The sequence below is a fragment of the Ochotona curzoniae genome, unplaced genomic scaffold, assembly GCF_017591425.1.
Source record: "Ochotona curzoniae isolate NIBS_2020 unplaced genomic scaffold, NIBS_Ocur_1.0 contig_2754, whole genome shotgun sequence".
In the NCBI taxonomy this organism is placed as follows: Eukaryota; Metazoa; Chordata; class Mammalia; order Lagomorpha; family Ochotonidae; genus Ochotona; species Ochotona curzoniae.
Window position 1 is genome coordinate 15,014,248 of NW_024465582.1, and position 144,179 is coordinate 15,158,426.

At 44.8% G+C, this 144,179-nt stretch overlaps 3 protein-coding genes across 4 annotated transcripts; all 3 read right to left on the reverse strand.

Moving 5' to 3' along the window:
* Positions 1-1,543: 1,543 nt before the first annotated feature.
* On the reverse strand, positions 1,544-22,301 carry SLC45A2 (solute carrier family 45 member 2). The gene is made up of 7 exons (XM_040977450.1): positions 21,903-22,301; positions 19,773-19,949; positions 14,523-14,848; positions 7,703-7,846; positions 6,796-6,919; positions 4,380-4,591; positions 1,544-1,796 (listed from the first exon to the last, which is right to left on the reverse strand). Exons 1-7 carry the CDS (start codon positions 22,285-22,287, stop codon positions 1,569-1,571), a joined length of 1,596 nt encoding a protein of 531 aa, XP_040833384.1. The 5' UTR covers positions 22,288-22,301; the 3' UTR covers positions 1,544-1,568.
* Positions 22,302-26,770: 4,469 nt separating this feature from the next.
* Positions 26,771-37,069, reverse strand: AMACR (alpha-methylacyl-CoA racemase). The gene is made up of 5 exons (XM_040977451.1): positions 36,808-37,069; positions 34,993-35,136; positions 32,853-33,013; positions 29,918-30,104; positions 26,771-27,268 (listed from the first exon to the last, which is right to left on the reverse strand). Exons 1-5 carry the CDS (start codon positions 37,052-37,054, stop codon positions 26,862-26,864), a joined length of 1,146 nt encoding a protein of 381 aa, XP_040833385.1. The 5' UTR covers positions 37,055-37,069; the 3' UTR covers positions 26,771-26,861.
* Positions 37,070-45,184: 8,115 nt separating this feature from the next.
* C1QTNF3 (C1q and TNF related 3) lies at positions 45,185-65,725 on the reverse strand. Of its 2 annotated transcripts, none has more exons than XM_040977657.1 (6): positions 65,292-65,725; positions 61,035-61,146; positions 58,577-58,731; positions 52,377-52,506; positions 47,574-47,673; positions 45,185-45,722 (listed from the first exon to the last, which is right to left on the reverse strand). In XM_040977657.1, exons 1-6 carry the CDS (start codon positions 65,592-65,594, stop codon positions 45,563-45,565), a joined length of 960 nt encoding a protein of 319 aa, XP_040833591.1. In that variant the 5' UTR covers positions 65,595-65,725; the 3' UTR covers positions 45,185-45,562. The 2 variants fall into 2 exon arrangements, with proteins under 2 accessions (XP_040833591.1, XP_040833592.1); XM_040977658.1 differs by having other exon boundaries at positions 45,472-45,722; positions 65,511-65,682.
* Between the last annotated feature and the right edge of the window lie 78,454 nt (positions 65,726-144,179).

A 144,179-nucleotide genomic window follows, 5' to 3' on the forward strand; every position in this document is an offset into this window, starting at 1 on the left:
AAGAAGAAAGCAGTTGGGAGAACTGCAGCAGCAAGGTTTAAGCCCAAGCTGTAAGAGGAGGAAGAGAATGAGCTGACCAGCCTTTGGAGACCACTCACAACTCTGGGAAGGGAGGAAGACCTTGACATTGAAAGAGGCTTGCCTGAGACTAAAACAACATCCCAAAGGTAGCTTGTTTCTTTTTTCCAATTCCTTCCCAGCCGCTAAAGATTGCGAGTGGCTAGAAATTCAATGGAAGTAATCCATGAGTGCATGGCCAGACCCTGAGATAAAGTCTGAGAAAGAACTTCCTTATTCTAATTCCTAAATAAGGATGGGCAAAATCTCAGTTCTGCACTAGCTGGGCTCACTGGATGCTATGTAAACAAAAACTTAACAAAATGCCAGAGAAGACCTCCGCATGGGCAACAGGAGCTTGAGCCATTAGCAGTAGTCACGATCACTGGCTGTCACTCAGTGAGCATTGACCAGTGCCAGCCTGGGCCAGTGCCACTGGTACAGCAAGCACAAGGCACCTGGGCGCAAAGCTGAGCTCTGCCACCAACCAACTGGATTACTTTGGATGAGTTATTTAACCCTCTGCCTCAGTTTCCTCATCCACAAAGTGGATCACAAGTGAATGCACTGGCTCCCCAGGTTACTAAGTGGATGCAGCTAAACTATTTAGAATAGGGGTAAGCAGTTTCATTCATCATCAGAACTCAGGAACAGTTTTCCTAATGTGCAGGTTTGTGCAGTTCAAGGAAGTTGATTTGCTGCTGAGCAGCGAAGCCAGGATTCGAAACCAGCCTGATGTCAATGCGTGTGATCCTTGTATCAATCTTGCTGTGTCTCTGGAGGTTGCTGAACATCTCCTCTGCCTCCCCTCCTAGGAAGAGCAATCGAAGAGGGGTGGTTGGGGAAGAACTGCTTAGCTTGGAGAAGACAAGATCATAGGAAAAACCAGAGGCTGTTTTGTGAAAGACTTCATAATCAGCTCCAGCGGAGGAAGAAGGAACGACTAGAAAGGACTGTTGTCACCGTGTCAGTGAGATGAGCTGCCAGAAAGTGGCAAATCCTCCAGCTTGAGAGGCTTGGGCAGATTTACCAGGAGCATCATAAATTAATAGGAACTAATGATGAGCAAATTAAATATGAATAAAGTAATCCCACAAAATCATCAGCACAGTATTTGGGTATTTGATGAAACAGGACTCCCCAACAACAACAAAAAAATCATTCAATAAAAACAGACCCAAGCATCTGGTACAAGTGAGGTCATGTGCAATTAGTTTGCTTCTAGAATTTCATCCCGTCTCTCCCAGCAGCACACTGAGAGGCAGGAAGGAGGGTGCTGGTGGCTGCCACCACCCACACATCCCCACTGCCACCAGGGCATGGAGGCACAGCCTAGGTGAAGATGCCCAAAATACAGGGACAGATGTGCAGGGGACTGACTGGTCTAGGTGCCAATTACCACAGTTAAACTCACAACAAGCAGACCCCAAGGGCACAAAACTTCAGCAAAGACGGATGTTCTGCTGTGCGTGTCACCTGTCTGAGGTTAGGAACAATGTCTCTTTATTGACCTAATTCACATATCTAACAAAGAGAGCCACAAAGCAACAGCCGATCAATGCCACCGCAGACGCTGTGATCACCACGACGATGACGCTGCCCGCCGTGTTGACCAGAAAACCCAGGCCGCCTCCAACCAGGATCTGAGCCAGCTGCACCATGCAGGTGAGGGCGGCACAGTCCACGCCCTTCCCTCGCCCGCTGCTGTCCAGGCCCCCTCCGGGGGCCAGCTGGTGCCTCTGCAAGAGAAGCACAGGAACAGCAGTTGGTGTTCAAGGAGCTGTTGCTTAGGGCACAGGTTGGCAAACTGTGTGAAGAGCTTTGTGGGTTCTTCTAACTACTCCACACTGCTGCAGCACAGAAACAGCTACCACAGGTAACCAAATGGAGCTCCAACATCATTTTAGGGTCACTGGCATTCGATCTATCTCACGTCATTTTCACATGGCAGTAAATATTGTCCTCCTTTTGATTTGACTGTATTGCAGTCACTTAAAAAATGTAAAAGGAAATTCCTATCTCCTGCACAACACAAAAACAGGTGACAGGCTGCATCTGCCCAGGAGGCCCTTGGCTGTACTAAACCTGTGCAAACTTCTTCCACAAACATCACTTGATCTCACCCTTATCACCTCCCTAGATGCACACACTATCATTACCCATGTGATAATAATAATAACTAACAGTAAGCACTGTTTTTTAGTCTTTGTCAAGTGCAGGATAGGCCCTTTGTTAAGGACATTATATATACTATCTTGTTTAATGTTCAACAACCCTATAAGGTGAATTTTATTATTCCCATATGGCTGGTAAAGAAACTTGAGTCTTTGAGTTTGAAGAATTTCCCTTAGTGGTGTTTGGGGGGGGGTGGGGGTGGTGAAGCATTGTACCGAAAATGCATGTTATTACTTTAAACAGATTTACATTTGTTTGATTTTTCACTTAAAAATATGAAAGCTAGGGGGCTAATGCAATGTTCAATTGGTTAATCCTCAATCAACAAGCACCAGCATCCCATGTGAATGCCAGTTTGTATCCCGGCTGCTCCACGTCCCATCAACTCCCTGCTTATGGCCTGGGAATGCAGCAGAGGATGGCCCAAAGCCTTAGGACTGTGCACCTGCATGGGAGACCTGAAAGAGGCTCCTGGCTTCAGAATAGCTCAGCTCCAGCCATTGTGGTCATTTGGGGAGTGAATCAGCAGATGGAAGATCTTTCTGTCTCTCCTTCTCTCCATAAATCTGCCTTTCCAATAAAAATAAAAATTTTTTAAAGAAAAACTTAAAAGCTAAACAAAACAGTGTAACAGATCAGGGCTGGCATCAGTTAGGAAAATATGGAAGCAGCCACTTCAGGATATACTTCCATGCATCCTTGAGATGGCTGAACCATGGGAATAATAGCTAACCTAGAACTGAACCCTTGGGACAGGTATTTGATGCAGCTGTTATGACATGGACACTTGCACCCTATAGCCTAGTGCCTAGTGAATATTCTAGTTTTGTTTCCAATGTGGTTTCCTGCTAATGCAGGTCATGAGAGGCATCTAGTGACAGGTGAAGGACTTGTGTCTCTGCCACCCATGTGGAAGACTTAGACTGAATTCCAGGCTCTTGGCTTTTGTCCTGCCCAGCCCCAGCTGCTGAGACATTTGGGGAGTGAACCAGTGAATAGAAGATGTGTATTTGTGTATACATGTATGCACACATGTGTGTTCCTCTTTCAAACAAAATGGTACTTCCTAATATTTTAAAACAACTAAAATGAGCTTTTTATAAGTGTTATTTAATAAATTAGTAACTTCCTCAGTGTCACATCGTTTTGAAGTGAAGGAGGCAGAAATTAAATCCATGTTTCTCTGAGTCCAAAATTCTTGCATTTCTGCCTTCCTGATGTGGAAATCTCTATTGGGAGGGACTCTTTGCAGTAACTCTCTCCTTAACAGCCAAATCCTTGTGGAGTACTGCAACATGGCCTGTGGTGGAAGACAGCCTACATCCCTGTTTGAAAGGATTTATCTCCCATCATAGCTCTGTCCTGCTGTGTTTGCCAAATCAAACGATGGGAAGGGAGGTGGGAATTATAGTCACATGGACACGTGTTCAGTGTTTTTGCAATTTCAAGCTGAGATTATTTTTTTTCTGCTACCACAGTAAAGAAGCAGAGAAAGTTGCACATCTGATAAGAGGTATTAATTTTAGAGCAGAATTGTTCAATTTCTTATTCTTTCAAGGATTACACCGCAAACTGCTCTCTAGTCCAAGTTCCTAGGTTTAAGAGGGACACATCCCCTTGGGGGCTGCATTGTCAGGCGGAATGACCACTAATGGCACCAACTTCCCTCCCTGCATGTTTACTAAAGCCTGGACTCCCCCTCAAACAATACTGCTTATGATTCCTAATGCCCAGAGATTCCACTCTGCAGGAGGAAGTTTAGTTCTCCACTGTAGGCATGCAGTAATGCTAAAGGTGCACTGTGAAATGTGTGGGGTGGATGAAGAAGAACCATCCTTTGTGTCTCTGTGTGGTGGTGCTTGGGACTCAGCATTACCAAGTCCCCCAGTTCCTAACTGCATAACTGTGAGTGATGCTCTTTGTCCCACAGCTTCTCAGGCATACAGGGTACCACTGCAAGGAGACAGCAAGGCTGATGCTCATGCTTGCATCAGAACTAGCTATGGCTGGCTGGCAAGCTGAGTACTGCTCATTCAAGGACCATCATTTTCCAGCTCTGTTCTGAACTTTCTCATTACATCCCCCACTCCAGCCTGAAGGTGAGGCTCAAGGTAACCCGTATCAGAGGTTCAACAATGGTGACCCACCTCTTCCTCCTCCTCACGGTGATATTCAGCAATGAGGTTAAATGGCACGGTGTACAGCGTGCTGGACATGACGCCAAACAAGGCACACAGGACCAGGGTAGAGTAGACATTCGGGAAGAGTCCAATGAATCCTGTTCCCAGGCCAAAGAGAAAATACCCCATGAAGTAAAGACCCTTTAATCCGATGTAGGATACCAAGGCCTTCTGAAAGTCTGTGGGGAGAAGAGAGGAAGACATTACAGCTGACAGCACCTCAAAGCACTCAGCAATATCAGACAACCCTTTCTTTCAAAGATTCACTTTCTTTTAGGAGACTTCTTTTGATAGTGAGTTAGGAACAAAAGAACCTCTTCATCTGCAGTTAAAAACAGCTGGCTTGGAAATCAGTTTCAAATCCCTTGCAAGAAAGGACAGCTTGAAAATGCCTTGCTAGGCTGATTTTCTTTTCCACAATGGAGGGCGGGTTGGGTTTAGCAGGGAGCAGAACAGCAAAAGGATGTGAAACAAGGGGTGGGGTGGGGGAAGCTCACCTTGACTACCAGAAACTGGGGCTACAAGGCATGGCAGAAAAGTGTGGGACATTCTAAATAGAGAGGTCTGACAGGACCAAAAACTTTGGCCCAATTCTTTAACATCATGTTAGAGCAAACAAAAATCACAGTAGACAGATTTTGCAGAATGCTCCAAGTTGTTCACAATATCTTAGCCCCCACCTCTCACTCAAAAGAGAAGTAATGGATACACCATTATCTATAGATGCTCTCCCTGGTTTGCCAGCCTTTCTCTGGCTGGGAAGTGGCCTTCACGGCACCTGGTGCCTATCCACTGTTGATGGACAAGTACCTTAACCTCTCACCATGGCATCATCTCAAACATGTGAACAATAAAACTTTCCTCTGGGGTTGGTGTCAGGGTTGAATGAGAATGAATGTCAGAGAAATTACCCATCCCAATGTCTACTGGACTACTCAAACCAGAGGTAAATGCAAGTGTACCTATTCAAGAAGGAGACTTTCTATATATAGTCAAATAATTTTTGGGTTTAGTATTGCACAGATAAGAAACTTAATATGTGTTACACCTGAATCAATTCTGAAGTAACACACTGTCACTAGCAGTTACAAACACAAGGCTCTGAAAGTGACAAAGGGACAACCTTGTATCCTCTATTAAATTCAACCACACCTGGAGGGTCACTTTCTGCTTGTGAGATGCTTATATTCATGCAGCAAATGCAATGCAAGGTGTCTCGGCACCTGAAAGGCAGCTTCACTCTTCACTGGGTAAATGCTTTTATGCAAGTGTGTAGGCTAGTGGGGGGAAAGACAAAGAAAGCAAAAGAGATATTTGGAAACACAAGCAATGTTTGAACAAAGACTGACAGGCTGAAAAAGAAGGCTTTATTCACGAAGGAAAATCAGTGAATTTCAGGGTCAGTCTTGCCTGTCCATGGACCTGATACTCTGTGACAGTCATATCCTCACACAGTGCCTCTCTTTAGGGTTGGAGGGAGATGACCGATTTTACCTCGTTACATGTGGAGAAAAGTGTTTTTCCTACAAGATGAGGATAGTAGTAAATAGTCCTTTCTAGTCTTTAGGATCACAAGAAAATTTAGATAATTGGTTAGGCCATTTTGTGCTAACACTCTGTTTCTAAATATTTGAAATCCCCCTCCTGGGATTTTCTTAGTTCATACATTCTAAAGAGAAATAAAAGGTTTGTTAAGAAATGCAAGCTAAGATAGACCCCACGGAGCAGGTGGTTAAGCCACCATTCAGACACTAGTATTCTATGCCTGTGTCAAGATGCCTGGTTTGAGTCCCAGCTACTCTAGGCTTTCAATTCAGTTCCCTCCTAATGCACTTAGGAAATGAAAGATGATGGGTTTCTTGCCACCCAAGTGGTAGACACACTTGCAGTACTTGGCTTGTGGCATTAGTCTGGTTTGGTCCTGGCTGTTGAGGGCATTCGAGGAGTGAACCAGCAGATGGAAGCATTCTCGGTTACCACTCTGGGCATTTGTGCTCAGATCATTCTGCATGTTGATTTTGATGGGTGCATCTGAGTGTCTCCCACAGCCTTGCCCCAGTAGATCATGGGCCTGCTGGCATTCGATCCCTTGCCCATCCCAATACCTCACCAGCTTAAAAAATACACATATATATATGAATCTTTCTGTTTTCCAAAGAACCATGAATCAAGAACCTGCTGATGCCAAATACAAAAGAAATTGGCATGTAGTATTCACCATATAAAAGCATACTTTTATGGTCTTTTCTCAAGTTTTCCAATCTCCATATATTCATTATGAATGTGGCTTTTTGAAGAGCAGAAAATAAGTATAGACTCTTAAAATTTAAGTTTGTCTAGATAAGCATTTTTTAGAAGACCCTCTTTGGGGAGCAAGACTTACAAGAATAAAGTGAGGAAGATATGGAGTTGATGCACAGGCCCCAACATCCAATCTCAACCCCTCTTTCATAGGTGAGAAATTCTGTGGAGTTGTGCGGGCTATAGGGATCCCCTTGGAACACAATCTGAAAGACAGGGATTGGGATGTTGAGCTACAGACAGCACGTGGTAGGGACCCCTCCTTGGGCACTGTGGGGAGTAATGTGTACCTGCCCAAGGAGCCACTCCCAGGGCACAGAGTTCATTGTGGCACAATCAATTCACCCCATTCATCCTATCACACTTACATGCTAAGACAACTCCTTAAGCTTAGACATTCTAGTTCCTTGGAAGTCTGAAGTCTACTCTGTCATGCTTAAACACAATTCCTCTAGGTCTTGGATACAATTCCATGTAGCCCTGCCTGACTGATGCAGACCCTTATTTCCCAGTACAATACCAGGCTCCAGCTCATCTCTACACATGAATTCCTACCCCTGCTTGGAATGTTTTCTTTCTCCACTCAAACGGTTCACGAAAAAAATGAAATTAAAAGATAAGTCTACCTTGCTGCAAAAAAAAATTTGCATACATTTTCCACTAAATATTTGAAGACTTGTCATGAATCTCTCTAACTCCTAGCCACCATTCAAGGTCCATACTATACCACTTTTATAGATCCTGCTATAATTCAAACAGTTAGCACCAACTTCCCCTGTTGTATTTTGTTGAGTACTAGTAGATCCTACAGTGCCCTCTGGTTCTTCAGAGTAGAGCAGCTTCCTTCTAGAATCTGACCAACTCCTTGACGGTGTTACTTCCTATATTCCCACTGTGCTCATCCTAAAGTCCAGCCCAGAAGCAGCCTGACAATTTCTGATTGTGGATGGCCCCATGAGTCAAAGAAGAAACACACACAAGCTCATTACCTGGCCCATAAAGTCTGTGAAGAAGAGCATGTTGGACAAGAAGGCTGTCCATCCAATGAGGTGGCTGATACAAAGATAGCGATAGTGGGCAGGCATGGTCACCAAAGCTCTCAGGAGTGATTTCATGGTCATTGCCCTTTGAGTCTGAAATAAAACATGAAACAGTGTGAATTTTGATCCAGAGCAAGCACAGCAAGTTAAAGTTGTATGTGATACTAAGTAACTACTTTTGTGATGCTATGGTGGTAGGGAGGAAATGGTAGGAGGCAAAATGAGGAGTAACAAAGCAGAGAGAAGGATGAGCCCATTTATATACAAAAATATATTGCAAAAAATGTTGTAAATGCTTTTTCTTAAAGAAAAGATCCACCTGTCCCATATCTACATACCTGGGTTCAAAGCCCAGCTATGGATTCTGACTCCAGTTTCCTATCAATAATGAATGTGGGCAGCAGAGATGACAGCTCAAGTAATGGGGACAGAATTCCTGCCACTCACATGGCAGACTGAATTGTCTTTCTGGATCCTGGCTTTGGCCCTGACTTAGTCCTAGCCATTGTGGGTGTTGAGGAGCCAATGGTTGGGAGCGCTCTCTCTCACTCTGTCTGTCTCTCTGCTTCTCTATTTTCAAATAAAAATAAATATATTTTAATGGCTAATTAATGTAGCGGCTGGTACAATGACTTAATTAGCTAATCCTCAACTTGTAAATGCTGGAATCCCATATGGGTACCAGTTCATGTCCCAGCTGCTCCACTTCCCATAGACCCCCCTGATAGTGGCCTGGAAAAGCAGGGGAAGATGGCCCAAATCCTTAGGACCCTGTACCCAAGTGGGAGGCCAGGAAGAAGCTCCTGGCTCCTGGCTTCAGTTCAGCTTAGCTCTGGCCACTGCAGCCATTTTAGTGGATGGAAGATCTTTCCTTTGGTCTCTCCTTCTCTGTAAATCTACCTTTCCAATAAAAAATAAATATATTTTTTAAAAGACTCTTATGTAAGCCAGCATTTATATGATAATCCTTGCATTTCTAAAGATTGTAAGACAAATCCACAATGCCTTTTATGATCTCTGTCCCCTAATATTAGCTCCATGATTATATTTTTATATGAAAAAATATATTACAGATATAATTAAGGTTACCAATCAGTTAATTCTTCTTTATAAAAAAGATTTATTTTTTTATTGAAAAGGCAGATCAGATTTATGGAGAAGGAGAGACAGATAGATCCTCCATTTTCTAGCTCACTCCCCAAATAGCCACATGACCAGCTGAGCCAGTCCAAAGTCAGGAGCCAGAAAGATCCCCCAGGTCTCCCACATGGGTGCAGGATCTCAAGGCATTGGATCATCCTCTGTCACCCTCCCAGGCCACAAGCAGGGAGCTGGATGGGAAGCAGAACAGTCAGGACATGAACCAATGCTCATATGTGATCCCAGCACTTGCCAGGTGAGGATTTAGTCACTGAACTATTGTGCCAGGCCCTGATCAGTTAATTCTAAGCCAACTAAAAGGGAAATTAGATGGGTGACCCTAATTGAATCACAGTTTCCTCCACCCTAAAGCACAAAGATTTCTGATAAGAAGGTAGCCCAGGGAAAGGATCAGAGAGGAGGCTTTAGGGGATGAGAGCGGTGAGCCAACGACCAACAAGAAAAAAGGGCCACAGTGCTGCCATCACCAGGAATTGGATTCAGCCCACAACTGGAGGGCTCTCAGAGAAAACATTCTTTCCTGTGAGACTTTCCCATGAAAGTACAGCATTGTCCAACCTGCTGACTTCCACGTTGTCAGACTGTGAGCAGTGAAGTTCATGAAGCCTACTCAGATGTCTGTTCCATAGAACTATATGGTAGCAAATGAGAACTGAGTCAAGCTACCAAGTTTGTGGTAATATTTTATGCAGCAAGAGAAAACTAGTAGAGATGACCTCTCAGCTGCCTGCTGTTGGCCAAGAGCCTGTTGCTGGGTTACTACCCCAGATCCTGCCACTGACACAGGTGAGTCTGCCCTATACTGAGTCAAAATGAGAACAACATAGAGTTCAAGCATACATGACACACAGAGACATATATTGCACACTTATCACATACTATGCACATGTACCACAGCCAGCAAATACACATAACGCACATGTACCACACACTCTACACATTATACACACCACACACCCATACTGTATGCAAACATCATAACACAATTTGCATATACTATACTAAAAACCCCCACACAGAGAAGTTTTCAAGAATTTTATGAAAATGGATATTATAAAAAAAACTGCATGGGCACTTTTATTTATTTATTTATTTTTAATAATCTTACTTGGTTGATTAGGGTACAAAGGGTCAAGGGCTACAGGAAAGTGGGTAAGACCATTGTTTCCACACCAATATCATCATTTTTCCCCTGTATCTGGGGTCAGGGCAGAAACAAAGGGAAAAGCCCCACCCAACCACCCTCCCATCCCAGGTCCCCGATGTGGGGCATGCTCCAAGGGTCCTGCTCAAGCAGTTTTGATAGTTCAACAGTTCTGAATTGCTGCCAATCTCACCATTCCAAGCATGATGAAATCTATTCAGAATCCACTGACTAACATAGTCTCTTCATGGTTGGGGTTCTGAGATCAGCAGTTCAGTTGGAGGGATCTCCAAAGAAACTTCATCTGAGGTGATCCCAGACCTGATTCTTATGTGCGTTTGCCAGTACAGGGTCCGACACAGTCCATCGCCCCAATCAGCTTATGCACATGCTCGTCGTTTCAATTGCTGGATCTGTTCTGTTTCCAGCCCTGCCTTCCACGTGAACCAATGGGTGTTGTAGTCCAGCTTTGTAAAATGATTCTTTGTGCTTCATGTGGAAGATTATATTTACCCATTTTTGCTTTGTCATATAAAATGATCAGTCTTATTACAGTATTGAAGCCACTGACCAAAACTATACTGATTTTGTACACTTTATCCCTATTAAAAAGTATACACGTTCCCTTGAGGAAAGAAATAAATAAGTTTTATGTAAGTAGAAAATGCTATCTGTCAAAATACAGACTACAAATGTGGCTAAGAATTACGTCTTTTGCCTCAATTGCAAAATAAAAGCAGCTAAAGATATAGCCGATGCAACACCAGCCTGGTTTCCATAGCCCAGACTCAACGATTTTTCTTCATTTTCTCCCCTCTTCCACAAACTGCAGAGCCGAGAAACTTAATCTGGTGAGCAAACATTCAGCTTCAGTGAAATATTAATTTATGCCTCTTCCTTATACATAATTTCAACCTTCCTTCATTGTGGCCTAATTGTTCTTTTCTTCCAAAAATAAATAGGCAATTTCAAATTGTGCCTAGTATTTCTGTAAAAGCTGGTGATGTGAATATTCAAAGTTCTATTGGTTATTTTAATTCAGAAGGAAATCCAGCTGGCACCACGTTCCTGACTCATCAATTGTTTTGGCACGGCCTTTTCATTGACGCTGAGCCCCTGGGAGTTGTTTTGTTGCATATTCTTTGTACCACCAGCAGCAGCAGAAGGGATGTGGATGGATTTATGAGCGGAAAAAAGAAAAAAAGACACCAGGGCCCCAAAGAGAAGAAAGCTCATAAATGTGCACTCAAATGGACACTTCAAATTTGAAGGGAGCAATTGAGGCAAGGAGGGAGGACTAGAGGTGGATTTGATAGATCCACTTGGAATTTGAAAATGTCTACCATGAAAAAGAAAAATCTCAGCTCTCAAAGTGCACAGTCATTTTCCCTTTGGAAGGAAATAACCTTGACAAACAATGGCAGCCCTGGTGCTGGCCCTGACATGATGCCAGTCCTCAGCTGGAAACCTCTCACCACTGCAAGGCTCAATGACTGTGAGCCTACAATACGTTGCTGTTTTTAATCTTTGTCTTTTTCAATCAAGTACCAGAGCCACTAGTCTATAGTCTACAGCGCTATGTAGGTGACACATACTAGAAGGCTTACTGATGTTTTTCTTATTATTTTTTACTGTATATCTTTAGGATGTACAAAATAAAATTTTGAGACATATATACGTTTTGGAATGGATAATGAAGGTAATAAATATATTACATCAAATACTTATCACTGCATTGTGGCAACCATGCTTAAAATGGACTCCTGGCAGATATCAAGCATACAGCACACTGTTACTGTAGTCCTCATGTGTACAGTAGAGCAAGCACTTGAATTTTTAAGTTTTATATCCCAAACACCTGTCCTGTGAAAATTAACTGTACAGCATTTGATGAATTTATTTTCTTACTAACAGGGAGAGATTAATGCTTTTCAAAAAGCTTTCCCCACTGTTGATTTTTCTCTAATACTCCCAAAAGTGTTTGAAGAGGTGAGCTAACCCACGCTGAATGGCTTCTTGAGGGAGACTTCCACTCTTCCCACGGGGCAATCATGGAAGCAGATACTCAATTGATGTAATGGCCATCTCTCTACTAAAGATCCCTGTTGTCTTATTCCATAAACCACAACATTCCTTGTTCTTTATTTTCACTGTTTCCCTGATTTCCATTTATTTTGTATATCCATTATAGAAATGTTTGTTATAATTCAGTTTTTTTAAAGAAAATTAAATCTGCTTAACATTCAGAAAAAAATTACTTCAACAAGCCTTTTTACCATACTGTTTTAACTTTTTCCTCCGTATGTGAGTAGTTTTTCCAAAAATGTGGATAATCTTGTGCATATGGATATTGTGCCTGATCTGGTCCTCAGATCTTCTCTCTCTCTCTCTCTCTCTCTCACACACATACACACACACACACACACACACGTGTGTTAATGATCACTGGGCTTCCGTGCACACCTGTTTTTCAGTGTCCCAACTGCCAGGTAGAACTGCCTGAGGATTTTCTGGTCTAAGGAGTTGTTCCAGAGTTCTGATTCATTAATGCAAGAGAGGCAGGGGTGCAGGTGCTGTTGCCCCACGCCACTTGGTGCAGGGCAAGGAGCTGAGTGCAGGTCTCAGATGATCTAACCACTCCCAGTGTCTCTGTTTGCTCTGTAATCAAGTGAAGGCTTCATGGGAGTGATGTTTTTGTTTCTCTTTGCCTACTTCTATGGAAAATGGTTCATTCATCCTAAGACGGAGGTCCCTGGTGGGAGGGAGGATGCACCTGAAGAAATTGAACTCCCAGGCAGTCAAGGCTACACAATAAAGTAGCCCACTTAAGTAAGCATTTTGCCTATTCAAACACAAGCAATGTTGAAGTTTACTTTGGCATTAATTTTGCAAAACTAAATATTATGGAAATAAATACCTCAAATAAAAGTGGAGGAATTCTTCACCTTGACAAAACTACTTAAACACATTTATAATGACAGCTAAGATTTAATGTTTGCTGTTTGTACAATAATGTGTAAATATGTAGGAGGTTCTCTACTAAGTAGCAAAAACATTTCCTTGAAATGCCATTTTAAAAAAAGCATAGCTTCCCTATTTTTTAAGCCAGTTAGTTAAACACAAAGTGGTTTCCCTAGATTGGGTCCTAAAACAGACAAAGGACATTAGTGCAAAAATTGGAGATATCCAAGAAAGTCTACAATTTAATAGTTTGTACCAATGTTGATTTCTTAGTTTTGGCAAATGCACAGTTTGGTAAGCTGTTAACATGTGAAGAAAGCTGCTCAAGGATAGACAGGGACTCCTCCTACTGCTTTGCAAATTTTCATATGATTAAAACTGTTTTTTAAAGATTGGTTTATTCTTATTAGAAAAGCAGATGCACAGAAAGGAGAGACAGAGAGAAAGATCTTCTATTTGCTGGTTCACTCCCCAAGTGGTTGCAAAAAGCAGAACTGAGTCCATCTGAAGCCAGGAGTTTCTTCTGGGTTTCCTGCATGGTTACAGGGTCCCAAGGCTTTGTGCCTTCCTCTAATGCATTCCTAAGCAATAAGCATGAAAGCGGATGGAAAGTAGAGCAGCTGGGACATGAGCCAGCACCCACATGGGATCCTGATGCTTGAAGGTGGAGCATTAGCCAATTGAAACACTATGCTGGATCACAAAACTTTCTTAAGAAAGAATTCTGGGCCCAGCATGATAGCCTAGTGGCTAAAGTCCTTGCCTTGTATGCACTGGGATCCCATATGGATGCTGGTTCTTTAACAATGGAAAAGTCCCGTATTCATACAGTTCTCTACAACAGTTATCAGCCCTCTCGAGCTATGGGGCATTCGAAATCTAAAGGGACCAAAGTTCTAGTTTTGTTTTAGTTGAATTAGTTATTATTTAAAAAGCCTCAGCAGCTTAATCTCTCCTGCATGGTTAGCATAATGCTAGCCTCTTCTTCCTCAGAATGTGACCCCATTTGTCTGCCGTTCAGTCGGTTCCTGTATAACAGATTAACCTAACGAACTCACTGCATAGTCACAAAAAAACATAATAAAAAGAATATCCAACTAACTCTCAACACATAAGTTCAACATCTCTAACTCAACTATTAACCTTGTTATGCTGCTATGTGGAAGAACAAATCAATAATTTATAATCTTAGCCTTGAAAAATATTTGTTCTGGCTCAAAAATGGTTCTAGGCTATTCTTAAAGGTCTAACCTGTCAGAAATGGCTTTCTGGTTTGATGCTTTAAAAAGAGTGAGAAACACGAGGACCAGAGGATAATGCATACATTTGTCTTTGAAGTCCAGAGTTTTAATTCTAAGGGATAACAGCTGCTGGGGATTTGAGGATTCAATTAGACTTTACAAAACTCTTCACATCAAACAAATAAACAAAACAAAGATTAAGAAAGAAGAATGAGCACAAACAAAAACGTTTTTCCCAAGAACAAAGAATATGTCTACTTACCCGTGAAGCAGTGTTTTTGTTTTTCCGTCCCTGCACAGCCAGCTCTGGGTTTCTGCAGCCATTTTTAACTTTCTCGATAGAGCCATACTCATAAAGTCCCTCTGATGACAGCAGAGAACCCTGCAGGGATGGCTGAGGGGACAGAGCTTCAGTGACATCTATAAGTGGGGTTTCGGAGATACTACATAGATGAATAATAAAACAAAAAATGAGCACCAAGGCAGAAAAGAAGAACATAACCTGGAATTCTGTGCCCAGCACTCTTCCCAGTTCCAGATGGGTCCAGTCCATGGCACCCAAAAGGTAACCCAGGGCACCTCCAAAACCTAGAATGAAAAACAGGAGATGAAGGAGTTGTATGCCACACATATCCTCTGCAGATGTCAAAAGTGTACTCAAGGCTGTTGCTTCAGACAAAAGCCTTCAGCAGCCTCCATCACGCCCTCCCTATCATGGGCTACCTACCAGCACAGATCAGATTATGTTTTCTGTCATCTTTTTTCTTATAAGTGAAGTCTCCATTCTATGTCTCAAGTAAAAACATCATCTTCATTTACCAGAGAATTAAGGAAGAAAACAGAATATAAGAATTTCTGTCCCTGATCCTAAGTTAATATAAACTTGATTCCAAGGACATAAACCTGAGTGACAAACACCATGAGTCCTAATTTATCCAGGATTATATAAGAATGGACAATTATGGTGACTTTAGTTGCAATTTAACATAGAGACTATTTATAGATGACCAACTGTCCTATCATTGGATTCCAAAGATAAGCATTGTCATCATGTTCTGAATGAAGTATTTCAAGGAAAAATTATGGGAAGTTTTTCCATGTCCAGTGGAATACAACAAAGTAAGAAGTATGTTCTCTGTCACAAAGGAATGTGTGGTCTAGTTACGGGTGATGGGAATATTTGTCAGCACATGCAATGCCAGGATCTGAGAGGAAGGGGATTCCTCACACAGCCACACTCTGTTACTGACACAGATGGTCGTGCTGAGACTGGCAGCACATACAGTGATCAGCAGACACTGACTCTCTTTTTACATGATTGTAGAAATATGGAGGGTGTCAGAGGTCATTGCCAAGCCAAGGAATCAACCAAAACAGTCTGTGGGTTTCCTCTCTTCTTCATCCCCATTATGACAACCAAGAATGCCTCCAAACATTCCCAAATATTCTTAGGAAATGGGAGAGATTTAAAAGAAATCTCTTGTTAAGAATTCCTGACTTACCATTAGGACAAACGCACATTTCCCTTTTTTGAAACTACTTATCATTTGTAAACAGATTGATGGTTACCATTTTGCCATTCAACCCTCTTATCATTTACATTTCTATCCTTCAAATATACAAGCATCTCCACCAAGGTAACAGAGAAAACCCCCACATTCCCTGCCCATCTGAAAGAACTGTCATGTTAAATAAATCCTCCAGGTGCAATGTAATATTAATTCTATGTGCAGAAGGGCATGGTTATAAGTATGAAGAAAGATTTATGATAGATATTTATTTGAATGACTGAGGTTTGTGATGGAAAGCTTTCTCGACCCCGTTGTGTCTACTGGTTTACTCTACTTCCATTAGTATTTACTGAGGACTAAATCTGTGACGAGGACGTTGTCAGCTTCTGAAGGTACAAACATAAAAACACTGTGTCCCAACCCGTGACAACAATTTCAAGTGTGAGAAGCAAATAAATAAATGTGAAGAGCTCCTTCCAAAACCTGCAATAAACGAGCTCCAACAATGAACTGGGTACTCAGTGACCACACTAGAGCTCCACAGAGTACTGGTGCTCAGTTAATGCTATGAAAAAGGGGCTGGCTGTTAACAAATATGGTAGGAGTCCTCTTAACATTTAATTAAATATATTAGAGTTCAATACTTCCTTCTACCCCTAAAGTCCTTGGATTTAGTTCATTCAAAGATGGTGGAAAGACATTTGAGATGGAAGGACATTTGAAGACTAAGCCAGGTAAGCCCTGAACCGCAGCCTGCAGTGAAAGGAAGATTGTGTGGAAAGACAGAGGAATTGGGAACCATGCCTATGTGCTTTTTTAGCCAGAGATCTTAGACACGGATCGATAGATTATAGGTAACTATCAGAATTGCCTACACTCTCTTCTATTATGGATAGAGGAAAACATGCAAAAACAATTTTTTTTTAATTCCCAACATTACTATGATATGTGGCTACAAATTACAATAGCACAACAGGATATACCTGGGAGCCATTGTGGGCCACAGAGGAAATTATTCTTACAGAATATTAGAACACTAGAAGGAGTTCTATGTACTTCTATGTACTAGAAGGAGTTACATGTAGCTTTATTTTATATTTTCAGTAGAGAATTATAGGAATTCATTGCTTTGCTTTCTTGGCTTAAGCTAAAGATGTTATCTTCAAAGACAGTCTCTAAGCAAAGTCTCCTCATTTTGGCTGGGACAAAGGCTAATCATTTTACCACCTTCCCCATCTATATCCAGACTGCATTTATCTCTGCTGCCAGGATCATTCTCTTTCAGGCCCTTGAAATCAACCACCAGGCTGTCGGGCAAGCCCTAAGCCAGAGCATCCCAGCAACAGCTGCTGCAGCGTTAGATAACAGGTCTTTGCAAAGCAGGGCCTACAACTGGGCCAGCTGGCTGATTTCTCACAGCTCTAGGCTGTGTTTTCAAACCAAAACCATAGTTAGCCTCTGGAGAACGGATGGCTTTAGCAGACAGATGTTGTATGTCACAACTCATGCTACAATTTGAGCAACGGCTCAATCCAAATACACAGAAAAGTGTAGGTTTTTTTCTGCAATTCACAACTTTAACTGGGAAACTGGGGTACTTTTAGGCCTGAAAAATCTAAAGGAACAAGGAAACTAAGGAGAGTCTAATTCAGACTCTGCAGCCACCGCACACCTGTAATTATCTCTGTGCATCATCAGATAGCTGATTTAACAAGCTCAACACCACTGTGATGCAGCTCAAGTCAAGAGAGCCTGTAGTGCTGCGTCAACTGCTTTATCCCAAAGGAAATCAGACCAAAGATCCCTCCAGTGTCCTATGAGATTCATGTGAGGGTAATTCTGATACCTTCTACATACTTAGTGAATAGCACTGAATATGTCCGAATAGGAATGATACCTACAGACTCTCACCACAAAAGCATGAAATCTGTAAGAATTGACATAAATACCAGCCGTTTTCTGTGTGTGTAAAAGCCTGAGCCAGAAAAACGCCAAACTTATGTGTCTGGTGGCTCCACACAAGTACCAGTAGCAGCGGAAAATCTCAAAATGAATGGATGCCTTAAACTAGTAGAAATCTATCATGTGTTGGCACTGGAATAATAGAGTTCTCTACTTCTAATATAAGCGGCAACAAAGCATACTTTATTTACATTGGTAAGCTGGGAAGCCATGGTCACATGCTCTAACATCTTTTGAGCAGTAACTTTCCATGTGTCAGGTTCCAAAACCAAAAAGTCTCCATGATTTTGGATGAATGGCATTGCTATTAACAAAAAAAAAATCAAAATAGCCAATGACACCGAATAACCTTTTGCCAGCCAATATGATGAAACAGAATGAACTTTGGGATCAGGAAAACAAACTAGGTAAACAAAATGAAACCTAGGACAACCAGTACTGGACAATGGGCCAGTTACTTCATGTGTTATGGCAGCTCTCTCCTCTGTCTGTGTCACTGATTCTCTTTTTCTGTGTCTCTCAAATCAGTAAAAATTCACCATTCACATGTTTGCTCAAACAACAATGACCCAATGTCTTCCACCTGACATGGGCAGGGAGGGAGGGAGGAGGAAGTGTGATAGTCTTCCCTATGGCTCCACTGTGCTGCAGACCCACATACACTGACCAGTCTCTACCTCTGTCAGTGCCACAGAAAGCCTTAGCCTCCATTACACCACCACTGAGAGCAGATACCAGCAAAAATCTCCAATTGGCTTCTGGTTGTGTCCTCATGACGACATGCTACTATAATAGAATTAAAATTGATGACATTCATTCCCATCATGCGTCTGACACCATTATACTTCTGTTTCCAAAAAAGAATACAATGCAAGTCCCTTCTGAAACTCTGCCCTTTTTATTCAACTAAATGCTACCCTAGACACTGCTCCTTATGCCTCTATATAGGATCCATTGATAAGTAGATAGACCCAAACCCTGGTGAGTACAGCTTTCTTTTGAGCATGCTCACATTCTTTGTTGAGTGTATATTTTCCCTTTGCACATGAATAAATCTTGTATCTGCTGACCTTCATTTATATCTCACCCTCAAATTCCTTCTTGCATGAGAGACAGAAATTTAGACCCAGTCACACCAAAATATGTGTTCAGATATTACTCATTACTCCACAGATATAAATCTTAAACAAAAGTGATATTTTTCCTTTTCCGGTCACAGAAGGAGACAGAACACATCAAAACATAAAATGAATAATATACTAGTTGTACTATGAAGACAATCTAATAAAGTGGGGGCTAATAAAGTCCCTCTCCTAGATGTCACAATCTTCTCTGGGTCAGGATCCTGCTGTCATGTAACACACATCCTCGCACAGTACCAACCAGTGCCCTAAGTAGAACTGTTCTAAGTGATTGACCCAACAGCAACCAAAAGAAAGGCTGACAGCAGTCCCCAGGAATCAAAAGAATCCCAAAACACACTTGTCTGTTTAGCATGTACAGAGAGACTATCAACTTGTTGTGTACCCAAGAAATCACAAACCTGGCATTTTTTATTTACTTGGTTTGTTACTGTTTGTAAATGTGATTCTTAAGATCCTTGCCACAAGATCATATGAACTGCTGATTAAAGAAAATACAAATTTCTAAGCTGAACCCCAGATCATCTGAATCAGGAGAACTGGAAGAGGGCCCAGGAATCTATATTTTCAGTAAGCTTTTACCTTATGCTCCACTGTTCTAAAACTCAAGTAAGTATACAAAGTTTCTTTTATTTCACTTGCAAATGTATCTACAAAGAGTTCTTAAGAAAGCTCTTGTGTAAACTTCCTTTGCTAAAACTCTTTAACCCCAGTCACATGCTGACTTTGTTTAGAGAAAGGCATGGGGAGGTAGACTCCACGTCATGGGAGCATCCCATCAAGGAGTCCATTCATTGAAACAATTCCTGCTCAGAGATGTCGGATGACCCAGGATGACCCAGGGAGCGTCTCCCTGTCTGCGGAGCTGAAGGAGAGACTTCCTGGAACACCGCGTACCTGTGAAGAGGGCATGATAGTGGAGGCCCCTCTCTTTGTCCTGATGGGAGCAGACATCAAATAAGTAGGCTTTGATGGGTCCATCGATGAAGTCAGCAGCAAAATCGAAGAGAACCACACCTATCATGGTGATGGTTATGGCCCCAACCAGTTTCCTCCTTGGATTAGCAACCAAAGCTAAGAGAGAAAAACACATCTGTCTCCAAAAGTCTTTCTTTAGAATGATTCACATTTTTTATTTCCATCTAAGCTTCCTGTCATCAGCTCATTTCCCTTTGCTTTCATTTTGCTTTGTTTCCTAAATAAAAATAGCTTCATTATTATCAGTGAATGCCCAGGAAAGGTGAACGGAGATGCAGAATAAATCAGTGATTTCCTAAGGTCTGGTTCATTGGAGGGAAGGAAAAAAAGATGAGAGCAACTGCTAAGGAGTTGCTTTCTGGGTTGATGAAGATGTTCTGGAAATTGATGAATATACTAAAAAGCATTGAATTGCATGTTTTTAAGTGGTGAAGTTTCTGGTAGTGAATCGTTCCTCTTTAAATAAAAATGTAGGCATACTTCTCATAAACAATCACAGTGATAAATCAAAGGCACAGAGAAATGGTTCATATCCCAGGCCCAGCCGTGGCACTCTTTTCCAACCTTCGTTTATGAACATCAACACACACGGAGGTGTATCACTGTCCTCAAATGCAGTGCTGTGCAAACTTGAGCACCATGTTGTAACTTTTCCCCAAAGTTCTGATTCAAGAGGTCTGGGGTGGGGGACCTGACAGTTTGCATCTCTGATCATCCCAGATGATGGCTGATGTCCTTGTTGGAGATCAGAGGCCACACGTTTCAGCAGCTCTGGAGAATGAGGTCACGGAGTGTGCACCTGCTTGTCTGTCTTCAATCATCTTATGCTTTTCATTTTAGTTAGGGAAGAGTTCCCTTACCATTTTTAACTTCATTCTATGGATAGACTGTGACTTATTCAGTCTTTCCCCTGTTGAACATACATTGTGGACTCCTTTACCATGCATTTATTTTCTTCAGAATTAAATGTAATGCATGCCCATGCTGAAAAAAAGTTGCTGTATAAAAATAAGCACAGGTGTGGTCTAGTCATTAAGGCACCAGTGAAGATGAACATAGCCTCACTGGAGTCCCTGGCTTTGCTACTGCCTCTGGCTCCTCACTCCAGCTTCCTGCTAGTGCAGGCCTCGGGAGGCAGCATGTCACCTGTCACCCACAGGGAGAGCCAGACTGAGCTTCCTTCTCCTGGTTTCAGCCTGGCCCAGAAGCAGACATTTGGAAGAGTCACCACTGAATATCTTTTTTTTTTTTTTTCAAAAACATAAGCCCTACTCTTCACTTCTCACTTCCAATGCTTTAGGCTTCACTAAAGCCAACGATTCTTAATAGATTTTTGTTCATTATTCCAGAAATATCCAAGAAGTACTCATTTATGCATTCTTTCAAATATATACAAACGGTACCTGATCTGGCTGCTTCACAATCATCCAGCTTGAGAGTTAGCCTAAAAATGTGTGCTATTTTTAACAATCCTTCTCAATGTTACCTTTATGTTGTTCCTCTGCCAACTACTGATTAATTGATGGCTGATTAGTGGCTAGAATAGGGCCTACCACCAGGTTTTTGTCCAGAATTTACAATGCCAAAATGTCCCCTTGAGCTGACAGACTGCCACTCTATACACATTAAAACATTCTACACAAAGCTATGGGCAGAATCAATATTCATTTCTACATAAAGGTGATATACTAGAATTACTTATGGGGCCAGTTGGCAGACGGCCAATTGGATAAAGTGCTAAGTAGGGCATAATGCGCTCAAAGGGAAACTCAACTGATAAACACATAACACTAATTTGTTAAAATACGTACAAATGTGATGTTATTTTAAAATCTTCACCACAATAAAAGGCAATGCATTCTATTACTTTGTTTTCAAAGGCCACAGAACCCGTCACTCAGAGGTGGGAGGAAGTTCACTGTGTCCTAAGAGAGATCACTGGTTCTAATCAATTTCTACAGAATGTCACTAAGTAGAAATTAACCATCTCCTAAGAGGGGTACGAGAGGACATTCATCTCCACCCACCCACCTCATGCAGTTCACATACCTGATATGACTGCATCCCCATTGAGGTACAGGGCCATGCCTAAGAGCATCATGATGCTCAGAGCCAGGATGTAGGGTCTCCGGCGGCCCCAGCCTGACCTGCAGTGGTCGCTGGCCGATCCAACCACTGGCTGCAGCAGGAATCCGAGGACAGGGCTAAGCAGCCAGACGGTGCTGTACAGATTCTTGGGCAGGCCCACGCTGAGCAGGACTGGGGTCACATAAGCCGCCTCCACCGCATAGCAAAACTCCCGGCCGAACATAGCCATGCTGTGCATGATCAGTCTGCCTGTGGGCCTTTTAGGAGGCTCCACAGAGCCGAAGGGCCCATCTTCAGCTAGAGAGTGATAGGTGTGGGTGCCTGTCTGCCCATTGTCGCTGCCCATGGCCGATGAGGTAAGGAAACCTGTTGGGCGCCCAGGACTTCCCGCACGCTCCCCAGCTCTGTGCTCCAAATGGCTTGACATGGAGCCAGGCTGAGCAGCCAACAGAGATGGTCAGGCTGGGGGAGGGGCTCAAATTCTTTCATGCCTTTCAGATCACAAGTCAGGATGAAAGGGCGGGGGGGGGGGGGGGCTGGGGTAGAAAGCATGACGGAGATTAGCTGCTGGGAGCCCTCTGGCTCCTTAGAATGTCTGAATGCTTCTCTTAAACTATCTTCCTTTGCCCTGTTTCTTTCTCTCTCTCTCTCTCTCTCTTTCTCTCTCTCTTTCTCCCTCTTGCCCTTACATGGCTTAGAGATAACAAAGCCTTAGACAATACAGAATGTAAATCAAAATATAAATGAGTCAGTATTCTTTTACAAATATACTTTTTTCTAGCCTTAGATATTCTGTATCAGACTATATAAGCTTATACATACATGTAGTCAAAAACCAGACTTAGGGGGTGAGTGCTGTAGCACAGTGGGTAAATCAGCCATTGAGATTCCTATACCTCCTATCAGGGTGCCCGGGGTTCAAGTCCCATATTAGCTTCCAATCCAGCTTCCTGCTCATGTGCTTGGGAGGCAGCAAATGATGGCTCAGGTGTTTGGGCCCTTCTCACCCCTAAAGACTCAGGCGGAGTTCCAGGCTCCTGGATTTAGCCTGGCCTAGACCTGGCCATTGCAAGTATTTGGAAAGTAAATAAGAGGATGGAAAGTCCTCTGATCGTGTCTCTCTCATATGAATGTTCATGGATATGTGTATATGTTTGGATGTGTGCTTCTCTACCTTTCAAATGAAAATTTTAAAAATAAAGCAAAAAATAAACAAGACTTCAAATCGTGCAAAGGCTTACCCTTCCTTTAAATCATGAGCTGTTTCCTGACACCCTGATATTTTCCTTGCACATCCTGTAGTGTTATAGTTGGCAGGTCTGTGTTTGTTCTGTATCCTGTGTTAGTCTTTGATCTCCTTAAGGGCAGGTGAGGTCTGTTTTGCTCATTAATTTACCTCTAATGTCTAATATGACAGGTGGCACTGAGTAGTTCATCAATAAACATTTGCTGAAAGAACGTGAAGTGAATAAACCATGTGTGCTGCATTTTTTTTCCCCAGATCTGTTCCTCTCTGGCTCTTTACCTTGTGACATGTTTCTCAAAGTCCCTTTCTTTCTGGTTTATAAATAGATTTTGCCCATGGGAGACAGTGGTCAGAAAACCAGGGATAGAAAGGAGTAAATCAGTGCATTCTCTGCCCCCAGCATCCCTTAGCTCTCAGTCCTGTCTCCTTCCTGAGCTCGCTCTGGCCACCAGTCCAGCTTTCCCAAACCTTACCTTTCAGGCCTGTGACGCCGACCTTGCCGTCATGTCTGCCGCTCTAAGAGTGTTCCTGACTTGCTGTTTTTGTTCGTATCTGGGTTATCACTTCCTGGGCTTCTCTGTCCTTTCAACACCAGTACAGTTCTCTTTATTAAATTTTCTCCAGTTTTGAAGACTAAATGGTTTCTATTTTCTTTGCTGTACACTAAGATCAAAAAACAATTCTGAGTTGCACAGGAAGCATGGTCTTGCAGGAAAGGCCCTAAAAGTTCTTTAAAAGTTGGCGTCGGAATATTAAAATCAAATTACGCCTTATCCTGATTTTCTCTGAACCAAATACTCAAACTGGTATTTTTCAGACTGTGTGTCAAGCCACACAGGGCATAAAATTCACAAGCATGTCTTAGGGTTTTAAAACTTTTGAATGAAACTGACACTGTAGAATTTGACACCAACAGATAACACACTAACAACTAGTGAAGTGGCTCATACATTCAACATAAGATTATACTGCAATTTTGTGGATAATTTCGTGTGTGTGTGTGTGTGTAGCTGGACTTCCACAGTCATTGTTATAAGTTTTAGTACATTTATAAACATCAACCTAGAAGAGAAAATGAAACCAGTCATGTCTGACTCCAAGGTATGAGAAGCTATGCAGTTCTAATAGCTGCATCTGGCCCATTAGTGAGCAATGGAGAATAGCAGTGAAATAATTGGCAAAATATCATGTTTCTTTCATTTATGAGTCTTACGTTGTTCAAATGCTTTTTAAAGTCGTTAGTTATTTAAACAGGCAGTTGGGTCCTAATCAGTTATATATTGAATATTTATATATTTTTTAGCATAGGGTGCCATGAATAAAATTTATGGAGACACTACAGAAGGGGTGAATTAATGAGGCTTAGGATGTTCTGAGTCTCTGCTTCTCTGTGAAATAGGGACACCTGCTCTGTCGTCCCCCTGCAATCACTGAGGAGCAGTGGAGATCCTGTCTGTAACAGACCTCACTAGCTGCTTATCCAACACCCACCCTGCAATCCCTCCATCCTGGTGGGACCTGGACAGGGTCCTGGAACACACTGCTCCCTCCTACACCCTTGCACTTTGGGAAGCTGAGTTCAGGGCAGCTCTGGAAGCCAGCTGACCTCCTAAGGAGGAAGGTCCTTCCTTGACAAAGACTGGGGTGGGCCTGGCTTGTGACTTCACTCAGTCCAAAGTTTGCTGGGAGCTCCTGAGACCTCTCTTCTGCTGTGGTTCTGTGTGGAGATAAGATCCAGAGCTTGCTACTCACCTGATGATAGAGCAAACAGCCCACGTGATGCCCAGCCCAAGTGACAGGATCTGGCAACCTCTTCTAGCCTCTAGGTTGGGAGTCAAAACATGACTTTCTTTTTGGGAGATCATCAGTTGTGTTGCCAGCACCCTCGTTTGATTCACACAAGGATATCTGGCAAATTATCAAGCTCAGTCTAATTGCTACTGAACACCAGAATTGGCTTACTGGGAAATAACGGAAGTTTGGAAGAGCTAGCCAGAGAAAGCCTAGAATGTTTATAAGCAGAGCATTAAGGACAGTTCCAGTGAAGAGCAGAACGCTGATAGGTGTTTGACAGAAAAGCATCCAGGCTGTCCAAGAGTGTTGCTGGACACGTGTAGTAAATCCTACAGCGAGAATCAGAGGCACGAAGAAAAATTTGCTGTCTGGCCAGAGAAGAAAGAAAAAGCTTGTATGGGAGAGGAAAGGTGTCACTTGCTAAGGACATGAGCAGCCATGAAGCAGAGACATGTGCTAAGCAAGACAATGTGAGAAGGAGCCCCAAGGGCACTAAGGAGAACTTAGATGCTGGATGTCCTTCTCCCTTGGTTGGCAGGCCAGGACACCACAGGATGCTCTCTGTGAGATTGTCCAAGAGTAACCAGTTTTTATCCCTGCTTTCAGCCAGTAGAGCACACCGGGACAGCAACTATGGCTCAGGCAGGCTTGGGTGTGGCTCATGCTGGTGTTGTGGGGGTCAGGTGGCTCACACCACGATATAAAAGAAAGCCTGGGAGGCTGGCCAAAGCTGTACCACGGGTTTGGAACCTCTGATGAGGTCATGCTCAATAGAGCTGCAGGAAAGCTGCGATGGAGATCCCAGGAAGTTAGAGGTAACAGCAACAGGAAATGCTCACCAGGGAAAGCAGCAAGCAGTGTGGCACATGAGCCTCAGAAAAGCAGAAACACCAGGATGCCAGCCCCAGGGAGCACCAGCCTTGTGGGCAGGGACCATCGTGACCACTGCAGCCACCTGCGGAGTGAACCCGGGAACGGAAGATTCTCTTTGTCTCAGCCTTTTCCTCTCTCTGTAACTGTGGTTTTCAAAAAGATAAATCTTCAAAAAATAAATTTTAATTTCCACCATAGGATTGACACTATGCTACAAACTAGAGATTTAACAGTGAACTAAATGTATAAAATACTTCCCAAAGCTTCCATGATAGTGTGTGTTGTATTGGTTGTTGCAAAATTATAATGGCTAAGATTCTCTAAGAATTTTCATGTTGGTAAAACCGAAAATATTTCAATGAATCACAAAGTGTTATTGAAATGGTATTTGAAGCGATTTCTCACAAACTTAAAAGTATAAGCAGAAGCAGACATATGGCCTAGTGGCTAAAATACAAGTTAGGATGCTCAGGTATGACATTAGAGTTCAATCCCTTCCTGTTCCTGCAAACCCTGGGAAGCAGTAGTGATGAATCAAGGAACTAGGTCACTGCTTAGCTTCACACCCCTCTACACCACCCCTCCTCCGCCTCGCTGGGCATTAAATTATGGAATGGGAGCTCTGTCCCTCTCTGCCTCTTAAATAAAATTTTGAAATGTTTTAAGGTACAAGTACATTTTAGAGGAAAACAATTTATTTTATTTAACACATTAAATTTATCCATTTAAAATATTTAGTAGCATTTTAATGTCACTAAAATATCTTAATTAAATATATAGAAAAACTGTCCTGAATCATTATAAATACTCAAAAGGCTTCAAAATCAACACTTTCATGATTATCACACTGAGAACCCCATCACGACCAGGAAATCAATGCTTGTTTCTTGATCAAGATAGCTGGACCACCGCATTATTGTTCTGCCATGTTTCCATGCATATAATTTTGCAGATTATTCTACATTGTAAAAGCAATATTCAATTTTACCTGAACTATGAGCCCTAAGTTACAGATTAGCCATTGGTCTATTAGTTGTAATGATTTTATCTAATTTCAGCTGATTGATCTCTTCCTGGTTGAATCCGATTTCTTTAAGGATCTCTTCAGAGTGTTCTCCCATAACAGCACCTCTTTGAGCAGGGAGGGCTGGCGTGTTGGACAGCACTGGGGCAGGGCGGGGACTCACATCTTGACTTTCATCCGTGATGAATGAGCCCCGTTCCCTGTTGTGCTCGTGATGAACAGCCTCTTCAAAGGACAGCACAGGAGTCACACAAGCATCTGTGCCATCAAAGATCTTACACCATTCTGCCCTGGTCTTCTTTGCAAATACATCTGCAAATTTCTTCTTCATTTCTGGCCAATCAGCTACGCTCATCTGATTAGGGAGTTCATCAGACTTCAGTCCGAGTCCTGGTGGAGGTTCGCGGAGGGAGAGAAGAAAGGGGGAATGCAATTTCTGGAATTACTAGGCTATGAATAGAGTAATTAGAATGAATGGAAATGAATTTTGAGCCCACCATGCTGTTCCAGATAAGATGTTCTATGCTGATTTCTCAAATGTGGCAAGGGAAGAAAATCCAGATTCAGTTTGAAATTGAAGCCAAAGGCTGGAGAAGGCAGCGATAGTAGGGGAGGCAATCACTGCCAAGATTTTGATATTGACATTTCATCAAAAGTGGTCTGCTATCAATGTCCAGCTTCCAGAGACTGCTATCTTCCCTTTCCCACTGGGTTGGTTTTGAGAAAGAAATGTCCTTAGGCTGTTACTATCTGTCATACTGAATTACTGAATTAAAACTACCCCACGTTTTGTATCATGTATCTAAGCTCTAAAAATAATAAATTTAAGCAATATCACTCACTATCTCAGTTTTTAAGCAAGAAACCTTGAAGACAAGTGATTAAATTCAGGATTGCAGTGTCACAAACATTCACTTCTATATTTGGTTAAATTAAGGAAGCAGAAAAGGCTAAGTTCCAGGAACAAGGGATGTGTAAAGCCACAGTCTACAGTATATAAGTAAGAGTGTTCTCGGCCAGCCAGTCAACAGTGGGAGTGCAGACTGACCTGCCAGCATGAAAGGGTTTTGCAGGACCCCTCAGCGCCACCCGGAGATGAAAGCCTGAGCCTGGGGACTCAGCAGGAAGGGTGGTTTCCTCTGCCCAAGGCCTCATCTGTGTTCCTTTATAGACTGCACAAGCCCACTCTGCAAATACTGCCGAATGCCAGTACTGGTTAACTTCTACCTCCAGGCTGGCTTCCTGGGGTGGAGGATAAATGTCATTTTTCTTCTCTCATAGAAGAGGGTATTTTAATGTGGATGATGAAAGGCCCTTTCCCACATGCATGCCTTTACCGTCCTTTCCTCCCCTCTCATGGAAAAGCACAGTGGCTACTTGAAAGCTGCTCTGAAGATGCCCAAGTCCCCAGAGAAGCAAGAAGAAAGGAAATCCTGCTATCCATCTAACAGGAATTCACTATTCCTTCCTTCTCTCGGCCTCCAACAGCCACCATTTTACTATATGATTTATGTATTGCACTACTGTGACGATCTTACAGAAGTGCAATTACACAATATTTGTTCTTCCCTGAGCTAATCTAACATAACGTCTTGAAGGTTCATCTATGTTGTAGCCTCTGTCAGAATTCTCTTCCTCTTCACAGCTTAGTAATATTTTTGTACATAGGTGCCATATTTTGCTTATCCTTTATTATGCAGAATCATAGCATGGTTCCATGTTTATCCCCACTGTAATACCAAGGGGTTTCAGTTTTTCCATGCTCCCACTGATAAATTCTTTTTCTGGATTTTATAAAAACAATATTTTGAAGTTTAAGACAATTTTTTAAAATTCTTTATTGTTTATTTGATTGCACTATAATGGTTTTGTTGTCATAAAATCTAACAACACTCTCGGTCTTGCAGACCTTGTTCCCCCTGAGAGCAGGGACACACTGCAGCTGAGGTAGAGCTTACAGGAATCCTGTGCACTTGTGTTCAGACACTGAGGATGTACCCCAAGACACGGCCACAGAGACGTCACAAAATTAAGAGGAAACAAACAAGATGTGCAACTAAAGCTACTTTAAAAACCACTATAAATGTGGGGATTTGTCTAGTGTGTACTGAGAGAGAAATAATAAGTCTTCTAAAAACACATGGGAAATGAATATTATGAAAAACTAGGCATGGGTTTAAAAATTTTACAAAAATACATACTTTTGAGGTCCCTTCATGTATGGGATGAGTAAAGGTAAAACTTTTATAATTAAATATTAAAAGAAAGAAAATTCTGGGGTATTTTGGCAGGGGCTATGTAGACTATACAAAAGCTGATTTACCCACTTTTCAACTAAGGATCCTTTGTAGATTTTGAAGAAAAGGCGGGCTAAGGCCATCACAGAGGACTGTGGATGCAGAGAAGGAATGACCAGACATAGATGTTACATTGCTCCACTGGAGAAAACTTACAAGAGGGTGATCAGAAGTTGAGGACTGAGGCAATTAGTCTGCTAGAACAATGTCTTGTTTAATTTTTAGCACTTCAGAATTGATTCCTTCTTTGAGGCAGAACACAGATGTTCAATGAGCACTCCACACAAGCATGTTTGAAAATAACAACGTGCACCAAGCATGGGACACAGACCTGAAAACTTCAAGGCATCACTGAAAGAAACCAAAGAGACCCAAATAGAAGGAAAGTGTCCCATGTTCTGTTTGGAAGGCTTAAAAGATGGCCACACTCCAGACTGATGCACAAGCTAATACAGCCCCCTCTCAAAAACAGCTCGCAGAAACTAGAAGTTGATGCTAAAATGCATACGAAAATGCAAACAATTTTGAATACCCTAAACAATACTGAAAAATAACGAAGTTGGAGGGTTTAGTCTTCCCAATGTGAACCTGTTGCAAAGCCATAACAAGTGTTGGTGCTGATCATTGGGTTAATTAGAGAGCAGATAAGTAACAAAAGAAATGAATCTCACAAAACCCAAAATACAGGTTAAAGAACACCCACAGTAAAAGGAAGTGGGGAAAGGCCAATCAGGACAACTACCTTCAATCAGCAGCTGATAGAACTGAGGTTCTATTGCTCCCACAGCCATGAACTCTCCGTCCGCAGTCCTGTATGTCGCGTAGAAAGGTGCTCCACCGTCTAACAGGTTCCTTCCTGGAGCTTGTTCCCACAGTCCCGATTTCAGAGTTTTCCAGACAAAGGAACTCAGATACGCAGTTCCCTCCACCTTTAAAGAAGCAAAATACAATGCAAATCCAGACAAGTAAGAGTATGACTTACAGGCAGATCAGGCAGGGTCAAACCAAACCTTAGCACACTGGTGTGTGCAGGAGCCAGGCTGGAGTGTGGAACATGCCGGGTTAGGCTATCACACCTACTGGTTTGCATGAGTCAGTGATGGGAGCAGAATGGGCAAGGCTAGGCTGCAGCACCCTCCAGGGAGAGCAGGGACTGGGGGCAGGTAGGATCAGACCAGGCTGCAGCATCTGATGGCAGACTGAGATGGGGGATAGGCTATGCTGGACTGGGTCAGAGCAACCACTAGCATGTATGCAAGATCTGTAGGGGAACAGGCCTGGTTGGGGAGTTAAGGGGAAGCCCCAGTTGGATTGTGGTTCCCACTTGTGAGCATGAGAGCCAGAATGGGGTTGGCAATCTGCACTGGACATGGCTGTAGTGTCCTTCGGCATGGGTGTGGACTGAGTTTGGGGTGTGCCAGACTGGACTAGAACCCAGCACCCACTGATGCTCATGAAAGCCAGGGTGGGTCTAGAACAAGCTGGGCTAGGTCTCAGCATCCACTAAACCACATGAGAGCTGTATCTGGACATGGCAGATCTGGCTGGGCTGTAACACCCAACAGTAAGAACCAGACTGGGTATGGGGCAGTTGGGTAAGGACATTGTTCCTGGAAATACAGTAAATTAAGTCAGCCTGGGTCAAGGACCCACTGGTGTGTGCAAGATCTGCGATTGAGAGGAGACCTGATAGAGAAGCTTGGGGAACACCTTTACCAAGAAGCAGTCCCTAGAGGTAAGTGCAATAACCAAGACAAGTAATAGCAGAGACCATGCCAGGTTACAGTACCCACTGGCATATATATGGATTGGGGTGGAGATGGGCCAGGCTAGGCCAATTCATAACATTCAACAGCAGATCTGAGAACCACGACAGGCCAGGTTAGGTCACATACCAGCCTATTCACATCAGAGCCAGGACTGAGGGCTGACTGGGCGTGGTTGGGTGGCAGCACCTACCAGTATGAGCTGGTAGTGAGCACAGACTGGGCTGGGCCAGGTTACAGCACTTACCAACAAATGTTGAGGTTAAGCAAGCCATGCCAGACTGGGCCACAGTACTCACCAGTCCATGTGAAATCTCGGGGGAGGGGTGGCGAGCCTGGTATAGGGGTTGCATGGAATTCCCTGCTGGGCTATTGCTCCCACTGGCAAGCGTGGGAACTGGGACTGTGGCAGACCAGGCTGGGGAAGGCTATAACAACCTGTTGGCCTAGATGTAGACTAGCTTGAGGGGAGAACAAGGCTAGGTTAACTGACTAGCCTCTGGTGCATGCATGAGCCAGAGTAAGTACAGGTTGGCTGGGCTTTGCTGCAGCATCAGCTGGCAAATGCTGAGACTGGGGGCAAATCCTGTCAAACTATAATACAGAACTACCTGGAGAGTGCGAGATCCATGGCAGGGAATTGGGCCCAGTAGGGAAACTGTGTCACAACGCTGGGCAGCAGTGAATACAATTATAGTCTGATGAAAATAGCCATCTTCTTTCATCTATATTTGACTTTGAATAAGCAACTGCATATGCTCAATAAATTCCTGAAATTATGGCTAAATATTCATGTAGTCCTCAGTAAGCCTTAGATTCTCCCCTAAACTCCAAAGGCCTGTGTTTGCCCTTCATTCACGGCCCCCATGGATCATGTGAAGGGCAACAGAGATACATGAGTGAAAGCCCGGGCTTCGGGTCAAAAGGCCTGCCACTGCCTGCTGCAGAAGCAGGCAGTCTGCTCTCCCAACACAAAGGTCTTCCATGAAAGGAGGTCAACAGCTAGGTATGAAACTGATATGGTCTAAGTAGGTAGCTGGTAACTGGTAGTGAGCTGGAAGTCACTGCAAGCCTCTCTATGTAATTCCGTCCCCTGACTTGTACATTACAATGCCTTCTTTTCATCTGGGACATTTGGGGGGGCTGTCATGGAAACATGGAACTTAAGTTCCAGGTGCAACTTGTGGAGGTGGCTTCACACCTGTGGAGGTACTACCCCTCTGCTCCCTACCTCATCAAGGAGGCCAAGTTTAGGGGAGGGTCGCGCTCTCTTTCGCTGGGAACCACAGCTAGATATTCTTCCCAGGTGCCTCTCTCCTTTCCCCCAGGCCTCCTCACTTCGGGCAACTCTGACCCACAATGGCAAGCAATTTTCCCATGTGAAACAACCCCCATTCATGCACGTGTCATGCTCACTTTCTCACCTTTTAACACAATTACTCTGTGCAGCTTACATGTGTCTGCATTTAGAACACCTGTCTTTGTGGGGGACAAAACTCCATGTGTCCACAACAAAACCAGTGCTCCTGCTATTTCATGCTGCGACTGTACCACAGTTGAGCCAGAAGCTGGAAATAAAACCACAAGCTGCCCATTTCTGGAACACAGGCCAGGGAGGACGCAGGGACAATGTCAGATGTGTCCTAATGACAGTATCACAAGGCACATAGTATGGGGTGGGCTGGGTTTACCTGGTAGGACAGAGAGGAAGCAGCAGGCCAAGGTACCACAAACAAGGCAATTTTGGTGTGGAAATGGATTTTGCAAAGGTAACCAATGACCCAATCCAAATTACAGTTTGGTCTTCAGACTCTCAAGGTATTTACCCAGTTTGGGCTCCTTGAGAATCTTTTTCTCCCCAGCACCTGATCCTTCCTTGGTTTCTACGACAATTCTCCAGTTGGTACTCACCATGCTTGCATCAATGACTTGACCTTTGCCCGAGCGTGTGCGTTCAAAAAGTGCCATCATGATGCCCAGCGCGCACACGAGGCTGCCGCCACTGAAGTCAGCCAGGAGATTGAGAGGAGGACGTGGGCTCTCACCTCTACTGCCAAGTTTGGACAGAATACCTGCACCGTAAGAAACAAATCTAATGTCCCTTCTAAATAAACACATGAGCATCTTAGAGAACTAACACGTCCTTCCAGTAGCTGACCTGCATGAAAACCAGTACACAGCACTTTTCCAAATCCGACTTCTTCAGCAGACTAACAGGCTCTACCTCAAGACAGCTTCCTGATTTTGATATTTTTTTGCCTACAAAAAATTTTTTTTAAGATTTATTTTTTTTATTAGAAAGGCAGATATACAGAAAGGAGGAGAGATAGACAGGAAGATCTTCCGTCCTTTGATTCACTTCCCAAGTGGCCACAATGGCCAGAGCTGCACTGGTCCAAAACCAGGAGCCTCTTCTGGGTCTCCCATGTGGGTGCAGGGTCCCAAGGCTTTGGGCCATCCTCCACTGCTTTTCCAGGCCACAAGCAGGGAGCTGTATGAGAAGTTGGGCAGCCAGGATTAGAACCAGTACCCATATGGGATACTGGTGCATGCAAGGTGAGGACTTTAGCCACTAGGCTACCATGCCAGGCCTATCTTCAAAATTTTACAGCTGACAGTTGTGGAATTTTAATGCTGACTTCTGGAGTAGTAAGAAGGAGATATTATCAATTTAGCTGATTGTTTTAGAACAGCATAATAGGGCAGGCTTTTGGTACAGTACTTAAGATACTGCTTAGAATATCTATATTTCAGGCATGGCACATGGCTCAATTGGCTAATCCTCCCCAGCAAGTGCCAGGATCCCATATGGGCACTGACTTGTGTCCCAGCTGCTCTACTTCCCATCCAGCCCCCTGCTTGTGGCCTGAGAAAGCAGTAGAGGATGGCCCATGACCTTGGATCCTTGCATCTGCGTGGAAGACTGGAAGAAGCTCTTGACTCCTGGCTTCAAATCAGCTCAGCTATTGTGGCCATTTGGGGAATGAATCAATAGATGGAAGATCTTCCTCTCTGTCTCCCCTTCCCTTTGTAAATCTGCCTTTCCAATAAAAATAAATAAATCTTAAAAAAAAGAAGAAGAAGAAAAGAATGCCTTTATTTTATATTAGAGCCTAGGTTCAAGCTAAGCTCTGCTTCCAATCCCAGCTCCCTGCTAACACACACACACACACACACACACACACACACACACGCGCGCGCGCGCGCGCGCGCCCTGGGTGAAAGCACAAGTAGCTGAGTCCCCACCACCTGCACCAGAATCCAAAGTGAGCCCTCGGCTCCTGCCTGCACCTGGCCAAGCCGCACCTGGCCAAGCCTGGCTATTGCAATATTTGGGGAGTGAGCCAATGGGTAGAAGGTCTCTCTTTCTCTCTCCTTCCCTCTCTTTTTCTTTCTCTTCCCTCTTCCTCTTTCTGTTTTGCCAAGGGCCACTTGCATATTTGTAACCTCATTCACAGGCCATACAAAGTCAGCAACTTGACAATCAGCCTGCTATAGACTTGCTCAATGCCTAGATTCATCAGCAGCCACAGTCTCAAGTGATTTCTTGGGCTTCGTACAGTTGGCCAGCCAGACATCCCCCACCCATGCTTTGTCATTTAACACAGAGTTGGTAGAATTCTAGAATATTCTAATGAAATGAGTATAGCACCTGAGACCAGGTTCTTTATCTAGTGTTCACAGAAGCCTGAAACAATGATTCAAGGGAGAGGGGTGGGGAGGGGTGACACAACGATCTACAGAACAACCACCCCAACACCAGCAAGTGTCTTGCTTCCTGCTAGGGGCTTATCTGATAACTGACACCACTTATGTAGTCAAGAAATACGACAAGTGACACTATATCATCGCTCAAACGTGCTGGTCAACTCACTTCAAATAACCGAGTTCTTATTGAGCCTGACACCTAGTTACATGTTCACATGTAAAAATGCTTCTTCTTAAAAAAAAAAAAAAAAAGTAAAAATGCTTCTTCATCAGTGCACCTGTAGCTCCACAGGAAACAAACACAAGATGCAGAGAAACTTCCAAATCTCCCTTCATGACATACCTGACACAGCCAAATAGTTGATATCATGGCCAGCTACCCTGGCGAATCTGCCTGACTGGCCAAACCCAGTCAGCCTGGCATAGATGAGCCTGGGATTCTCGCGCTGCAGGATCTCGGGGCCCAGCTGCAGCTTCTCCATGACACCTGCAGAGGCAACAACAATTTCAGACAGCTTGTGATGAACCTAGAGAAAACCCATTCTTCTAGGCCAGCAGTGGCCGGCACCCCACAGGTGGGTTTTCTAGCATGTTTCCATTAGAGACCCAGAGAGTGAAGGCCCTGCCTCTGGGATGGACAGCCTCAGCCCCAGAGCGGGGTTGTTCTCCTAGGACCCCTTTATTTCCCCGTAGGTGTGTCAGCCCCTGCTCAAGCTGCCGAACTGGCATACACGTCCCTGTGTCCCCCTTTCTATGCCCACATCAGTGTCCATCACCTTCAAACTCAGGATGCAGGTCAAACTCTCATGGAAAATAAAGCTAAAAGTATTCCTATTTGGAAGCAAAAAAAAATATATATATATATATTTTGTTTGGTATAAAAATTTCATAATGTGAAAAATGTTCATTGTGAAAACGTATGCATAAGCTTTTTTTTTTTACCTAAAATTCAAGATTCGCTCTTTTAAAGCCCCTGAAGTACCCACCGTGCATCACCACCTTCAATAAAGAGACATGGGAAGGGTCTAGCTATCGTGGAAAGGCCAGCTCTCATGGCTTCTGAGTTCTTAATCTAGCTACAAACATATTTAGGGAACAAAACCAGGTACTTGGCACCCACATCCACTGGGATTAAACACAATCAAGGTTCCATAATAGACACCATCGTCTGAGAGCTACAAAAAATGGATAAAGAACCTGATAATCCTCTAGCTGGCCAGCCACACAACCTCTAACACCTCATCATCAATTGATATGTGATTTATTATATAGCCCTAATGATTAAGTCCTCACACAGCTGCCAGGGTGAACGGAGCACCTCAATGCACTCTCCAGCACTCAATGTTCTCAAACATTTCACTCTTTCTTCCCTGGCAGTATTTTAGGATAGGTAACTTGAGCAAAATTTCACTGGTGGTAGATTGCCTGAGAAGGCTTCGAGTGATGGTGGACTTCAAACTCCAGTTTTTAAAGGGCTGCTGAGCCAGGGTCCACGTGATTGTACCTGGTATGGAGAGGAGCCATTCCAACCCGCGAGTCCCTGGATCGCTGAAGCAGGTGAGGTTGACAGAAATGGGTGTCAAACGAACTACGGGTACCTGACTCAGGTACTTGCACGGACACTGGTTCTGTCCCCAGGAGAGGTGACTGGGAATTAAGGCAGTTGCAGAGGGACCAGCCTACCCCCAGCCATCTGCGGCTCCAACAGTTGCGGTGCAGTTACGAGAGCTGGGTGTCACGTGGGATGGACAAAGTGACACCAGGGAGCAGAGGGCAAAGGAAGCTAGCTGAAGCTGAACACGGGAACACCAATCCTGAAGGCAGAAAGTGTTGGCCAAGTCTGTGTAAAACGGCAGTTAATGGACCAGACACCAAATCGCAGTCCCCCAGGGAGACAATCTATGGTTCACACGGGATTCTCACAGGACTCAAAAACGTCCACAAGCAAGGTGATTTAGGAATAACGGGGGAGGTGGGAGGTCAGCGAGAAACCAAGAAGGGAGAACCATTGCCGTTATCTCAAGATGAGTCTCAGAGGCAAAGGACGGGCCTCACACGCCACAGGCGGACCTAGAAGGGCTGGGGAGGTCACGCGTCCAGGGCGCGCACGGGGCAAGGGGGTGGGCGGCTGCCATCTCCGTCCTGGGCCCGGGCTCACCACAGCGAAAGGGCTCCAGCAGCACGTCCGCCCGGGCGCACAGGCGCCGCAGCACCGACACCCCTCGCGGCTGCTTCAGGTCCAGCACCAGCGAGCGCTTGCCCCGGGACAGGACGCCCCCGTCGCCGCGGGTGTTGGGGCGGTCCACGCGCACCACCTGCGCCCCGAAGTCGGCCAGGATCATCCCGCAGAACGGACCCGGCGCCAGGCCGGACAGCTCCACCACAAGGATGCCCCTCAACGCCATGGCGCGCCACCCGGCCCGGCGCTACGCCACCGCTGACTGACTTGAGCAAGCTGCCGGGCCGCGCCACGCCCCAACCCGGGGTGCCGCTCGCTGTGCGCCTGCGCGCGGCCGCCCGCCGAGTCTGCGCACTGACGCGCTTCCCTGCGTCGCCTCGCGGGGTCGCTGGCGCCAAGTGCAAAGTGCGTGGCTTTCACTTGCAGCTCTCCTCGCGGGCAGAGGCTGTGCTTGGGCGCACCGTGCCCGCTGGGCGCTTTTACCTAAGCTGCGGTGATCCCCGGCCCCTCTGCTAGTTGAGCACACGCACCTGCCAAGCCCTAGAAGAAAAAAACAAAAAACAAAAACATAAATCGATAAGAACAATGCCCAAGTATTTCTTTCTTCCTACGGACTCAGGTCGGCTTCATGCCCTTTTTTCTTAGCTACCTGTTGATTTCCTCCAAAAAATGATTTTGAGTTACACTTTCCGTGGGTTTTATTGATCTATTTTTAAAAATTAATCCCTCTCTGTGTGCTTTTCAAATAAGATATATGAAAGGGCAAGGTATATTTGGAAAGCATTCGGATTTGCTGTTGGTTTCTTTCTCAGTTTGCTCACTGGCCTGACATGGATAGCTGTCTGGTTTTTTTTTTTTTAAATCTGCCTCGCTTTGTTAATTTAAAACATTATTTCCACGGCACTGTGACTTTCCTTCTGCGGGTTGGCACCCCCAGGAGTGGCAAGCACCCTGCTCTGCCTGCAATCAAGAATTCCCATGTCCCTTTCCTTTTATGTTCTGTTTTTGAGAAACTTAAAATGGACAAAGTTAGAAAAGCCGTTACATCAAGCATTCAGATTGGCACATTAGTCTTTCGTCATATTTGCTTCAAGTCTGTTTTTTCAAAAAAAAAAGAAGAAGAAGAAGAAGCAGTGCAGTTGTGGCTTGAGTTAACACTCAGGATCACATTCAGGTGAATCAGAGAGCTTCCTGGGCACCCACCTTTACCAACGAACAAGACACAAGTCATCCAAACGGAAGTCATACCGTGGATACGAATCCCTTAAGGCTTGTGTCGTGATGAGAGCAAGGGATTCGCCATGGAAATCAGAGCCACCCTGTGAGGACACAGGGTACAGGCAGCTAGCAGGAAGCCATAAAGAGGTGCTGTGCAAGAAGCTAAGCCTGCCAACACTTTGACTTTGGACTTTGAAGCCTCAGAAAAAAGTGTGTTGGGCCCGGTGGCGAGGCGTAGCACGCCTTGAACACGCCGGGATCCCATATGGGTGCCGGTTCTAATCCCGGCAGCTCCACTTCCCATCCAGCTCCCTGCTTGTGGCCTGGGAAAGCAGTCGAAGACAACCCAAAGCCTTGGGACTCTGCACCCATGTGGGAGACCTGGAAGAAGCTCCTGACTCCTGGCTTTGGATCCATGCAGTTCCGGCTGTTGCAGTTACTTGGGGAGTGAAACATCGGACGGAAAATCTTTCTGTCTTTCCTCCCCTCTGTATATCTGACTTTCCAATAAAAATAAAATAAATCTTAAAAAAAAAGAAAAGAAGTGTGTTATGTAAGTTATATGCAGCAGAATGTAACAACGTATGTGCTGGCAAACATACGCTTCCACCTGCTGTGACAGGTGAGTCTCCCACGAGGGTCTCAGAACACCCAACGGGCTTCGTGCTGTAGCCTGGATGGTTACTTTGCTGTGGAGCCATGCATTCCAGCTTCTGCGTTTATTTGCCATAAGGAGTCCTTTGACCCAGGATGTGCTGGCAAGGACAGTTCATAAATAAGTTCTGTTTTTTTCTGCCAAATACAGGTTTACTCAAAGGACATGGATAAGGACGTTGGCCTGTCTTGCCTTTGTCTCCCAGCAGTGCTGTGATCCATAAACTGCTTTTCACTCATTCTCTCGTGAAAAATCTTAAACTCCACCTGCAGCTAGTTCTCAGCCCACATTTCAAGAGGCAGACACTGTCACACTTGCAATGTGTGTCTCACAACCCATGATTTCTCTGCATAACCACAGCTCTACTACTTGAGCACTACACATTGAGAGAGCAAAAGGTTGCATTAGTTTGTGCTTTTTGATCTATATAAATGATATTTTTATACTTTTCTTACCTGCCTTTTAATTCTTTTTTAAGGTTTATTTTATCTTTTATTGGAAAAGCAGATATACAGAGAGGAGTAGAGATAGAGAAGATCTTCCGTCTGCTGCTTCACTTCCCAAGTGGCTGCAATGGCCAGAGCAGAGCCAACCCAAAGCCAGGAGCCAGGAGCTTCTTCCAGGTCTCTCATGAGGGTGCAGGGTCCCAAGGATTTGGGTCATCCTTGACTGCTTTCCCAGGCCACAAGCAGGATGGGAAGTGGGATTAGAACTGACACCCACATGGAATCCCGACACATGCAAAGTCAGGATTTTAGCCACTAGGCTACTGCATTATGCTCCTTGTAATTTTTTAAAATATTAACTGGGCTGCCTAGTTCTACTACTTCCATTTATATGCAACAGGATTCTTGGTGGAAATATAAAAAGAATTCACTGCAAGGGTAGATGGCTCCCATAATTGCTGAGAATGCTGGAGTTTAGGCAATGGGCAGAATATATAACAGTCTGGGCTCCAGAAGTCACCTTCAAGTTCACAACATCAAAGTGTGGCTACGGACTCTGTAGTTTCTACAAGCCTCTGCCCTGTGGTGAAGAACTGGCACAAAGCTAAAGCTGAGTCAGAAGGGTAGGGAACTGACATGATCTTCACTTAAATGAGACCATTAGAATCATGACTGCAGTGGACTGAAATACATATATACATATTCATGATTTAATCATCTTTAAGGCCTTCAATCATCAACATTGAGTTTCTTTCAACACCAAGGTGTTACGACAAACCAACATGCATCCCTATGTTCATTGCAGCACAATCAGTAATTGCAAAAACATGGAAGCAACCGAAATGCCCATCAGCAGAAGATTGGATAAGAAAGCTTTGGTTCATCTACTCCATGGAATACTACTCAGCTATTAAAAAAAACAAAATGCAGTTCTTTGTGGCTAAATGGGCACAACTGGAAACTATAATGCTAAGGGAAATGAGCGAATCCCAAAAGATTAGATACCACATGTTTGCCTTGATTTAACCTGTAATTTATTGTTTGGTTGTTTGTTATTTTTTGAACGTGTCATTGATGCTGTCTCAACCCAGATGTTTCGAAGAATGGAACTTGCATTATTTTTAACATATTGTTTACCCAATACAATGTCAATTAATTCCATAATGTTGTATATTGATACTGAGGCCTTGTTGAGGCTTTTAACCGACCGGATCTTTACTCTGTTAGACCTATCTTCAGACCATAGAAGGTCTCCCCAGGAGGCCACTGAACTTATCTGGACAATAAGACGCTGAACTTTATGCTAGGCATGTGTTTGCAAGCAATGAATCTCAACTGAACTTGAACTATGGTTATGCAGCAAGGTGGAGGAATCCACCATGGGGGGAGGGGTATGGGGAGGGGTGGGGGGAATCCCCAGCGCCTATAAAACTGTACTACATAATACAGTGTAAGCAACAATTAAAAAAAAAAAAAAAAAAAAAAAAAAACCACCAAGGTGTTATTCTGAACATGGAGTATTTCTCTAACCTTCCACATGAACGGTACTCAGGAAGGTTAAATGGTTCATGAAAGGATGCCTGTTTTAGTCTGTGTTCTGTTGCTATTGAGAGCACCAAGTCATTAAGAAAGAGAGGTTTATGTTGGCTCCAGTTCTAGAGGCCAGAGAGCAAACATCAGGCTTCAGGTTGCCTCACATGTGCTGGGATGCAGGATGGGTAGCTTCCTGGGAAAGAGGCAAAAACACCAGGATGGCCTTGCATCCGAAAAGCCCATTCTCTAGAGAGCTAATCTTTGGGGGGAAAGGCATTACTGCCTCTCAACAACCTAGACACCCTTTCAAGGCACCACTTCTCAATACGACTGCAGTGGCAATCAAATCTCAACATGAATTGCAGGGGATGAACCACACGTAAACCATAGCAATGTGCTTCCTTTAAGTTTTCACTCTTTTACAACTCCCAGTGAAATCATGGATTTAAACTCCAGGCAAGCCGCTAGTAAGGGGTTATCTTAGTACATTCCAACTGCTGTATCACACCGGCTGACTTCCAAGACAAACACTTAGTTCTCCCAGTTCTACAGACTGGGAAATCCCAAGTCTGGGGGCTGGAAGATTTGTTTGTTTGTTTGTTTGTTTGTAAGGGAGCTCTTCCTGGCTTCCCATTACTTTCTCACAGAGGGGAGAGTGCCTTTACCAGAAGGGCACTAATGCCATCTTGACGACTCCACTCAATTCCAAAATGACACACCATAATTGGACTAAGTTTTCACCCTTTCAGCATTGTAAATCTTTGGGATTAAACATGTGGGAGTGTACGGAGGCAACCCTTAAACCAAACTACAGGAGCAACTCCCTCAACAATGCATTAACGCATAAGTGCATTGATCCATCATGAGGGCTCTGCCAATCACCTGCCAAAAGTCTCCCCTCCAATTCCACTAACAAGGATGTTGGGGGTTAAGCTTCCAGCACAGGATATTTGAAGGACACATTCAAACCATGACAGGTTCTGGAGATTAGAATCTCTGTTTTACTAGCAGACTCCCTACTGCCTTTCCAGCTGGCTTGCTGTAATGAAAACATCCCAAAGAGAAGGCCGTCTGACAAGGTTCTGAGAGCAGCTGCCAGCAGGGATTTCAGGCTTGTGGTCCAGCAACCCTTGGGAACCTGAACTCTGTAGCAACATTAGGGAACATGGAAGCAGACCCTTCCCTGGTTAAGCTCTGGTCAGCACCTTGATGGCAGCTCTGTGAATTCTCCCAAGCAAAAGATCCAGTTTAACTTGGTCTGGACTCCTGACCCTCAGAAACCATGAATTGGTACAAGCATATTAATGTCAGATATTAATAATTATGCTTATTTGTTATGTATTTCTAGAAAACTAATATATCGATTAACTACCTTCTTCCTTGTAACAGCCCTTTGACATCCATGCTAATATGCACCCCAGCTTTACAAATGAAGAAATTCAGCTACAAACTTAGATAACACACAAAGTAATACACCTGTACTGGTTGCCTGAAGGAGGGAGGAAGGAGATTTTCTTCCTAAAACCCAATATTGCTGTGATGATAAGCAGTTACCAACCTAAAGTAAGTGACTGAGAGACAGCTACGGTTGCCCACAGGCTCCATTAGCAAGGGTGTCATCAGTCCAAGGTTGACTAGCCTGCGGCTATGTGGGCCTCCTGCAGACCCTGTGCAAGGCGGTGGTTTTGACAGTGTTTTGTGATAGTTCTTGACATCAAGCAATGTGTGTGAAAGCCCACCCTGTTCATGGCCTCCCCACTCCATTCTGTTAGGACTTGACATACTGACTTCATTTTTGATTCTGAACTTCCCACAGTCAAGATAACTGACAGTGTGGGAGAAGTGTTTTGCTGGGTTGCTGCAGGAGGAGTGGGGGTAGAGGATAGATCAGATGCTGTGTAAGTGCACAATGCTTGCGTGTGTGTTACACTGGGTTAATACCACTAGTCAAAAACTCAATCTTTACCTTGCACTGATCCTATAAATATCTAAAGAAATGGGGAATATAAGTCAGCTTTAACTAACCAGTATTTGTCTCAAAAGGAAGGAAAATATGAACCCAGAAACCTCACTTTTCAATAGACTAATTTGCCTGAAAGTTCCAGTTACTTCAAATTATTAATGACAGATTAGCGGGGATTCCTTAGCTGCGAACTCAACTACATGCCTCACCTTGGCACTGGAAACATGTGGCATTTCCGCGGTCCCCGCATCTGACCATTTAGCCTTACCCTGACTTGACCAGTTGCTCCTGGCAAGCAGCACACTACGCTCTCACCTACAAGATAGCCCACGGCCTCCCAGCCAGTATGCCGTATGTAAGATTGTTGCTTCCTGCTTGGCACATTTGGTCTTTTATCTTCATACCCAGTTTTCTGGCATTCTCAAATATAGCTAGAAGGAGTACATGTTCTTGGCATGGCAGTTCAGGAAATACATTGGTGTTGTTGAACCAAACCTTAGCCCTATGCTTCTGATAATAATCCTTAAGAAATCTTCCCTTCACTTTTCTGCTCTGGGAAATGACTTGCTGCACAGAACCACCCCGTATGACTTAAAATCTCCTTGTTTACTCAGAAAATAATGACTTCATCTAATAAATCAGATGAAGCATTTGAATTTCTCATAACACATACCATCTGCTTTTTTTTAAAAAAAGATTTTATTGTTTTTTTTCTTATTGGAAAGGCAGATATACAAAGAGAACAGTGAGGAAGATCTTCCTTCTGCTGATTCACTCCCCAAGCAGCCACAGCAGCCAGAGCTCAGGCGATCTGAAGTCAGCTAGGAGCTTGTTGAGACCTTTCGCCTTTTCACTTAAGTATGGTTTCTTGGTAGTATATCCAAACTGCCAACTTACTCCACAAGTGTAAGTTCTCCCCAAACTTAAAATTGGGGACCATTACTAAGTAAACCAAGTGTTAACTGAAGACAAGCAGTTCAGTGGCAGGAAGCTGGTCAGTCTCACACTGGAGTGTAGGGCAACAGGCCAGGAGCATGGAACATATTACTTGGTACATTTTTCTTGTTACAGTTTTATATAAAGCCATTCCAAAATCCTCCTTTCAGGCACTAAGCAACATATGCTGCTCAGCTATGACCCATCCTTTCCGACAACATGGAACATTCAGTTATCTAATGGCAGTACATGTCTATGAACATCTGTGATATTTGTTCACAGTAAGCCTCAACCTGACACCAAAGCCTAAGAAAGAAAAACATGCAAAATCACAAAGTATTTTCTGATCAAGCCAGGTATAACTAATATCCATTCAGTTTAAAATAGCATTACATGTAGATTCAGAAATTTAAAAATGCTTCTGAATCAAGGAAAAGATCCAAAGTAAACTGAACATGAGGGGTGCCTCATGTTAGTTACTGTGTTAGTTAACACAGGTCCTCGTTAGTTTTGTCTGCCTCAGAGGTAACAGTAAGAAATCTGTAGTTTAAAATAACAGAAGGGCTCTTTATTTTTTAAACTGGGTCATTTTGTATTAGTATTCTTATTTTCTGTTTTACAATTTTGTGGCCATAGGGCTTCCTCCTTTTCTCCCAACCCCCATCCCTGAAGGACTCTTTATTTCCAAGAGAATTCATTGCATGCGTTTTTTCAGACCAGCCTCTCTTCAGTTCATTTTAAATATGGTTTGCCACCAGAGTAAATATATATGCCCATGATATTGCTTTTGTCTAAAATAAATTAATTAATTAGGGGTACCACCTTTGGATACTTTCTAAAGAACTCATGGCATAGTCTTATGAAGGTTGTTCTGGTCGTAAGTTTGTTCCTCCAAGAATAGACTTTAGGGTAGGGAAAGAGAGGCAATACCAGGTATTGCACATCCTTGCAATACCTGGTACATATAAAGTTGCTCTGTGAATATTGGTTATACAGAGTAATACAGGCTAATACAGGAAATCATATTTATTTTTATTGACCAAAAGGTTTTGCACATGTCTTTTTAATGGAATATCTTTAAATTTGTAGATATTATTTGGATCACATAGAATTGAATCTGTGGCACTTTCAACGTGACATAGTGTGTGTAGAAGATAATATACTGGAGTATTTTGAGTATTTTGTGAATGAAGACAGACAATGGTATACTCAAGAGACAACTGGTCCTTTTGACCAGAGTCATCAAAGAGCCCTTGCAGCTGCAGAAACACAATATGACCAACCAGACTGACAATCCAAAGTCTGGATCATGAGAAAATTCTATTGCTAAAAGCACAAGCCATTAGAAGTCAAGACGCAATAACAGAAACACATTTTTAAAAGAGGTGTCAGTTCTTTGTTGACCTCATCAATACTTCTGTCATCTAAAAGCCACATGGAGTTACTAGACAACACCCAGATTTGCGGAATACTAACCCTACCCAGTGGATCACTGTTTCTTCCCAGTTTGGACTTTAAGAGGTTTCTGCCACTCAGATCCCGACAAGTACCTCTTTTCTTAGCCCAACTCCATCATGACCACTGAATCATATTCTCAGAAATACTACTAAGAACTTCAGAGGCTCCTGAAAGTTGGCACCAACTTAAAAACAGAGCAACTAAAACTTTGTTTTTTCAAATGACTTTTCCTGATGGGAATAAAAATTTCTAGTCTGCATCAGAGGAGAGAACTCCCTTTTAGGTACCAGGGAAGAGTAATAAAGGCGTAGTATATTAGCTCAGGTCATCTCTCTGAAAAATCTTTTGGTTCATACTCTGTGCCCGAGTCTTTAACATTATTGGTACGCCTGTAGCATGTTTAGCATTATAACCAATAATTTTTAAAAAACAGATTTTTAGAATCCTCAACTTTATTGTTCCTCATATAATAATCCCAGCTCACCTACAAGTGTTCTCCAAAGTGGAGCTAGTTTATTCATGTATTTACTTCGTTTCAAAGAGCAAGAAGCCAGCAAAGGTGGAGAAGCGCTGGTGGTCACCATGGAGCGCGCCATTGCCCATTCTCAGCCAAACCTCATCCCCTTTGGCCAGCTTCAGCACCGCATGGTTGCTCGATGTATCTGATTTCCCCTTTGTCTCATAGCTAGAAAGAAAAAGAGGCACACACTGGTTAGTCTTTATAGTGAACAGAAAATTTCTCACCAGCACCTGTCATCTCCTTCTCTCGTGCTTCTAGGTATGGGCATGGGATACAGGTGAGAAGTGACTCAGATGACCTTGGAGATTGTATGTTGGAGCCTGGATCCTTGAAAGCTGTGTGGAGAAGCTCTGACCGTGACCCAACCTGGAATATTTCCCCCGAACTGCTCACACTCTGGACTGTTTGATGGGAAGGAAAGTTCTATTAGGTTTGAGTCATTACATTAGGTCTTTGTTGCAACAGTTTAGGCTCCTCAATAATTAGTCTAGAATTTGGCACTAAAAGAGAGTGTTGCCATAACTCAAATGAAATGTTGCATTAGTTCAAGGTCATGCAGGCAGCAATGGAAAAACAGATACTGAGTTGCAAACTTTTTGCATATCGTGGCCAACTCAGACGAAAGACTTGATAAAAGTGATTAGAAAAAAAAAAAACCATCTGCCGCCTTTAGAAAAATATTTATACAAAAGATAAGCTCAGACAAGAACTGACATGTTAGAAACAGAATAAGTAAATAGAACCTGGAGAGTTGAGGATGAATGTGGTTGACAGGTCATTTGAGTTTTATATCTGCAAGAGCAAAGTTTATTGTTTTCCCATTATGGCTTATTCAATGCAACAGAGCTGTGTCACAACCTGAATGGTTAAAAATGTCTCCTTTCTGCTCAAATCTGTTGTTTTAGAAGGCATGGTAGTAAGTACCATGAAACTGAGAGACAGGCGTGAGAATACGGGGTCATGAAGGATAACAGACAAACTATAGGTCAAGACAAGCATCAGGTGGGGTATACTAAAAGAGGTAACTGGTAACGAACAGCTCAGGAAATGGAAGCCCTGAAGACACAAACCTGGATTTAAAAAGACTTGCAATGCTAGCCCTCAAATGTTCACCAGCAGCAAATAGACTGCGAAACAGCCCCGAGAAAACCTACGCACCTTGTAGATGTGTCCACAGAAAAAAATAAAGATTCTCCTAGAAGACAGAATCAGGTGGCCAACAGATAAGCAATCAACTTGAAGAATTTTGTATGGTCCAATCCTGAGCTTCAAACTTGACACATAATTGGTAGTTTAGGCTATCTCCCACAGGAACAAAGACAGACAAGGAGATGTGCATTCTAAGTGTGGGAAGAAGAATCAGAGATGCAGAGAGAGAGCCAGCTGTTCCCTCAAATCTACGCTGCCCTCCCCCATGGCAGGTGCAGTCTGTTTCCTTGCTGCCCTTGGGTTAGTTGGGTGGGATCGGGAGACTCATATCCCAGTAAGTAAAGGGGAAGCACTGACTCACTGCCACTCTGACACATTCCACGGTAATCCCAGAGCAAAGTGTGTTATTTCCGTTATTTCCCAAAGATCCAGGCCAGGTGGCTAGGGAAAATATCACAGGAGCAACACAGCCTGAAAAGAGAAATCCTATTCCCAAATCTCAGAACCTGCCAGCCCAGGACAACAGTGGACAAAGTCCAAAAGGACTAAGTTCAGGGTACTGGAGAAGAAGATTAGGAAAGCAGAGGAAATGGCAGAGAGAAAAGTTAAGTATACAAAGCAAATCCTAATACCTGGGCAAGGGGAGAAGAGAGGTGCTAGTGGATGACTCAAGATCTATTATAAACCTGCTGATGTTCAAATTCATCAAATTTATTTCTTCCCAAGCATGGGCGATAACCTGGCCGTACGTTGCTGTGTGGATGCTCTCATTGAGGACAAGAGTTGGGGAAGGGCTCTGCTGCTGGAATGCCCTTCGAGCAAACAATGGTCACACTCTGGAGCCCCTGGCCAGGCTAGACCACTCACCTATACATGCTGAAGACTGTGTTGCCATTGTGCATAAGGTACACATACACTTCCTCAACGTCCTCATGTTTCATCATGCTGAAGGTGAAGAAATACACTCCTGGAAAAAAGCAGGTATTTATCCAGTGTTAGATGAACATATTATATAGAGAAGCTGAAGATAGCAGGAAGATGTGCCAAATGATTTCACATTTCTTTCGTGGATAGTCTATGTGGCATGTTTGGCCTCTGTATATCTGAGTATCTCTATATCTGTATTTTATTGCACATTGCCCCTTGAACATTCTTTATGACGTTTGAGGTTTTCTTATTGTGTGTGTTATGTATCCCTGTCAAGAAGACAAAGTCCTTTACGAACTACATTTCACTACCTTGTCCACCAACAAAGGGTTCTTAATAGGTATTGGTTAACAGCAGCAGCTGTCACAGGTACAGACAGCTCAGAGAATAAACACACGATGTACTCCATGACCTGACAAATGGCCCAATGTTGCATTACAACCGATGCCTAGAATCACCACAGGTGTGGGCCCAAACTAAGGAAATATGGTAACACAGAATAAAGGTTTAATCATTTCAAAGGGACGGTTCTAATAATTTCTCACATTCATTGTTCAAGAGTGAAATTACATATAATAAGCAGAGATATCAAACTGTGACTGCCACGTGATCTTGTTATAAAAGTCTGTATTCTCCTGATTTAAAAAAGACCAATATATTTTGAAAGGTGTGAATTTTCTAACTAGACCTGAGGGCAACTCGTGGGAAACAATTTAATATGACCTGACATACTCCAAATGCCAGTAGGAAAGTTCTTTTATTGAATTTATAAAGAAATGCTAGAAGGAAAAATGTTCCCAATTCCATATATTCTTGGATTTGAGAGTATATTTTGGAAAGGAGAAATAATTAAAGTCATCAAGCTCATATTGATTTCCATGTGAAATTTTTAACTAAAATGCCTGCGAGAAAAAAATAGGTAAACTAACATCAAGAAAAAAAAAAAAAAACTAGGACCCAGCACGGTGGCGCAGTGGTTAAGGTCCTCGCCTTGCACGCCCGGGATCCCATATGGGCGCCGGTTCTAATCCTGCCAGCCCCGCTTCCCTTCCAGCTCCCTGCCTGTGGCCCAGGAAAGCAGTCGAGGACGGCCCAAAGCTTTGGGACCCTGCACCCGCGTGGGAGACCCAGAAGAGGCTCCTGGCTTCAGACTGGCATAGCATCGGCTGTTGCAGTTACTTGGGGAGTGAATCATCGGACAGAAGATCTTCCTCTCTGTCTCTTCTCTCTGTATATCTGCCTTTCCAATAAAAAAATAATAAAAATAAATCTTTAAAAAAAATTTTTAAAAAAAGAAAACTGACTGACCAATCCTATTTCTTTTCCATAAGTGCAATTACTATGGAGACTGAGAAGATGCCATGTTGACTCATCTGTTTCTGAGTCATGTCAAACCAAATTAAAGTTACAATTTCAGTGCGCCAACAACAAAGCAAATTGCACATAAATCAATCACATCTACTTACATGCCTAGAGATTGACCCATAGATGAAAAATCAAAGTAGGTCAATTAAAGGATTTAAAAAGAATGGTATATGTATGTCCGGGTTTTCCACATTTTATAAGTCTTCATATTAAACCATACTCACACACAATTTTCAGTGGCTCAGATAATGTTGAAATTAAAATGACAGGAAATAATATTAATTTTCCTCAAAAATGATGAGCACTATTAAAAAAATAGATTACAAAAGAGTTTCAAAAGTGTAGATTAAGAAACCAGATGTTGAAATGTCTAGAATGAGAACCACAGAAGTGAATACATATGATAGCCAGTACTGGCTTTCTGCCCAGGTGCTGGCATTGTAGCCAGACATCACACTCACACTGCGGTTTTCAGGTCTTTGTGGAGCTGTCATTATAGAAATCAACCTCTTCTATCTCATCCAAGCTGAAATGTATAAGATGGTCATTTTGCAATCTACTGGATGAGTTCAAATAGTAAACTGTGGTGCTAACATGAGCGTGATGGTCATCAGAATGATATCCCACCCAAGAGAGGTTGAGAAACTAAGTCTTGATTTTCAACTAAGTCGGTGGAAACAAAGAAAACTGAAATCAGTGGAAACAAGGAAATGACTGACCAGGCAGAACCAGGCAAGTCTACAGTTAGTGGTACAGATCATGTTTAAGAAAACAACCACTGGGAAATCGTAACATAAACTTTCAGAGTAAAAATATGACAATCATATGAACACATTAAAGCCGACTGAAGGGTGATGGAAGATTCCTTCAAACTACCTCATATATCAGTTCATTTGGCTTACTTCAAATGAGTAGATCAGTGAATCAAGGCAGACATTAATAGCACTTGTCACAAATGTAAGATATCCCTGTATCCATCATTTTCTTTGTTTTCCATTTGGGTGTTGTGTACAGACATAGGAGAAATTGAAAGGGAAAAAAAACCAGAATCTATTTTCTACCAAAATCTCAATAAAGCTTCAAACACCAATGCCCCCTGACTTACAATGGGATCACACCCGGAAAAGCTTAACCCATTGTAAACCGAAAATCAGCAAGTGGAACATACATTTAATATACCTAACTTAACAATGTTAGCTAAGTTTTTGCATTAAACTGCAGTTGAGTGAGATCATCTAGCCCAAACCATACTTTATAATAAAGTAGTAAATCTCTAATGCCATTTATTGAACACAGGCTTAGCATTTCGAACTTAGACATCTGGAATCCTGTAAGTGCTACAATCACACACAGGGAGTCCTGGGACTGGGAACGGTTTCTGAGCAGATCTCAAACTGTGCCAGGAAACTTTTAACCCCCACCAGGGAACACTTGCTTTGAAGTGTAGCTGCTGAAAAGGAGCTCCTGAGAGCTTAACTTAGGTGAAGACTAGGCTGTGAGTGAGGGAAAGTTTAACAGATAAAGCACAGAATGTGGAAACCAGTGCAGCTCTCAGAAGCTTCCAGCAAAAACAAGCTCCCTGAAAGCAGAGGAGCTGGCAAGTCTAAGACTGGTCTCAGAAGTCCTCCTGAATCCAGCGCAATCTGGGGAGGCAGAGAAAATGAGATCCCACCAGGAAAACACACACAGAGGCCATGCTGAAAAGAACCAGTCCAACCTCTGGCCACTGAGTTAGTTCCAAACCTGGGAAGTTTGCCTAAAGCCACACCTATGGTGGTCTAAGCAAATCCAACCCACACAGTCTCAGTTCATTTTAAAAAACAGACAGCACCCAACAAAAATTATCCCAATCAGTAAGTCACCAAGATGAAATGTTATCATGCAGTATATGAAAAATGTAGACAAATATCATAAGGAGTTTAAAATGTACTAGTGACGTACACCCCTCTAGGAAAGAACCAATACAAGAGTCTCAGGTCGAAAAGAACACATTAGAAAAGAAATTAAAATTTGCGGCAATCTGAAATGAATCCATATTCTGTCATATTACTGGGTATAGGTTTATTCATTTTAGACTTTAAAATGCACGTGTATAAAATGCTAACAATACATTGGCTAAAGGGGATACAATGACTTATAATATTTTTGTACTTCTTCCAAAATTATATCAAAGTAAAAAGTTTTTGCTTCTTAAATAGCATTTTTTGCCTAAGTCTAGACATCATTCGAAAGCATAATTTATTGATGAGGCTTTCCGGCAATAAGCACTTTCATATCCTGACAGCAGAACTACACCGGCACAGCCTCACAGAGCAATTTGGCAAAACCAATCAATCTTATTGATAAATTCATCTCTTCACCTAGCAATGTTACTGCTATTATTTCAGCCAACAGGCATACCTTGACATGTTCCCTTCAACATGGTATACTCAGACTCAATCATTGCAGTCTTGCTTTTTAATAAACAACAAACCCTGAAAATATTGCAAATGTCCAGCAATAAGGGAATAAGAAAATATGCTCTGGAACATCCCACCATAAGATAGAAAGATGAAACAATGTGAAAAAAGTTCCAAAATATATTGTCAGCTTAAAAAAAAAAAAAAGAAAAAAAGCAAGTTACAATCAAAATTCAAAGTGGCCTAGGTTTTATATAAAAAGGAAAGAAAGCCCATTTGTATAAACTGTTTTAAACTACATAAATATGTTGCTTAGTTTTTGTTTTGTTTTTTAATTGAAAGGCTTAGGAGTGAGCATTGAGCCTGGTAGTGTTGGTTAAGACTCTGGCATCCCAGAGCAGAGTGTCTACGCTGGATCTGGGGCTGTGGCTCCTGGTTTCCCAGCTAATGCAGATGTTTGGCAGCGGGGAGCTCAAGGGATTGGGTTCCCGACATGCCGGTGCAAGACCTGGGGTGCATTCCTGCCTTCTGGCTTTGACTGGCCCACCCCTTGCAAGCATTCAAGGCAGTGAATCAGCCAGTGCGTGGACGCTCATTCACTTTCCCTCTCTTTTTCTCAAATAGATAACATTCTTCAAAACAAAACAAAAGAACTGGATCCTGCCCTTCTTGGTGTGAGAACAATGGTAGGACATGGTTACAACACCTCAAAGGTGTGAGAATTTTTCTCCAAGAACAGAGCACTGTGCCCTTATCTGGTTTGGTTGCTGAGTTACTGATCTTAATAATCATGGCCATATTTTTGAAATGGTACTTGTCTTTTCAGATCCTATTCATTTACTTTCAGATCCAGCAGAAATCCATATGAGCTGTTTATCAGAAAGTGTTTCGACCCTGTCGTCTTCCCTGCCTCCTTCAGGCTTTCTTCTCTCTCTTCCCTCTGTTTCTTTTTGCCATGTCTAGCATGATTGCAGCTCACCTGATACCGGGGCCCCAAATCGACCAGTCATGACATCAAAGAAGTTTCCGATGTTGGTCTCCACGCTGCTGAAGATGATCCCGCTGTTCTGATTGCTGAAGTGAGTTGCCAGAGACGCCATAAACGCAATCTAAGAAAAGATTGTTTTGGTCAATGAATAGGAATTTTATCTTAAATAACTTCCTTACATAAATGGGTTTATTACAGAATTATCTATCAAAGGAATGTTGGAAAGAAATATCCATTGGTAGACACATAAGTAAGTAAATTACAGCAATTTCTAACATGTTTATAAGATCCAACCTATTAGAATGATCACATACACCCACAGTTCTGAATATGTTTTAGAAGACATGAGTCTTCAACGAACTTTTGGACATTAAAATTCTTCATTTGCAGCTATCAAATTCATATTAGTATATTAAAGGATTGAAGAAACCCTACAATAGTTTTTTAATTTTGTTAACCCTTCATTATTCTTCCCCAATAATTTGTTAATTTCCTTTTGAATAGATTATTGAAACACACTTTGAAAATCCTTGATATTGATCCAAATGTACATACACACATATGTAATGGAAAATGTATTTAGTACATCTTAAATTAAAAATATCAAATAACACAGATCATTATGACCTGATAGCAGACTTTTTGGAATGTATTTATGTGAGTGAAATTCTTCAAGCTGAGAGAAATATTTGTAAGAATATTCACAAAATTATTAATAATAGCTCTCAGTAAACTTTTCATGGGAAAGTTTTATTTTTTTCATTGAACTTACTTTTTTTTTTTTCAAATGAGCACATAATCCGTGTGTATTTGGATAAAAGATAGATCCACTTTAAAGATATAGAACTTGGGGATAGCATTGAAGCTGTAAAACCACTGTTGGCAATGCTGGCCTCCCTTACAGTTGCCAGTTTATAGCCTGGAGGTTCCATTTGTGATCTAGCTGCCTGATAATGACCTGCAAAAGCAGCAGAGGATGGCCCAAGTGTGTGAGAGCCTTACACCCACCTGGGAGATCTGGATCAACTCCTGGCTCCTGACCTTGTCCCGGCCCAGCACTGACCCCTGAAGACATCCATGGAATAAACTAGCACATGGAAGATTTCTCTGTTTTTCCCCTCTCTCTGTAACTATGACTTTCAAGATAAATAAATAGTTTTTTTAAAAAGATATATTGGTTGATGTTTGTTTAAAACATCTTATCATTAATGAAATAAGCTAATCATATTACTACATCTCCCTAACATTTTAAAATCATATATGTGTTTAAATGCGCACACATCTGTAAAGATGGGTAACTGTATTTTGAAAGTAATCGTCTCTGGACATTATTTTTTTGGAACAGCTCTTTTCTAAGTTATTTTACAGGGGAAAGGTATGAATAATTTTTAAGAGATGAAAGGGAATGCTTTGAGCTATTTAAAATGTCAAAAATGGTTTAATAAAGCTAATAATCTATTTGGATATTGAAAAAATAAAAGTTTTTGGGTATGATTTTGGCTTAAAAATGTCTTATTGGAGCATTAATTTAGACTAAGGGAATGAGAGAAGCGAGTGGGTGACAGAAGCTATTTCTGGGACTGGTTACAAATATTTTATGAAACTCCAAAAGCCTCTGGTCAATCACTAAAAGATCAGTAAAGAGAATTTAAGAAGTCTATTCCTGATAGTAGCCAAAGGGCCCTAGGAGTCTGGGAACAAATCATCTGGTTAGATTCCGAGACAGGAGATTGGGTCCCAGCAGTATTAGTTCTAAGTGGCTCATTCAACATGTTATTCCATATGATTTCAAATGTCTGCAGTGCTAAGCAGAGAGTGAGGCACTGCTATAACTTCACTTTGTGCACCAACTTAACTCCTGTTGGAAATACTACTAAATAAAAACTGCTGATAATTAGAAGAACCTTTAGAAAATGCTGATGAATGCCTTTGCTGGCAACCACCCTCGGAGAAAAGATATCTGTGAAAGCCAATGCCAATCCTCTCTCCGCAGGAGCCACTGCAGCCTTACGTGAATCAGATGAATAAAGTCTAACACTATGGGATTCTTTCTGCAGAGAATGTGAGGGTCTCCCCTTCACAAACTGCATGAGACTAGATTTCCTTCTTTTGCAACACCATGTGACAGGAGTCCTCCCGAGGGATTGTGCCATGGTTTAGGGTAAGGGCAATGTCACGGTTGCACAGACGTCCGCTGTGCAGCAGCCTTTCAGCACGGTACAAGCACCAACAGGGTTACTGTGTCTGACATATCCAATGTCCATCTTATTAGACCTTCATCTGACTGAGTGGCATCTCTCTTCCAGATCCTTGTCATTTTATGCTGGCACGTGGATCCCATGTTGCTGAAATGATTAAACAGCATTCAATCAAAAGTTATAAAAAGTGCTAAAAGCAGTTTAAAGAAGCACCTAGGACCTTTTATTTCACACTTGTGAAAAAAAAATGAGGCCTAGAAGAAAGATAAAACTTACCCAAGGTCAAACAGCTATCATATAATACGCAAAAATCTCTCCTACTTGATCTCTTAAATATAAAAGTTGCTTTATATTTAAATTATTTAAAAGTGTCTCACATTTGTAGGCATTTCTTTCAGTTACTTTATTTTAACTACAAAATTTTAATCTTTAAAACACTAGGCTTTCAATATTGATAGAAGTCCCTTGGAAGAATTAATATTAAAATGTTGGCTTCCCCCCAGCTGTAGTCAATTGCCTAGGTAGCACTGTACCGAGGCAAGTGTTACACTGCTGGGAGCAAAGCAGTTAACACTTAGCATGCATTCTGTATCTGGTTAATGCCAAATCTGTGTTAACTATACCAGTGTGCCAGCATGTTGCCTATTTGATCTTTTTTAAAGATATAGAAAGTGGGGGAGGCATGCCAGCAGATATGGTCGGGGGTGCAAGCTTGAGCATGCATGAGCCCTGGGCAGGTGGACAGGACCCCAGGTGGGCACAACACACCACTGGAGGACTAGGACTGGGTCTGGGGTATGCCAGACTGGGCTAGGCTCCAGTACTCACTGGTGCTCACAAGAGCCTAAATGGGGGTAGGGCTGGCTGAGCTAGGTCTTGACACCCACTGATCCATGTAACAGCTGGGTCTGGGGATGAGCCAGACCGTGTTGGACTGTAGCACCCAATGGTAAGAGCCAGAATGGGTGTGGGTTGGTCAAGTAAGGCCACTGTATCTGCCAGGATAGGAGATGGGCCAAGTCAGGCTAGGTCAAGTATCCACCCACGTGCATGAGATCTGCCTCTGGGAGGTGATTTAATAGAGGAGCTTGGAGAACTCCTCTGTCAGAATACAGTTCCTGTAGGTGAGCACTAGAACCAAAGGTGGGAGCAGCCCAGACCAGCCAGGTTATAGAACCCTCCAGCATACATGTGGATAAGGTCTACGGGTTGATCAGGCTGGACCAGTTTATAGCACTCACTTGCAGATGTGAGAATAAGGACAGGGTGCAGGACAGGTCAAGTGGGCTGCACCACCAGCCAGTTCACATCAGAGCTGGAACTGGGACATTCCAGGCTGGGCTAGGCTGCAGGACCCACCAGCATGAACTGGAACTGGGGGCAGAACAGGCTAAGCCAGGCTGCAGCACCTGCTGGTGAATGCGGAGATAAAGTGAGACATACCAAAATGGGATGTGGCATCCACCAGTACATGTAAGACCCAGGAGGAGTAGTGGCAAGCCAGGTAGAGGGGCTATGAGAACTCCCTTGCTGAGCCACTGCTTCCTCTGGTAAGTGTGAGAGCTGGTACTGGGGTCAGACCAGATTGGGCAGGGCTAAAAAATCCAGTAGCCTGTTTGGGAGGAGGAGAGTCAGATTGGGCTAAGCGACCATATCCACTGGTGCATGCATGAGTCAGAGTAAGTGCTGGCTGGTTGGGTTTTACCACAGCATTGGCTAGCAGATGCTAGGACTGGGGGCAAGTCCTGTCAGGCTAGACCACAGAACTGCTTGGAAAGTTCATGATCTGGGGCTAAGAATAGGCCTAGCAGGGAAACTGTGAGCATCCCTCTGATGGGTTGCAGCTCCCACTGGTGAACATGAGAACCAGAGCTGGGGGAGGGCCTGGCTGAACAGGCAGTGGCATCTGCCAGCATGAATGTGGGCTGGATAGTGGGACTGGTCAGGCTGAGCTAGGCTCCAACACCTATTGATGTTTTCGAGAGCCAAATGGGATATGAGATTGTCTGGACCAGTCTGCTGCATACATCGGTATGCACAAGAGCTGGGGTTGGGGGCAGACCTGGTAGGGACTTTGGGGGATAGCCCCCACTAGGCTGCAATTCCTGCTGTGAGGGCCAAGTGTGTGGTGGGCAGGCTTGAACTTGGCTGCAGCATCCATTGGTTTGCATAAAAATGGGGCTGGGAACAGAACTGACTGGGCAACCACAACCACCAATATGTGTGTATAGGGTGATGTGGGCGATGGACTGAGCTGGACCCTGCATTGTCTGGCACACACAGGGGTCAGGCCTGGGGTCACATCTAGTGAGGTGTCTCTGGGGAATCCCCCCTCAACACACAAAGTGGATCACTGGATTCAGAACTCCAATCACAGGGTCTGTGGTCTGATCATGAAGTACATGTGTCAGAACTGGGACTCCTCAGTTGTTCAAGCCTGTGCAGCAGACAGCATGCCCAGATGCACATGGGAAACAAGACAACAAGTTCATTGACGCCTGCAGAGGACGTCTAGTATCATGGAGAGCAGAACAAATTGAAAGCTTTCCCTGCCAAACTTTGACATTGAGTATCTGAGTGAATGGAGACACTTAAGGTGGATTATGTCAGCCAATGGACCTTGGAAGGACTTCCTCAACTTTGGAACAACGAAATCAATGCCATCTCAGAGCTATCAAAACCAAGTAAGCAGTACCCTTTGAACAAGTTCCACATTGGGGACCCTGGTATGACATCAGGTGGCCATTCCCCCATCCTTGGGTATTGATGTGGTTGGGCTGCTGGGAGCAGCCCTCTCCCCTTCCTCCCCGCCTTCCCCAGATACAGGAAGAAAAAAGGAGATTGGAAACAGTTGTCTTATCCACTTTCCCCCATTCTTCAACCCACTCTACCCTAATCGGTGGTTCACATAGGCATGCATCCTATGTAAATATCATCAAAAATGAAATAAACTTATATTGAAAAAAGAAAGACATATTGGTTCCCCCACCCAAGAAAAAAAATAACCCATAGCTAGCAATTTTGCTTGGCAATTTGCCCTGATAATTACAAGTTTTAGATGTTGGCAATACAAATCTTAAAGATCCAGATCCTCTAAAGGTCGGTGTTTGGGAACAGCGGAGTTAACCTGCTGTTTGCGCAGGACTGCAGCTCAAGTCCCAGCTACTCCGTTTCTGACCAGCTCCCTGCTCTTGTGCAGAGAATGGCAGACATACTTGCACCCCTGCCACCCACGTGGAAGACCGTGATGGGATTCCTGGCTCCTGACTTTGGCCTGGTGCAGCCCCCCTGGTTGTTGCAGTCATTTGGGTAGTGAACTAGTGGATGGACAATCTCTGTCTCTCCCTATCACACTATCTTTTGAATAGATAGATAAGTAGATAGGTAAGTAGATACTTTGGGGGATAATTTAAGATAATAATAAACATAAAAAATATGGCTGAACTCAGGATAAAATGCAGAATTGTAACCTTATAAATGGGTTTGGAAACTTTACACTAAAACAAATATCTCCTGTTTTAGAAAACTATAAGTGGATAATTCAAATTAAAAAAGGCACATAAAAACTGTACATACGTCCAAAAACCTGAGAAAACTATATGAATAATCTCCATGTATGTGACTGAAATATATAAATGTGATAAAATGAATGACTAAAATATTATGTTCTGTTTTATGTATTCTTTATATATCTACTTATATATACATAAATATTTACACAGTTAGGTTGGCAAACCTTCTTTCTCTAGCACATCTTCTCACCTGGAAAATGGATTAGCTGACAGGGTTGGTTTGCCTTCCTGAGAAGGAGCTGAAAACTCCTTGTTTGGATTGCATTAGCCTTTCACCCTGCAGGGTGGATGAGTTGGACTGACTGAAGGTTCAGGAAGAATTAAGCCAGAGGCCAAACGTTCAGCTGCCACGGGTGGAGGGGGTGGGGGCGGCATGCAGGGGACGCAGCATCAAGGCGGCTTGCAGGTGTGCCCAGTTTACCTGCAGTTCTGGTGGAATGCCAGGGTAGCCCTTTTCTCCTTTGGGGCCATGCTGCCCGCGCTCCCCTCGAGGCCCAAGGTCACCTTTGTCTCCCTTTTCACCTTTGGCCCCCTCGTGGCCAGTGGCTCCGTTGTTGCCATTGTTCCCATGGTTTCCTAAAACAAGCAGACAGTGTCAGGGGAGGAAACTCCAGTCACTCAAGCTTGCCACTTACCTTTAGACGAATATAACCCCCAGTTCAGAAATACCCAAACTCCATAGGAATAGGGGACCACATGAAACAACGTCAAGTGCAGCCAAGGGTGTCTTCACATTGTCCCACTCTTAAAAGGAGCTTTGGATTCAAAACATAGCCTTAGGTACGTCACGGTTTCCAAGCCCATGTTTTTCTATTTTTTTTTTAAAAAAAAGCCTCAGATGAAAAGATGTGAAATGTTAAATGGAGACCCGAATCCCACATCGGAGTGCTGCTTTCAATGTCTGACCCGGCTCCTTGCAAAAGTGCCAGGAAAGCATTGAATGATGACGCAGCACTCAAGCTTCAGCCAGCCCTAGGGAAGAATCGGACGGAGCTCCAGGCTCCTGGCTTCTCACCCAGCCCTACTGTTGAGGCCGTTTAAGGGTCAACCCTGCAGATGGAAAATCTCTCTTTTTCTGTTTAAAAGAAACACATTTTTAAGTGAAAATATTTAGCTATATACAATGACTTCCAGCATGTTTTCAGATTAGAATGTTATGAAAAAAGAAAGTATAATGTTAGTTTTGGGAAAATAGTGTGTGTGTGTATTCACAGGGGAAAATAAAATGAAAATAAATTACATACAAATATCTATAGTGCTGCTTTCCTAAATGGATAAAATGCCATTTTTGTACAATTCTATATTCTATTGTATTCTTTGAAGTATTTTTTAAAAGATTTATTTTCTTATTTACTTACTGATTTGAAAGGCAAAGTTACAGAAAGAGAGGGAGAACCAGAGATCTTCCATGCACTCGTTCACTCACCAAATGACCCCTATGCCTAGAGCTGGGCCAGGCTGAAGCCACGAACCAGAAGCTTCCTCCAGCCTCCCATGTGGGCAGCAGAGGCCCAAGCACTTGAGCCATCTTCTGCTACCTTCCTAGGTGCAGATCCAGAAGCTGGATCTGCTATGCAGCAGTTGGGACTCTAATTGATATCCATTTGTGGTGTTGGCAATGCAGGCGAATGCTCAGTGCACAGTGCCACAATGCCAGCACTATCTTTCAAATTTTATTCAAAGGATTTGAATCATTTTTGTAACTGGGGGATGGCATACTTCCTTGATTACAAAATCCAACAATAATTTTGAAAACAGATATGGATAAAAATTTCAAGTCTTCATTCTACTTTAATAAATCACTTCTATACTTTCCTTTGTTTTTCTGGGCCTCCTACTATTTCTTTTCATTCTACCTTTGATCAGGTATCAAACCAAGCTTCCAAACTCTGGCATTTGTTTATAGATTATTGTGTTCTTTGGCAAAGCCACTTCTTGTTAGGAAACATTTAAGCAAGGCCAGCCTGTCCACTTTGAACAAAAACAAGTTTACAGATGAAAATATTTCAGGAGCATAGAAACCCCTGGCTCCACATCATTGCACCTGCGAGCTGCTGTCCTTGCTGAGCAGTGACACAAACTCCAAGCTAGGAATCATACTTTAGTAGACAGCTTTCTAATTATAAATTTGGTTTCATGTGAAAGACTATTCTAAAATATTTACAAAAGCAAAAGACATTTAATAAATATTAGCATCAGTGGGCCTGGGTCAAAGAAAATCAAGTAGATCCTGGCTGGATCCACAGAAGAAATGCTGTCCACACCACCCCAGCTAGGTTTGGAAGTCCTAGGATCACCTGGGATCAAGGGAATCTTGGAGTTCTGTGTCTTCAGCTGACCTGGGGTCCTAGCAAGTTCCAAGACCTCTCCAGAGCATGGGGGCGTCAGCACACACAGGTAGATATGGCTGAACTCCAGGTTCAGAGGGCCTTGGTGTCACGCCATAGCACTGCACATGCTGGAGGACAGTAATGGAGCTCCAGGTCAGAGGAAGCATGAAAATCAACTCAGAGATGGCTCAGCCTGGAGGGACCCCGGGGCTGAGGGAAGGAACCTTAGCTGGCCCTAGAATCCCACAGAAGGGTGTGCAGCTCAGTGATTGGCGCTGGGAACATGACAAGTCCAGTCCTGTCCTTGCTTCCCAAGTCCCTTGTGAGTCAGAGACAATGTAAAGCACAAAGCACACTGTGGCAGAAACGCTAGCACTAAGAATAGATCCCAATGAAAATCTGATAGTGTAGACTTTCTACTGCGGAAGAGCCTCCCAGCCTATGCACCTGGTATACCAGAGTGCCCAAGGTGTCTGGGGTTCTGTGACACTGTAGTGATACTACACAATTTATACTATCAGACTAGCAGTGCAACTTGCCCATCCTTACCTGGAATGCCAGGAGGACCCGGGGGTCCGGGGGGACCTTGGTAGCCGCGGAAGCCGTAGTCTCCGTGACAGCACTTGCTGCAGTCTGGGGGCAGTCCTCCAGTTTGTGGAGGCTTGAAAAAGATGAAACAGAAGCTTCAGGGAAAGGTGCTTGGGAAAACTCAGGATTTCTTAATTGCCCCAGGCCCTGGCCCATGAACCAACACACAACAACATGAGGAAAGCTAATTTAGAGTGGGAGAATCAGTAGCACGGGAGGGTCAAAGAAGCTGGAGGCAGAAGCCAGAAGAGGGAATTGAACTGAGACACCCTCATGTGAGCCACAGGCACCCAGAGACTGGGTTGCTGCCACCCACATGACCTTGGCTTGACTTCGCAGCTCCTACTTTGACCCTGGCCCAGCCCCGCTGCAGGCACTTGGCAAGAAAAGCACCTGCTTGTTCTCTCATATGCACGTGCATGTGTTTACACTCTTTGTATGTCTCATTGTCTCACAATAAAAAATAGTGTTTTGTTGTTTGAACTCATGTTTAATGAGCAATTTATAAGTACTACATATGCTGATGTGACACTGAACTAGTTAAATATTTCTTTATACAAAGAAAGCTTTCTGAAATTTGTGTTTATTGTCAAGGAGCGAGAGATCTGGTGGGGGTTGGCTGGCCAGAGTTGGGTTTAACTTATTAAATTCGAACTCTCCTCTAAACTGGCAACCTGCCTTTCAACTATGTCATGCAAAAAACTCGTGGAAACTCTCCTAGACACCAATTATAATCCAAAGGTCTTTTGAAAACAGTGTATTATTAAATTACAGCATGGAATTTCTCATTTAAGGAGAAAAATGAAAAGAAAGACAAGAGAAGAAAGGGGAAGAATAAGGCGGAGGAAGAGCAAAATTTGAAATCCAAGTGTTCTCCCTCAGTAGAAATCTCAGTGGAAAATTGGGAGAAGGCTACCCAATCCTGCTTGCTTGTTTTCTTTTTAATCAAAAATGAGTGTGGCCTTGGTTCTCAGTCTTTCATGTCTTTCTCCTACAGTTTTCAAGAAGCTGTTCAGAGAACACTGGCCGTGTTTGCATCCCAGGCATGGTTCTGCCATCCTCAGCAGCTGCACTGGTCAGCAAACTCCACTCTTGCTATCAGCTTTCCAAGACCACACAATCCACAGGCTTTGAGTCTATGGAAGCCTTCTAGGAAATCAATACAGGATAGAAAATCAAAGCAATTGTTCCCACTGGAAAGATCTATGGCCTTGGGAAAGTCAGGGATCCCACAGAATCTCTCCACCTTCTCATACAAGGATACAGGCTCAGGAAGAAGTGTTCCACATATCTTGGACTTGTTTTGATCATGTGAACTACATCTTTTCAAATTTTTCTTTATTTAAAAAATTGTACATGTTTATGGGGTTTTATGTGATATCCGATACTTGTGTGCATTGTTTAATATCCACTGGGAATAAACATAACAAATTTTATGATGAGAACATTTACGATCCTTTTCTATGTGTGTGTGTTTTTTTAATACAGGAAAACACATGGTACAATAACGTCATCTATAATCACCCAGAAGATCTACTCATTCTACTGAAATGCTGCTTTTTAATCCCCAGGAAATTCAGGACTCTGCCAATGATGGGATTTAGGGACAGAGAAGGGATGACATGAGGGCAAGTCCTAAAGAGGAACCATTTGTATTATAATAGATTGGAAAACTACAGTCAGTGAGCAGAACACTTTTGTTAATGAAATTACATGAATTAAATTAAGTTTAGTTAATTAACTGCCAAGTGATTAAACTAAATTTAATTCATATAACTCTATTAACGAAAACTGTCATCCTCAGTGGACTTCATCAAATTGATTTAGGAAACAGCAGACAGGTGTGTTTATCTTGATCTTTCCCTAGTCCCCTTCCTAAAGTTTGGTACAAAATAGAAGCAAAAGAAATGCAGAGGAAAGTAATGACTGGGGGAAAAGGAGAGGGGGTGGAGGAGATAGGGAAGGAATGAAGACTAGAAAATGAGCCTTAACTCAATTTGTGTCTCCATCTCCATTGGCAGAATAGACTTGAAAACTACCAGAATGTGGGTTACTCTAAAGCTCCCAGGATCTCCTGTTGGGCGTTTGGTTGAAAAGTTTCAGGAACCCAGAACTAGGAAGTGGGGTGAAGTAGAAATGTAATATGGATATCAGTGGACAGCTCAGTATGGGTTTCCAGGAAATAATGACCAGTGACAAGCTGTCACTGCCTTCTGCTGCCTTTCGGGCCTCCCATTGTCACAGCCAAGAAGGACGCCATCAACTGAAATGGAAAGTTCAGTCCAGGACCTGGATTCAAGTACAAATGTCTTTATCATTAAAAAAACACAGCAGCATTAATCACCCTTCTGCCAAGAAGATTGGGAAATGAAAGGACAATCTACAAGTGGCATCATACTCGCAGGTTTTCAAGTTCTCTGAGGACCCTTTGAGCAGTAAAGCTCCACAGCACAGGAGTTAGCTGTGTGCTGTAGTCCAGACAGAAGGCCCAGGTGAGGAGCAGGTGTTAGGCCCTCGGGGCATCTGAGCTCCACACGCCAGCTTTGGCTCCTGATACCAGCTTCCTGCTAGTGCAGAACCTGGAAGGCAACAGCGACGGCTCAAGTGGTTGGGTTCCTGACTCCCACAAGAGAGTCCTGCACTGTGCTGGCAGCTGCAGCTTTGGCCCAGTTCAGTCACCTGGGGAAGTGAGCCAGCAGATGGGCGCTATCTCCCCCTGTGTCTATCTGGCATCTCTCTGCCTCTCTTAAAAACATTTTGAAAAAGCAACAACACAAACAAAATCCTAGGTTTGTACCAAATCTGTAATGAGTTCTCTGTGTGATCTTAGTCTGATATATAAACAAATAATTCATTAAATTTCAACCACATGAAAATTTCCAGGGCCTATATACCCATTAAGTCCCTACATCCCATATATAGAACATTTATTACAACTTTCAGGACCAGTGCTGTGGTGTAGCCTATAACACTGGGATGGCACTGGTATCCCATATGAGTGACGGTTTGAGTTCTAACTACTCTACTTCCTATCCAATTCCCTGTTAAAGTAGCTGGGACAACAGCAGAAGACGGTCCAACTGCTAGACCCCTGACTCCCACAAGGGAGACCTGAAAGGAGTTTCAGCTCCTGGATTCGGCCTGGTCCAGCTAAAGCCATTGTGGACATTTGGGGAATGAATCAGTGGATGGGAGAGCTCTCTCTCTCTCTTTTTCTTTCTCTGTAACCCCACCTTTCAAATCAATAAATAAAAGCTTTTAAAGAAAAGATTTAAACTGAGCAATAAAGATGTTGCTGGAATATTCACAGAATTAAAAACTTAGGATTGAAGGGTTAATGCATAAAAGTCATCAACTCTTGCAATAAAAGCTACCTTTTCAAAGTTCATATAAGTCAAACTAATTTTTCTTATTTGCCCCCATCTGTTTTTAACATACTAGGGGCCTGTAGGGCAAGTCAAATTCTGTTTCTTCCTTTTCTTCATGTTTTAAATTAAGTTTCATGAATTTGTAATTCACTGCCCTGAAACATTAACTCACCCCATACTCCTCCAAGGGTTGAAGAGATTTCCCTAGATGCTGAACTACACCCTGAGAAACACATCAACTGCTTGGTGTCTCTCAGATGCCAACCACACCAGAAGGTTTGTATTTTAAGCATGCACGGTCTTATTTTCCTTAACTCTTTTTTCCAACAGTCTGAACATATAGGCTGAGCTATAGAGACTACTCTAATTGTTATAAACAAGATTGGTAGGAAATGTCAAAGTTAAGTCACAAATCAAAGTGAAAGAACTTTGATCGTTTTTATCAGACACAGAGGACAACTGCCTCCTGCAGGGAAGGATTAAGACAGTCCAACTGTTAGGCTAATGAGTGTCTACAGAGCTGGCTCTGTTGCCATGGGTCAGTGCTCCATGAACAGACTAGTAAAGAAAGCAAGTTCCTACATCAGGAGAAGCAGTCCGCTGTCCCGTTCTCCTCTCTGATGGGGTAAGGCTGAGGCCACTCAGAACCGTCATTGCCAGAGAGACCGACAGTCCCTCTCAGATCCCAGAGCAATGCAGAGAGAGACCCACAAGCAGTTTAGCACAGTTCCCCCAAGCGTTAATCCTAAGAATCTAAGCAACAACAGCAACAGTAGCAACAGCAGCAACAATAACAGCAACACAAATCATTAGGCTTTCACAGAAATCCTTAGAAGAGAATTCTGAGTACCTGGGCCCAGAATGGAGTGATCTGGGCTAGGTCATCTACCTCGGGGTGCGGTAGCTCATCTGGTCTCAGGGGTTTTAGGTCTGTAGAAGTGTTATTATCCACAGTCCCAGTTTTAGCATGGCTCCGCTCTCTCACTTTCTCCCTCCTGGAGCTGCTACGACCCGTCTGCTGGTGGCTCTGCACTATCCTTGCCACCACTTTGTTAGCTCTTCCGCTCACCTCCATGTATTCATCTTGACACAGGCAAAATGGGAGGCAGAGCAAAGCCAGCAGGTGCCAACAGACGAGCTGTCTCCAGAGCATGGTTCTCAAACAGAGCCACGGACCTCCTCAGGAAGACGGCGGCAGCCCCAGGCACCGTGGGCTCCACGGGCAGATGCCAGGGCTGGAGATGTGAGCTGTAGTCCGCCGGGTGGTTATATACTTTGGTATGTAATAAATAAGGCTGCAAGCACGCCAGAGTGACAGCCGCCCTCCTCCCCAGGCAGAACGGCCCCCATTCATCACTCTCCCACACCACAGGCAGGACAGATTTGTGTGCGCGGTTCCCAGTTGGTGGGGGGGTGAGGGGGTGGAGTTCACAAATGTCACACCTTGGCACGTTTCTGTTGGAGTGTGGAGAAAACACACAGCTGGAAACAGAGAGCATGTGTCCAGTGCTATGCTTTCGTGATTAGACATGGAAAGGCTGTGCCTTCGCGGTCTAAAATGCCTTTTGGAAAAACCTACCCTGGAGCTTGCCAGGAAATTCAGGCTTTAACTGCATCAGTTCTGTCTGAAATGGCAGCAGGAACCCACCCCAGGCGATCAAGGGAAGGCTTGCCCTCTGGTTGGGGAGCTACTACTTCCCCCACTTTGGCCCACTTAGAGGGACTCATTTCCCCCCCACACCAGATGCCAGCAGCAAAAGGCAATCGCTTGACTATGAGACACCAAGTGGAATTTGAGCACCCAGTCTCAGAATTTAATAGAGAAATTTCCATCCTAGCATTGATCTTGCAAAGTTAAGTCAAAGTTAACCAACTTGTTTCCTTTTGACTCAGCCTTGATTAAAATCGGAAAACTGGTAAGTGCCAAAGCAAACACACTATTCCAAGTAGATGATAATCAAGAGAATTACCACCTCCTTTATTTCAGTTACTCCACTTCCATTAATGGTCCAAGAAGTAGACGAACATTCCTAACCTCTACATAGTAATGATTCAAGAGGGACTTTTAAGTAGCTTAAACATTAAACATTGCTTCTATTTATATATCATGTCATCTATAATACATATGCATTCACTGAAAAATTCACTCACCTTCCTTCAGGAGCATTGGAGACAATTGGAGACCTTCTAGCAGATGTGTGACAGGTGTCTGGTGCGAAAGGGGACAAAGGCGGTTTTGTAAGAAAGCAAGAGCTCAAAGTAGCCAGGGTTGCGGATGATAAGATGGACACAAAGAGGTGAGGGAGCCCCTTACAGCTGGCCTCTTCCCTCAGTGAGGAGGCCTGAAAACCAGAACTGTCCCCTGAATTGGTGAGAATGACAGCAGCTAGGCCAATCCACTCCAGCAACAATCATAGGAACCATGTGCACCCACAGAGAGGATTGGTCTGATGATAGCAGGAGGAGGTGATTCTGGGGAATAGAGGGGCTGCAGGCCCCAAGCCTAGGAGCTTTGGGGATTACAGAGATTTACAGCAAGCTGTCCCCACCGAGTGGGACACATGAAAGCTGTCAGCTGCTTTGCTCTAGTCCGCGCCGGGGTGTGGCAAATGGCCTTGCTGGAGGATCCTTTGAGTTTGGTGGTGACCAGCCTGGGCAAGGGCAGCATGTCAAGCTGCTAGCCAGCACTGAGCTCCCTGCGAATTTCAATCACGGACCTGCAGCTGGAGGGGAAGATCAGCTAGGTGAGCAAAGGGATGGAGCTTTGTGGTGGGAAGGAAGACTCAGGGCACTGTCCCAATGTCCCCACCAGGGAGAGGCTTGGGGGAAAAATGGCACAGGAAGACTTCAAAACAAGAAATGGCTCTGACATCCAGCTTCCTAAGTTACGAGTTTCCCAAGTGCCTTCTGTGGCCATCACCATCAGGCTTCTCCACGCTCTGCCTATCTGACTAAGTAACTACTTTCAACCACTTGCAGACTTTCCCTTCGTACTTTCATCTATTCTGATGGTGCTCAGGCATGAATGCAGATGAAAATAAGCCAAGGACTTCAAAAACATATCAGTGCCAGGGTTCCTTCTAGGATCATTTCTGTCAGTTATAGAGTAAAGTCAAACTATCAGTTGTTTTAAGAAATTTCCCCATATCATCCTTTTTTAAATTTCTTTTTTACTGGGGACTGGAATCGTGATACAGCAAGTTAAGCCACTGCCTGCAATGCCAGCATCTGAGAGACGTCAGCACACAACCCACAACCAGGCATTCTGATATGGAACACCAGCGGCCCTGCAGCAACCCAACATTCTGCCAAATGTCCTCCTCTTAGCATGACCCTAGCATGAATCCACGATGAGGAATCATTTACTTAGCTTTTCTGATTCAAGGAATGGATAGTAATAATACCCAAAACTTTTCTGAGCACTTACCCTATGTCAATCAAGTGCAGGTTGGGTATCCCTTCCTCAAAAGGGTTGTAACCAAAAGTGTTTTGGATTTCAGGCGTTTACAGATTTTGGAAAATTGTACTTGCATAATGAGATATCTTGGGATAGGATCCAAGTACAAACATAAAACCCATCTATGTTTCACACACACCTCATGTGCATAAAGCCACTGAAGGTCATTTCATACAATAGCGTCAGTGTACCTGTCTTTTGACTGGGACCAGTCACATGACATCAGTGAGGAATTTTCCACCCGTGATGTTATGCTATTGCACAAAAAAATCCCAGGAAGCTGATGGCAGGGTGAAGAAGGCAGCTCTATAGCTGGGAAGCTTGCCCAGAAGAATCTGTGCTACAGGTTCAAGTGCATCCCCTAAAAGTTGCTGAATTCCTGACCCGCTAGTACTGGTGAGGATGACCTTATTTGGAAATAGGGTCTCGATAGATGATCCAGTTAAGATGAGGTCATTAGGTATATCTCAATAGGATGTATCCTTGCAAAATAGGAAACCTTGGACACAGGGATGGATACGCACCCACACAGAGAGAACACCATGTGAGAGTGAAGGAAGGGATCAGGGTGATGCCTCTGTAAGCCAAGCAATGCCAATGGTTTGCCAGCAAACCACCTAAAGCCAGATAATATGCTTAAAACTGATTGGTCACTTTCAGTCCTCAAAAGGACCCGACACCTTGACCTCAGACTGGTAGCCTCCTAGGACAATCCATTTCCTTCTGTGGCACTTTGCTTTGGCAATCTCAGCAAATAAATACAGACAGCATATACAACAACTTTTAAAATGCTGATCTTGCCCATAAAGAGATGTTCATCTGAAAGGATATAACCAACTGCCCATGTTCATGGATGGCATGTGGCAAATCTGGGCCAGAGAAGAGTCGCTATTCTTCTAATATGGGTCCCTTTTACTTCACTCCAGAACTTTCCTATAAAAATGCATGACACAAACATGACCTATTAACAAGTCTGACATATAGTTACCATTTCATCTGATATATGTTCCAGGATGTCCTTCATATCCATTAACAAAGATGTGATAGGAGGTGTTGGACATAGTAATTTCTTATGGGTGTGATCTGGACAATAGCCAAACTTTGTCCCAGGCAAACTTAGGGAGGGAATGTTGTCCCAGTTCATAGCTGTGTCTGGCTGTGAGAACTCACAGAGGATATCTGAGGTTCTCCATCCCCTAAGATGCATTAGTCCCAGCCCTAAGGGTCCAGCTAGGACTGCGAGCAGCAGAGGTGCAGATGCGTATGAATGTATGTGTAAAAACCAAGTTCCAGGAGTCATCTGTGTGAGCTGGAGGCAAATATTTGTTCAGCTTTACAAAGAAGGTCCTTGTGAGATGCTGGTGCCTTAGAGCTTCCCCATGGAGTTCCACTGTGACCTGGACCAAAGAGATCAGTTATGGTCTGGCAAGGGACAGTCAAGAATTGTGTTGGATTGAAGGTGTCTTTATATCTATGCCAACTGAAAAAGTATCTAAAGAAGGCATCTGTTTGCAAGATTTTCAGGAGCAGTTGGAGTGCAACCCAGTGAAAAACATTGCCTGTACTCAGCTCAGTGAATCCTGAGATTCCAAAAGCAAAGCCTGATTCCTTTGATTTAAACCAATCATCTACTGAAATGCACCCCACAGATGATGCAGTTTGGTTGTATTGGATTGTTAATACCTTAAACTTGAGGAAATTTTCAGATCTTTTAAAGAAAAGTTTTATTTGGAAAACTGAAAGAAACAAAGTGTATTCAGAAAGAGGGCATTGCCTCTAGGTATTAGGACCATTTTAAAGAAAATAGGTTTAGGCCTGTCACCAGAAGAGGTTGGTTAGTGAGTCAGGGTGTCATCCCCCAGATGAAATTTCATGGCTAAAGGAGTGACTCTCATTAGGCAGGTTCAGGGAACTCACTGACAGTGTCCATGGCCAAAAAGAAGTTTGTCATGAGTTGACGTATAAATTTGAGCAGTCATTGATAATGAAATCCATAGTTCTCAAATGAATTACACATGTTATATAAGTGTTGACCAAACAATAAATTCTCTTTTGCAGGCAAATATACATGAGAAGTCAAAATCTAACCTGAAAGGTAAGTGGCAATTGTGATACTGTATGTATATGTGTGTGTGTGTTGGGGGCACTGACCATTTCCTGCCCTGTGATTGGCCCTTTGCCCTGATTGGTGTGCCTTGGTTCTCTTTAAGTTGATTGGTCAAGTTTGACAGTTAAGCGGGGGGCTTGGCGGGGGAGGGGCTGGAGCGTAACGGATATAACGGTCAACGGACAACGGTCACGGCGGGACGGAGGAGCAGAATAAAAAGCGCCTTGGAGACTCTCTCAAGTGTCGGGTGATTTCTTCCGCGGGACGGGAGGACCCCCGATATTTGGTACCGTGACTCGGATAGAATATATCTGGTGCTGTGACTCGGATAGAAAGAAGATAACTGGCGCTGTGAATCGATAGAAGTCAGCTGGTGAACGCCAGGAAGGTAAGCTGAGCAGATCGCTCAGGGAGCCGCTTAGAGCGGGGAATTAGTTTACAACTGAGCTTTTTGCTCAGGAAGCCGCAGCAGCGGGGGGCCCATTTAAGCTGAGGTTTCAGGTTACCTCAGGGAGCCGCTGATAGCAGCGGGGACGTGCACGTCAAGTTCGCGGATTAGCGACGAGCCAAGTTCGCAGGGTAGCGACGAGTCGAGTTAGTCAAGTTCGCGGGTAGCGACGAGTCGAGTTAGTCCAGTTTGCGGGTAGCGACCATTAAAGCTGGGTTTACCGCCATTCACGATCGTGGTTTGCCGCCATTCACGATCGTGGTTTGCCGCCATTCACCATCGCGGTTTGCCGCCATTCACCATCGCGGTTTACCGCCATTCACGATCGCGGTTTACCGCCATTCACGATCGTGGTTTGCCGCCATTCACGATCGGGGTTTGCCGCCATTCACGATCGCGGTTTGCCGCTATTCACGATCGCAGTTTACCGCCATACAGGATCGTGGTTTACCGCCATTCAGGATCGCAGTTTACCGCCATTCAGGATTGCGATCTAGCGCCCATTCAAGTTAGCAGTTAAGGATCAGATCAATTTCACCATTTGACAATCGGTCAAGTTTGCAGGTTAGCGACGATCAGCGGTGTTAGAAATATGGCCAATTTAACTTTTTCAGTGCACATGCAACCTTTATTGCAGAAACTGCTGACAGTGCTGTTGTTTTTGCAAACTGTGCAGAGGATTGTGCTGTGGTTTCTGGAGGAGGATCTTTTGATCCTGCCACAATGGGAACACTTAGGCAGAGACTTAGCTAGGGCAGAACAGCAGGAGCCCATCCCTCCAGGAATGGTCAGGTTCTGGACATTGATTAAGTCTTGCCTGACAGATGGCACTGATAAATTCAGAGGACGTATACAGGAAGGTGAGAAAGTCTTATGGAAACGCAAAAAAAAAAAAAAAAATCAGAATAGATGGTTTAAAGACTCTTAATGATTTCCAACAGGTATTGGAGTATACTAATTGGATCTGACCATATTTTTGTATTATTAGACAATGCCAAAATTGTGTCCCATTTTTATCCCAGCCTTGCTTTGGGGTTAATCCCCGTGGTCTTATGCCTAATCATATATGGCAGATGGATGTTACCCATGTTCCCAGTTTTGGTCGCCTTTCTTTTGTTCATGTCTCTATTGATACCTGCTCTGGGGTTCTTTATGCCTCAGCTCATACAGGGGAAAAGGTTCAAGATGTTATATCTCACTGCCTTCAGGCTTTTGCAGCCTGGGGCGTCCCCCAGTGTTATAAGACTGATAATGGACCTGCCTATGCAGCCAAAGCATTTGATAAGTTTTGTTCTGAATTTGCAATTAAACACTCTACTGGCATCCCATATAATCCCACAGGCCAGGCTGTGGTAGAGCGTGCCCATGCAACTCTCAAAGCATTATTAATAAAACAAAAAGGGGGAGTAGGAGCCACCCTATATCCCAAAAGTCCTAAACATCAATTGGCTTTAGTTACTTATATTTTTAACTTTTTGATTCTGGATTTGGATGGCCATTCTGCTGCCGAACGCCACACTGTTGGCGCAGGCCCCTGCAAAGATTGGGTGATGTGGAAGGATGTTTTAACAAAACAATGGATGGGCCCGCATCCTGTCTTACGACGGACGCGAGGAGCGGTTTGTGTTTTTCCGCAGGATTCTGATGGACCGGTGTGGGTGCCAGAACGTTTGACGCGAGTGATAAGAAAGCCGGAGCAAGATGAACCTGTGGACGTGGTGGATGCTGACCAGCCTGATGTTCATTCAGATACCGAGAGGAGACAACCAGAATCTCCAGCTAAAACTGCACCATAAAAGGTGTGCAGCAAATATTGACTCGCTGTCTAGGGCCTTGGAAATGGCCCCCAGAATGGACTGCTGTCAAAGTACTGTGACTCCTAGAAGAGTAGCACCTGATCTTGCTGTGACCAATTTATTTCCTACCTGTTCAAATTGTGCCTTTGTGGGGTATAACTATATATATGGTAACCCTGTTCAATCTGTTTCTGCTCAGTCTTGGAATGTCTGGGTACTTTGCACTAATAGGGGTGGGTGTTCAGATATATCAGCTTTTGCATTTATTGATAAGGTAGTGATAAGAAATTGTAATTATAGTAGTAGTAGTTCTAGAATATGGGAAGAAAATGTTAAAGTTAATTGCAGTTGTTATGTTATCTATAATGCTATTTATGTATGTGTACAAGCTCCATCTATGTTTATTGTTAATTGCTCTGTAGTTAAGTGAGCCCTTAACCAGTGTTGGAATGGCTCTGGCACTGTGGTGCTGGTACGCATTCCACAACTTATTTCCATCATATGGGGACCTCCTGTGTGCTTAGTCTACCTGGAATGTGTGTCACTCCCTCTATTGTCACCAATGGTTCCCGAGCACTGAATTTGTCCAGAGAATTATCCGCTATGCTATCCCCTAGTGGAAGCTGGTCCATACAATTCGATAATTTGACATAGGAACTAAGATCCCAAATTATAGCCATAAATAGCATAAAAGTAGAGATTGCCACAGTAAAGCAATGGACAAATTGCATACTAAAGGATCTTTCCTTTGCACACCAATGGGCTGGTATAGTAGCCATGGGCCTTATATCATTCTTTGGGGTCTGTGGATGCTTCATCCTTGAGCACAGCGTCAGCAGCAGTAACAGCAGCTGCTAGTGCAAGCTGTGCTTGCCCTTCACAACAGATAATCCCTAAAAGTCTGGCTAGGCATGCTGGACCGGTAGCCAGAGACGGGTAAGTATCCGATATGGCTTCACCAACCTAAGACAGGTGCCACGTTCCTAGCCACGTGGTTAGCCCATGATGGGTAAGGGGAGCCTGAACTCGGAACACCTAAGACAGGCACGGTCCCTTGCTTAATAAAACAAGAAGGGGGAGCTGTTGGGGGCACTGACCATTTCCTGCCCTGTGATTGGCCCTTTGCCCTGATTGGTGTGCCTTGGTTCTCTTTAAGTTGATTGGTCAAGTTTGACAGTTAAGCGGGGGGCTTGGCGGGGGAGGGGCTGGAGCGTAACGGATATAACGGTCAACGGACAACGGTCACGACGGGACGGAGGAGCAGAATAAAAAGCGCCTTGGAGACTCTCTCAAGTGTCGGGTGATTTCTTCCGCGGGACGGGAGGACCCCCGATATTTGGTACCGTGACTCGGATAGAATATATGTGTGCACATGAAAGAACCATTGGATAATATTAATGACTAATGTCACCGGCATTTTTAGATCCCAGATTCAAATAGAAACCACACTAGGTACCTCAACAACCAGAATTTAATATAAGAACTAAATTCAATATGGAGATGGTAACTGCAGGAAATAACATCCCAAAGGGTAGAGGAATAATGGGAAGAGGTTGGTGTTACCCAAATTTGGAAACTGGGAGAAGGAGCCCTGCAGAACTGGGATTCAGAGGAGAGGCAAGGTTACTTAAAGCCAACACCTTGGTTAGAGTATGTCTGGATGAATGTGCTAGTTAGCAAGCAAAGCATTCTTTCTGAACGCACCTCTGGTTGTATCCAGAGGCGACTGAGTTGTGAGCTGGTAGGCTGACTGAGGAAGATCTAACCTCAGTGTAGGCAGGTAACATCCATCTAGCTGAGAGCCCAAATGGGACCTTTTTAAGCAAGGGAAAAGCAGTTTCTCTCTCTCTCTCTCTCTCTCTCTTCTTCTTCTTCTTCTTCTTCTTCTTCTTCTTCTTCTTCTTCTTCCCCTCCCTCTCTCCCTCCTCTCACCCTCTGTTTCCCCCCTTCTGTATCACCTCCCTTTCCTTCCTTTCTTCCTCTTTCTCCTTCTCACTGTTTCTCTTTTTGTTCACTTCTCTCTCTGCTACCTTCTCCTCTTGGAATAGGAGCATGTTTCTTCTTTTGTCTTTGGATCTTAGAACTCCAAGTTCCATGGCCTTTGCACTCCAAAAATCCATGACCCTCTAAGTTCTCAGGCTTTGGCCTCTGACTGAGAGTTACACCAACTCTCCTGATTCTGAAGCTTTTAAACTTGGACTGAGTCACCCTATAAGCATGGTGAGTCTCCAGCTTCTGACAGCCCAGCCTCAACCATCTCAACCTCTGTAGTCATGTGAGTCAGTTTCCCGTGACCAAAACTCTTCCTTATCTATCTATCTATTTATCTATCTATCTATCTATCTACCTATCTACCTACCATCTCTGATTGATAGATTCTTACTCTCTGGAAACCTCTGACTAATACAGGGTGCAATAAAGTAGATCCTGGGAATATATAAAGGCACTGACCTAGAACCAGCTCCAGGATAATGGGCCATTGCTTGGATAATGCTTATAAAAACAGCAAGCAGAAGCAAGAGCGATTGTTTTTTGTTACCCCATTTCTTTCTAGCACTTTCTTTTAGCACCCTCTTTGGCTGACAAGAGAGAAAAGTCATTTGGAGAATTCCAACCCCGGACAGCATTTGAAAGCTGTTTGGGAGCTGCCAAACAGCAGCATGGATTTAGTAACCAGATGCATCAGTGCCTTCTCTTGGAATGTTCTGGACACATAGCAGATGCTAGAGCCACTTTCAGAACACATCTTGCAGGTTGGTCTGAATTCTCTTTTGGTAAATTGTAAACGGTAAATTCTCCATTTTCCCCAATGATTTCTTTATTCAGACGGAGGGTAACACAGTATATAAGAGTTTTATTTCCCACAGAGCTTGCACACAGGACAACTGAATTGATTTAGGAAATTTGTGGATAATGTTTTGAGCCTTTCTCATTCAAGTGACTTGCTAGTGTTATTATTTTCCGTAGGACTAACTCACCTAAACCAGTTTTGCTTGTTGAAAAAGTGAGATTAATGTTTAGCATTAAAGAATAAATGAGCTTGCTCCAGATCCTGAGGAAGCCTGAAACAGAAGCTGCTCTGCCAGCCAGGAACCCAAGTTGCCAGTAAGGCAACCTCCTGGACATCACATTGGGTGAACTGTGTGCATATAGTGAAGGGAAGGCAAAAGTTTTCACAACTATCTTACTGAGTTATAGCCACATCCTCTGAGGTTCAAACTGATTCTTCAAAATGAGAGTTTGTTATCATCAGAGGAATATATTAGGGTTCTCCAGTGAAACAAGGCAGTGGGGAAGGTAAAGTGAGACTGACTTGTTTAGAGGACTTACATAGCTTGTGGGAGATGGCAAATCTGAAACTCACAGTACAGGGCAGCAGTCGGGGATGCCAGCAGGAACCAATGCTGTAGTCAGATACAATAGTAACTATAGTTTCTGACCCACCTGAGTTTCCGTCCCAGCTCCCTATCATTATTAGCCATCTTACTCTAAACTTTTTTTTAAATACTTCTTTATTTTTATTTGAAAGGCAGAGCTAGAGACAAAAGCGAGAGAAAGAGAGTCTTCCTTTTCCTGGTTCACTCTCCAAATGGCCACAACAATTAGAGACAAGCTGATCCAAAGTTGGAGCCAAGAGCTTCTTCCAGGTCTCCTATGCGGGTTCAGGGTCGCAAGGCTTTGGGTCATCTTCTCCTGTTTTCCCATGCCATAAGCAAGGAGCTGGATGTGAAGTGAAGCAACTGGGACACAAACTGGAGCCCATATGGAATGCTGGCCTGCAGGCAGAGGCGTGGAAACAATGCTGTGGCCTAGCAGGCCGCTATAACCACACCAGAGGCACAAAGGCTCCTAGCTTTGGTCTGGCTCAGCTTCAGCTGTTATGGCTATTTGGGGAGTGAACTAACAAATAAAGGATCTTTCTCTCTCTCTCTCTTTCCTTCTCTCTCTCTCTCCATCTCTCCTCTCTGTAACTCTTTCAAATAAAAACAAACTAAATCTTTAAAACATTATTGTGAAGATTAAATGATATAGTGCTGCAGTAAACTTCTCTCTTCCTAGCACAAACTTTGGCATCTACTAAAAATTAGAAGTTGACAATTATTATACCTCAAGGATAGAAAAATGGGATGGGGCAAAAAGAAATTGATAGAAAGAAAACATTATATCCATATAAATTTCATTATACTTCCTGCTAATGATTAAGCAATTAAAATAGAATTTGAATCATCAAACATGCTAAGAGGTTTAAGATAAATAAAAAATCAGCACATTTAAGAATTCAGATTTAGAAATTACAAGATGTTGGAGCTTGATAAATACTTTGGGAGCCTGGTGCAATTTTAACGGTATTCTATTTTTTTTATGTGTATTTAAAAAGATGATTGATTTCTAGACAGAAACTGCGACAAACATAGAGGGAATGAAACTCCATGAATTTATGAATAACCCATATAAAAACTTGAGTGCCTTTAAACAAAAATGGGGCAGTTCTGCCCTGCCTATTTTCATGGCTTGCCACAGTCTGTTCCCAGATTCTGGAAGTACTAAAGAACGAAATGTTTCCATGTGAGTAATGTCGATTCCAGACACTCCACCCGAACCACAAAGCGAGCAGAGCCGGAGCTATCTTCCCAGATACGCTTCTTTAGTCCAAGCCTTAGATTAGGCAGCAAAGGAACAGCATTTTGGAATCTAAACCAGAAGTCCATCCCCCCAAGCCCCCTGGTTTTTGAAGCTGATGTGACACGGCGCTCTCATCTTTCAGAGCCCGTAGCTTCCTTCGTCTGCACAGCTGCCCACAAATCCAATCACAGCTCACGCTCCATGACTACATCCTTGGCTGACCCCATTTAGGATGAATTTTGTTGCAAAATCAGCCAGTTTAATGCACTTAACTGTGATGTGTGTCAGTGAAGAGGTCACATTTTGGCTAAGCAGCAAGCAGACCCCAGGATTTTAAGAAACCAAAGCTGTCTACAGTCTTTAGTTAAACTCCCCACACTGTTGGGTTTGAGCAAATAATAGTCTTGAAAGAAGAGCTGACATACTGCAGTTATTATAACTAGCTAGTAGCGGAAGTTCCAGAAATAAAACTTCATTATCCTAGCTATTAAATCAGTGATCTTCGTGCCTCATGTGACTTATAATACACATGTAGTATAATGAAATACTGCTCTTCAAAGCAGCTCTCCTCTGATATCTTCAGGGCATTCCTGGTTACCAGCTCAAGAACCCAACATAAAATGCTATAGTTTTTGCACCTAACCTACAGACAGCATTTAGTACACACAAGCCATTCCTAGATGAATTATAATACCTAATATTCTGTAATGGCATGTAAACTTTTAGGAAATAACAAGAAAAACATCTCTGCATGTTCAGTAAAGAAACAGAATTTTTTACCTCATCAAATGTTTTTAGTCCATGGCTAGTTGAATCCAACAGTCGGGGGTGGGGTGGATCAGCAAACTTTTCTGTAAAGATACAATCAATGTTTTAGGCTTTGTGGCCCACACACTATCTCTACTACCCAACTCTGCCACATACACTACAGAAATGAAATAGCATGGCCATGTGCCAATAAAACTTTAATTTCAGAACCAGGCTATGACCTTTGACCATAATTTGCAGATTCCTGATCTGTTAGGAAAAGTCTTTGCATGTTATAAAAAAATTATGCATGGATTTCAATGTTTTTGCATCAAAACAAACTTATTTTTAACTTTATCCACAGATTTTTTCAAAGTCCTTTCATATTCTTAGCCTGATCAGTATAATTATTGAAGAGATGATCAGAAAAGTTGCTTTTGCTTTGTAGCTCTCAGAAAAAACTATTAGCATGTGGAATGATGCCGACAGAGCAGCTGTAATCACTCGCCTACTTTGAACCCTTCCAGTTTCTTTTTATTTTTTTTCTATATCTTCATGTTTGTTTTATCGTATCTTCTATTCACCTTTAACCTCCAACTTCACCACTCTTTTTCTCATTGTCGCCATTTCTGCTCCCCACTAAGACGAGAAAAATATGAGTGTCAATTAAGGATCTGATGTAGACAACAGAAACCACCACACAATGTCTTAAGCAGAGAAGCCTTGCACTGGAAACAAATGAGCTACTCAGAGAATTGACTGGCCGCTAAAGGAGCAGACTCAGAAAACACACAGGAAAGGCATGACATTTTAGGGGTAGGCAGAGTTAGGCTGCAATGTTACCATCAATGGAGTCAGACACTGCATCTGCCCGGACACCGTGATTATTACCTGGTCCTTCGTTCTCTGTCATTTATTCCAAATTCAAGTCCTGAGTGAATATCTGACTGGCAGACTCTAAACGACACAGCCCTGCTGTGAATGTCACAAATAAAGAAAAGGGGACATCTCCAAGTTCAGGTGCTACGATGGACTGCAGGGCATGAAGTCCCACTGGCATTACACACACATAGAGAAGCTATAGCTATTACACAGCCAACACTACTGCCAGAGTCAGCACAGATGGGAAATTCAAGGCCCAAGCTGACCTCTCTGTGATATATCACATTCCCATCTGACAACTGAAATGTAAATGGGAGATTAGCCATTCACCACAGCCTTATTAAACACAGTTTACCTGTGTGCTCAAGCATGGGAGAAAGTCATACATTGTCACAAGAATCACGTCCTGGCTGCAGAAGGATTTTCAACTTACATGAGAAAATGGAAGGCTGTAGATCAATTATGGTGTGAATTCATCCCACTGGTGGTGCTGGGTGGCAGAAGTCCACAAGGATTTCATCAATCAAAGCTCAGGGACAGATGCAATGCTCTGGTAGCTCTCTGCCCATGAAAGTCTCATGTTTTCTAATATGCAGTGGGAAATCTGCACACATCTGTCTTCAGTGCTGAAACGCGCAACAGCTGGGAGACAGCTGCTCAACCCTGGGGAGCCAGACTTCGTCGTCCTCGGGCACCCATGCTTCAAGGATTGATCATTGTCTTCACGCTGCAGGTCTCAGTGGACAAGCTACTCTGAGATCTGTCACCTCTCCTAATCATTGTCACTAGAATCTCAAGGCTGTCTCCCATCTGGGAGCAGTATCTGTCAGTTTTACCTGGAAATGCATGATTTTACACTTGTTCCAGACAGATTTGATTAGTTTCCTAGGAACGAACCTTTGCTTTGATTGAAAACTATGTAGGGCTTTCCTCAGTTCAGTTACTTTCCTTGGTTTCACAGAAGAAAACACATCAGCAACGGGAAGAAGCAGGGGCAAGGGGAGCAACAGAGAACAAAAGCCATCTCTACATGCTCATTAGGATACATTCTCTTTGCTCCTCTGCTTGCAAGTGAATATGTACCAGTCCTGGTTTTACTTCTTGCAGAATACATCTACTCAGTCCTTAAATTGGAGCACTGCCTCACCTTATTTAAAAGTTTTGACATTATTTTATGCTGTATAGTTTTACTTATTAACTTTAATCGTGGCTTTCATATTGCAAGGAACAAGCCCAATAGCTTAAGATGTCTTATGCATTAGAGACACATGGCAGACAGAAAAATAACAAACAGAAATTTAACAGCACAAACAAAAACCTACTAACACCATTCACTGATGCAAATAATACTCCTAATTAAATATGAGCAGAGACCAATTCACCAGTGCAAATCTGCAAGAGTGTAACCAGGGATGCTCTAAAATTTCTAGGGTAGAACATAAACTTGCATTCCCAGGTTTTTGAAACTTGACATCCACCAATATATTTTTCTCCGAAATTGCCCAACTACCCACAAGCTGCTGACTTAATTGGCATGCAACAAACAGTGGTCCAAAGTGCACACTTTGAAATACACTCCCCTTCATGTCAAGTGCAAAGCAGCAATGGCACAAGCTGCTTAGGGATGTTGGAGCCCAGAATCATCAGCTTTTTTGCTGGAAGGACCAACAAGAATTACAGCAAAAAAAAAAAAAAAAGTTGATGGTTGTAGGCTGTGCAACTCATCTGTGCTAAGGACAAATGTGTGAAACAAGGGGATGATAAGCTTGTAATAGCCAAGAGCTTTAGGTGCAATTGTTCTGGTTCTTTGGGAAGCATCCTGCCTGGGGACAAAGAACACACAGACTCTTTCATGACCCTACATGCTGGGAGGACCAGAGCATCTGGCTGTCTCTAAGACTTTCTTCCAGGTTACTTTTTCTAGACCATTTCCTACAATCCTTCCTTAAGTCCCTTCTCTAAAAAGGTGTGCCCTCAATGATGCCTTTCCTAATTATTTTATCAAAAATTCCTTATTAGATGACTCCTTTCAATAAACACACTGAGTTTGAGTTCAGGAGACTCAGACGGCTGGAAGCCAGGAACACCAGGTCCAGGTTGGCCAACTTTACTCAGGGGTAATAAGGCATTCCTGTCCCTGAAACAAGCCGGGATGTGCTTCAAGTTCCTAGAACCCGTAGTTCCGCAAGCAGGCCCAGGTAAACATTTTTCTTCCCACTGCAAACATGCTGGTGCTATTGGGTTCTTCTCATAAAAGAGCCTTTGGATGAAGCACCTCGGGTGTTTTCCTGGGCAGGTGGCCCGCCTCCCCATTCAGCTCCTCACCTCCTTGAGCTGCAGGCCTGTTCCATCCGTGCTGGGAAGTGGGACTGTTGCCCTGGCTGTTCTCGGTGAATGCTCAGACTGCTCAGGAGCATATCAGCCAGTCCGCAGGTTCTTTACTGCATGACAACGACTGGTAGCAGTGAGTCCTCTGCTGTGTTGCAGGGGAATTTATTTCCTCGTCTTGTTCATTTAACCTCTTTATCATTTGAAGCTACTTTGTGTTTCACACCTGATTCCCACACCCCAACCCTGACCCATTCTCTCTGGGGTGCTCTGAAGATCACGTCACCTTCTGAAATTCCAGTTCTGTGATCTGTAACCAAAAGCCACTGCTTTCAGGGTAGACAGCAAGGAATAGACCACAGACAAAGAGCCAGAGAGCAGCACGGACAGAGGTGGGAAGACGCGGGAGAGCTCCCTGCTGTGTTTCCCATCAAGCTCGATCTATGTAATCACGCCTTGTTTCCATAGCGTCTTGGATATACTCAGTCAGCTTGCAGACACCCTGGGATCCCAAAGAAATGGCATGCTCAGCAAAGTATGACAGCTTCCAGCTCAGACAAAAGTCCAAGTAAGACAAATGATGGGCTGTCAAGAGAGGTTTGGCCGGCTCTCAGCACATAGCAGAGTAAAGAGGAGGTGGAAACACCATCTAGGCCAGCTCTGGGTTTTCCCCCCTCTCTCTAGGAGTGGATCCAGCTCAAAGCCTTAGTGTGGGAAGCTGCAGAAATTTAGTATCTACGGCCTGCTGTTGGGGTCACACACACCCTCATATGGAGCCGGTCATTTTGTAGGAGCCATAGTCAACCCCACTTTGCCAATCAGTACATCTGAAAGGAAACCCCCTAAGGTGCTTATAGGTGCCCTTTCTCACACTCCTTGGGGTGGAAGAGGGGCACGACTCACTTTCCCTCTCTGGTCACTGTAGTTTGTTCTACCCATAGTAGTATTACCACACTGTATTACAGTAGACATATTTACTGCCCTGAATTGCTAAGTTCTTTTAGGTCAGAAACCCATGCTATGTATGCTGTTCCCCTGGGCTCTTACATTACCCAGCATGAAGCCAGCTGTCCATGCATATACTTTGAATGACTGAAAAAAACGAATGAAAAACATCTTCATCTAGACAGACACCAAGATGCCCAATGATACCGGTGTTGAAAATACAAATTACTATGCTGCTGTTGCTGCACAGTGCATTTTGCCACCAAGATCCATATTCGTATCGGTGCTACTTCTTGTCCTGGCAGCTCCCTTCCAATCCAGCCCCAAGCTAAAGTGTTTGGAAAATCAGGGGAAGATGGCCCAAGTCCTTGGACCCCTGTTACCTACATGGGAGATCCAGATGGAGTTTCAGCTTGCAGGAGTCATCATGGTCTACACCCAACCATTGTCTCCTTTGGGGGAGTGAATAAGCAGATGAAAAAAACAACAACAACTATCTCTGTAACTCTGCCATTTAAATTAAACTCCCCCCCCCCAATGATATGGCCAGTGTGGTGGCATAGCACACCAATCCTCCCTCTGCAAAGCCAATATCCCATATGAGTGCTGGCTCATGTCCTGGCTGTTCTACTTGTGATCTAGCTCCCTATTCATGACCTGGGAAAACAGTGGGGGATAGCCCAAATTTGGGGCCCTCTGCATCCACATGGGCTCCTGGCTTCAATCGGCTCAGCTTTGGCCATTGTGGCCATTTGGGGAGTGAGTCAGTGGAAGGAAACCCTCTCTTTGTTCCTCCCCCTCTCTGCAAAATATGCCTTCCAAACAAAACTAGTTATTTTAAAAAGATCCAAGATGATCCAATATAATCCCTTTCTTCAAGGAGCTTACCAGGGGGCAAGAAGGGCAACCAAGACTCTCAAGCACGTGCAAAGTGGTAATGAAGATCTGCCGGGGGCAGGAGTGAATGGGCAGAGCAGCTTTCCTCCCTTCACAGCGGTGCACCTGCTCGGGCTGCCGTGACAGAGGCTCACAGCCTTGGCGTATCAACAGCAGGAATCTGCCTTCTCCAAGCTGAAGTCCAAGACCAAGGAGTCTCAGGGCGGAGGCTGCTGCAGGCTGCTGAGGTCTCTCTCCACTGGTCGCCAGTGACCTCGTCTCACTGGGCATCAATAGGGCAGTGCTGAGCACAGCTGTCTGGAGTTGTTCTGTGCATCTAAATGTCTTCTTATAAGAATTCCACTCCGATAGGTAAGGGTTCACCCCAACAACCTCGTGTGAACTTAATTAGCCCTTTTCCTAGTCTATTCTGATTGTCATAGCATAGGCTCAGAGGTAGGGTACACGCAGCCTGCCAAGTCCCATGAGGCGCACAAAATCATTTTCTCTGGCCCTGCCAAGGCAGCTACAGGTGGTACTCAAAATTAAGTAAATCAAAGCAGGCTCATTTTTAACTTGACACTTTGGTATTGTCCATGAATGAGGTTATAAATATCTAAATGGGCTTTGGTAGACCAAAGGTGCCTCCTCCTTTCCCCCTCCCCTCTATAGACACGGGGTGGTTTACACAGCAACAATCCATCACAGCTCTCGAAGCTACAGGGTTCAAGTTTAAAGCAGTGGAATCCCACGTCCTTGCCCATAGTCAGCTGAGTGGAGGGTAGGGGAGCTCTCTGAGGGTGTCTCTGTTACATGGGCATAATCCCATGCATGAGGGGGCGCTCCTCCTAATATACTGTATTGGGGGGTTAGGAACTCAGAGAAGGAACAAACTTTCCGTCCGTGGCACTGCTTGAGAGCCGAAGTTCAAGGAACCAGGGCGGCCAGGACTTCCACTTCAGTCTTTAGATGTCACCATCGAGTCCCCAACAGTGGCCATGGCTCACCAAGAGATCCCCAGTCTGGATCCCAAGTCAGACGGTACATTCTGGGCTCAGCCCCAGCACCAGCCCCTCAGAGCATGTGATTCTGAGGCAGAGGGTGCTGCCCCACTGCCATGCCCAGCTGCGGCATGACTCACGTCAGTAAAGGACACGCTCCTGGAGACACGATTAGCAACCGCCAGCTTTCCCACAGAGGCCTTGCGTGCAGGCGCCTTCAGTGTCAATGACATCACCGTCTGTTCTGCAGGGCTGGCCTTCATTTCGCCTGGCCTCTGGACCCTCCTCTGACCTCATAGCTTCCCTCTTCTCCACAAAGCCCCCGCAGGGCCATGTAGCTTTCTCTCTCCATCTCAGAGACAGTGCTGTGTGTTCTGAGAAACCAAGGGACTGGTGCACTACCTTGCCTTGGGGCCAGCAATACAGCACAGCTGGTCAAACGGATGCCTGCAATAACAGCATCACCGTTAAGCACCGGTTCAAGTCCTGGCTTTTCCACTTGCTATCCAGCTCTCTGCTAATGTGTCCAGGAAGAAAGCAGTGGAAGATGATCTCTACCAGATAAAGTGCCTGGTTCCAGACTTTGGCCTGGCCCAGTCCCAGTCATCGTAGCCATTTAGGGAGTGAGCCAGCAGAGGATCTCTCTCTTCCCCCATCTCCTATTCCCTTAACTTTGCCTTTTAAATAAATCTATTTTTTAAAGCAGAGCAAGAGATCTCCCAGAGACATGGTGAGGTCTCCCAACCTCTGGCTTATTCCCTCAAATGCCTGCAATGTCCAGGCTTGGGCCAGGCAGAAGCTGGCCCCAGGAAGTTGGTCTGGGTCTTCCATGTGGGTAGGAAGGACTCAATGACTTTAATTCTCACCTTCAGCCTTGCAGAGTATATGTTATGATGCTGAAATTGAGAGGAGAGCCAGGCTTGAACCGAGGCCCCCTGATCAGGATATGCACATATCCCAAACGGTGGTTATGCCAAACATCAACTCCCAATGGTTGCAGTTTTAGAACAGGGATATTTCTTTCAACCAAAAGAATAAATGACTTCGGATGGAATTTTGCCTGTTAGCATTTGGCACATAGTGATTGTTCAATAAATAGAAACCAAAAGAAGGAATGTTCTCTTGCTTTTCTGTTGCTCTTATTATAACCATGGTTGCCTAAATCTATTCCCTGCCTCAAGCCTAGCCCTGCTCATCAAAACATCTCTCCACGAGCCCAGAGGGTTTGGCTCATCTTAAAATCTGAGTTTGAGCACGTCCCTTCCTTGCTGTATTAGTCAGCATGCTTCAGAGAAACAGAAGTCCTACAACCAACAGAGAGAGAAAAATCTAGTGGACTGTGGGACAAACATGATGTGTGAACACTGGCAGGCTGGAGGGCCAGGAAAGAGCTGCTATCATGGATCAAGTTCAAGGACAGTCTGAAGGCAGACTGTCTGCTCCCATTGGGAACTTCAGTCATTGCAGTCATTGAGGGCTTCAGCTGATTGGATGATGCCCACCCATTCTAAGGCAGATAATCTCTTTCAGTCAAAGTCTGTTCATTCAAACATTCATCTCTTCTAAGACAAACAAACAAACAAACAAAAAAATTCAGACAGGCATTTGGTCAAACACAGGAGGATCATACACTCCCCAAGTCAACACAGAAAATCCATCACGTACCTGCCCAAATGCCTCTGGCCACTCCACAGCACATGTCCCATGAACAGCTAACGTGCTTGAGTCAGCCTCGAGTGAGGGTTCCCCACACTCTAGTGAGGGAACTGCCAGCAATTCTCCTTTGTGCAGCATCCTGTTGCTTAAATCCATGCACAAATATTTACTGAGCCTCTCTAATACACATTGCACTGTTTCCGCACAGGAAACATAAAAGTCAACTCTTCTCAAAGTTTACATCTATCGTTATTATTGCACTCATCACATTCCGTGACAACATTTCCCATCCTGCATTGCTCTGACCACACAGATCTCATGTGTCTGTCTGTGTAGTCTCTGACCAGAGGAAGCATGTGTTCGTCCCCTTGAACCAAAGGGACACCAACTCAGACATTCTGCTCCTCCTGTTGCGGTCTAAGGCAACTAGCTCAGGGTCATGACTTGGAAGTCAGGCCCTCCCCACCCACATCTCACCTATTATCACCTGGAACCTGAGAGGGGTGGTACTGCCACTCACAACCCCCAAAAAGGCCCCACAGGGAGCAGCTCTCCCTCTTGGTAATGTGCTTCCATCACTCCGAGTCTTGGCCTCCTCAGTATCTGCTTGCTGTCTGGCTTCCCACGGACAGACTCTGAGGACATCTGAGCCCTGAGCCTGGCCCATGTATGTCTGTATTCCTCACCTCTGTTCACTGCTTGAGCAAGTCAGCAGAGATGCAAATGCCAACATCTTTGTACTTGTAATTTGTGTACTTTCAGAAGTTCCAGGAGAGGTGAGGCGTAGCAGTCATGGAATGTGGACAGTGAAGCTAAGAAAAGATGAATGTTTACAGCTTTGTAAGTGTGTCCAAGTTGTTCGCTGCATGTCTCTTAGGGTAACTTACATAGCTGGGGAAGCTGGGACATGGGTCATCAGTTTAACGGATGAACTTCAGAGTAACGACCATTTGTTCCTCTTAGGGTTTCGAATCAGACTTGCTTGCCACTCGGACTTGTCATTTGCTCCTTTCTAGTGGGTCCTGACATCACCAAGCTTGGTTAATAAAGACTCCTTAATACATCCCAGACTTATCTGGCATGATTTCTCTCTCGCGCACCCCACAACACTACCAACAAACTGCTGCTCAAACTCTTTTTCTAATCCATTCACTGACCTTTGCATGCTAAGGTACAGGTGACCCATCAGAATCTGCTTTTCTAAGATGTAAAAATAGCAAACAAAAAATGATCCAGAACATTCACTAGCCTAGGACAGCAGACACCTTTTCATTACCACAGGCTATAGAGATACGATGAACAGAAGTCAGAGAGTTTGTTTCTATGAGGACTCTGCACACCACAGCTGATTTCAAGATGGGGAGAATAACAGGCCAAGTAATGCAAGTGGGCTTGAAAGAGAAAAAGAGAAAGTTAGGGAGAGATCTTCCTTCTGCTGGTTCACTCAACAAATACCACAAAAGCCAGGGCTAGCCAAGCCAAAGCCAGGAGCCTGGAACTCCGCGGGGTCTCCTATGTAGGTGTCAGGTCCAGATATTTGGGCCATCTTCTGCTGTTTTTCCACATACATTATCAGGCAGCAGAATCAGAAGTGAAGCAGCCAGGACACAAAATGGCATATCAATAGGGGTTGTTAACTTTGCAGATGGGAGTTTAGCTAGCTTTGCCACAACATCAGCCCCAGCTATAATAGTCCTATCATTTGTCTGGTTCCCCCAAGTGGAATTTTTTTTAAGATTCATTTATTTTTATTGCCAAGTGAGATATACAGAGAGGAGAAGAGACAGAGAGGATCTTTCACCTGATGATTCACTCTCCAAGTAGCTGCAACAGCAAGAGCTGAGCCGATCCAAAGCCAAGAACCAGGAGCTTTCTCCAAGTCTCCCATGTGGGTGCAGGGTCCCAAGGCTTTGGGTCGTCCTTGACAGGGAACTGGATGGGGAATGGGGCTGCCAGGATATGAATCAATGCCCATATGGGATCTCAGCACGTGCAATGGGAGGACTTTGGTTGCTAGGCTACCAGGCTGGGCCCCCAAGTGGAATTCTTTTTTTTTTTTTAAAGATTTATTTTATTTTTATTGGAAAGGCAGATATACAGAGAGGAGAGACAGAAAGGAAGATCTTCTGTCCGATGATTCACTCCCCAAGTGAGCTCAATGGCGGTTGCTATGCCGATCCGAAGCCAGGATCCAGGAACTTCTTCCGGCTCTCCCACACGGTGCAGGTTCCCAAGGCTTTGGGCTGTCCTCAACTGCTTTCCCAGGCCACAGGCAGGGAGCTGGATGGGAAGCAGGGCTGCCGGGATTAGAACCAGCACCCATATGGGATCCTGGGTGTGCAAGGCGAGGACCTTAACCACTGCGCCATCGCGCCGGGCCCCCCAAGTGGAATTCTTAATGAGAAAAGATCCCGGCTTTTTCACTTCTCAGACACCTCTCGGGAACATTGGTAGATTGTTAAAGCAACACCGTTCATTGCCCACCACCGCCTAATTGCCACCCATCAGGATCAGAGAAAGCCCAGCTCGCCACAGCTTTTTCCATCCAAGAGGTACTCGCATCTGAGGTGCTCTGTTGCAGGCCTTCTTATCGGGGGAGGGCAATCATTGCCCTCTGTGCGGGAAGGTTCTGTGCCATGCAGTTGGGTTTCAAATGCAATTTGCAGCTGCGCCCCGTCTTGACCACAGGCCACATGGCAACTGGCTAGCCCAGCTGCAGAGCCAAGCCACTCTGAGCAGCTCATCTGTGAATCTTATTCTTCTGCTATTACAGCAACATCTGCAAGGTTCATTTTTCCCCCTGCAGAGTAAGGAAAAGAAAAATGCCACAGACTGGCTTGCTGGTTGGAAATGAAAGACTTTCCATTGATCTGAGCCATTTGCTTCTGAATAGCAATGTAAATGAAGTCATTCTGCAGCTAGAGTCCCAGCAGCCAGAGAAGCCTGGCTCCAAGACAGGGCTGTCTGTGCTCAACCCATCCTGGTACTAGGGAGGACTGTGGGCAAGCACACTGAGTGGCTGATGTCTAAGTTCCGTAGACACTAAAAAAATGGGTGCGATCTAGGGTCATTAAGGACTTGTAGACCGAAGGGACCGGACAATCCTGAAGTAGATAGCAAGGTGAGGAAACGAATAAGATTCTATCACTTCAAAGCTCCAGGAGGAAGTGGCTCAGTCTATGGAAAGGCAATCCCAGTTAAAGGCATTCATTTATATAGTTTTGTCCCTCTTCGAGCTTTCTCCTGGATTTTCATTTGGGGGTTCCAAATTTCATAATAAATATCCATCACTGAAAAAAAAAAAGTATGCTAGTTATCATTAACCAAGGTTGCAATATCCAGAGCCAGGATCTAGTTTGTAGGACATGATCTCACTCATCAGATGGATAAAACTAAAGTGGAAGAGTTAGTTCTGGGATGCACGAATAAGCTACAAGTTGTAGCTTGAATTTCGCATCACATTTACATAGGAATGTGCTCCAGGCAATAAGGAAGTCACTAGTGATGGAAACCCCCAGCCAGTGGCAATACACCTCAAGCACACACCTCCGGGATGATCATCCATGTTTCAGCGATAGCCATGTAACTATAATGAAGGCATCTTCTCTTCCCTTTTTATATTGTAACTGAAATAGTGGGTTACCGGCGGCAAGTCTGGTGAGAGGTGCTGCTTGCTTGAGTTTCAGGAACCTGCTTGAGATGACATGACTTGGAGTGACAGACTTCACGCCTAACTAAAGAGAAAGCATGCAGGCACCAACTGCATGCTCTGTTAGCCAGAATCCCCTTCCTGGCTGAAGCCTGGGTCCCCTGGTGGACCACCACCACAACAGGCTGAGGCCCTGCTTGCTTGTCAATGGACCAGGTCCACTATTCCTTCCAACCTTCTCCTGCAGCTGCCCCTCCTTTCCTTCCTTCCTTCCTTTTTTTTTTTTTTAAAAAAGATTTATTTATTTTTACTGGAAAGTCAGATTTACAGAAAAAAGGAGAGACAGAAAATCTGCGGGTTCACTCTCCAAATGGCCACAACAACCCAAGCTGAGCTGATCTGAAGCCAGGAGCTTTTTCTGGGTCTCCCACATGGATGTGGGGTCCCAAGGTTTTGGGTCATTCTCGATTGTCTTCCCAGGCCACAAGCAGGGAGCTGGATGGGAAGTGGAGCAGCCAGGACAAGAACTGGTACCCATATGGAATCCCATTGCTTGTTAGATGAGGATTTGGCCATTGAGCCATCACCCTGGGCTCCCTTTCAAAAGTGTTCTTGCTGAATTTTTTGAGGCAAAGAGTATATTTGGGGTCCAGATTGTTTTTCTCCCAAGATGGCCAGCTTCCTGCACTTACCTACCCCCTTGTCTCTGCGGGGATCAACTGTCCGGTAATAAGCAGCAAGAACCTGTTGGTTTTGCTCAGTACCAGCTTGCCCAGAACTCCCTTAGAGTAACTTTTTAAAAATCCAACTCTCTCTGCCCCTGATCAGTTACCTCCTGTGACGACACATGCATATAAATTATGTCTCCAAAATAGATAGGTTGAAGTGCTAAGCCCGCTTTCTATGAATGTAACTTTACTTGTAAAGTATTTGCATGGAAACAAAATTAAGATGTAAATTAAGCCGAGGTCAAGTATATACACATATACAACAAATAATAATGGTATGGGGTAGGCAGGCAGATAGCTTAGATATTCTGGGATGGAGGCCTCTACAGGTTCTAAGCTCCCATGCATGTGTATTTCTGTTCTACTCATCGACCAAAATATGCCCTTTCCTAACACATATGTGTTTCATCTGAGACCTGTTGACGAAGGCACCATGGAAATGAAGCTAGGAAACTCCATGTGGGATTTATGGTAGAATCTTGGAATACCCAGGTTGCTTTGTGTCAGTAAGGGAAACCCCCCACCTCATAAAAGGAGGTGCTACAAAGTTCTGTGTGTCTTCCACCGAGACTGGAAGAGGTGCTGGGGTGCTCTCTGTATCCCCCCCACCCTTTCTACTCATGAGCCAACTGCCCACTCATGATGGGTATACTTCTGTGTGGAGCAACACACGCCCATGTATGTTGGGGGGGCTATCTGTGTTCGCTTTCTCACCTTTTAAAAAGAATGTGCCTTATTTGTGTCAGCACCAAGAGTCCTCTATTTTTGGGCATGCCAAGAGCCCAGAATAAAAATTAAATCCTATTCTCCTACAGCAACCATAGACACAAACTACATTCCAGACTAAATGAACCAAACAGACATTTCTACGATATTTCATCCAACAGCTGCTGAGTGCACATGCAACATTTTCCAGGATAGATAATAGATTGGGCACCAACACAAATCTTCACAAACTCAAGAGGACTGAAATCATACCAACTATCCTTTCTCAAAATAAAAATATTTTCATCTTATTTGAACGGCAAAAGGACATCAATCTTCCATCTGCCTCTTCACTCCCCAAAGCTCCACAACAGCTAGGGCTGAGCCAGGCTGAAGCCAAGAGCAGGAAACTCAACCCAGGGTCCCATGTGAGTGACAGGGAACCAAGTCCCCAAAACAAACACAAAACTAGAACTGAGTAACTGCAGGAAATGAGGATGCTCTACAAACACATGGAAATTAAGCAACAGTTCCTGAATACTCACCGGGTCAGTGAGGAAATTAGAAGGGAAATTTAAAAATTTCTTGAGATGAAAAACAAACATGCCATGCCAAAGCCTGCAGGACTCAGAACAAAGAAAAAAACAGTTCTAAAAAGAGGTGCTTATAACCAAAAATGTCTGACAAATAAACAATAGAACACTGTACCTCACGAAGTAGGAAAAAAAAAACGAAAAACAAAACTCAAAACAAGAAAGAAATAATAAAGATTAGAGCAGAAACAATAAAATAGAAACTAGCAAAACAATACAAAAGCTCAATGAAATGAAGAATTATTTTTAAAGATAAAATCAATAAGCTCTTAGCTACATTGTGAAACAAAAGGGAGAGTCAAGTAAACCAAATGAGAAATAAAAAAGATACTAGCAGATACACATTCTTAGTCACATCCAACTTAACAAGATTGAATCACAAAAAAAAGAACCTGAGCAGCCAATAGAGTGAGAAAATTGAATCAGTAATAAATTCTCCCATCAAAGAAAAATCTAGAGTATGATGACCTCACCCCTGAATGCTACAAAACATTTGAAAAGGAGGACACATTTCCAAACTCATTCTAAGAGTCCATATTTGATACCAAAATCAGCAAGGACTGAAAAACAGGAAAGCACAAACCAGTATCCCTGATGAACTCAGATACAAAACTTTTCAGCAAGATGCTAGTAAACCAAGTTCAATGGCAGATGATAAGGATTACTCGCCATAACCAAGGAGGAGTCATCCCAGGGATGCAAGAACAGTTCAAATCACAAAATGTGGTATCTCACAGAACGAAGGATCAGAAACTATAATGGCTGTCTCAATAAATGCAGGAAAAGCATCTGTCAAAGTGTAGCCTGCTTCATACTAAAACTCCCAGCAAGAGAACAGCTCTGTGGCACAACAGATTAAACTCCACCTGCAGCAACAGCCAGTTCCAGTGTGGGAACTGTCTGATTCTTGCTGCCTTGCTGGCACTTCACCTTCCTGTTCCTGTGCCTGGGAAAGCAGCTGTACCTGGCCCCTGCCTCCCCTGTGGGACACCAGGGTGCAGTTCCAAGTCCCAGGCTCTTGGCTTCAGCTTGGGCAGTTTTTGTGGCCACGTGGGGAGAGAATCAGCAGATGAAAGATCCTGCATCCTGCCTGCCTGTCTCTCACTCTCTCTAACTCTGCCTTTCAAATAAATAAATCTGGAATCACACACACAAACACACACACACACACACCTCATCAAATTAATATAGAAGAAATAGACCTCAACATAAGCAAGGTCATACAAGGCAACCCACACCATTCCATATGGGGAAAAGATAAAAGCTTCTCCCTAAGATCCAGAACAAGACAAGAATACATACTCTGACCTCTTCTACTTAGCTTAGTACAGGAAATAAAACAGGGAAGAGAGGGAAGAGGACACAAGTTCTCAACTCAATCAAGAGGATGGCAAGTTCCCATCATAAGAGCTTTTTCAAATTCTACAGAAACTCTAGGCCATTGCCTAGGATGTATTAATGAAAGAGATCATAGAGCCATAGTCGTTACCCACCACACTCGTTAGCTTTTATTTTGGGGACTACCGTGTGTTAGGGAATGAGGGGAGGGCAGCTGGACAAGCCAAATTAGCTTCCACATCCAGAAAGAGCAAGGCTCGACAGACACACACAGAGGGACTGAGGTGTGAGTCTCCGGGTGGATGCGAGCATGTCTGCTCCAGTGTCACACTTAGACTGGGTCTGTTTTAAGCGTGAGGGAAAAGGAGCAAAGAGGTTAAAGTTCTTGCCTTTAGCCCCCTGGATAGCAGGTGGATGAGTGGAAGTGAGCAGTCAGATCAGAGCCTGTGCCCTTGGCCAGCATGTTTTCCTGTGTTCCACACCCTGCAGACCCCATCACCTGGCATGACCTCCTATCATGCACTGGGCATCCCACGCATTTCTCATCTTCCACCTTCAAGCCCATCCCTGACCCCATCCCTTCAGCCTCCGGTGCCCTGAGCTCCACGTGATCCTCCATGGATGTATTCCTTTTCAACACTCAATTGCACTAAGCTAGCAGTTCAATTTTGCATGCATTAGAATTATACCATCCTTATCCCTGACCCTGGAGTGATTGTCAGCCAAACCCTAGTAGTAGTCACCAGCCCCAAGGCAAGGCTCCCACCACCTCTGCCCACTGCATCTTGGTTTGGGAGTGGCCAAGGAAAACGCACATCAGTGCAGCCCTGGATGGGACAATGCTTTTGTTAGAGAAGACACAGAGCAACATCAGGGTCTGAAAATCGGAAAGCTGAGCTTCTTTCCATGCAGTGTGTTATGTGTGTATGTGTGTGTGTGTGTGTGTGTGTGAGAGAGATGTGAATGTGCCACAGTGGGGGCAAACTGTTTGTGGAGGGGGGCAGCAACATGGGGTTCACAATAGATCCCAGCTTCTATGACTGCAGCTCAGAAGAGGGGCACACTTTGAGCCCCTGCTCCCCGCTAAGGAGCCTAGCTGATCCCTGCTGGTCCAGGCCAGGGTGTGTGGGTCTCGACAGCTGACAGCCGCGCAGAGGAAAGGGAGAGCATCCTAGACTTGTAACTCATCCAACGGCGAGGAAGCCCAGCTGCAGACTATGGGCTTGGCCCCCCAGTCACCCACTGGCCAGATTCTGAGCTGCCACTGCTGCCTTCCCAGAGGAAGGGGGAACAGGGGGCAAAAGGATGAATCAGAGAGCAAACGAAGACATCCTGACACAACCCTAACATGTCCACATTCCCCAAACATGTCACCTGTAGCCAGGACAGGACACACACCCACACATAGCCAGAAAGAAATGAGCTAAATTAAAAGAGTAGCAGGGCCCCAACCACTTCTGAAGGAACCAGGCTGTGTTTATACTTATGGAATTTATCCCTAAATTGTCTTGACTCCCAAAGAACCCTTTCAGTTAGCAGAGTTACAAAACAATCGGCCCCAACAGTTAAGTGTCACACAGCACTGCACAATCGATGCAGCCAGTTGATCAGAACTCCCACGTCCCCTTCCGTCGTGATAGTGAACAAATCAGCTATGGTTCAAAGACCTTTCTAGGAATCTTCTGTGTGGTGGGCGTGAATGCCAGCCCCTCAGGGAACAGTGAGCAGCGAACGAAAGCTCCGGCCCACCTGACCAATCGAAAATCCCCGGGTATGGCGTGCGCCGTGTCTATGAGACGTGCACGTGGTGCCTGTACTTACTGTGTGTGGCCTGGGCTGTGTACACAGGCACTCTGTTGTTCCAGTGGGCACAACCTCTCCTCGCCCATCTAGCCGCCTGTGTAAAGCCCTTTCCTTGCCCATCTAGCCGCCTGTGTAAAGCCCTCTGCACCCTGGGAAGAGTCTGCAGACTCAGCTCCACCACAGCCAGAACTGAAACAGCCAGCCTGGGGTTGATCGAAAGAGATGAACTTGCATGAACTGGGGTGGGAAAGGCAAGAATGTTTTCAGTTTCTGTTTATGGAAAGGAGGAAAGAGAGAGACAGAAGAGAAGTTCTTCCATCATCTGGTTTATACCCAAGCTGGAACTGGGCCAGGATAAAACCAGGAGTCAGGAGCTCCATCCAGGTCTCCCACGCGAGGGTCAGGAACCAAAGCACTGTACCATCCCCTGCTGCCTCCCAGAGCGCAACTGAGCAGAAAGCTGCTAACCAGGGATTTCCAAGAGAAACTGGCTACGGATTTGAGTGTAGTATGTGTTGAACATCAGCGCCCTCTCTTGGATATTTTGAGGAAAACAGCCAATCAGTCAATGCAGAGCAAGCACTCCTGGAATGGGAAAATGCCAGTAGCATATTTTGAATCATTTTTCTTGGATTTATCAGTGGTGGCCACCTCATCCCTCACAGCCAGCTTTCCCAAGGCTACAGCTCCCTCAGCCCAAGGTGTGCCACGCCTTCCCCCAATTCAGTCCGCTTCCCTCGCCCACCCTCTCGCTTGGCCCGACTCATAAAACCCCTGTCCCTCGTCTTCTCAAGACTGTCTAGAGCCCAACGCCTTGGGAGTCTGTGACTGTGTTAGAGATAGTACTCTGCTCTCATGCACTAAAGGATTCAAACAAGACAAAGGAGTTTCTCCCAAGCACGTCCCCTCAAGGCCCCAACCTTGATCAAGAGGCCCTTGAGTGTTTTGGAAAGGGATCTGGACAGTAAAGGAGGGATGGAGACCAAAGAGGAGACACTTCTGCCCCAGGTTTCATCAAGTCAGCATCGGAGGGGAGCATGACTTGATACTGATGCTTCATGGACGCTTCCAGAAAAATGTTGTGTGAAGGCTCAGGAACTTAGCCCCCACAAACCACCCTGGCGTTGCTCTCGGAGAGTCCTTGGCACTCCTTCATAGACCACCATGACACAACGGGTCTTCAGGACTTACATCCAGCTGACTAAGCTTAATTCTCCCTGGACTTCAATCTTTATTGCCAGTCACTTTCCCACAGCTTAGCTACACTCCTGCTGAAACAACTGAGCACTCAATTAGAAGCTAATTTTTTAAAAAGGAAGAAGATGACTCAAGAGTTCTGTGTTCAAAAAAAAAAAAAAAAAAGTACAGGTCCCGTATGGCTAAGAGTTCCCAGTGGCCTACAGCTGCAGACAGGTGCACAGCTGCCCCGTGCCGGAGGGACCTGTCTGAATATCTCTGGCAGCTGGTCTCCGGTCCAGGCCACAGTTCTCCCAGCCAGGTGACTCTATCACTGACTTTCAACATGGCCATGTGAGGATCGTGAATGGAACTGCCTTCTAGGTTTTTCATTTGGTTTTGGTTTTATTTATTTATTTTTTTTTTTTTTTGGCCCAAGGGGCCTGAACTGTAATCCTAACTGGATTAAGAGGAAGGACTGATAAAATACGAGAAACTTTTTTTCTTTTCAAGCTTATTGACATTCACTTGAAATTTTTCTCCCCTCTTTCCTACTTCCCCAGGAAATTCAAGCCTAAGTAGGTTGGGTAATGTCACTAAACCTTAGAATGGGGGCTGACAGGGTGGCATGCAGGATAATTATTGGCCTGTGGTGCTCGCATCCCATATAGAGACAGGTTCAAGTCCCCACTGCTCCATTTCAGATCCAGCTCCCTGCTAACGGCCTGGGAAAGCAGATGGCCCAAAGCCTTGGACCCCTGAACCCATAGGAAAGACCTGGAAGAAGCTCCTGGCTACACAAGTACACCCTGCTTGTGCAGAGTGCGCTGTGCCTGCTTAGTGATCTGCTTTCTCCAGCGTGTCTCTCCAAGGTTCTCACTCACACTTTCTCCTGGGACGCCAGCAATTTCCTTGAAGTGGATTGGCTAGTATTGTTGCCAACTCGGAGTCATTGGGAGAGAGATCAGAGAGATTAAGGGGTCTCCTCAAAGTTGCTGGATGGAGGAGGCAATACTACACACCTCCTTGGCTTCCTCTTAAATGGAAGTAGCATTTCCACTGTACAGACTGAATACAATAGAGGCCAAATAATCTGTTCAACAATACGTGTCAGGTTCATCTTCGATCCATGACTTTAGATGCAACCTTTACCAGTCTCTGGATTTCCATATGCCTTTGGACCACTGGACCCTCTTTCATTGGTCTCACTATGCAAAGCAAGTCCTGGTAAGACACTATTTCAATCATTGACACTCTTCTAGATATTTCAATATCTGGCAGATGCCTCCACCCTTGTCTTCGTCTTTTTTTTTTTTTAATTGGAAAGGCAAATTTATAGAGAGAAAGAGAGAGAAAGATCATCTTCTCACTGGTTCACTCCCCAAATGGCCGAAATAGCTCAGTGGAGCTGAGCTATTCTGAAGCCAGGAGCTTCCTCCAGGACTCCTATGCAGGTCCCAAGACTTTGGGGCCATCTTCCACTGCTTTCCCAGGCCACAGGCAGGGAGCTGGATGGGAAGTTGAGATGCCGGGACATGAATCGACACCCTGGGATCCTGGTGCATGCAAGGCAAGGACTTTAGCCACTAGGATATTTCACCAGGCCTTTATCTTCTTAATATCTTTTCCTTTTCAGTATTTCCTGAGGCCCTGGGTTTGGCCATAACATTTTTCTTGTACATAGACGAGGGTGGCAGAATCGGGGGGTAAGAGTATCACAGAGGAATCATGCTCTTCGTGGGGGGGGATGAATTTCGCACACTCTTTGTGGACCCTGCCACATTGTTGAAGCCTTGTCGTGCCATCTGGTACTGTCATACATGTGTACTACCATCAGGTCAGGTGCAAAAACTAGCAGTCTACCCCTTCTCCGCAGCCCTCCTGCTCTAATTCTTCTCTTTCCCTTCTCTGGCATTTTTTTCTTTATCTCTTTCTCCCTAGGCACCAGCCTCCTGGAGGTGGCTTAGATTAATGAACGACCACCTTAAATCCTGGGACACCAGATGTTTGGATAGCAAAGTAGCTTGCCACAGCTGTGGTTGGCTTGGTTTGATACGGCAGAGGACCCTCAATGGAATACGGTAGAGACTGTACAATAGCCCTCAAGAGTGTATCAGGGGACAATTTAATAAAAGAGAATTATTTTGTTGCCAAAAAAAAAAAAAGGAAGCCCATGCAGTTTTTTCATAATACATATTTTCCACAAATTTCTGAAGTTTCATTAAAAATAGACATTGATGCTTTGCACCAAAATAAACTCAACTTTTCATTCCTTTCCATGAACTTTTTAACGTACCCTTGTATTTCTTGGGTTCTCCAATTCTCACTGAGAGACAAGCCTCTTAGGTTAATGTGCAAACGCTACTATACCTTTCCACCACTAGATGGCGAGAGTGTCCAGACAGAACGGTTCTGTTGTCTCAACCAAATAAAAAGGATTGTCTTGGAGCCAAGTCCCAAACCAACTATGCTCCCGAAATGATGCATTGCACATGAATGTCAGTCCCTAGCCTCCAGGGTATGAGAAATTTTTAAAACCTTTATTTTCTAGAAATCAACTCGATTGCTACATAAACAACCAAGAGCATTTAATTCCAATAATTCTTGAAATAACTCCTCTTTTCCACTCCACTCTAGAAGAACACAAAGGTTAAAGAAATATATATCCTGGGGAGCCCAGCTGGCATTGGTTATTGGTCCTCACGGAGGACAGTGACTCCACTCTGGTCCCAAAGCCATTGCAGATGGAGCTGGCACCTCTGGTGAGGTGATTCACTCTCTGATGCCCCACGGAGCATGTCCCTGTGAGTTTCTTCTACTCTCAGGGCACCTGTAACACCTGGGCACAGGTGCCCACTACGTGAGAACCTCAAGACACTCGTGGCCCAAGACTGGGCATCCATCCCTCCTTCTCTCTTCAGGACATCTCAGAGGTTGGCCTTGGCTTTTCTCAAATTCTGTTCTCTTTGCTGGGCTCAGTTATTGGGAATTCAATCCAGAGGAGACCATCTGTTGGCAACACCTGAAGGAAGTGCTGTTTATGACAGAAGAAATAAAACATAAATCCATGATTCCTAAATAAATACGCTGCCACACTGGTGAAGAAACGATCTTGTGTGAAGCAACACTGACTGCACCCGAGGCCCTCCGCAGCACGGTGATGCGCTGCTGCACACCATCGGCCCCAGGCTCCCGCGGACTCCCAGCCTGCCCTGCGGACTTCAGGACTCCTCGTCCTGTCTTAGCGCAAGCCAATCCGTTACAGAGCTCACTCAGCGGGTCCCACAGGGTCTCTGATCACAGGATCACAAGGCCACTTGCCTTCCCTAAGGACAACATCATTCTGTCACACCTTGAGGCTATTTTTCAGGAGCTCCGGGCCTGACAGAGCCTCACTTGGCCCTCATCAAGGTTCCCAAAAGGACACTGTATCGCTGACCAATCAAAGGACAACCACCAGTACTGCAGACCAACTAGGAAATGGCACGTGAGCTGAACAGGAAGTTCTCCAATCCAGCTTGTATGAGATACAGCAAGTAGCTGCATTAGAGCCATGAGCTTGAAGTCACACACACACACACACACACACACACACACACACACACACTAAATCTTCTACTCTAAACCTTTGGGGAATCCAGGAATTCAGCAATGGCTGCCAGGCTCCTTGTGGGTAGGATGAGCAGAACCAGGGGTGAGTACCTATGACTTGTAAGTATACTTTATAAAAATAGTTCCCACGATTGGGGACAGAGTTGTGGTGGGGTGCAGGTTAACGCACTGCTTGGGATGCCCTTATCCCATATTAGAGTTCCTAGTTGAGGCACCACCTCCTCTGCTTTCAATCCAGATTTCTGATAAGGCATGCCAGGGGTGGGCAGCAGATGACGGCCCAAGTATTTGGGTTCCCACCAACTGTGTGGGAGACCCAGAGGGAGTTCTGGCTCCTGGCTGCAGCCTGATCCAGCCCTGTCTGTTGTGGATAGTTGAGGAATGCAGTAGTAAAAGGACAATCTCTCTCTCCTTCCTCCATTCCTCCCTCCTTCAAAGAATCTTTTAAACGTAATATAAACAAGCTTGAGAGTCCTCACCCAGTAGGTGGCGCTGTCCTCTTTCCTGAGAGACTGAATAGGACTTGAGCTGGTGTGGCACTGTTAACTCCAGCATATGGAGATAAGATCCTGGGAACAAATTTATCTGACTGCAAATGGTACCTGAGAGGAACGGGTAGGCAAACCTATGGGAGGAGAGAAACTAAACAATTTTATCAACTCTCCCGAAAACGCAGAACCAGAGCATTAGCCAGGCAATGCAAACTACTCCAAAATTCACGAGACCATGCGCTTGTTTCTTTGAGTCTAAACCCACCCTGTGCTGACTTTAGCTTAATCAACGAGGATCACATTGTTGAGCCTTAGTTAATAGATGACTTGTTGTCTCTGCTAGAAACAGGTAACTTTCCAAACTGCTGGTTCCCGGCCATCCACCAGGGGGAAACCAAAGACCTTGCAGAGGCTGCCTTCCTAAGACAAGGGGACAGACCAAGTGTGATGTTCGGCTCAGAGCAATGCTGGGAAAGTTGGAATCCTTAATGCTTGACCCTCAGTGTAACAGTCCTATTGTGAAGTTACACAAAAATGTGTGGATATTTACAATAACCAAGAACGAGGTCCTTCCCAGGACAGCTGTTACATCTTGGGAGAGATCTAATGGAACCCTTCTGGTGCTGCCATTGGTGGCCTCATGCAACAAGCCTCATCCGGCTTCTCCATGACCAGTCCTTCGAATGTCTGCCTCAGGGTCCCTTGGTGGCTTCTTTCCTCCAGAATAAACACCATGATTGGCTGCATGGCTCTCTCCTTGTACTAGTGATGATGCTTTCCATCGTAAGTTCTAGAAACAGACTCTGTCTAGCCATAGCAGAGGTGTCTCCCAGGATCAAGAGATTAAACACCTAAAACTTGAGACAGCAGTCCCCAGAGCCCAGAGAAGAGGGTGGTGTCCTGCTCAAGTCCTGCCACTGACATAACTCATCAGGGACCCGTGGCTGTGCGTCCCTCAGATCCAGATTCCAGCTGCTCTGGGAGACTCTGAAATTCACTTGGGATCGAAGACCCATCCCTGGAGCGGTCAGGCCTGGGCCTTCGGTGTGTGACACCACACAGACGTGGTGACAGACCCCCAAAGCAGAGAAGAGGGATAACCCAGGCGCTGGTCTCTTTACTGCCTGGATTTCTGCCCTGAACATGCGCTGCTTGCCAGCATTCCCTTCACACAGCGCCTAGTGCAGAGAGCAGGTGCTGCCCCCAGAGCTAAGTGGGCATTTGTCCTCCTCCTCGGGACCCTACACCTACCTTGGGCTCTATACGTCTGTGGCCTAAAATGGTGAGTTTTTGGATGCCCATTTCTTGTCCCAGCTGTTATTGGGTTTACCCCTTTTTCTATCCTGTACTTTGGTCTAGGGACTACCGAGGCCTTCCACATTCTGAAGCATTTTCAATCGGAAATATCTAGCTTGCTCTTCCAGCCATCCAAACTCTTGGGGATTTCGATTTTACTATCCATCACAGGAGAAACATATGCCAATACTATTGTTGTCTGATAAACTCAGCCAAGCCTCCTTTGGCTTTGTTTTGGTTAAAGAACTGTGTCTGGCAGCAGAAAAAGGTAATAAAATCACTGAGCTCCACACAGAATTATAGAAAACACGTAAGAGCTCTGATCACTGCACTTGTAGGAATGGATCCGATGGACATGGCGTTGCTTAGTTCTGCTATCATCGTCGCTAAGTACGTTGCGATGTTCTTCTTCCAATGATGGAATCCTCTGATGACGCATTTCTTAGGCAGTGTCCCCATTGCTAAACGACCAGTGATGGTATTTTCTTCCTTTCATAATGAATATTGCTTCTCTAATACAAATTTTGAGATGGAAAGGTTAAATATTTGGGAGAGGCAGAAGAGCTCTAGAGATAAGTTCCACCTGCTCATTCTCTGCCCATAGCCCCACGGTGGTCTCCAGCAGGGGCCGAAGCCAGGAACTCAGCCCAGGGCTCTTAGGGCTCCTTCAGGCAACAACTATGCCATTAGCACGATGTCCCGCATCGACCTCAGCAGGAACTGAGCCGGGTGTGGGGACAGGTGGAACACGGGTGCTCTCAATGGGACACGTGACTCAGCCACAAAGTCAAACGTCCAGCCTGGATCAACACAGTCATTGTTTAAATTTAAAAAAAAATGTTTTTAACTTTATTTACTTGAAAGGCAGAGTTATGGAAAAACAGGAAGAGATACAGAGAGATCTTCCATCTGCTGGTTCACTCCCCGAGTGGCTTCAACAGTTAGGAGTGGGGCCAGGCTAAAGCCAGGAGCCTGGAATTCTATCTGGGACTTAAAATTAGGTCAGAGATCCAAGCACTTGGACCATCCTCTGCTGCTTTTCCAGGCACACTAGCAGATATGGGAGGGAAGTGAGTAGCCAGGACTTGAGATGGTGCTCATATGGGTGTTCACATGCTGCACCACAGGCAGCAGCTTAATCCACGGTGCCACAACACCAGCCCCTTTTCTTTGGGAGAGAAAGCTTACTGTATGATCATTCAGAGCTACCTTCATTGCTGACCGATTCTCTGCCTTTCTGCATAAGGACTTCCATTGTAACTGCCTCAGGGGGCACATGACCCCCTCTCTCCCCAGCCTAGGGCAACTCTCTCCATGGAGGTTCACCACCTTGGAGCTGAGAGCTGGGAAGCAGCACGCAGCATCCTCTCTCAGAGCTACCAAGTCAGTTCCTTGGAGTACCTGTCCTAGGTGTCCTCCGGTGCAGGCTCAGCCTACGCCTTTTCTGAGTGAGTCCCAGGAGTGGCAGGATGTTCACTTCTCAGCCCTGGTGGGACCTACAACCCTGCCGCCGCCCATTTCCTGGCCACTGCGGGCTGGCAAGGAACCCCAGATGTCAGGGAGTCTGCTGCCTTGACAAGGGAGCCAAGCTTCTGGCTCAGTTTCCCTACCACTCATCACCCACATATTAAAAAGTGAGCTTGCGATGCCCAACCCCCACATCCCTTTGCCTGGTGTTCTGTCACGCCCCTCAGCTTGTGCAAGCACACCTCTTGCACCCCCGCTTCCTTCCCACCCCCCCCCCCCCGGCCCTGTGCGCTCACCCAGCACTGCTGCTCCCAGCTGCGTTGGGGTTTCTCCAGCTGGCCTCCCTGCCAAGCCCACCCGCCTGCTGCTCTCCCTCATCCAGTCTTCATCTTCCCTACCCACAGTAGAGCTTTGTGCTCTGCACTGCCTGCCTGTATGCTGTAAGACCAGGGGCCCAGGTGTGCCAACCCAGGCCCCCTGCGGTACTGTGCCAGTGAAGTCTGCTGGGCGCAGCTTGTTCTGGAAAAATGTGGGCATAGGAGATGCACTGTGAGGGAATCAACTAAAGAGTACTTTTTATTACAAACATAGAAAACAAAAATTATAATCCATTCACTTCCGACCATCACTAACTTATGTCATACGTGTCCTTCCAGGGTTGTGGTTGTAAAATGTTTAGAGTAGCGTAAAAAAAAAAAATAGAGGGGCTGAAACCACAACCAGCACCCTAGGATAATCTGACATTGTCCCTTTGCTTTTTCCCTCTCTCTCTGCATGTGCTGTTCTGATGGCTGGAAATAAAGGTGAGTCCCTGAAAGACAGGGCAGGTGCAGCAGTCATGGCAGTTACCCGGTTACAACTCCTTATGGCTCCCTGGTGTCCTGTGGGGCGGGGGGAGCCCCCATAGGCAGCAGAGAGCAGACAGCATCTGGGAAGGATTGGCCCGCGCTGAGTCCTATGCGTACTGAGCTCTATGGAGGTGCTCCGAAGAGCCCAGGCTGCTTCCCTTGGGAGAGTTCATTTCCAGAATCTTAGCCACACAGTGTGCTCTCCCTCCAGTGCCCTTTCCGGCAGAGCAGCCATAAGGTCCCCTCAGCAGGAGTGGGTTTGTCCTTATCTGGACTGTATGTGTTATGGTTAACGGTCCAGTCACACAGGATAGAATAGGGCTCTCTGGATCTCTCAGAAAGCCACAAAGCCAGTCCTCAGGCAGTCCCAGCTGGCACAGCTCTGAGGGTCTACCCTCTGGAGCTTTGCTTGTCAGCACAGGAGGCCTTAGCAGGCATGGTGGGAATAGCGCTTGCACGAAGCAGGTGGCCCTTCCTCTCCAGCTGTGGCCCCAGTGCCCCCTGCGGGGGCAGCTCACTGACAGGGATCTGTACGCAGGAGCTCCTGAGCTGGCCAGTAGCTCAAGATTCCATCCCCACAGCTCTGGATCAGGTGTCTGGATCCAGAGGGCAGGGTGGAGAATCCTGGCCTCTTCCCCTTAAGGCTTGACCTCTGTGCCCTGGCAACCAGGCTCTGCAGCCAGAGCCAAACAGTAACGGGGTAGGCAAGAAGACATAAAGGCATTGGGATTCTGTGAATTCAGTTCCACAGCAAGAACCTTCCAGGCCCTCAAAAATACCCCCTACTCTGTTGAATGTTTGGCATAAATAAGCAATGGAGTTTATTCCAATGTTTATTACCTCCGGAGCTTAAAGTCTGAAATGATCTGCACTTGAGATTGTTACAGTCAACTATTATAACATAAAGAGAGGAGAACCCTGACACAACTCAAAATAGTTATCACTACTTCAAATAATAACCCATCCTTTTTGTAGAGAGAGGGAGGCATTCCTTCCTAAACGTAAGGGTTTGTGTTCTGTAGACCGTCCTTCTTGTCAAGCTATGATAGCAAACAGAGTAAAATCTGGGGCTGCAATCGTGTTTAAGTGGTTAACCATTGCCCGTAACACCAGCATCCCATATGGGAGTATCCGATTGAATCCCAGCTATCCCACACGCTCTGATCCGGCATCCTGTTGGAGGGCCTGGGACAGCAGCTGAAGACTGGCCCAAGGACTCCCATGTGGGAGACCTGAATGAAGTGCTGGGATCCTGGCTTCAGCTTGGATTAACCCTGAGCATTGTGGCCATTTAGGGAGGGAGACCATGGGCAGAAGATCTTTCTCACTCTTTTTATCCCTCTGCTTTTCAAATCAATAAAATAATCTTTTAAAAAGTGAGAAAAATGTCAATTTAAAGTTTCACCTTTTCTGTATCTCTAAAAAATAAGATATTCCATCAACATAAATATTAGGATATGTCCTGTCCTAATTCTCTTTCAAAAAGAATGATTCTCTCTTTCTGAGTCGCTGCACTTTCCACTGTTTAGAGATTTAATGACTTGGGAAAGGATGACAACATAGAGAACAGTTGTTGTTTCTGAACACTCACCCTAATGTGACAATATGTCAGTCTGAATATTTGTTTCTGCTCCAAAACAAAGGCAGGTATTGAGACCTCATCACTAATCAGGTGGTACCGAAGATGCGGGTGGGTGGCACAGGGTTGGGAGGGTCTTTAGAAAGCAATTAGGTCCCTGGGCAGGAAGCATCGGGAGTGAGAGTACTGCCTTACAAGATTCCCCAGGGAACCTGCTGGTCTCTTCCAAGCATGAGAAGTCAGGGACAATCTGAGGATGCCCAAATATGTTTTTAGATTCTTACTGTTCCAGTATTACTAATGGTACAGCAAATGTGGAACTGCCTCTTCCTCCTGTAGGAAAGCACTTCCTCTCACCCATCCAGAATTCAACAGAAAGGCAACTCCACCAAGAAGGCGTCTGTGACTCCAACTGCAAGGACTGGGGAAAGGCCACCACACCCGCTGCAGGTCCAGCTGGAGCTCAGAGGGCGCTGCTGAGAGAGACGGTGAGTGTCAGATCTGGGGAGCCAGGCTCAGCCTCCTTGAGAGCGGAGGAAGTGGAGCATGTGGTCCTGAGAGGCTGTGTGCTCTGACCGGTGTGGTTGCTGGAGGGATCTCCACAAGTGAGCCAGGATGGAAGCAGAAGTCTCTACCCGTGTGACTACTGTCTGAAGAACAACAAAAGCTAACCCACTAACCCTGGGTCTTAAAAATATGGAAGAAGTCTGTGTGCCAGACATCCAGGGCCTTAACAAGTCATCAACCAGCACAATGTTTTAAAAACTGCCCCCTGCATAGTGGGGTGTTTTTGCTAGGGCATCCATGGGTCAGCAAGTTGGGGTGAGATCTACTGGACTACTCTTGCATGCTGCCACCTGGGTCGTTCATGAGGCTAAAGTCCTTCATGAGCAGCTGGCTCTGCTGGCCCAGGAGTGTCTCCCTCAACTCTCTGGCAGTTGCAGCTGGAAAAACAAATTGAGCTGGCGCTGACTCCCTCTCTCAATTGGCAGAATTAGAAGTGGAGTGTAGGGCCTTCCAAGTTTCAACAGAAAAAAAAATTGTCCTAAAAATAAAACTACAGAAAAACAAAATTAGTGTTGAAGGTACAAGAATTCAGGAAATATGGCTTCCATATGCTCTCTTTGAATTTATCACTTTGAAAAGGTTATTCCAACTGAGATGGGCTGACTACTTTGTCCCAAAATGCTTACGTTCAAGTCCTAATCCCCAAATGCCTATGGTTGTAATTGTATTTAGAGATAGGGCTTTTTTTTTTTTTTTAAAGATTTATTTTTATTATTTTTTCATTGGAAAGGCGGATATACAGAGAGGAGAGACAGAGAGGAAGATCTTCCATCCGATGATTCACTCCCCAAGTGAGCGCAACGGGCCGATACTATGCCAATCCGAAGCCAGGAGCCTCTTCCGGCTCTCCCACGCGGGTGCAGGGTCCCAAAGCTTTGGGCCGTCCTCGACTGCTTTCCCAGGCCACAGGCAGGGAGCTGGAAGGGAAGCGGGGCTGCCGGGATTAGAACCGGCGCCCATATGGGATCCCGGGCGTGCAAGGCGAGGACTTAACCACTTGCGCCACCGCGCCGGGCCCGAGATAGGGCTTTTAAAGAGGCCATTAAGGTACAATGACGTCCTCCAGAAGTACTTTGATCCAATAGGACTCCCTCCTTACAGGAAAAGGAAATCTGGACTCACAGGTGAGGGCAGACCAGGTGGGGGGCAGGGAGGACACAGAGAAATGGGGTTTGTCTGGGGGTTTAACCAAGAGAGCTCTGAAAGAGTCACCCTGCAGTCACCTTGACCTTGCCTTTCCAGCCTCCAGAACTGTGAGGAAACAGTTTTGCTGTTCAATTTCCAGTCTGTGCTTTGGCAGCTACAACTGAGAACTAAACCAAGCAAAAGAAATGGTAGAGAGGAACGGAAGGAGGAGGAGGGCTGAGTATTGAACCATTTCACTTTAGGACTCCATGTGAACAGCCATGGGTAACTTGTTACATGTTGCTCAGTGCACAGTCCTGGCTTAGAGAGACCCAAGACCAGTGGTGCCCAGGAACAGTCGTCTGGGGTGAGTCGGTTGGATTCTCCTGGCCACACTTGGCTCCATGGTGCTAAGTGACTTTTCAAGCGGTTTTAAAGACCTCCAAACATTCCAGGGAGACAAATTCTGGAGGCAGCAGCTGACTCTTCTGCAGGAAATTTCAGAGGAATTCATAGACCACCATGAGCTTGCAAAGAAACTGTTCATAAAGAGACCTCCAGCTGGGCTGGAGCAGGAGAGGGGAAATGCAGAAGCCACCCAGCAGACAGACTCGGAGAAACAAGTGGTACCCAGAGGACGGGGAGCCTGGGCCACAGGAAGTGGTCTGGGCTCCTCCAAGGCTCCTGAGGCAGCCAACATCAGACCCTGGAAGGCAGCCAGCATGACCCAGGTCTGTTTCGTTGACTTTCTAAAAGCTCCCTGGAGACCTAGCATTGGATGAGAATTAGGCGAGCAGCCAGTTGCTGGATGCAAGAAGGCCCTGTTCCTCTGAAAGGCCATGTGGTGCAGCTGGGATACGGGAAAGCCTCTGCAGGAAGGGTGGCAGCAGGCCAGGGCTCCGGCCACTTGGGCCAGCGATTGTCACAGGGGTGGCTGGGCCGGCAGGCCATCACCACACAAGTGCTTTGGAGTCCCAGAGGATGTGAGTGTGAATCAGGCCTGCTCCCCTGCCAGGCTATCTGAGGCTGACAGTGCCTCATCAGCAGGTGGGTACATGTTTGTAAGCCAGAGAAGGATTGTAGGGAATGTTCACACCTGCCCCATGCGGTCAGGGAGAATTAGACACTAACAACCCCCCAGAGGCAGAATCAAAATTTAACTCCCAGTAGAGGCCGGGGTGTCTGGTCATGAATTAATATTTTCTGAACGTCCATAACGTTGCCATCTATCACTGCCTGATCACTGATTTGTTCATTCATTTCATAAATATTTAACACCCACGTGGTGGAAACACCATTGCCAACAATGGCAGCTCCATGTTCTGGCACTTCACAGAGCTATCTACCACACAAGAGAACAGCTAGGATCATTGTCCCCACAGCACAGAACACTGATGGGACACGTGATTCCTGTATCTATTTCTCACATGGTCCTTACTATGTACCTAGGCATGGCTCTCAGCCCGTAACAAATGTGAACACGTTTAGTCTTCACCACAAGCCACAGTGAGGGAGATAATGCGACTATGACTCTGTCTAACACAGGCTGAAACCAAGGCACCAAGGCATGGGCGAGATCTGCCCTGGGTCACGAAAGAGCTTCCATCTAGGCCTGCGGGCCCCAGGAGCTGAGCCCTGCAGCCTTGAGAGGAGGCCATTGGGGAGCAGATCAATGCTTATCTAGAAATGAAGAGCGTGCTCAGTGTCAGGAAAGAGCAAGATTGGAAGTCAGGGTGCCTGAAGAGACACAAAAAAGGTGGACTGCTCCAAGCAGGGGAAATGGTAGAAGCGAAGGCTGCTTGGAAAGCCAAGTCTCGGTGGACCTGGGGACTAGGAAAGAGATCCGTGTGGTCAGAGCAGGTGACAGGCAGCTAAAGAGACCAGGAGCTGGGCTGGGGTGGGGTGGGGACAAGGTCAAAAGGGTGAGAGGGGCAGGCATCGGCGGGTTATGTTGTTTGGTTTGCTGCATTAAAAAGTGATGTAGAAAATAAGAGTCCTTCTTTAAACCAATGGTCACCAGACTAAGCAGGGCTACAACACCTGTACGCCTCATGTGGACTAGATCAGGGAAAAGCCAGGCTGGGTGGATTATTCCTACTGGTGCAATCTACAATTAGAGTAGGCAAGGTTGTTTGGGTGTAACCGCAGCATCAGCTGGCAGAAGCTGGCACTGGGGGCTAATTCTGTCAAGTTAAACCACAGAACCACCTGGAAAGTGCACAATCCGGGAGTGAGAGACCTGGGAGGGAAATAGTGGGTTCCCCCCTCTTGAGTTACCACTCCCACGGGAGGGCACGAAAATTAGGACAGGGGCTGGGGTGGCTAGACAGAGAGGCACTCAACAACACCCGTGAGGGCTTGATTGTTGAGCTGGTTAGATGGATCTAAGCTTCAATGCCAATTGCCATGTACAAGAGCCAAGGGGGATGTGGGACAGACTGGACTAGTCTGCTACACATACTGGCAAAGCAGGGTAGGGGGTGGGACTGATGGGGGTTATTGCGGGTCACTCTCACCAGGCTGCAGCTCTCACTGATTTAGGTGAGGGCCGAGTATGCACTGTGCAGAACCAGTCTGGATTGCAACACCCATTGGTTCCAGTGGAAGGCGGGGCTGAAAACAGAACCAACCCAGCAATTGCAACCACCAGCTGATCGGGGCGATGGACTGTGCTGGGCCCTGTACTTGCTGGTGCATACAAGAATCTGGTTTGAGAACACCTCAGACAAAGTTTCTTCGGGGATCTCCCCAGTTGAAATGCTGGACTCAGAACCCTAACCATGAAAGGACAGTAGATGGAACAAGTTAATCAACCACCTCAGCTATAGGTTGGCAACAAAATACCAGAGACGCTATGATGGACAATGTCAATGAATGGTTTTTTCAACGACCTCATCATGCTTGGAGTGGCGAGATTGGCAGCGATTCATAACTGGTGAACTATCGAAACCACTTGAGCAAGTATCTCAGAGCATGCCCCTCATGCGGAACTTGGGGTGGGTGGGAAACCGGGTGGGGCTTCTCCCTCAATATCCCCCTTTACCTCAGATACATGAAGGAAACAATATGGAAACAATAATCTTACCTACTTTCCTGTAGCCCTTGAACCTTTTTACCCAAATTAACTATGTAAAGATTGTCAAAATTTTTTAAAAAAAAAAATTAATTTAAAAAAAGAAATTTTAAAACCTAAAAAAATAAAATAAAATAATAAACCAATGGTCACAGGAAACAACGATTACATGGAATGATCATTTCATGTTACATGTAACATTTTCACATGAATCACCTGGGAAAGAGAACAGACAGAATTTACCCTTTAGTGACATCACCCACATGCCCAAATACACCCCTTCACACTGTCTCTGCTAGCAGGGTCTCAGCTTTATCCAACAAGCCATGGTCTGTCCTCAGGCCAACACCCCCAGCCTGGCCTACCTACCCTGTAGTCAAGGATGGCCACATACGACCTGGCCATGGAGGCAGCAGGGGACTCTGGGAAGTCTTGCTTTTCCTGACAATGGAAATGAAAGTGGGTCCATTGCATCTCCTACCTTCCTATCTTCAAAAGGGAAGGACATCTAAGCTGCAAGAGTCATCATGTCACAATGATGTGACACGCACAGAAGAGAAGGCCCAGAGATCCTGGCCATAACCAAAGCCAGCAACTTCTGCCCCTCAACCGCTCACTAGGAAAAGAAATCCTTCTATTTCAGCCATCTCTACAACTTGCATTCTCCTAGTCACACACCTTTTACACTGTAAGCACATCAAGGCTGGGAAGTATCAAACTTGCCCAGCTCCTCCCCCAGACCATCCAAATTCCCAGCAGATGTACCGCCCCAGACCCTCCGTGGCAGCTGTGGTTTGACACAGGGACCACACTCTTCCCATTACCAGGGGGGCAATGGTGGCAATGCACACAGACTGGCTGGCAGCCAGGGACCTGCTCTGTTCCACAGAGGATGAATGAGCCAACTGAGTCTGTTCAGTAGGGATCTGGGAGGTAGCCGGGGGCCGATGTGGGGAGACTGGGTCAGGGAGGGCTCATGTCTTTCCGAGTGAATGAAAAAGTGGGAACTTGAGAAAGCACAGCTGAAGGTTGAACGCTGTGTCAGATGTAGGAGTGGGCCAGAGTAGGGTGGGGAGCACACGGCCACCAGGGCAGGCAGTACTAGGGCAGAGTTTCATAGCAACAAGGAAACTTCTTACTAGCACCACACACGGACAAATCTGAACAAGTCAGTCAAGAACCACTTTGTCGGTCCAAGTTCCAAACCAATAACATAAACATAAACTTCACCTTAGCCTACTTCTCACAACTTATCCTTTAAGAAACTCTGTTAATCCAGCGTAGGGCCAAGGCAAGCAGTGGTGCCCGACACAGCTCCACATGGGTCTGTTAGATGCTAAGGCTTTCACAGTTTGGAACTATTGAAACTTTCCTAGGCTGCTTTCTCCCAAGTCTTGTGGCCTATGCCGCAGCTTCCTTTTAAAATACTCTGTGAATATTTTCTATATTTGCCAAAATAGCAAAATGTTACAAACAGGAAGGAACAATTGAAATTCCTACAATTCTGCCCTTGCTTTTCACCGCACAGAGTTCTGAGTTTGTGTCAAATGTAAATGCCAGAGGTTTATTCATGTAATGTTTTACTGATTTGGAATGTTTTAACATTGAAATGTTGTCATCTTTCTCGATTGTGAACTGTTATTTAACAGCACAAATGAATCAAGAACAAAGTAAATTCTTTTTCTTCTTAAATTTTTATTACCAAGGGTCCAGCACGATGGCTGAGTGGCTAAATCCTCACCTTCCATCTGGCAGGATCCCATATGGGTGCCAGTTTGGGTCCTGCATGTTCCACTTCCCTTCTAGCTCCCTGCTAGCGGCCTGGGAAAGCAGTAGAGAATGGCTCAACATCTTGGGACCCTTCACCTACGTGGGAGACCCAGAAGAAGCTCCTGGTTTCAGATCAGTTCAGCTCCGGCCATTGTAGCCACCTGGAGAGTGAACCAGCGGATTGAAGATCTTTTTCTCCATTTGTCCTGTAAATCTGTCTTTCCAAAAAAAAAATAAACACATCTTTTAAAATGTTTTTATTACCAAGACTATTCCTGAATATTATTGCAAGCAGAAGGGAGCGGGGTCACATAAATGTGATCTGTGTGTCAGATACCACAGGCGAACTGACAGGTGGATGCTTTGTGTTGCTCAAGACCCCAACTCCATCCTTCAGCCTTCTTCATCCTCTTCACTGGCCAATGAGTAAGTTCTATGAGAACACCCTTACAGCAACCTGCTTTCTGATCACCCACTGCATTTGGCGCATGCAAATCTGTCAGAGAAACTCAGGAAGCCTGATGATACTAGGCTATTTATTCCATCATGTGTTTCTCTATGGAGTCATCCAGTTGGCCAGGCCCCCCGACAGAAAGTCCCAGGGACCATCGGTGGCTGCCTCTTCACTGCCCCCTTTCCCGGTTCCTGGAATAGCACATACCCCTTTGCTTCTCAGGCCTTGGGCTGTCCATAGTCTCAAAAAAACTGAGATCCTCAAAACAGGAGAACAGGAAGAGAATCCAACAAAGCTAGGAAACTAGGAACTCACAAAGGATGGTACAGTGTTCTGGGACTTCAAAGAGCAAGACCACATTTTCACCTGATTGAAAGAGGCACGGAAGGGGAAGTTCAAGGCAGGACACAGCAGCCCGGCAGCTACATGTGGATGAATCAGTGTCCCACCTCTCTCTTCCTTCCCTCCCACCTCCTCGTGGAGGTGCTGGCATCCAGAAGCTGGACCACCAGGCAATCTGCTGTGTATCGCACAGGTAGCCTCCAGGGACACTATTGTCGCTCTGATGTACCACAGAGCTCGTGTGTTTATTTCTCTCATCTGACTGAAATTGGTGATCCTAACCAGCATCTACTCATCTCTTATTACCAGCCTCTGGAAACATTTTAATCTTTCTGAGTTTGATTTTTCAGAATTACAGGAACTAACTGCAGTTAACCAAGGATGCCCAAAGAGACTTCTAAAATGTTTGTGTTTAGATTCCATTCAAAATCTACATAGTCAAAATCTTCCAGATTTCTGTCTGAGAAGTCATAATTTCAAAAAGCTAGTTAACTTAACTTAGGAAACACAGCCTAAATTGTCCTAGATGGATAGATACTGAGCAGTCCCGAGGCAGCAACTACCCAACATGGACAGGAGCCTCAGAAGGAATTCAGCTTAGCAGCAGCAGCAGCTTCACACTTTTAACTAGCTCTTTGTCACAGAAATATCACTAATAGTTCGGGGACCAGCAGGAAGTGAATTATTGAAGTGTTTGCCATTCCCAGTAGGAAAGGGCCTACATGTTCTCCTGATGTCTACAGGTTGGTTCCTGTAGCCCAGTGCCTTTGCCAGTGCTGTGACAGACCGTGGGCAGATCTGCACAATAGGAGACAACTGCATGGGCTCTTTCATCCTCTGTTTCAAAGCTCTGACCCAGAGAACGCAGGCTCTCCTAGCCCAAGATGGTCTGACAGAGAATTCCAGCCTCTCTTGTGTTCATGTGTTGCTTTTCTTTCTGCAGCTGTTTTCAGGAGATGGCAGCCACTGAAGCACAGGCCTGGTGCTAGCATCTTTTTCAGGGGTCTGCAACAGGCTTCGGCTCCCATGCCAATTGGGGAGATTTTCTGGAAAGCAACTGACAGCCTGGGAGGGAGGGCGAAGGAAAGACAGTGCTGGCTGAGGGGCTTCCCTGATGTCCAAGGGTTTGGGGAAATGATGCCCTGGGTGCCAAGGACCAGGCAAGGGTGATGGGAAATGGCACTCCTGGGTGCCAAGGGCTAGGCCCTCTCTGAGCTTGTCATATACCTTGTCCAAATGACTGCTGTTGATTCTGTGTCAGCACTTGGGTCAGTAGAGCAGAAGAGCACAGCACAGAACAGCTCCTTGGGGAAAGGCAACTGATCGGTTGGTTAAGATGCTACTTGGATGCCTGCACCCTGCATTGGGGTGACCAGGTGCTCCTCCTTATTCCAGCTTCCTGAAAATGTACACCCTAGGAGGTAGCAGGTGCTGGCTGGAAGCTGGGTCCTTAACACTCATCCGGGAAACCCAATGCTACTTCTCACTCCTGGCTACAGGCTGACGTAGCCCAACTGTGGGAGCATTCAGGAAGTCCCTCTTCTCCTTTCAAATAAACAGAAATAATATAAAATGTTTCAAAAAGAGAAAGCAAACAGCCCCTTGCCAGGCTCCAGTCCATTTCCTTCATAAGGGCTTCATTCTTCCTAGAGATCTTTGGAGGTAAAAATTTGTGCTCTGTCTTCAAGCAGGATGCCCACATAAATGACTCACTCCACCAGACAAGGCGACTCCCAGGAAGCCTACAGGCAAGTTCCCACAGCAGCCTGGTATGCCCAAATTAGCAGTAATTACGTTCAGTGAAAGGAACTTAGCTTGAAAGAACTATGGGTGTGACTTCTGGCACAGGCAATGGAATGGAATCAAATATAAAAAACCTGGGCATTTCAGAACCCACAATGAAAACCCACAAAGGCTTTCAGCTCTGTTGACAAAAGTCTTTAGAGCCTGAACTAAAAGATAAAGAGATTCTTTGAAATGTTAAAAGACTGCTGAGGCCTCCATCAACTTTTTGCAAGCAGGAAACAGGTCTGGAAAGCTGTGGGGCACCAAGAAGAGCCCACTTTCCAGTGTCCCTTCCGCAAGGAGCAGAACGGTGATGGCAATAGAAGGGTCTCCCAGCAGCCCAGGTCAGAGCCATGGTGGGGAGACCGAGGGTGACTTGCAGGGCAGCTGCGGCCTCTCGGGAGAGCTGTACCTGCATCAGCTTGGGCTGCCTGGACAGCCTCCAGTTTCATGCAGGTTTCAAAACTAACACAGCTTTTCCCTGTTTGGATGGCAGCATTTATTCTGATTTTTCTGTCCCTGCTTCGACGCTGAAGACTCAATGTATGTGGGCCAATGAATTCACCTTTTACTTCAAAGAACGCTGTATGCTGTCATTCTCAGCAGAAGTTTGTTTACTTTTTCAGCAGAATTTAAAAAAACATTCCCCCAAAGACTTCTGCCCCCCTCATTTTCTCAACAGAAAATGATTTTCTCAACAGAAAATTATCTAGTGATAGATAAATATCCAAGGGCCCTTGCCAGGGATAAACGTTCCCTGCCCTTGCATTAAGAGAAAGGAGGTGAGAGTTAGCCAAACCCACCTAATGCACCTAGCCTGGGGAACCACCGCTGCTGGAAGTCTGACCCACAAGCTGCGCCTCCTGCATGACACTGAGGAGCTTGGCTTTCTCAGGGACACAGAGATGTCATCCGTCTCAGGACGGTGAAGAATGTTGTTGTCGACGGACTTGCAAGTGTGATTACATTTTCATTACCACTGACATAGGAAGATTATTTTGGGTTGTGTAGGTGTGTTTAATCCAATCACACGTGCTAAGACAGAAATGAGGTGAAAAATGAAGTCAGAAAGGTTCAAAGCACGACATGCTACCTTCGAAGAAGGGGCCTGGGAAATTATGTCCAGCCAAGAGAGCAAGAAAACAAGTCGGCGAGAACACGCAGCTCTCCAACTGCAGGAAACTGAATTCTGGGTGAGCCTGGAAGTGGACGGAGGCTCCAGAAAGGAATCTGTTCTCCCAACACCCTGACTGCAGCCTTGTAACATACTGAACTGAGGACTCATCTGAGCCATGGTGGGACTGGTATGGTGGCACAGCACATGATGTCACTGCATGATGTCAGCTGCCCATCTGAGGACTTGTTCACATACCTGTTGCTCTACTTCTGGTCAAGCTCCCTGTGAATACAACTGGGAAAGGCAGCAGTGCTGGAGCCTTGGCCGCCCTTGTGGGACCCAGGATGGAATCCCAGGCTCCTGGTCCACCCTGGGGAGTGATTCACTGAATGGAAGATCTTGGGCTCTCTCTAATTCTGCCTTTCAAATAAATAAGTCTTTTAAAAAGAGAGAGAGAGAGAGAAAATAAATATCGCTTTATGTAATGGAATGTGTGATCATTTTTGATAGTAATAGAAAATCAACACAACTCCCTGTGTCACAGTTGAGCCTTAAGAGAGCTCTTCTATGTTGAGTGGCTTGCTTCTTGCACCTAAGTCTCAACAGGAGAGAAGGACTTACATGCCATCCCAGCCCAAAATGATGGTGAGCAAGATCTAACAGTCAATAAATCACAGTTGCAGGTTCAGCTGTTAAATTAAAACCTTCCATGGTCATCCTTTGAAAACAGTGAATTCGGGCCCGGCGCGGTGGCGCAAGTGGTTAAGTCCTCGCCTAGCACGCCCAGGATCCCATATGGGCGCTGGTTCTAATCCCAGCAGCCCCGCTTCCCTTCCAGCTCCCTGCCTGTGGCCTGGGAAAGCAGTCGAGGACAGCCCAAAGCTTTGGGACCCTGCACCCGCGTGGGAGACCCGGAAGAGGCTCCTGGCTTCGGATCGGCATAGCATCGGCCGTTGTGCTCACTTGGGGAGTGAATCATCGGACGGAAGATCTTCCTCTCTGTCTCTCCTCTCTGTATATCCGCCTTTCCAATGAAAAAATAATAAAAATAAATCTTTAAAAAAAAAAAGAAAAAAAAAAGAAAACAGTGAATTCTTCAAACTTTGACAGGTAGGATGGAGGTAAAATGTTAGTGTCTGAGATTGTGTGCATCTATGTCAGATCTACTTGTATATGCAGAAACTAAGAGAAGGCTGCTTGAATTACATGAATCTGGTATGGTGGGAAATGTACCATGTTGATATTTCTCAGCTTTTTATTTTCCTTTCTGCAAACAGAAATTAAGTATTCCCCACCAGGAAGGCTTGTCTTACTGGGGATCAACCTAATGGTGTTTACCCAACTCAAGTCAGCCAACTAGCCTTTCTTTTTTTTTAAAGTATCCTTTCTATAGGATATCCTACATCTGCATGCCCCTTATTCTAGAATTCTTTAATATGTTCTTTTAACATTTATACTTCAAGCTATTTAATGTATAATAGGATAATCGAATAGCCATTGAATCTAAAATCATCATCCATATAATTCCTAAAATTATTTCACTTACTACTGTCTGAAAAACCATACACCAAGGGCTGCTGTGATGGCATATCAGGCTAATCCTCTACCTGCAGCATTGGTCTCCCATAGGGTTCAAGTTCTAGCCCAGCTGCTTCAATTCCAACTCAGCTCTCTGCTTATGACCTAGGAAGGCAGTAAAGGATGGCCCAAGTTCTAGGGTCCCTGCACCCATGTGCGAGACCTAGAAAGAAGCTCCTGGTTCCTAGCTTCGGATAGGCTCTGCCCTAGCCATTGTGGCCATTTGGGGAGTGGACCAACAGATCTGTGTCTCTCCCCCTCTCTCTGTAAAAATTTGCCTTTCAAATAAAAATACATAAATCTTTAAAAAAATACACCAAGAGAATCATAACAAGAACAGATTTCTATAAAAATGGAAAGACTAAGTTGGATATTTTCAACATTACTCAGGAAATTCATTTCAAGATAACGAAATAAAAACTTTTAGGACCAAATGTATTTGTTAATTGAACCCCGGTCAATGAAAGTTTGTACACAGATTTATTTAACTTAAACACACTCTTTAAATAAACTTATTTAAGAGAGAGAAATGCCTTTAAATCCCTGGTTTACCCACTCTACCACAACACCCCTCCCACCCATTCCTGTTTGGTTTAACTCTTCCTTCTACATCTAGGTATTGCTATCTCACTATCAAAGTTTTCTATGTCCTATATGGTTCCAAAAAAAAAAAAACCAAACACATTTAAATTAAAATATGGAACATCAGGAATAAGAAAATGACACGGGAAGCCCAAACCCTAGACCAATGCAGTCAACAGCTCACACCCCATCCCCAGCCCATCACTCAGGAAGCCAGAAGAAAACTACAAGCTCATGCGCCCATCCTAGTCCAGGATTCATGCTTCAACAGCAGCCTGAACTTTTGCTCAGCAGAAGAAATTGAATAGCATTTCTGCGTAAGGCAGCCCAAGATTCAGGGAGGGTGGTGCTGTGCTAGACGCGGGGCTCCCACAAGAAGCAGAGAAGTCTGAAAATAATATCTTAAGCTACTCTTTGCTTCTCCTCAGTGCCTCGCCTCCAAAACGCCACCCCTGCAGGCTTGGGACCAGCACCTCGGACTCCTCAGCAATCCACAAAACCTGACCAAACAGTCCGAGTCAAACTTGGTAAGCTTCTGCCAGAGTAGCAAGCTACAGACCCTGGCAACTGACTCTTGGTTTTTGGAAAGACTGAGGCAGGCTGTGAAGGTCAAAGACTTCAAGAAGACTTCCTGGAGTTCCTGTCCATCCTCCATGCCCTCCTGCCACTGCTCCAGACTCGCTGGCACTTCGGGATCTAGAAGCAGCCCAGTCGTGTGGAACTCATTGAGAAGTATGAACTTCGAGGCTTCTTCCTCAATGTTATCTGCCTCTTGCCACCACTGCCATCTCTCACCCCGCCATAGACTCCAGTATGCTGGCTTGATGTTTATTATTATCATTTTTAGTTTCAATATACCTGCTTATCCTCCAGTATTTTCCAAGCAATTCATGTCAGGAAAATGGCAGGCTCAAAATGAAAATAACCCATTTTTAATTCCCCCTTCGGTTATCCCAAGTCTTATTATAGGTCATCAAGTTCTGCGGATTCCACCTCCTTGGTTTCTGAAAGGGACAGGTCAAAGGGAGATATGCTTGGGCAGCAGGTGAATTTGTAAAGTACATGGTTCTGGCAGCTCTGGAGTCATATTTACCAGAAGCAGAGAACAAACCTGGCCGGAGGGCATGCTTGGCTAGATCCTCAGAGGTGTGGCTCTGGGGAATGTTCTCATGGGAAGATTGTGAGCAGGCACGTGCTTTGTGCCACTCTGGCCTCCTCACCTGCTTCACGGAAAGAACTTGCTAGAACTTGCTCCCTTTTCTCTTACCCAAGTCTCTGCCTGACTTTGACCTTGGAAAAGAAACACGGGGATGGTAGAGTAATCAAATGAAAGGAATTCAGTTGCTGGAATGACCTCAGGAGGAGGCAGCCAGATTGGCCAGGCAAGCACCTGAGAGAGAGAGAGAGAGAGAGAGAGATTCTGACTTGTGGAGCTCGTTGTTCCAACTTAGCCCGTGCTGTACAATAATACAGGGAACAGGACGTGAATTGCACATCCCATTGGTGGAGGTAGGATGAGCAGGCAACAAAGCTGAGGAAAAGAGAAACGACTTTCTCAGATCCAATCTAGCGGGCGTCAAGATGCCAGAGCAGGAAACCGTGTACATATCCAGAAGACAAACGGTGTCAGCTAGTCCCCTGATCCTGGCGAGGAACAAGAGCATCACAACCCCCGGTACCCCCGGACAGGCAGGACGCAGCCGAGAGAACATGAAGGCACCCAGCTGTTGGGTTCTGAGTGGCTGACCACCCAGGATTAGATAGGGATAAGGCACTCCTGGAGACACAGTCTAGAGGAAGGATGGGCCCGGGGGAATGGGAGGAAAGCCACAATAACAGAAATCAAGTTTCTGCTACTCAGAGGAATACGGTCTTGATAAAGAAGAGATGTAGAAACACACACAAACTTGAGTTTCTTGTACACCTGAATGTGGCAGCTGAGGTTTATACAGTGATCATAAACGTGCTTGCTATCATGGGGCCAGCATTGCGGCACAGCATGTCACACTGCCTCGGCATGTGATGCCAGCATTTCATTTGGAGCACCAGCTCAAGTGCTGACTGTTCCACTTCCAATGCAGCTCCCTGCTAACACACCAGGCAAAGCAGCAGGTACCTGGATTTTGCCTGGCAATTGATGCCATTTGGGGAATGAACCAGCAGATGGAAGATCTCTGTGTTTCTCCTCGTCTATTCAGATACCTTGCCTGCCAAACAAATAAATAAATCTTTCTTAAAAATCTAACAATCATTTCTTGAGATCTTGGCATATGTCACAGTTGACTAGTTCTCACCACACCTCACTCACACTGGTATTATTATTCCTCTTTTACAGGTGAGAAAATGGAATCTGGGCAGTATTAACATGGCCAAGATCTCTGAGTTAGCAAGTCCCAGGACCAAGATGCTTACCCAAGCCATCTCATACAAAGCCCAAACTCTTAATTAAGCAATTAATTAAGACTCAAAATCCGTGCTCCAGTATGAGATATTAATGTTGCTAGTGGCAGTCTGCACAACGCCAGAAACAGAAAGATAGTGGGGCAGTGGCCAAGTGGAGAGAATGAAGGCAGGAACCTCTCACCTTATCAGTCAGACAGACACAACCAAGGGAGCAAAGGAAATGAGAAATATACAGTATACAGTGGGTTTGCAGTAGAGTCTGTCTCAGACTGGTAAGTCGGGAAAGTGAAGGAAAATGCTTTGTACTGGAGAAGGTAAACAGGTGTATTAATTAAAATACAAAACTAATATGAAATGTAATAAAAGAGGAAAAGTTAAAGAGTTTCTACTGACAACAACATTAGCAAAAAATGAATGACATTTACAGCAAGGTCGGATGCAGAATTCCTCCACTCTCTAGGTGTTAATGTCCACCACTAGGCGGCAATCATGAGTTTGGAATAAACAAGAAATTACAGCCGCTCAAATCTCTTTAAATACAATGGTGTGGTATTTGCATATGCCCTACAAACACTCTCCAGCGTATTTAAATAAAGTCTAGACTACTTATAATATCTACAATGCAAATCCTAGGCAAATAGCTGTGGCATGTATTGTCTAAGGAATAATGATGTGAAATAAGTTTACACATGTTCAGTACAGATACAACTCTTTCTAAAGGCTTTTTTTTTTGAGGATTTATTTATTTTTTATTGGAAAGGCAAATATATAGAGAGGAGAGACAGAGAGGAAGATCTTCCGTCTGATGGTTCACTCTTTAAGTGACCGCAATGGCTGGAGCTGAGCCAATCCAAAGCCAGGAGCCTCCTCCAGGTCTCCCACACAGGTGCATGGTCCCAAGGCTTTCAATTCAAGGGTAGTTGAATCACTGGATACAGAGTCTGTGGATCCCGAGGGCCACCTGTGTTGTTCTGTGTGAATGTTTGCCTGTGTACCTTCATTTTTGCTACTAGTTACACGTATTTTCCATACTCATATATGTACACATCGATATGAGAAGACTTGCCTTTCTTACATAAAATAATACTGTAATATAGTGTAAGCAGGCTACACAATAAAAGACCACTCACCTCCACAGTGATCCTTGTCCCACGATGGTGGAATTACTTTCTTTGCTACTTCCTCTTCCTTTTCTTTTTGCCTCTGCTTCCCAAATTTTCTGCAATAAAAAGTTTTATCAGCATAACAAACATAGTGCAATGGTCTTGGAAAAGCCTATTTGGCTATAGTAATAAAGCAGAAGATTCTAACATAAAGAAAGGGTGCAGCTGGTTGGAGATGAACCACTGTTGAGGAACTGACAACCCTTCATTCTTCATCAATGTCACCTGAATGTTTTCTCAGCCTAAGCACAGGGGGTGATATTGGCTGAACTGTATTTCAGAGATGTTGAGGAACCAAATGAGAAGTTCAGCTGAAAGTACCTTAATGTGAAAATGTGCTAACTTGGGAGTCACATTGATTTTTCCATGACTTTTGCTAGCGAGCATCCCAGGAGCAGAAACCACCATGCACCTTCCAGTGGAACCCCTAGAGACCCCAGCACAGTGCTGTGAACAGCGGCAATCCAGCAGAGCGGCTGACGTCAGCCCTGGACGAGTCCCAGCCTGCGTTCCCAGAGTCAAGAGTCAAGGTCTGCCTCTTACGATATCCTGACCATGAAATGCCATGGGAACTAGGGCTGTCTGACAAAGTACAGGACACCCAGTTAAGCTGGAATTTCAGACACAGACACACAACAAATAGGCTTGTGACAAATATGTTCAAAATGCCATACACTTACACTAAAAAAATCACTCACTGTTTATCTAAAGCTCAAATTTAACCAAGCACCCTGTGTGTATTTTTGTGTGTTAAATCTGGTAATCCTAATAGCAACATTTACCCTGCCCCTCCAATTTGGTTTGTTAAGTTTTACTTTTCAGATGAGCTTCTTTTTTTTTTTTTTTAAGATTTATTTATGTGCATTCTGTGAAAGGCAGAGTTACAGAGAGGAGACAGAAAGCTTCCATCTGTTGGCTTATCCCCCAGAGGGCCACAGTGACAAGATCTTCCTCCAGGTCTCCCACATGGGTGAAGGAGCTAAAGAACTTAGGCCATCCTCTGCTGCTTTCGCCGGTCCCAAGCATGAAGCTGGAGAAGTAGAATATCTGGGACTCGAACCTTATCTCATATGGGATACCAATGCTGCAGACGGAGGTCTAACCTCCTATGCTGTGGCACAGACCCCTCAACTCAACTTCTTAATGACAATATATACATTACAACTACATGTTCAGTGTCCTTCAGATAAGGTATTCACTGTAGGCACACCTGGCACAATAAACAATGAGAGGCCGTTATATCAGGGGCTGGCAGGATGCTAGGGTAGCCCCAGTGGCTGCTGGAGCACCTTCAGCATCATCTCAGGACAGTATAAACCATCAGGAGCTCTAAGAGAAGCTGTCAGACTCCCATCTTGCCCTTTACTTGACCTGCAAAGACCTGCAGCAACGTGCTCACCTCCCCAGAGAGTGGAGTCATTGTTTCTCCCCTGGATGTGCAATTGGCTTGGGCAAGGATGAACAGGGAAATGAGAAAGGGCAGCCCAGTGAGAGGTCAGGAGTGAACCACAGCCTTCCTTCTTGCAAGACCTTGCTTGTCCCCAGATGGTGGGAGAGCTAATGGGAGGGAGTCTAGAACTGCAAGTCAGCTTTTCCCTGTGGATGAAGCCAATATCCAGCCAGCAGGCAGAGCTGGAAAGCTGAGAACACAATGGCAGGAGCTTGTTAAGAACAGACCACTTGCAGGGTGGGAAGGCAAAGCCAGGGGCCATGCTTTTTCATAATAGTCTACTCTTGGGGCAGCAAATCCACTTTTATGAGGACTGACCCACCTCCTTAACACAGGTCCACTCACAGGGTAGACTCCTCTCTGACCTAGTGTCTTTTACTAGGCCCAACTGGGCTGGGTTGGATTGGATCAAACCCAGTAGTCAGCATGAAGCCCATTCTTCCCATGTGGGCAGCATGAACCCAATTCCTTGGGTCTTCAATGCTAAGGTCCAGGATTTGCGTAAGAAGAGCCAGGGGTCGTACACTGAGCCCCAGTACACGAATGTGGGGCATTGGTGTCTTAACCATTTGTCTAAACACAGACCCTACTGAAGAGGCAATACTGAAAACTCTTGGTTCTCTAGCAACAGAATGGGACGAAAGAACATACCCAGCGGGCCCGGCACGGTGGCGCAAGTGGTTAAAGGTCCTCGCCTCGCACGCCCGGGATCCCATATGGGCGCCAGTTCTAATCCCGGCAGCCCCGTTTCCCTTCCAGCTCCCTGCCTGTGGCCTGGGAAAGCAGTCGAGGATGGCCCAAAGCTTTGGGAACCTGCACCCGCGTGGGAGACCCGGAAGAGGCTCCTGGCTTCGGATCGGCATAGTATCGGCCCGTTGCGCTCACTTGGGGAGTGAATCATCGGACGGAAGATCTTCCTCTCTGTCTCTCCTCTCTGTATATCCGCCTTTCCAATGAAAAAATAATAAAAATAAATCTTTAAAAAAAAAAAAAAAAGAACATACCCAGCAAAACTGTTCTTCCAGATACTGAGTAAAAACAGATACCTTGCTACTCTGGTGTCTTCATACCTAATCTCCATCCAAACACCTCAGTTCAAATCATGATCAGAGAAGTAAGGAGTGTGAGAGTTGAGCTGTGTATTCCTAGCATTTCTATATTGAGGCCTTCATCTCCACAGCCACCGAACAGGACTGCATTTGAAGACAGAGTTCTTGTATGTGATCAACTTCAGAGGAGTTCATTTGGGTAGGCCATAATAACAGGACTACATTTTTATAAAAAGTAGAAATTGGGCATAGAGACAGACAGACACACACACACAGGGAAAACAGCAGAGGGTGGAAGAAGTCAGGGAACACCATATATTCCAGCAAGCCTGCAGAAACTAGGGAAAAGGCATGGAATAAATTCTTCATCAGAGCTCCCAAAAACTCTGCTGACACCTTGATCTTGGGCTGCAAGCCTTCAGCACTGTGAAACAAAAAATTTCTATTGCTTAAGCCACACTGTCTATAGCACTTTGTTATAGAAGCACCAGGAAACTGATAAAGCCTCAGTCAAAATGTGCTTATCTCTTCACTGAAAGTTCCTAGGTACATAAAGAAGGAATGAGTAAAGGGTAGAGAAGGTAACTTGATTAAGATATATGTGGGAGGATGGGTATGTCTCGTAACAGCTTCAAAATTCTGGGCCTCTAACACTCTTGGGTCAGGGGCCAGATATTTGAAGCGTTCATAAGGACAAAGTGGGGTACGAGAGTCACCTAGGGCTGGTACTTTGGGGTCAATCTCTCCATCAACACTGGAGAGCTCTGACTTGGCCTGTGATTCACTAATGTTCTTCTCTACTCTCCCCATGTTCCTCCCAGATGTAGGGCCTATTTTGGGGTCTCCCCCATTTCCACGTGCAGCCCAGACCATTAATTCCCCCTTTTCTCTGTTTTGAAGACTAAAGCCAATGGCTTCCATTTCATAGTTCCTTGACTTCCAAACTCTGGTCCAACCTTGATTTTGCCTTTGGTATCCAGTTTTGACACAGAGCTCTTAGAGGCTGTGCCCCAACTTAAACAAGCGATGGACAAGAATTTTTAAGGATCATAATGAGGAGGAGGGTGGAGCAGGAAGGCAAGTATGCAGAGTGAGGGCTCATTTGGCTCAGTCAGGCACTATAGCTTCTCACATTTTGAGTTCCCCAAGCACATTTATAGGCACTGTTTAGAGTTATACAACTACTCTGGGAGACAGTTAAAACAGATACCACCGTTACTTGAAGTTACATCTTCATGATACAGATGAACAAAATGAGGATTTCTGCAGGTTATGAAACTTGACCTGAACTAGACAATCAGCAAGTTAGTCAGCACCTGCTCTGAAACAGAAGTGCTTTCTGCCCTACCAGGCTCTTTCTCCCGGTTGATCAGAGTTCAGAAGCTAAGAGGCCAAGTCTGGGCTAAGCTGACCAGGCAGCCACAGACAAAAGCACTTGCTGACGTGGCTCTCCCTCCTTGTCAAGTACGAACTAGCCAAAATACCACACACTAATAACAAAAACATATTACAGTTCTACCAGGTTCACAAGAGGCAGTGTCTGAACAGCATTAGCTCATTGGAGCCTCACAAACAACCCTGTGAGGTAAGCAGGGCAGACATGTTAACACTCTGTAGGTGAAAAAAGTATGCAAAGACAAATTAAAGGGTCTGACTGGTGGTCACAGCGCTGGGGGCGTCGAACTGGGACTCAAGTCTTCTTGCCTACTTCTCAGGAAAGGTGTCTAGCCCCAAAACAGCAAATATTCATCACACAGAAACTTTTTTCCCCATGCCCAAGGCAGACATCACTAATCAATTGCAGCACCGTGTTAGAATTTGGCCTTAGTAACCCAGCCACTACCGCCTCCCCCCCCCTACTGCCACAACAGAGATCTCCAGGCCAGTCAAGATGATGACCACTTCCACCTGCTCTAATCATTACCTCTAACTGGCTCAGGGCACAGAGACAGACAAGAGGCTGTCTGGTTAAAAGTCTTGTTCAAATACCAAAGAAGACCCTAATAATTCATTTGCATGAACTTATTCTTCTCATGTGTAACAAAATGCCACAATAATAGCTAATATTCAGTATTCACTATGCACCAGGAACTATATTGAGCACTTTGATATGTTTTTCCTTAGAAAAGTATGTCTTATTATTATTTCATAGAGGAGGAAACTGAATTTTTGAGAACTTAAGAAACTTACAAGGTGCAGTCCCATACCATCAAATCTCATGAACCTTCATGCTTCACTATTCTGTCTCCGAGAGGCACCGCAACAGTTTGTTAATTCTTGGATGCAAAGCCTTAAAACCAACTGTGTAAGTTGGGAAGAAAACAATACAAGAAGTAGACACCAATGGCAAAATTGTTGAGCAGCGTGTGCTCCCTAAGGATAGTTCTTGGTGGCACGAACAAATCCTGCACTTGTAAACTAGATGGGCCACATACATATACATCAAAGCCTCGGCTGTGCAGGAAGAGCTCTTGGTGGGAAGGGCCAGTGGATCGCTTTCCCAATAATCACTTTAGAGTATTGACATGAAAGGAGTCCAAGAATCTAAATGTGGTGGCACCGAATTCAGCTTGTCTAGGTAGAGAGATAAAAACACATGCTGTTGAGCACCAGGGGCTTGATTTGCAATTTCCAGCTCTTCAAATGTACAATAGATGGACCTGCATTGATAATTTTACCCACTGGCCTGCCTTTGCTGTGAATAGCTCTGGTGACACCCTGGCTGTTACGTGTCTTTTTGCTTCTTCTGCACAGGCTGCTGACACAGACATCTGTTTTCCTGTGTGAGTGGGAGCAGACATCCCCAGCTCTTGTTTCCCAAGTCTCAGTGAGGTATCCTCTGCTTTTTCCAGCTGTGCTAAGGGCAGCAGACACGGCAAGGGTCAGGTGCGACAGCAGCCTCTTGAATCTAGCAATCTCCTCATCTCGGTCAGGACAGGGGTTTCCGGGCCAGCTCTCTGGCTGGAAGGCAGCCTTGATGTGAAGGAAACTGTGACATCCTTATAGCCTGAGTCTCTGCCATCGTTCAGGAAGTTGTTCTTCAAAGCTTAGGGTTGCGGCTTCAATAATTTCAATTCTATAAGTCATGCAAATCCCTGAAATCGATGCTTCCTGTACAAAACCACTAGGATTGATTCTGTGATTTGCAACTGACAGACACAGGGAACTTAATTCCCTTTCCACAACCGTGTTTCTGGGGACACTGCAAAAGCTCCTTCAACTATATTTTGGGGTCTCCTTGTCCCCTGAACTCATTCTCTTTGATAAGCTTTACTCAGCTTTTGTCCTGCATCTGAATGAAACACTGCTATGGATCGAATTACACCCCCTACTCCAAATTCAGATTAGAAGCCATAAACCCCAACGTGATGGTCTTTGGAAGCGGAGCCTTGGGACATCGTTAAGGTTAGATAGACTAGGTCATAAGGCTCAGGTCTTCATGATGAGAGTAGTGCATTTAGAGGAAGACATCAGGGCCCAGCTTGGGGCACAGCATACTGATCTGCCTGTGATACCTGCATTTCTGTAAAATCTGCCTATCAAATAAAAATAAATATATTTTTTAAAACAAGAGACTTAGAGTTTGTGTATACTCTCTCTCTCTGCCACATAAAGACACAGCCAAGAAGGTGGTCATCTACAAGCCAAGAAGAGAACACGCACCAGAAACTGACTATACTGATGCTTTGATTTCCCAGGCTTGGATTTTTCCAAGCCTCCAAAGTTGTAAGAAACAAATTTCCGGTTTTCTAAGCCACCTCAGTCCGTGGCACTTTGTTACAGCAACCCAGTATTGACTAAGGCATTCTCTGCTCTTTGTCTCATATAAACACTTTTGGTCCTCTCCATCTGTCTGCCTTGGACGAATGCTGTGGTCCCTTAACATTGCTGCATAAGGTCCTCTGTGGTTGCATCAAAGCCGAAGGCTATTTCTAGAAGGATTTTTTTTTAAGATTTATTTTTATTATTATTTTTTTTAATTGGAAAGGCAGATATACAGAGAGGAGAGACAGAGAGGAAGATCTTCCGTCCGATGATTCACTCCTTAAGTGAGCGCAACGGCCAATGCTATGCTGATCCAAAGCCAGGAGCCTCTTCCGGGTCTCCCACGCGGGCGCAAGGTCCCAAAGCTTTGGGTCGTCCTCGACTGCTCTCCCGGGCCACAGGCAGGGAGCTGGAAGGGAAGCAGGGCTACCGGGATAGAACTGGCGCCCATATGGGATCCCGGGCGTGCAAGGCGAGGACCTTAACCACTTGCGCCACCGCGCCGGGCCCTCTAGAAGGATTTTTAACATGGCTTGAGCGTCTGTAAACCTAGGCCATGGTGAGCGACGCTTGGTGACCAGGTTTCTGATTCTGCGTAGAGAGGTAGCAGGGAAGTTAACACAGAGTCGTAATCTTGTCCACTGTAAGTGCTGAGAATGGCACTCATTGACATTCAGAGAGTAAAAAGCAAACAGAAAGAGCTCCTTGACATCAAAACTTCTCCAAGAGTCTTTCAAGGGCTTGGGTGAAACCAAGCAGTTTCACTTTGCTATGAGTTCCTGCAGGGAAGGCTCCAAATTCCAGTGGCCTGGTTTTGTCCACTTGTCCCTCTTAAACTTTGGCTGATCCTGTACAGACTCCCTGTAGTTTCACTTGAAGCCATTTTTGTCTCATCTCCCTGCTCATGAGCTCACAGGTCCTGCATGATTTTGGTATGAAGTCATCGGCTGGGCCCCAGCTTCCTGGAAGGGCTTTAAACTCTCAGATCCTTAGAATAAACCCCCAGTAAGCCCCACAGTTTGCACTGAAACCCAAAACCCAGAGTTTCTCCCAGGTGCTCTCTCATGCATATATTTATATAATAGAGTTCAACTTTCTTTTAAAACACTAAGGCTTTTTATCCGGCAACTCCCCACCTTAGCCTCTCCACCTGCGCACTCAGAGCAATAGAAGACATGGAAGAAAGTTGCTCGTGGAGCAAATGGCCAAAGTTCAGGAATTGTGAGAGAGCTCTTTGTTCAAGAATCATGTAAATCCATGCTGATGGTGAAACATACCAGAGCTTCTGACAATGGGAGAACAGAACTCTGCACTCTAAGAACATCATGTCAAGAATGGAAAATGATGTGTGTTTTGTATATCCATGAATACAGTCAACACTCTGAAAACAAACCAAGATGTGCAGGTCTGGAATTTTAGAATGAGTGGTGAGTGTTGAATTTTAGAATGAGTGTTGTGCCTTTCAAAATCACAGACACGAACAAAAGTCACACTGTCTCATATACCTATAGGTTCTGAGTGAAGACTATGAGACAGTTTAAAAACAACTACATGAAAGTCAAAAGGATGTTATTCCGAATTCTAAAATAAAGAAATAAATAAAACAGGAAGCTAATCATGTGTAAAAATCTATGCAACTCCACCTAATTAATTCAAAGTGTTACCTTTTTCTAACATTTGTCTTAAGTATATGTTATCTTTTCTAACTTTTAAAAAAATTATTTTTATTGGAAAGGCAGATATACAAAGAGGAGAAACAGAAAGATCTTCAATCCACTGGTTCATTCCCCCAAGTGAATGCAACAGCTGGAGCTGAGCCAATCTGAAGCCAGGAGCCATAGGATCCTGCTCCAGGTCTCCCGTGCAGGTACAGGTTCCTAAGGCTTTGGGGCATGCTCTACCACTTTCCCAGGCCACAAGCAGAGAGCTGGATGGGAAGTGGAGCAGCCAGAACACGAACAGGAGCCCCTATGGAATCCTGGGAATGCAAGGCAAGGACTTAAGTCATTAGGCCATCGTGTCAGGCCCTCTAATATTTCTAATTATTCAGACAATTCTAACTAATGTTTTACATATTTATTTGAAAGGCAGAGACACAGAGCTCCCAACTACTGGCACAGTTCCAAAAATGCCTGCAATGGGCACAAAGCTGGGAGACAGGAACTAAATCTTGGTTTCCCAGGAGTGCGGCAGAGATCCAATCACTCGAACCCCTCTCCCGTCCTACCCCCAGCTGCATAAATTCCAGGGTGTGAATAGGCAGGAAGTTGGAACTGGAAGCAGATCTGGGATCCCTGCCTACTCTGACAGAGGCTGCAAGTATCCCAACCAGCCTCTTCATGGCTAGGTCAAATGCACCAATCACTCCCACCTCACCCAACATACGTAATTCACAGAGCTCAATTACACTCGCAGCGCTGTACTGTTTTAGGAAATACAATTAAACTGTAGGAAATGATTCGTTTCTCAGCGTGGAAGGGAGGCAAATGTGGAACACATATGATAATTAGAGAATAATCAAGGGAAAATAACCTGAGTCACGCTCCTGCCTTTGAACCTGATAGGCCATCAACAGAAGTTCAGGGAAGGTAAACATGGTAAACAGGTAGAAAAATATCCATTACAAATGGAATTCTTGAAACAACACCGAAGTTTGAATAGAACTTCGGAGGCTTCTAACCAGGGATAATGTAGATGACCTTCCTCTGAAAGGTGACAACTCAAGCTTGTCCCACGGAGAGGTAGACAAGGACCCAGTGGAAAAGAACAAGAACGTCTTACCCATTCTGTGGACGGATTGTACCTGTTCCAAAGGCTGCAAAGTTCTAAAGGAGCTGACTGCACATGTGGTGAGAAAGCTACAGAAGATGCTGGTGTCAGTAGTACTCACAGCACGGGACCAGGCCCTGGTTCTCTGCTACGTTATCCTTGCTTTCTGCCCATGTGTGGAGGGGATGTTGAGAAGAGCCAAGGAAGGGGAGTGAGAAAAGGCAGTCATCCGAGGTGAGCAGCAGAGGAGAAACCTGAGTAGATCTCAATCCGAATGCAGAGTAACTTCTCCATTAGCCATATATGCACTCAGAAGCTAAACACTGAATGACTTCCCTCCGTCCTTCCAATGCTGCTCCCTTTCTGTTGCCCATGTTACTTCGTCCAGTCTTCACTGCGTAGGGGGGAAAAACAGAGGCTGCCAGTTGTAAGTTAAATTGAGAATGCATGAACAAGAGAAAAAACTAATGTACACTTGTAGCCGAGTACTCAGTAATGCAGAGTTCAAAGGGATGGTTAGAATTTAGGGCTTGTAGCAGGAAAAAAAAAAAGTGGAAACAAAAGTTCCTATGGAAAGAACATCAGTTTCCTTAGGAGGGATAAGTGGATTCTTTACAACAACTGGACCTTCGGGAGATTGGGATCATTGTCTATGTGGGTACAAGTGTGCTTTCCATCTTCTTCAGGGTCAGCAGTCATGCTGGGAGAAGAAACTGATGGGAATATACTCTTGGTCTGTCTTCTGGGAGCACATCCATTCCCAGAGAGGATTTATGACAGTGCCAACTTCTCAGATGTTTTTCTCTTTAATCAGACAAAGGAAGCTCCAGGAAGCCTTCTTTCCACATCTGCTGAATCTCAAATATCGTCAGCTTTAAAGAATCTTTATCCCAACGCCGGGCTTCTGAGGAACTGCCCACACCTGCACCTCTGCCTTCCTTCTCTGGTCAGATCTGCCACAACAGTGAATTTCTGGAGGATTGTATTCATTGTCTGTCCCCAGAACCTAGAATAGTGCTGTCCCATGGTCTGTTCCCTCTTCAAACCCTTCAGAATGAATGAGTTAATATCCTGTTTTCTTGTGAAAATGAGACACACAAACACCATGACCCCCACGAGAGGATAACTCCCTAACAGGTGTGTTGTTGGCCCTCCCACTTTATTCACCTGTGTTCTCTCAGTTCTACTTTCACAAACATCTGAAATTGAGCACACCCCACAAGGAATCTCTTTCTCCATAGCTGTGCTTTGTGTGTTTTCTACCTCAGCGAATGGCACGTCCCTGGCCTCCTTGTCAAGCTACAGAAATGCTGCTTCTCATGGACTCCTCTTTCTCAGCCTCTATGCAAGTCGTCATGTGGATTCCAGCTCCAACATAGCTCTAGTTGGAGCACACCCCCTGCCCTCATTCTGTTCTCATCATTACTGCCTGACTTTCCCAGCAAACTCTCACAGTTTCCCTATCTCCACTGTTTGTTCTTTCCTCTCCACCACACTATATCAAAACAGGAAGTCAAACAGCCTACCCACCCTCCACCAAACTCTCCCAAGCATCAAGCATTTGGAGATCACTTTTGCTTAGGCATGAAGTGTCACTGCTCAGCCTCATACTGCATTAACGTTGGCCCAGGCTCCCTTAACTGCAACTGCAAATGCCACAGGCCTCGAGGTTACACCCCAGGTTTCTTCCTCTGGCCACCAATTCCTGCTCCGCCCACTTCCTCAGACTGGCTCTTCAGCTTTGCTCCCAGCTCAGACTCAGAACCTGGCTCACTTGGCCTCTGGCTGTCGCACAGAATTCCAGAATTACTTTCTGCTTCTCCATGCTCCATTTCATTAAGCATAATAGATTTTGACGGCACCTCTGGGAGTTACAGAGCCTGATCTTAGCCGAGGGAAAGGGGTTGCCAGTAGCACTGTTTAAAGACTGCTGTCAGGGTATTTTCTGCGCCTTACTACCACGATCCACTCTAGCATAACCTCACACTCTGCCGTATTACTTGGGACTCTCGCCCTTCATTTTCTCCGTCTCGGTGCTGGCAGCATCCTTCCTCCAGCCCTAGCAGACAACACACTAGATATCAGACCAGCCATTTAACTCTGCTACAAATGAGCATATTTCTCTCTAACACGGATTCTGCTATTCCCATCAACAGCTCAAATCCAGACAGTTTTTATGGCAGATGTTTTATTCGTGTATTCTTGGCATTAACTCAGAACTCTTTATTGTTTTTCAGCTGCTTACCATTTTTTGTTCTCCAATTTCAAAAAAGTGAATTCTTAACTGGAGAAAGTACCAATGTTAATATATGAAAATAATTCAGGTGGTAAATTTAACATTTTGTGTTATTTTCCACTATTTTAAAGCATCCTGCCACGGTGCTTAGAATTAGCCAATGCACATCCAGTAGGGTCCCCTCTTTGTGTACTCAGCAAAGCTACTGAAGCAGCCATGGGACATTGATTGATCCACATAAAGTCAGCCTATCTTAGCCAGCTGATGCTAAAGGATGTTCTTTCAAGTTACTCAACCATTCAGCCATCATTCAGCCCTTATGGAAGGCACCCATGTGCCAATAGTGATGGAGAGAAAGGGATGAATATACAAATTCTGGGGATTCATAGTCTAGAGATGGAAGCAAATGCAAGCAGAAACCAACGGTCCTAGTCAGCTAACCTGTGGGTGTAAGAAATCACAACAGCTTGTAACACATGTAATGAGAATTTTTGAAAAGTGCTTTAGGAGCACAGAGAACAAAACAGTTCAATACTTTGCAGGGGTAGCGTCCTTGGGGTGGTCAGGGTACGATGCAGTGAGGGAGGCCGTGAAGGAAGAAGCCCTGGGGACACAGGCAAGCAGGTGGTCAGTTTCAGTTCACAGGTTCAAGTACTATTTTGCACTTTCTAGCATGCAAGCAATTAGAGGTTAAATTGGACCTGTCATCTTATAACCCATGCAGCTGTTTCAATGCGGATGTCTGCATATTAACAGCTTATTAATTAAGGGTAGAAACTTGATCTCATGCTTATTAATTAAGGGCAGAAACTTGATCTCGTGATGGTATCTGAGAGGTGGGGCCCAGGGTATGTGCTCAGACGGTGGCTCATCTCCGAGAGCCGAGTACTGCACTTCCAGTTCAGTCTAGGTGCTCCCTGCTTCCCGGCTCCCTCTGTGGTCCTGCCTCTGCACACAGCCAGCCTCCACTAGATGCCAGTCTGTGAAGCCACTGGATTCTGTAACCTCAAACTGTAAGATGAAACAAACTTTTGCCTTCTCAAGAAACTTCTGTTATTTTAGCTGAAGGACCCAAAGGCAGACTAATATAGTCGACTGAAAAGGAAAAATCACACAGATTTTTGTTTACTCAAGGTACAAGACATTAATGTCATTCGGGTCACCCATTCTTATGGAGGAACACTCAAATAGAAAAGGAAAAAGAAGATACATATATAAAACTCTTATTATTGTTCCTAAAATGAGATAAATTTTTAATATAAAAAAAAATAAGTCTTAGGGCATCGTGGCACTAGGGTTTGGCTGCTGATAATGAATTTCCATCTTGGGGTGCTACTTCCAGTTCAGGCTTCTCTGCTTCTGATCCCGCTCCATAGGCATGCACCTGGGAAAGCAGCGGAAGCCGCCGCTAGTGTATGGGCCCCAGCTACTCACACGGGAGACCTGGATGGAGTTCCTGGGCACTGGCTTCAGCCTGGCCAATCCCGGGTTTTGTAGCCATTTGGGGAGTGAACTAGCAGATGGAAGAACTCTTACTCCAGGCCAGTATCCCATATGACTGCTGAGTTCAGTCTGGGCTAACCTGCTTTCTGTCCAGCTATCTGCCAAGGGCCTGAGAATAGCAGCAGAAGGTAGCCCAAGTCCTCTGCATCTAAACAGAAGACTCAGATGAAACTCCTTGCTTGGGGCTATTTGGGGAGTGAACCAGCAGATAGATAGATCTCTCTCTCTCTTTCTCTTTCTTCTTTCTCTGTCATGCTGCGTCCAAGATAAATAAATCTCTAAAAAACAACTGTGTGTTTGCATGTGTCTTTCAAATAATAAATTAAGCAAATAAAAGAAAGTCAAATTTGTTTATAAAATCTGATGAGTCTAGTGTGCCCTACCCAGTGGGTGCAGAGACTAAACCAGTGTCAATATCAATGGGCAACTTCACTGTGATCCACTGTTAAAATGCAACCTGGGAGTCTTGCTGATCCTCTATTGGGCAAAAGGAAAGAAACGGTGTCTTCTCATCCTCCAGTGTCTGTTTATGCCCTTACCGGTTTGCTTTTGAAGGGTTAGAATTTTTTTTTCTGCAATGTAAGTGACTTTGTAAGTTGGTTATGTAAGTGACTCATGTTAAAGCATTCAAAAGATGCTATTGAATCCTTAGCCTCGTGACAGAATCAGAAATCTTCTGAAGTGGATATTTGTCTTCCTTTTATTGTTTCCTAGAACAATACCCATATGGATTAACTTTTATTATCATACCTCTTTAAAAAAAAGTAATTTCACAAAGCAACCCTTACAAGAAAGAAATGTGAAATATAATTATCTCTAAGACTAAAATAAGGTTTGGGGGACTCTGCAGAAATCACCTAGCAAATTTTAATGAATGTTAGGAAACCTCCTGGTGAATTAGTCTCAGCAAAAGAAAACACAGCAAAGTGTTGAATTATAAATGTTTTTGGCTTCTCCTAACAAAGGAGAATAACATTTGGTAATGGTGATTTTTAAAATTAGCCTTGGATTTTGTTTTAAAAATTCACACAATTTTGGGGGACGGTTGGTTGTTTAAAAAAAAAAATCACTGTTGATTTCAGCTCTCAGTTCTAGGAAAAAAAAAAAAAATCAGCCCATCCTCAACTTGAACCTGCATTCACGTGGTCATCAGCAAATGCCTCAAAATAACCTCAAGTTGTCTGAGAACCATCTGCCTACCTGGGACACGTCCAGCTACACTCACTGGAAAGGGACAGCACCGTGGATTGCCACTTCTAAAACAGCATCTGTAGAGCAAGGGAAGACACTATGAAGCCACAGCAGCAGCCGGCCAATAGAGAAGGAGCTGCTTCAGAAATCACAAAGTGGGGGCCTGGTGCCTGAAGTCCTCGCCTTGCATGCGCCGGGATCCCATAAGGGCGCTGGTACATATCCCAGTGGCCCCATTTCCCATTCAGCTCCCTGCTTGTGGCCTGGGAAAGCAGTCGAGGATGGCCCAAAGCCTTGGGACCCTGCAGCCACATGGGTGACCCGGAAAAGGCTCTGGGCTCCTGGCTTCGGATCAGCTGAGCTCCGGCAGTTGTGGTAACTTGGGGAGTAAATCATCAGACAAGAGATCTTCCTCTCTGTCTCTCCTCCTCTTTGTAAATCTACCTTTCCAATAAAAATAAATATTTTTAAAAAAGAAAGAATAGATACTCAAAACTATACAGAGAATCAACTTGGAATTGGAGTTCAAGGAATGTCCTGGGAGGCATGTTGACTGCTACGCCTGCACTGGGTAGCCATAAAGACTGCCCAGTAGGAGAGAGGAGGGAGGCATCAGTCAGTTACATTTGAGAGTGATTTCTTGTTGGTTGCAAGAGATAACCCAACTCTACAGAAGTTAAAGAGAGAGTGAGTTACTTTATTATGCCACCAAAAGGACAGGAAGTTCTTGGGAAAGACCAGAGCTTGGGGTCCCAAATAGTTCAGGACTCTATCACTCTTCTTTGCTGTCAGTATCCTTCTTTTCTACCCACATGCAAGGGAGCATAACATAAGCCAGTTGCTCTTTGCACTAAGAAAAAAAAACTGAGTCTTTTTTCATCATCCCCAGGCAGGAAAAACCCCTGAAGAGGGTTCAGTTTGGCCTAACAAAGGTCTGCACCCAACTCTATGGTTGCCAAGGAGTGCTCCGCTTAGGAGCATGGCAACCCCCACCGTTCCCAGGGAACCCAGGATGTATAGCTCCCTGACATTCTAGACACTGCAGACTCCGAAGACCTGTATGCTTTGCAATGTAATAGGGTTGTGGGGAAGGAAAAATGTTTTCCTCTGTTCACATGCCCTAGTCTGGCTTCTAACACTAAAACAGAATACCTAAGACTAGATAGCAAAGAAATTAGAACATGGGACAGACATTCTAGTGTAGCAGGTAAAGTTACCACCTGTGATACTGGTATGCCTTAGGGGTGCCAGTTAGGTTCTGCTACTCTACTTTTTTTTTTTTTAATGGAGTCAACATCAGGGGTAGCTCATTATTTTTTTTTTCCTTTCCTTCTTCTTCTTTACTAGATTTATTTCTATTCAAAACAAGATCAGATTTACAGAGAGGAACAACAAACAGATCTTCCATCTGCTGGTTCACTCCCCAAATGACCACAATGGCTGGAGCTGAGCCAATCCAAAGCCAGCAGCTCTCTTAGGATCTCCCACAGGGTCCCAAAGGCTTTGAGCCATCCTCCATTGCTTTCCCAGGCCACAAGAGGAAGCTGGATGGGAAATGGAACAACTAGGACATAAACTGGTACTCATACGGGATCCCAGGGCTTGCAAGCAGAGGACTAGCGAACTGAGCCATCACACCAGGCCTCACTACTCCACTTCTGACTCAGCTGTTAATGCACTTAGAAAGCAGCAAAGAATAACCCAAGTCTTTGGGCCCCTAACTCCACATGGAGGACTCACAAGAAGCTCCTGGACCCTGGCTTGAGTCAGTTCCAGCCTAGTCAATATGGCCACTTTGGGAGTGACTCAGGGGGTGCAAGATTTATCTCTGTGTCTCTCCCTCTTTTTTTATAACTCCATCTTTCAAACAAAAATCTTAGAAAACAATGTAGAATGTGGTGCTGGCATCTGCTGAACTTCCACTAAGGGCCTCTGGCTGTTTCTTCATATGATAAAAAGTGAATGAGACAGACAAATGTGTATCAAAGAGGCAAATGAAACAGGACTACCTCACTTAGTAATAACCTGCTCTAGAGGCAATTAGCTCAGTTCCATGAAAGACTGAGCTCAAAAGCGAAAAGCATGAATGCATTCCTAAGAGCTCTGCTTCTTCACCCAAACAACCTCCAACTCTGTCCACCTCCCAGCACTGCCACACAAAGGGTCAAACTTTGCCATCAAAAACTGATCCAAAACAGAAAGGTCGAAGAACATTCAAACCATAGCTCCATCTGGGCTTCTTCAGTTTAGGGCTCTACAAATTTGGCTGACAAAGGCAGGTCAACGAGAGAAAAACGAAGGAGTTTATTAACCTGTGCTTCACACGTCCACGTGGGAGCTCCCGATGGTGGGGGTGGGTGCAAGGGGCTGGTGCCACTGTTTGGGTATTGATTGTCCCACAAGGGTTCACGTGTTGAAATCTCAGGGCGGCGATGCTGAGAGGTAGTGAGGTCTTTGAGAGGTACAGTCCTGTGGGAGTGTGACCGAATGTAGTCCTTTTAGAATCCTAATTCTCTCAAGGGAATGTCACAAAAGAAGCCAAACGGGCCCTTCCAGCATTCTGAGCATCTGGCTCGCGGTTTAATATTTCCCTCTCCCAGGACCCTGTCACTATCTTGCCATCTGCTGTAAGACCTTCCCGAGAGTTAAGTTGACACCAGTACCGTGCCCTTGAACCTCTAGAATTGTGAGCTGAATAAGCTTCTCTTTTGTTTTCAAGACCCAAACAACAGAAGACATAAGGGTAGCTACAACTTAGGCTTGTGTATCACTTTAAGCTAGACATGTAGGGGAAAATATGTTTGGAGCTTTTGGGAAGGGAAGGCGAGTTTAAGGAAGATAACTGGAAGGCAGAGTAAACCAAAGTTGTTTACACTCAGGTTTGCCATACAGTTTGAAGTTGGTGCCTGATGAAAGCTGAGAGGAATTAAGTTCTTTTGATTACTGTACTGGGATACATCTGTGACATGCAACTTTCTTTCATAGAGTCAAATTTCCTTCCAATGAGAATCGCATGTCCTATTTGTAGAACTTTCTCTAGGTCTGCTGATGCAGAAGGGCCCATGTGCTAAGGGTGCACCCTGAGAAATGATGTTCTGTGGTTCGGGTCACCACCATAGACTCATGCACTGGAGACCATGGACCCTCCCCTTCTTTTCTTTCTTCTTGCAAATATACAGGAGTAAGTCGATTCCTTTTGACCTTTGCCTGCTGCCTGTGTGTGAGTGGAGGGGAACTACCCAGGCAGGTGCTGGTAGGGTGATTCTGACCACAGAGGGAGCCAAGACCCACCACTTCTGCCAAGAACCCATGTTCTCCTTCTCTGCTGTGGGTCAGGAGGCATGGCTCAGGCAGTAGCTAAGTTTGAAAACCTGGGTTCAAATCCCAGCACTGTCAAATATATTGTGTGTAACTGACTCTAACAAATAGGCCTTCCCTTCCTTTTTTCACTTTCTGAGAAACAAAAGCTAGCTGCTGATCTTGTGACTAATGAGAATCACATCTCAGCAGAAAAATCACACTGCTTAAGCATTCCAGGGACTGACTACAGGGAAGCAAGTTCCATCACAAGACCGCATCAGGAGCAGTAACTACCAGTGCAAACAGGGAAGGCTTGAGTCAAATGCACTACCACCCAGTGGTTTCAAGTCAGCCTTGGAAATCTGCCTAACAGTTATCTGAGCCCAGCATCCTCCCTAATTTTCCCCAACCCCAACCAACCTCTTAAAAATGCTCTTGCTAACCACCAAGGTGGGAAAAAATAGTTGTAAGACCGAATGTATCCTCTTCCCCTTCATCCTAAGACTGCTGCCAGTCTCTTGAATAAACTTATGTCCTTGCACCAAATCTTATCCCTGCTGAGTTGGCTGTCAAACAGCCCCGGACTAATTTTTCCTATAGTGTAACCTGCAGCAAGCTCCTTAATATCTGCTTTAGGTTCCTTGTCTGTAAAACAAAGAGTTGTTTTAATACCATCCTCATAATGTTATGGAATTTGTAAAAGTGGATTCTACCTGAAGCCCTTCCTGTAGTTCCCTCCATGTAATATGATAGCTATTTTATTATTGCTGTTGTCCTTTTATTACTCTGGGCAACTCAGGCTTGGGAGTGAGACAGCTTCTTACTAACTGTAACCCTGGGAAAAGGACTCAAGCCATCTGGTGCCTCAGTTTCCCCATTCCTAAAGAAGTGATCGTATTAACTTGCTCATGGTATTGCTATGAGAACCCATCCCTATATAAAGAGCCTATCACATGGTCAGCACTGAGAAAAGACTGCCATTGTTATCCTGGGCTTGAATATATCCAGCCCTGTCAACACATGCAGTTACTAATGCTCATGACGTGATCTCCAAGGCCCAGGATGTGTGCTAGGACGTCTGGGGAATACAAAGAAATTGGGGCTGGAAGGGACCTAAGAGACCTTGGCCAACTTCATTACTTGTTGGATTTTAACTCCGAGCTCTGAGCAGCTACATCTTCATCCACCAAAAGGGACATGAACCATCTGCTGCCTCCCAGGAACAGTATCCTGGCAGCAAGTCAAATCCAACATCAGTGAGGAGGGGGGGATGGTTCCCATAGTGCCTCCAAAGTGGCTGGGTTTGCTGGCAATGAGCAACCAATTATGTGAAGCGTTTGGAAGAAGACAGATCCGTTCCTATCTGCAGAAGAGTGAGAGAGCAAATGGCACGCTGAGAAAATGTCGACTCAGTCTGGGAAGAGAGATCTGCCGGTCTCAGGCAAGCTGTTCTCAATCCTAAGCAGTTCTGAGATGCCGTGGGTATCATGGGGAACCCAAGAAGGCCTGTGTTTTTCACTTCCCTGCTTTTTGACACCAAGCTCTGCATCTGGCAGCTCAGACGTGTGAATGAACTGTAATTGCATGGGTGATATTCAGAAGTAAGAAGGGATCTATTTAGAAAGGGAAAAGAATTGACTCACACTAACGGAGAGCCCTGGTATCTCAACAGGGAGCAGCCTTCAGGGTCCTAGAAAATGGGCTTGGGCTGCGAGGTGCATTGCCAGCAATCACCCCAAGCCATCCGTCTCTGCAATTCCACTTCAACACTTGGCAAAAGCAGGCATGAAGCGAGGCAGCGCCTCAACTCTCCTCATTCTTCGGTGCTTCCAATAGATGACATCATCTCTTACTGTCTCCCCCTTCCCTAATAATGGAAATCAGATTTGGAAAATCACAATCAGCCAGCATCAGCTACTTATCCAAATCCCTGTCTCCTATTTATAAGCTTACACCAGCAAGTACTCAACTTTAAACATTATTTTCTTTTTAAAGAGTGAGTAGTAATGGAATGATTTAAAGGCAAGCAGATTAATACGCCCAGCCATAAAAATCCAGAATGCAATTTACTTTCCCATGTAACTCTCTTTGGCAGAAGTCTACCCTTGGTGAGTCTCAGACTTTACCAAGATAGCCTGGATGTTCATTTCTAATGTTTTGTTTTTGCTTTTTAAAAACTGCTTGTCTTTATAAGTTTGATTCATTTTGATTTGATCTTAAAAGCAGAAAAAATGGGATCTTTCATCCATTGATTTATTTCGTAAATCATTTGGCCTGAGCTGGACCAGGCCAAATGTAGGAGACTGGAATCCCACGCTTTTCTCCCATGTGGGTGGCATGGACCCAAGTATTTGAGCCATCACCTGCTGCCTTCCAGGCGCACATGTGCACATTAGCAGGGAGGCTGGAACTGGAAATGGAGGCAGGACTTGACCCCAAGCACTCCGATATGGGATCTGGGAGTCCCAAAAGTGTCTATGCAAACCACTGTGCCAAATACCTGGCTTACATGATCCCATACTTTGATACACCTCTTTCTGCTGCATTAGCCAGGCTTTGTTTCTGTGCCTTTGATTATAGTCCTTGAGAGAGAAATCTCCTTGGATCCCAGCTCCAGCAGATGCCTCTCAGAGATGGCGGTGGAAAAGCATCAGGGCAGGGGGAGCCAGGCACAGTCAGAACACAAAGTTTTATCCTTGCTCCAACATTTGTCAGAGACTGACTGCGTGATAGAAAGCTCTATTTAGCCTCCAACTTTCCATGCTACCACTGTTGGTTGGCCAAAATGCACACATATAATTTTTCAAATGACATACATTTAAAATAATCAAGCTACATTTTGTAATTTTTTTGTTGATCCAATAATTCCATTTCTAGGAATCTACCCTGAATAAATCATCTATTGCTTAACCTCAAGAATATTTATGTTAGGGTTTTCCAAGAAACAAAACCAATGAGATATGCCTTGAAGTGTAAGATCTGAAGAGGCCAATAATGCAAGTTCTTGTTTGAGCCTGAAGGTCAAGTCAGAAAGACTGGTGTCCCAGGGTAAGAGAAGATAGATTTTTCCAACTTAAGAAGAAAGCATCTGGGGCCTGGCACAGTAGCCTAGTGGCTAAAGTTCTCACATTGCAAGCACCGGAATCCCATATGAGCACCTGTTTATACGCCAGCATCCCCATTTCCCACCCAGCTCCCTGCTTGTGGCCTGGGAAAGCAATGAAGGATGCCCAAAGCTTTGGGACCCAGTACCCACGTGGGAGACTCAGAAGAGGCTCTGGGCTCCTGGCTTCGGATCAGCTGAGCTCCAGCTGTTGAAGCCACTTGGGGAGTGAATCATCAGACAGAAGATCTTCCTCTCTGTCTCTCCTCCTCTCTGTATATCTGCATTTCCAATAAATAAAATAAATCTTTACAAGAAAAAGAATAAATCCTCTGGAGTGGGCATGACATACAGGCTAATCCTCTGCCTGCATCATGGGCATCCCATACGGGCACTGGCCCGTGTTCCAGCTGCTCCACTTCCAATTCAGCTCTCTGCTACGGCCTGGGAAAGCAGCAGAGGATGGCCTGAGTACAACCACTTGGGAGGTCAGACAGCAGTTTCTGGCTCCCAGCTTCAGATTGGCCCAGCTCTGGCTGTTGTAGCCATTTCCAGCAGGTGGAAAACATCTTTATCTGGCTCTGTCTCCTCCTTCATCATAGCTTTTTTAAAATTAAAAAAGAGAGAGAGAGAGGAGGAGGAGGAAGAAAACATTTGCTCTTGTTTGCTCCTCTTGCTCTATGTGTACCTCACCGTCACTGGACAATGCCTACAAATCACAGTGAAAGTGGACCTGTTTTACTCGGTGTGTGAACTCACATGCCAGTCTCACAGCAACCCTCACAGATGTATCCAGAAACAATATTTTATCAGCTATCTGGGCAGTACTTGGCCCTCCCAAGTTGACACATAAAATTAACCATTAAAATATTCATATTAGCATTGATTCTTTAAAAAAAAATATTTACTCATTTGAAAAGCAGAGTTATAAGGAAAGAGGAGAGCAGGAGAGAGATCTACTGGTTCACTCCTGCAATGGCCGCAACGGTCAGAGCTGGACCAGGCCAACCGGGAGCTTCCTCCAGGTCTCTCCTGGGGGTGGCAGGGGCTCAAGCACTTGGACCACTGTCCACTGCTTTTCCAGATACATTAGCAAAAAGCTGAGTCGGAAGCAGAACAGCTGCACCTTGTACCAGCACCCACATGGAATACTGCTATTGCACATGGCCAAGTAGCTCACTGTGCTACAACACTAGCCCTTTGATTTTCTTTTATTACTAAAAATTCTGTTGCATGAATAAAGAAGTGGTGGTTTAGCTCACTCACAGCTCAGCTTCAAAGATACTATTCCTCTGGAGAATAATCAAATATAAGCATGGAGAGAAGTGCTATATTCTGAAAATACTGCTATGATAATATACATGTGTAGGGCTGGCACAGTAGCATAGTAGGCTAATCCTCCACCTGCATTGTCAGCATACTATACGGTTGCTGATTTGTTTTCCAGCTGCTCCAATTCCCATTCAGTTCCCTGTTTATATCCTGGGAAGACAACAGAAGATAGCCTAAGTCCTTAGGTCCCTGCAGCCATATGAGAGACCCAGAACAAGCTCCTGGGTTCAGATGGGTTCAGCTTTGGCCATTGCAATCACTTGGGAGTGAACCACTGGATGAAAGATCTCTCTCTCCTCTCTCTCTCCATCTCTGCTTCTTTCTCTGTATTAAAAAAATATAGCATTTTCAAATAAAAAATAAATCTATCTTTAAAAAAATACATTTGTGTAAACTTACAGAATATAAAAATGTATGTAAATTAAAAACATATTCTAGAACTATTTTAATGTAACAACAATTATAAAAATCACTTTTATTTCCAGAACTTTTGAGAGTCTTAGGGATTCCTCCCAGGTGGTAACAGACATCCCAGGAGAACCATGACTCCAAACCTCAAAGCAAGGGGAGGATGTGAGGAGGCATCCAGAATGACAGCCCATGGCTCTCCCTAAGATGGTGCTGAACAGAGAGGACCAGGTTCACTTCAAGCTTCAAGGGGCAAGAAGCCAGATAACTTTTAATCCAGCATCTCAGGAGCTTCTGCAGTTAGATATGAACTTGGACCTCAAGAATCTGCTGCAGGGCCTGAACATGATGCAGTCAAGCAAACAGAAAACCATCACAATCTTGGTTTTGCTCCTGACATGAGGTCTTTCCAAATCCAGCTGCTGTGTGAACTGGAGACAAAGTTCAGTGGGAAGCACACCGTCTTTATGGCTCAGAGGTGAATTCTATGTAAGCCAAGTTCACAGGGCTGCACTAAAAAAAGAGAGAGAAGAAGAAAGAAAGAAGGAAGAGGTGCTCTAGAAGCCAACCTCTTAGTCATGCATGCTGCAGCCCCGGTCATCCCAAGTGCAAGAGACTCTGCAGTCACGCGCAAAGCTGCGCTTAGCCTAAGCACAGCAGGAAATGTGGAACACACAGCTCAGTCTCTTCCAGGCCTCCATAAGAGAGCCGTGGGCAAGGACGTTCATTATGAATTCCTACTTGCTCATTCATGAATTTTCTTTCACTTTTATAGGCAAAAATGACTAAACAAAGTACCATTCACAGCAGCACACACACACACAAAGAATGAATACATGAATTATTGTGGCATGCTGGCTGCTTAGCGAGTAAGGGGAGTGGGCTGAAGGCCACGAGGTTGGTAGGATCTAGACAATGGAGAGTTTAAATCCCAGGTCCCAGAGCTTGGATGTTCTCCTAGGGAGCACTGGGAGCCACAGCAGCTGCTTATCTAGCTGTGTGCCTGGCGCCCTGGTTCTTTAATTTACACTTCACACTAATCCTATAACCCAAGTATTATCAATCATGTTTGTAAAAAAAAAAAAAAAAAACAGTGCTACAGCTGAGAGAAGTTAAGTAATCTATCCTAATTTACACAGCTAACAAAGTACACGGGGAGTGCAGGTAGACATGGCGACAGTTTGGACAGCGTCCTCTATTTCAACTTCCTTCCAGGCCACATATTTCACCTCTGCTTGGCAGGAGCTGGGAACGTGTATGGTCCTAAAACATCTAGTCTGACACAAAAAATTTTTGATTATAAATCTTGAGTGTTTACTTTGGGTTCCCTGAGGGCAAGGGTCAAGTCTATTTATATGCCCAGCACACTGCTGCCACTTAAATCTTTAACCACACAGGCAGTGAGTGATTTTTACGGAGCCTAACTCCTGCCAGATTCCGTTTAGGTTCCCCTGAGTTTAAAATGTGCATAGCAGGGAAAGAGACTTGTTCCCAGAGGCTGTAGACTCCCACATTTCCTGTC

What these genes read in the sequence shown, in the direction of transcription:
- SLC45A2 (XM_040977450.1), bottom strand. Translation starts at nt 22,287, where the DNA reads ATGGGCAGCGACAATGGGCAGACAGGCACCCACACCTATCACTCTCTA. An exon ending in TGGGGATGCAGTCATATCAG is followed by an intron (nt 19,950 to 21,902) that starts GTATGTGAACTG and finishes TTTCTCTCTTAG; the next exon opens with CTTTGGTTGCTAATCCAAGG. An exon ending in ACAAAAACACTGCTTCACGG is followed by an intron (nt 7,847 to 14,522) that starts GTAAGTAGACAT and finishes GTTTTATTTCAG; the next exon opens with ACTCAAAGGGCAATGACCAT.
- AMACR (XM_040977451.1), bottom strand. Translation starts at nt 37,054, where the DNA reads ATGGCGTTGAGGGGCATCCTTGTGGTGGAGCTGTCCGGCCTGGCGCCG. An exon ending in CAACTATTTGGCTGTGTCAG is followed by an intron (nt 33,014 to 34,992) that starts GTATGTCATGAA and finishes CTTACGGTGCAG; the next exon opens with GTATTCTGTCCAAACTTGGC. An exon ending in CTATCAGCTGCTGATTGAAG is followed by an intron (nt 27,269 to 29,917) that starts GTAGTTGTCCTG and finishes AACCTCCACCAG; the next exon opens with GACTCGGACTGAAGTCTGAT.
- C1QTNF3 (XM_040977657.1), bottom strand. Translation starts at nt 65,594, where the DNA reads ATGCTCTGGAGACAGCTCGTCTGTTGGCACCTGCTGGCTTTGCTCTGC. An exon ending in GGGTCCTCCTGGCATTCCAG is followed by an intron (nt 58,732 to 61,034) that starts GTAAGGATGGGC and finishes TGCTTGTTTTAG; the next exon opens with GAAACCATGGGAACAATGGC. An exon ending in ATTTGGGGCCCCGGTATCAG is followed by an intron (nt 47,674 to 52,376) that starts GTGAGCTGCAAT and finishes GCTTTTTTCCAG; the next exon opens with GAGTGTATTTCTTCACCTTC.